Genomic DNA, 134,971 nt, shown 5'->3' with positions numbered 1-134,971 from the left:
GTCATCTCTTCTGGTTATCTGGAGAGACACCTCTGCTGAGGCAATGCTTAGAAAGAGGTCCATCTGTGGGCAGTGGAGGTGCTTACTTAGAACCACTTTGCTAATGGCAGGACCAGGACAACCAGGGATGTCCAAATCCAGAGCTAAACCAAGGTTTTGTCTCAACACTAACTCCTCTGCTCACAAGCTGGATGACTTTGGGCAACTTTTTTAACCTCCATGAACTTTCATTTCCTTACTGGGAAAAAAGAGCTGCTATACTTTCCTGATGGGGAGTTCAGTTCAGATAAATAGTTGCCAGGCCCCCACTCTGTTTCAGAGACTGTAGGAGCAGGGAGCAGAGAAGTAAATAGAACATAGTCTCTGCCCTGGAGAAGCTCACATTCTAAGAGTTTTTCAAAATGTGGGTTGTGACCCCATTAGTGAGTCATGAAATCAGAGTCATGATCAGCTTTTTTTTTTAATGAACTTGTTTAAAGTAGATTTGAAAATACGGGGGTGTGACACATAATGAGGGTAAGTAGTACTTTTTGAAACTTTTGTTTCACTTTAGAAAGAGAAAACAGATACATGTTTGCATGCACCAGATCACTAGGTAAACTATTTCTAATGGTGGAACACGGTACTAGGAGTTTGAAATCCCCTGGACTGGGAGTCACTGAAAGGACTAAAGGAGATAAAGTATGTGGATTAGTTTCCTAGGGCTGCCGTAACGAAGTACCACAAACTGGGTAGCTTACAACAGAAACCCATTGTCTCACAATTCTGGAAGCTAGAAGTCTAAAATCAAGGTTTTGGAGCAGCCGTGCTCCTTCTGAAACCCCTAGGGAAGACTCTTTCCTTGCCTCTTCCACTTCTGGTGGCCACAGGCATTCCTTGTCTTACAGCTGCCACACTTCAATCTCTGCCTCAGTCATCACATGGTGCTCTCTCATCTGTCTGTGTCTCTCTGTCTCTTCTCTTCTTATAAGGATACCAGTCATATTGGATTAAGGGTCAACCCTACCCCATTGCGACCTCATCCTAATTAACCATATTTGCATTCTGTGGTACTGAGGGTTAGGGCTTCAATATATCTTTTTAGGGTACACAATTCAACCCATAACATTATAGGACAGTGCCCAGCACCACGTCAGGCTCTCAGGGAGAGTTCTTTGAGCTTGTCCCCCGCAGAGAGCCAGCCCAGGAGCCTTCAAGCACCTGTAACTCTAGGGCTTCAAGTCTGGGTGCTTGAGTTGGGAAGTACTAAACCATCAGAACCTCTAGTTTCCTGTTCTTGAAACCCAATGCAGAAATCTTGCAAAGCCAAAAAATACTATGCCTCAACATACTTCTCAGAGCATACCATATCTTGAGCCTCTCCTTCCTAACTCAAACTTCCCTATTGCCTGGAATCCCACCCTCTTCTTTCCTCCTCTCTTCTCCCAGTCCCCCCAGAGGAGATGATATGGAGTACAGCAAGAGTTTGGGAGCCAGAGTTTTTTTGTGAACATGGATGAGTCACTTCATTATTCCAAGCTTCAGTTTCCTCATCAATAAAAGGGGGACAAATCATGCTAAGCCTGTCATATGTTAAACACTCAGAAAACACTGGTTTCCTTCCCCATCCCTGCAGTCTTCACTTTCCCTTTATTCATCTCTGCCTCTGCCCAACCAAGTCTTGGCCAGCACACTTCAGACCCTGACCTCTCAGGATCTGTAAGCACCTGGCATATTGTCTGTGACACAGTAGGCAATAATTTTTTTTTTTTTTTTTTTTTTGAGGCAAAGTCTCACTCTGTCGTCCAGGTTGGAGTGCAGTAGTGCCATTTCAGCTCACTGCAACCTACACCTCCTGGGTGCAATCAATTCTCCAGCCTCAGCCTTCTGAGTAGCTGGGATTACAGGCGCGCACCACCACGCCCAGCTAATTTTTGTATTTTTAGTAGAGACGGGTTTTTGCCATGTTGGCAAGGCTGGTCTCGAACTCCTGACCTCAAGTGATCCACCCACCTTGGCCTCCTGAAGTGCCGGGATTATAGCCGTGAGCCACAGCGCCCGGCCAATAAATGATTACTAAATGACATTTTTGCTGCCTTGGACACCTGAGAACCAGACAGGAAGTCTATCTGCTTCTCTGACTCTATTAGCATTCTTTTTTTTTTTTTTTTTTTTTTTTTTTTAGAAAGAGTCTCACTCTGTCACCCAGGCTGGAGTGCAGTGCAGTGGCATGATTTCGGCTCACTGCAAGCTCCGCCTCCCGGGTTCATGCCATTCTCCTGCCTCAGCCTCCCGAGTAGCTGGGACTACAGGTGCCCGCCACCACACCCAGCTAATTTTTTGGTATTTTTAGTAGAGACGGAGTTTCACCGTGTTAGCCAGGATGGTCTTGATCTCGTGACCTTGTGATCCGCCTGCCTCGGCCTCCCAAAGTGCTGGGATTACAGGCATAAGCCACTGCACCTGGCCTAGCATTCTTCTCCCTCTAACATACAGACAAACTCTGAGTCTTGAGACTCCCTCAAGATGGATGTTATTGGCCCTATCTCACGGAGAAGGAAACTGAGGTTAAGAGGTTCAAGCAGGGATAGAGCAAGGATTCCACCCCCAAATGATCTCAAAGCCCATGCTTTCCTCCTCTCTTTTTTTTTTTTTTAGACGGAGTTTTGCTCTTGTTGCCCATGCTGGAGTGCAATGGTGCAGTCTCGGCTCCCAAGTTCAAGCAATTCTCCTGCTTCAGCTTCCCAAGTAGCTGGGACTACAGGCACGTGCCACCACACCTGGCTAATTTTTGTATTTTTAGTAGAGACGGGGTTTCACTATATTGGCCAGGCTGGTCTCAAACTCCTGACCTTATGATCCTCCCACCTCGGCCTCCCAAAATCTCACGCCTGGGATTACAGGCATAAGTCACTGCGCCCAGCCTCCTCCTCTTAAATCTGGCCACCATCCTGACTGGGTGACCCATTCAACTCAATAGTGCCAGTGTCATGATGTCTTCAGCCCCAAGGACCTTACCCTCTACCCTGTGTCAGCCAAATCCAGAGCCCTCAACTGCTCCCGCTTCAAGAGCTAAAACCCCAATGTCTTCCACTCTCACTCTCCCACCCCCTCAGCCTCTCATCTTCCTCCAGGCCCTGTCCTTGCCCATCCTCAGCAAGTGCTTTCTTTCCCTGAGCAGCCTGGACCCTGCAGTCTTTCCTCAGCACCACCAATACTCATGATCCCCCAACCCCTTGTTTCTACCACAAATTCACCACCCTGGGTCAATGCTACCATCCATCTTCTCTGACCCGACACATGGGCAGTCAGGCACTGCTGGAAAAAGCTCCCACTCTCTGGCAGATTGGCACCAGAACAAATGCAGGGTTCCTGACCTCTGCTCAGGAGCCTCATGGCTCCACCTCACATCTTTGTGCTTGTCCTTAGTCAACTCACTTGCCTTATTCCCAAAAGTGCTTGTTCTCAACTTCCACCTCTCTCCATGGCCGCTACCTCTGACTTGCTGCCTGCATGATTTTTTTTTTAAGAGTTGGGGGGCCGGGTGTGGTGGCTCACACCTGTAACCGCAACACTTTGGGAGGCCAAGGCACGTGGATAACGTGAGGTCAGGAGTTCAAGATCAGCCTGGCTAACATGGTGAAAACCCGTCTCTACTAAAAATACAAAAATTAGCCAGCCATGGTGGCGGGCAGCTGTAGTCCCAGGTACTCGGGAGGCTGAGGCAGGAGAATTGTTTGAACCCAGGAGGCAGAGGGTGCAATGAGCCGAGATGGCACCATTGCACTCCAGCCTGGGTGACAGAGCAAGACTCCGTCTCAAAAAAAAAAAAAAAAGAGAGAGAGAAAAGAGCTGGGGGGTCTCGCTCTGTCACCCAGGCTGGAGTGGCTCACTGCGACCTCACATTACTGGGCTCAAGGGATCCTCCCACCTCAGCCTCCCGAGTAGATAGTACTACAGGAGCACACCACCACACCCAGCTAATTTTTTTTATTTTGTAGAGACAAAGAGTGTCACTGTGTTGCCCAAGCTCGTCTCAAGCTCCTGGGCTCAAACAATCCTCCTACCTCAGCCTCCCAAAATGATGGGATTATAGGCGTGAGCCACCACCCCTGGTCTCCATGTCGATTTAAATGAGACAATATTCTCAAATTCTTTGTTTGATTAAGAAATCTTGCAGTCACTGGGTTTATTCTACTTCATGCGCGTGGGAGAAGAGGAATGTGTCAATGCTCCCCCTCTGGCTTAACAAAGAAAACTCACAGGTATTTATACCTTCTAGAAAACACAGATGTGAATTTAAATATTATTGCCAGGGCAACACACTATTAAGGAAGACAAGCAATCAGAATCACAAGCTTTTTAAAAGTTAAAGGTTACTTTCGCAGGACAAAGCAAGTCTCATAAAGTTAACTGACGAGACTCCCTTGTTAGAAATAACATTTGCAAAGATGGTTTTACGATGCACAAAAGAATCTGCTTTTTATTTCTGCTGCTGCAGAAGAAGAGGGCACATTTTCTCTTTCTTATCATACTGTGGTTATTTTTTTTTTTTTTTTTTTTTTGTCACCACCAGTTAGAAGGACCTGGAGTCTTCAAGGCAGCACCAAGAGAAACAAAGGCAGGCTGAGAGGTTGATCTCAAGCCAGTTGTTCCCGCCACCCACTACATGGCAATCAACTTGCAAATCTCTCAAACGGTGGCTCTCCCACACTCCTGCATCAGAGCTTGTCAAATTTGAGTGTGCATAGGAATCACCTGGGATCTCATTAAAATGCAGATTCCGGGTCAGGCGCGGTGGCTCATGCCTGTAATCCCAGCACTTTGGGAGGCTGAGGCAGGTGGATCACCTGAGGTCAGGAGTTCAAGACCAGCCTGGTCAACATGGCGAAACCCCACCTCTACTAACAATACAAAAATTAGCTGGGAATGGTGGCACGTGCCTGTAATCCCAGCTACTGGGGAGGCTGAGGCAGGAGAATTGCTTGAACCCGGGATGGTGGGGGGTTGCGGTGAGTGGAGATGGCACCACTGTACTCCAGCCTGGGTGACAGAGCAAGACTCAAAAAAAAAAAAAAAAAAATACGCGGATTCCGGCTGAGCACAATGGCTCACATCTGTAATCCCAGTGCTTCAGGAGCCTGAGGTGGGAGGATTGCCTGAAGCCAGAGGTTTGAGACCAACCTGGGCAATGTAGTAAGACCCCATCTCCACAAAAAGTTAAAAAAAAAAAAAAAAAAAGCCAGGTGTGGTGATGCATGCCTGTAGTCCTAGCTATTCAGGAGGCTGAGATGTGAGGATCCTTTGAGCCCAGGAGTTTGATGCTGCAGTAAGCTATGATGGCAGCACTGACTCTAGCCTGATTGGCAGCAAGACCCTGACTCAATAGGTCTGAGTAGACCTGAGAATCTGTATTTCCAACAAGTTGTTACTGTGGTTGCTACTGGTCCCCAGACAGACACTGTGAATAGGAAGGTCTGAGGTGTTTATTCACAATTTCTCCTTTCTCCCCAAACCTCTGACACTTGGAGGTTTATCACACCCCATAAATCTATACAATTATTATTAATTCTCAATTAATTTTTTTTTTTTTTGAGACGGAGTCTCACTCTGTCACCCAGGCTGGAGTGCAGTGGTGCAATCTCGGCTCACCACAAACTCCGCCTCCTGGGTTCAAGCGATTCTCCTGCCTCAGCCTCCCAAGTAGCTGGGATTACAGGCATGTGCCCCCGCGCTCGGCTAATTTTGTATTTTTAGTAGAGACGGGGTTTCTCCATGTTGTTCAGGCTGGTCTCAAACTCCCGACCCCAGGTGATCCACCCGCCTCAGCCTCCCAAAGTGCTGGGATTACAGGCGTGAGCCACCTCGCATGGCCCCCTCAGCAGCATTTGACAGCATTTACCCCTTCCTCCTCACTTGATCCCCAGGACCACACCCCTCTGCCTATTTCACTGTCCCCTCATGCTTTGTCTGTATTGCTGGCCCACCCCCATTTCTCCAACCTCTGAAGAGCTGAGTCCTGGGGCCTCTACTTTTCCCTCTCTGCACTTACTCCCCTGATCACCTCCTATTGTTTCATGGCTTTAAACACCAGCTGTGCAGAGGACTCCTAAATTCACATCTCCAGCCCAGGCCTCTCCGTGAATAGCAGGGCAGTATGTCCAGCTGACGTCTTCACATTTGCACTTTAATGTCTAAGATTTCAAAGGCATTAAAGGCCCAAACTCAGCTGCCTACTTCTCCTTTTAAGTCCACTCCTTCTGCAGCCTTCCCCATCTCATTAAATGGCAAATCCAATCTTCTAGCTGCTCAAACCAAAAATCTTAAAATCACCGTTGATGAGGCAGAGGTTGCAGTGAGCCAAGACTGAGCCACTGCACTGCAGCCTGGGTGACAGAGCAAGTCTCCGTCTCAAAAACAAAATGAAAAAATAAAAATAAATAAAATCGGGCTGGGCTCAGTGGCTCACACCTGTAATCCCAGCCCTTTGGGAGGCCAAGGTGGGTAGATCATGAGGTCAGGAATTCGAGACCAGCCTGACCAACAGGTGAAACCCTGTCTCTACTAAAAATTCAAAAATTAGCTGGGCGTGGTGGTGGGTGCCTGTAATCCCAGCTACTCAGGAGGCTGAGGCAGAAGAAATGCTTGAACTCGGGAGGTGGAAGTTGCAGTGAGCCAAGATCGCACCACTGCACTCCAGCCTAGGTGACAGAGCGAGACTCCGTCTCAAAAATAAATAATAAAATAAAATAAAATCACCATTGACTATTCTATTTCTAGGGCCACACTAACCACATCAGCATCATTGTGTGAATTTTAAGAGGGTGTCCCTGCAGAGCAGTGACAGTATCATGGGTGCGTGATTTGGCAACTGGATGGAGCCCTGTGTTTTGTTTTTTAGATTTAGGGTCTCACTCTGTCGCCTAGGCTGGAGTGCAGTAGTATAATCATGGCTCACAGCAGCCTCAACCTCCCTAGCTCAAGCAATCCTCCCACCTCAGCCTCCCAAGCAGCTGGGACTACAGGCATGTGCCACCATGCCAGGCTATTTATTTTCTGTAGAGTTGTGGTCTCGCTATGTTGCCCAGGCTGGTCTCAAACTCCTGGCCTCAGACAGTCCTCCCACCTCAGCTTCCTGAGTAGCTGGGATTACAGTGGAGAGAGCCCTTTGTAAGAAATAAGAGGTGATCCCCCTTTGTCCTTGAACTCGGGACACGCAAGGGCCATTGCAAATGGAACATGTTCTGAATTTCAGCACCACCCACATCCCACCCAGGGTGGCCAATGCCTCCATGCAGCACGCCTTTGTGCCCAGCCACACACATCTTGGCAGAATGTTTCCCGGTGGCAGCATCCCGGGCTGTTCCAGTTAAAAGACTATTGTACTTCCTGCTTCTTGGCGCTTGCTTCCTGTCCATTTTCCAAGTCTGGTCCTGCTTCCTCTTGGCAGTTCCTGGTGGCCTTCCAATAAGTTATTTTGCTGCGTAAGAAAACCAGGTGCTCCAGCCGGGCGCGGTGGCTCACGCCTGTAATCCCAGCACTTTGGGAGGCCAAGGTGGGTGGATCAGGAGGTCAGGAGATCAAGACCATCCTGACTAACACAATGAAACCCCGTCTCTACTAAAAATACAAAAAATTAGCCAGGCGTGGTGGCAGGTGCCTGTAGTCCCAGCTACTCGAGAGGCTGAGGCAGGAGAATTGCTTGAACCCAGGAGGCGGAGCTTGCAGTGAACCAAGATCATACCACTGCACTCCAGCCTCAGCGACAGAGCGAGACTCCGTCTCAAAAAAAAAAAGAAAAAGAAAAAGAAAACCAGGTGCTCCAACTGATACTATCTAGAAACACGTACAAATCCTTCTCACCCTTCAAATTAAAAAAAAATCAATTTCTCCACGTTCCCCTGTAAGTGCTCTGGAGAAGATCACCCAGAAACCACTGATGCTCTCCTTGTCACCAAAGCTGAAGGCCACCTGGGACAGTTCTACCGATACCAACTGGCCTCTTCTTGTCTTCCTATCACCAGCCCCAGGCTCTGTTCTCTGCCTTCTATGTGGGTCTGTCTTCAACTGTCTCTAGTCTATAGATGTTGCCAGTCCTTGGGGCTCCAATCTCACCCTTCTGCCCTTCTCCACCCACACACATCATTTATCCTCATGGCAAATCCCCCACCTCTACCCCCAGGGCTCCCAGATCTTGCCCTCTGCTGAGCTGTAGACTCTCCCCTGCTGGAAACCTCCACCTGCAAGGATAAGGGCACCCAGTTTATCTGCATGGAGCTGATCAGCTTTCCACCCTCAGCTACTTTTCTTTTTTTTTTCTTTTTTTTTTTTTTGAGATGGAGTCTCACCCTGTTGCCCAGGCTGGAGTGCAGTGGCATGATCTCAGCTCACTGCAACTTCCTCCTCCCAGGTTCAAGTGATTCTCCTATCTCAGCCTCCCAAGTAGCTGGGATTACAGGTGCACACCACCATGCCCGGCTAATTTTTTGTATCTTTAGTAGAGACAGGGTTTCACCATGTTGGCTAGGCTGGTCTTGAACTCCTGACCTCATGATCCACCTGCCTCAGCCTCCCAAAGTGCTGGGATTACAGCATGAGCCACTGGGCCTAGCCTCCCCAGCTACTTTTCTTCCTGCCTCCCCTACTCAGCTTGATGGCCCCAGCTTGCACTCTGAGTCACCTAAGCTAGAAACTCAGGAGTCACAGCACAGCCCTTCTCCCTTCATATCCAGCCCATCCCACCTAGGTGGTCACAAATCCTGGAGTCTCTTCTCTTGACTCATTTCTCCAACCCATCCCCTTCTCTCCAAACCCACAGCCTGTCTTCCTGACTTTTTTTTTTTTTTTTTTTTTTTTTTGAGAGAGAGAGCCCTGCTCTGTCACCCAGGCTGGAGTTCAGTGACACGATCTCAGCTCACTGCAACCTCTGCCTCCCGGGTTCAAGCGATTCTCCTGCCTCAGTCTTCTGAGTAGCTGCGATTACAGGTGTGCACCATCATGCCAGCTAATTTTTGTATTTTTAGTAGAGATGGGGGTTTCACCATGTTAGCCAGGATGGTCTCGATCTCATGACCTCATGATCCTCCCACCTCGGCCTCCCAAAGTGCTGGGATTACAGGCGTGAGCCACCGCGCCCGGCCTCTTGTTCTTTTTTTGTTCTTTCTCTTGTTCTTAGCTGAGCTTGTTACATGGGTTCTAGTGTCCCATCCCAGACCTTCTGAATCAGAACATCCAGGAGAAAAATTCAAGGCTTTTCTTTCTTTCTTTTTTTTTTTTGAGACGGAGTCTCGATCTGTCACCAGGCTGGAGTGCAGTGGTGCAATCTCGGCTTACTGCAACCTGCAACCTCCGCCTCTAGGGTTCAAGCAATTCTCCTGCCTCAACCGCCCAAGTAGCTGAGACTACAGGCACACGCCACCACGCCCAGCTAATTTTTTTTTTTTTTTTTTTTTTTTTTTTGAGACGGAGTCTCGCTCTGTGGCCCAGGCTGGAGTGCAGTGGCACGATCTCGGCTCACTCCAAGTTCCGCCTCCCAGGTTCACGCCATTCTTCTACCTCAGCCTCCTGAGTAGCTGGGACTACAGGCGCCCGCCACCACGCCCGGCTAATTTTTTGTATTTTTAGTAGAGACGGGGTTTCACCGTGTTAGCCAGGATGGTCTCAATCTCCTGACCTCGTGATCCGCCCGCCTCCGCCTCCCAAAGTGCTGGGATTACAGGCATGAGCCACCGCGCCCAGCCACGCCCAGCTACTTTTTGTTATTTTAGAAGAGACCCGGTTTCACCATGTTGGCCAGGATGGTCTCAATCTCTTGACCTCGTGATCTGCCCGCCTCGGCCTCCCAAAGTGCTGGGATTACAGGCCCAAGCCATTGCGCAGGCCAAGGCTTTTATTTCTAATCATTGCCCTCGGGCATAACTCAGCACACTTGGGAAACACTGATCTGCTTTAAGAATCATTTGGGGAAGGTGGCTAAAAATAAACTTCCAGCCAGGCACGGTGGCTCACGCCAATAATCTCAGAACTTTGGGAGGCCAAGGCGGGCGAATCACCTGAGGTCGAGAGTTTGGGCCAGCCTGAACATGGTGAAACCCCGTCTCTACTAAAAAAATACAAAAATTGAGTGGGGCATGATAGTGGGCACCTGTAATCCCAGCTACTCAGGAGGCTGGAGCAGGAGAATCGCTTGAACCCGGGAGGCGTAGGTTGCAGTGAGCCGAGATTGTGCCATTGCACTCCAGCCTGGGTGACAGAGTGAGACCGCTTCTCAAAAAAAGTAATAAAATAAAATTAAAATAAACGTCCAAGCTCACACCCTTGGAGATTCACAGCATATGCCCCTTGGAGATTCTGATTTGGTGTAAGTTGGATGGGAAAATTTTTTCCAGAGGATTCTGCATAACCAGGCTGGGAACCACTGATCTACATGATGGGGTAAAGTACAGACAACTTGAGCCATGGCTGTTAAAGCCCTTTGTGCTTCAGCCTCTGGTTGGCTCTCACCACTCTCCCATTTGTCCAAAATCATACTTTATGTCCCAGTTACAGTTCCTCACATTCGTCAGGCTGTCTCGACTGAGCAGTGGTACATAATGTCACCTATACCCGGTGGCCTTTTCCTTCACATGCATAACGTGAATGCCTTCTGGTGCCTCAATCTCAGCTCAAATGAAGGCTCCAGGAAGCTTTTCCTGATCCCTCTGGGGTTAAGCTCCTCCTCGGTCCATCACAGGGCCTGGTGCTCTACAGCCTTTATCTCACCCCCGGTTACTTACACATCTGCTTTCACTCCTGATCAGTGAAAATCAGATCAGCAGGACAGTATTTTAGTTCCGTTTATGTCCCCAACATGTAGCACATCGATTGGAACCAGAAGCATGGCTCAGGCTGACAGAGATATCCACCCTGACCCATGAGCCAAAGGCAGGTAATTGGCCAGGGATCCCAGGAAGGACCAAGTCCATTGGCACATGGGGCTTGACCATGGTACTAAGGCCTGGGTCTGAATGGCAGCTCCACTGCTGTGTCTAGAAGGGTCCCTTTACTTCTCTGAGCCCTCAGCCTCCATGAACAGGGTTCCCACAGTCCTCCTAGGTGTGTGTCATAATGACTTAAAAGTGAAAGTCATTAAACCAATGACTTGCTACATTGTTACATTGTTATCTCAGTTTGTGGTGCCCTTAACCCTTAAGAGAGGTTCTCAATGCTTATCATTTGAAGCACTTGGTCATTTGGAGGTTGGAAATCATGTCAGAACAGGATCTTGTTCACCCCTGTACCCAGAAAGTTGAGCATGGTACCAGAGACAGGGCAGTAACTCAAAAATGCTTGCTAACAGCCGGGCGCAGTGGCTCATGCCTGTAATTCCAGCACTTTGGGAGGCCAAGAAGGGCAGATGACTTGAGGTCACAAGTTCAAGACCAGCCTGGCCAACATGGTGAAACCGTCTCTACTAAAAATACAAAAATTAGCTGGGTGTGGTGGCAGGCACCTGTAAATCCCAGCTACTCAGGAGGCTGAGGCAGGAGAATCACCTGAACCTGGGAGGCGGAGGTTGCAGTGAGTCCAGATGAATACCACTGCACTCCAGCCTGGGCGAAAGAGCAAGATTCCATCTCAAAAATGAATAAATAAAATAGTCAATTTTATGCCATGTATCTTATAATTTTTTTTTTTTTTTTGAGACAGGGTCTCACTCTGTCACCCAGGTTGGAGTGCAGTGGTGCAATCATACCTCACTGCAGCCTCAACCTCCAGAGTTCAAGTGATCTTCCTGCCTTAGCTTCCAGGTTAGCTGGGACTACAGGCACATGCAACCATGCCCAGCTAATTTTTTTAATAGAGACAGGGGTCTATGTTGCCCAGGTTGGTCTCAAACTCCTGGCCTCAAGAAACCCTCCCACCTCAGCCTCCCAAAGTGCTAGGATTACAAGCATGAGCCACCACCTGGCCTTACTATACTTTTCTTAAGTGAAAATCTCCCTGGTGGTCTAGTGGTTAGGACGGGGGAAAAGATGAAAATTAAATAAGCACATAACCATAATGAGGCTCCATCCATAACAGCACCAAGATAAAAACTGTGTTAAGAGGGGAGTCCAGGAGGCAGAGGAAGGAGGAAAGGGGGAGGGCTGGAGCTGGGACCCTGGGAAAGGACATGGACAGGGAAGGGTGGGGAGCCTCAGGAAGAGGCCCAGAGCAGGCAACAGCCAGAAGGTGGGGCGGGTGTGGGGGTGGTTGCTGAGAGAGAAGGGAAACCCTAGGCAGAGGGAAGCCAAGGCCCAGCAGGCTGAGTGTCTTCTCAGGAACTGTGCTGACAGCCTCAGGATCCTGGGCCTTAATTTGGGTCTTTTAATGTCTTGATCTCTCCCCTACACCAGGAAACCCTCAGAGGCCCAGGCCCACTCCAGGACACAGCCCATGGGAAGTGAAGCCTGCACTAGTGACCCGCGTTTTTTGTTTTTTGTTTTTTTTTTCCAAGACTGAGTCTTGCTCTTTTGCCCAGGCTGGAGTGCAGTGGTGTGATCTTGCTCACTGCAACCTCCGCCTCCCAGGTTCAAGCAATTCTCCTGTCTCAGCCTCCCGAGTAGCTGGGATTACAGGCGCCCACGACCACACCCGGCTAATTTTTGTATTTTCAGTAGAGACGGGGTTTTGCCATATTGGTCAGGCTGTTCTCGACCTCCTGACCTCAGGTGATCCAACTGCCTCGGCCTCCCAAAGTGCTGGGATTACAGGCACGAGCCACCGCACCCAGCCAGCATTCTTTTCTGTAAGAAAACTAAGAGAGCCGAACTAACTCCAAGGGCCATGAGGCCTGCGCAGATCACTAGTACTGCAACAGGATCCCAACAGCAAATACTGCAGATCTGTTTGCACAATAAACGCAGGACCAGCCGGGCACGTGGCTCACGCCTGTAATCCCAGCACTTTGAGAGGCCGAGGTGGGCGGATCACGAGATCAGGAGATCGAGACCATCCTGGCTAACACGGTGAAACCCCGTCTCTACTAAAAATACAAAAAAATTAGACGGGTGTGGTGGCGGGTGCCTGTAGTCCCAGCTACTCGGGAGGCTGAGGCAGGAGAATGGCGTGAACCTGGGAGGCGGAGCTTGCAGCAGTCGCGCCACTGCACTCCAGCCTAGGCGACAAGAGTGAGTCTCAAAAAAAAAAAAAAAAAAAAGAAAGAAACGCAGGACCCAAACACTTAACACTTCTTACCACCTCCACTACTACCATCCTAAAAAGTATTCTAGGTTGCAGGAACAAACCATTTAAACTGGCCTCCCTGCAAGCTGGCTAGTAACAGCCAGTGAGTCTGTTAAATTCCAAGCGAGACCATGTCACTCTGCTCAAAACCCTGCAACAACTCCCATTCCACTCCCTCAGACTCTACGTGTAGTGAAGAATTCTTACTTGGAAGTCTGGCCTTTACCCTCGGCTACTGGTAAGTGCCCTCTAGACCCATGGAATGTCCTGACCAACAGGAGTGTCAGTGATAAATGTGATTTACGATCTGAGCTTTGTAACAGGCAACCTCTGGGGGAAATGGAGACAACTAAAGGCCTTAGCCCAAAGCTCTCACAGGGGCTGAAGATTAAAGGTCAGCCACAGGGCACTATGTGATTAAGCACCAGGGGAAACTCGGCACACCAAGGATCAAGTGAGCTTCTCTGGTTATATCTCCGTCATGGCCGGGAAGAGGTACCAGGACTCCACTGCAAGACAGCAGGAAGCTTCTTATTTAGCTCCCTCCCAGACCCCGCCCCAGGCCTCTCATCTTTTGGCTGGCTCTGGGTATGCTTTTGCTGTAATAAAACCATAATCCCAATACCTTCCTGAGTTCTGAGTCACTCTAGTCTATTACCTACCTGAAGGTGGTCATGGGGACCCCTGAACTTGCAGCTGGTATTGAAGTGAAAACAGACTTGTGGGGACCATGCCCTCCAACCACGTAGGCTGCCAAACTCTCTGCACCCTACGTGACCACCTTATTACAACTGTCATGATCTGCCCACTCCTTGCCGATGAGACTTCATCCCTTACTCCTTTCCTCACTCATATCAGCCAGGCTCCCACCCCTCAGTCCCAGGAAGCCCCTTCCCCAGATACTCACCAGGTGAACTCCCTCACTTATTAGGCCTTTACTCACAGGTCACCTCCTTGGTGAGGCCTCCTTTGGCCCCCTCTACCCTGAAACACCTTTCCTGCTTTACTTTTTCCTCCATAAAAACACTGTCACCATATCCTCCGCACTACAACAGCTGTGTCTTTTTTCTTTGCTCCCCACAAGAGTATGAGCCCCAAGAAGGCAGGAATTTTTGTACTGTGTTCCCTGCTGTGACCCCAGAACAGGGACAGTTTCTGGCATGTGCTGAGTGTTCAACAAATTCTTGAATGCATGACCTCTAGTATCCTTTAGAAATACCTTTTAAAAACCAGACCATCCCACCCCTACTCTCCGTGAAAGGCCAAGTCTGCAAAAACAGGAAAACTAACTATGTTTGGCTAGAGCCCTTTGCTGAAGGGGATGAAGTTAAGAGTCGGCAAGACCCAAGATGTCCAGAGAGCCCCGTGGCCCAGCGTGGGTGAGGCATGGGTGCTTTCCCAGCCCTGACACCTCCATGCTGTTGACTTTGGGAGGCCCCCTCTCCTCTGGCCCTTGGACCCTACATAAATAATGAAGGAATTGGAGCAGACGCATGGGAGGGGAGGAAGGAGAGAAATTCCTGCTATGAGAGAAGCAGAGGGAAGACTTCACCATGCAGGGGTGACTTTTATTTGAAGGCAGAAAACACCCTATTTGGGGGTTCACTTATAATCTGCAACAGTTTGTTTGTTTGTTTGTTTTTTAAAAAAAGAGAAAAATCAGAAGCCAAAGGGCCTGGGAAGGAAAGGACAAGGGTAGTGGGTCCATGTCAGGCTGGGGTCAGGCCACATAGGGGAAGCGGAGCAGCAGCCCTTCGTGAGGCTCCAGTTTCAGGCGTTCCAGCTCAAGAGGGGAGCCCTCCTCACGGCCTGGCTGGGTGCTGAGCAGGAGGTCAGCCTTGGCTGGCAGGCTGGCGCTGGCAGGCAGGTCAGAGGCCTGCAGCCCGGCCGAGAGGCCCACATCCCCAAAGTTAAGCACTACCAGAAAACGCTCATTCTGGTCCCAGTGGCGGATATAGGAGAAGAGTCCAGGCCCAGCGGAGAACGCGTGGAAGTCCCCATGCAGTAGGGAGCGCTCCTTACTCCGCTGGTCACTCAGCCGCCGGAACAAGGAAAGGAGGGAGCCAGGGTCTTCACTCTGGCCCTAAGAATGATAAAAACATAGCAGAAGCGCGTGAGGGGCTCCCCTGGGTACAGACTTCTACAAGCCCAGCCCACCCTCCACCGGTCAGTTTCTACCCATCTAGAACTCTTACCTTCACAGTCATGTTGGCACTTACAGCCCCTGGGATGTCAGGGAAGCTGGACTCATCCCACAGCATGACTGGAGCCTCCATAGGCTGAAAAGCAGAGAAAATAGGACTTTAAAAAGGCCTGGGGTCAGGCATGGTGGCTCACATCTGTAATTCCAGCAGTCTGGGAGGTCAAGGCCAAGAGGATCGCTTGAGCCCAGGCATTTGAAACCAGCCTCAGCAACATAATGAGCCCTCATCTCTACTACAAAATTTTAAAAAATTAGCTGGGTGTAGTGTTACATCCCTATAGTCCCAGCTACTGGGGAGGCTGAGGAGGGAGGATCACTTGAACCCAGGAATTTGAGCTTGCAGTGAGCCATGACTGCACCACTGTACTCCAGCCTGGGCAACACAGTGAGACCCTGTCTCAAAAAAAAAGCCGTGGGCCCACTGTCCCGTATCCCTCTTCCCATTCACATCCTCATCAATATATAACCTCCCCAACTCATGTCTGGCTAACTTTTTTTTTTTTTTTGAGACGGAGTCTCGCTCTGTTCAGGCTGGAGTGCAATGGCACGATCTTGGCTTACTGCAATCTCTGCCTCCTGGGTTCAAGCGATTCTCCTGCCTCAGCCTCCCGAGTAGCTGACCATAGGTATGCACCACCACACCCAGCTAATTTTTTTGTATTTTTAGTAAAGACGGGGTTTCACCATGTTGGCTAGGCTGGTCTCGAACTCCTGACCTCAGGTGATCCACCCACCTTGGCCTCCCAAAGTGCTGGGATTACAGGCATAAGCCACGACACCCGGCCTGGCTAACTTCTACTGGACGAGTAAGGCAGGCTCCCACCTCAGGGTCCTCACACATACACTGTTGCCCCTCAGCCAAGAGCTCCCAGATGGCAGCCAGCCAGCTCTCTCACTTCCCTCAGGTATCTGCTTGGTTATCTTACCAGGTCTCCTATGGCTACTCTCTATAAAACAAGCCCCATCATCCCCTAGTCTCTAGGTTCCTAACCCCACCTTCTTTTGCATAGCACTGATCAGCAGCTGGTGTTTTATTTATGCATATCTAATTATCTAACCACCTCCAGCTCTCTTGAGCAATGCTGTATCCTCAGTGTAACAGATAGAAATTATTCTATAAACATCTGTGGAATAAATGAATAACTGCTTCTATAAATATCATGCTGATGGCCGGGTGCAGTGGTTCGCACCTGTAATCATAGCAGTTTGGGAGGCCAATGTGGGAGGATCATTTGCACCCAGGAGTTTGAGAACAGCCTGGGCAACATAGTGAGACCACACCTCTACAAATTTTAAAAATTAGCTGTGGCCAGGCACAGTGGCTCACACCTGTAGTCCCAGCAATTTGGGAGGTCAGGGCAGGCAGAGCGATTGAGCCCAGGAGTTGGAGACCAGCCTGGGCAACAACAGTGAAAGCCTGTCTCTACAAAAATTAGCCGGGCATGGTGGTGTGCGCCTGTATTCCCACACCACCTGTATTCCCAGCTACTTGGGAAGCTGAGGCGGGAGTATCACTTGAACCCAAGAGGCAGAGGTTGCAGTGAGACATAATCGCACCACTGCAATCCAGCCAGATCAACAGAGCAAGAACCTGTCTCCAAAAAAAAAAAGATCAGCTGGGCATGATGGCACGCACCTATCTATGGTACATATCCCAGCTACTCAGGAGGCTGAGGTGGGATGATCACTTCAGCCTGGGAGGCGGAGGCTGCAATGAACCAAGATCATGCCACTGCACTCCAGCCTGGGCGACATAGGGAAATGCTGTCTTAAAAACAAAAACAAAAAACAAACAAACAAAAAAAGTCGGGGATCAACAGTAACCCTGTATCTAAAGCTAGTGAATGCCTTTGTAGTAGTATCCCTACCATGTATTTCTTTCTTTCTTTTTTTTTTTTTTTTTTTTGGAGAAGGAGTCTCCCTCTGCCGCCCAGGCTGAAGTGCAGTGGCACAATCTCAGTTCACTGCAACCTCTGCCTCCAGGTTCAAGCGATTCTCTTGCCTCAGCCTCCCCAGTAGCTGGGACTACAGGCGTGCACCACCACACCTGGCTAATTTTTGTATTTTTAGTAGAGACTGGGTTTCACCCTGTTGGCTAGGCTGGTTTCGAACTCCTTACCTCCAGTGATCCACCCACCTTGGACTCCCAAAGTGCTAGGATTACAGGCATGAGCCACCGTGCCCAGCCACTGCCATGTACTTCTCCACTTATTTATCTGGCTCCCTCACTAAACTATGAGCTCCTGAGGGCACAGAGCCTAGCACAGTACCCACTGTCCAAAGAATAAAGGAATGAATAAATGAATGGTGGCTACCATAGCAAACATCTGCCAGGTACCAGGCATTACCATTAAAAACATGCCCTCATTTAATCCTAACCACCCTTCAAGAAATGCAGTAACACAAGGGATGACCAAAATTCAGAAAGGTAAAATAATTTGCCCAAAGCCACATAGCCACTCAGCTACTGACTAAGATTCAAACGCGTTTTCACCCCAAGGCTCACGTCTATCTGCCGCCATCGCCAGAATCATCACTGTAAGATGGATAAACAACCTCCCTGTGACAGAAAGACAGCAAGCAGTACCTGTCCAGGAAGGGCAGCCGCATCCAGGCCAATCTCATCCCCGTAGCTGAAAACAGGGGTCCCTGGCAGGGTAAACAGCATCAGCTGGTAGAGTCGGAGAAGTTGAGCCGGCAAGAAGGAAGTCAGGAGCCTTGCCTGAGACAACTACAGGGAGAGACACTCCAGTGAGCCCCATAACCCACCTCTGCCTCTGTCTCCCAACAACCCTTTCTTCTCCCATCTGCCCCCTTTCCCACCAGCATGGTACTCACACTCCAGGTGCACCAGCGATTGCCAGTGGCATTCAAATACTGTGTGACTAGGGATTTTGTATGCTCCCCAGTAGAACCAGAATCAGACAGGTATGAGCTAGTCAACAGCAAGTCTTTGTTGGATTCGAGTAGGCTCAGGATCTGCTGAAGGTCGGAGGAGTTAGTCCCCGCAATCAAGAGCCTGCAGAGGGGAGGGAGGAGTTCAAGGTTAGTACAAGAAAGAATGGGGCCGGGCGCAGTGGCTCACGCCTGTAATCCCAACACTTTGGGAGGCTGAGGCGGGTGGATCACTTGAGGTCAGGAGTTCGAGACCAGCTTGACCAACATGGAGAAACCCCGTCTCTACTAAAAATACAAAATTAGCCAGGTGTGGTGGCCCGCGTCTGTAATCCCAGCTACTTGGGAGGCTGAGGCAGGAGAATCGCTTGAACCCAGGAGGCAGAGGTTGCAGTGAGCCAAGATCACGCCATCGCACCCCAGCCTGGGCAAAAAGAGCGAAACTCCGTATCAAAAAAAAAAAAAAGCGAAAGAAAGAATAAAGGTAAAGAAAATTCTCTAGACTACGAAGCCCCCCTTCTTAGGCCTAGCACTCCACTGAGGGGTTCCCACAATGGAGCTGAGTCAGCAGAATGGCACCTGCACCCACCTGTCTTCACTGAAGCCCTTGGTGATGTTTTGCCACTCAGCCAAGAATGAGGATGCATCCTAGAAAGAAAGAAAAAAGAATCAAGGACCAGAGAATATTACTAGGCTCTAGCTGAGTCCCTCTGTTCTCGCCCAAGCTTTGTCCCTAATGTGGAAAGGGAACTCACCTTCAGATTCTCTATGTCCCGAACCTGGAACCCATCCACGCCAGCTTGCAGCCAAAACTCCAGAGCATCCTATAGGGGGCAGAAGAATAAAGGACAGACATCAGTTCTCAGGAAAAGGCTCAGAAAATTTCAGCCCACACTAAACCTCACCCACCACACACTTCCCCGGGAGCTGGGGAGAGTCCTGTGCCTTGCCTGGGTCTTCCCCACCTGCACTACAAAGGCTTAGCCTTTGGACCCCTCCAGCTCTACCCTTCCACTGATTTTCTTAGTGCTACAGCATTTTAGTTCTCTATTCTTGCCTCTGGCAAATCACACAGCTTCAACTTTGAAAGCCACAGAAAAGGCCCCAGAGAAAAGGTATGTCCATAAACATAACTTCGTTTAACACTTAGCATTGGAATGTTAGCATACCTATTTTAGAGATGAAGAAACAGACCCAGAGAAGCAGGGAGACGCGTCCACAGTCATAATCAGTGAGCAGCAGACAGGATCTAAAATGTCAGTCAAGATCCCCCCTCTCCCAGTTTCCTGAGGCCTGGGGAAGGTGTGAGTACGATAACTGCTCAGAGCAAGGCCAAGGATGAAAAGATTGAAATTCAAAGCATAGCCCCAGGGCAGTTTAGATTTGAAAAGAGGCCAGTGCTGCTGAATGGAATCCTGGCAGTCCTGCACACACTGTGGAACTTCACCCCCACTCTCCTGTTCTTCCCTTTCTCTGGGCCATGTACTCTCTCCTCTGGTCTCCATTTCCAACTGAGGGTACCGCCCCTCATGCCAAACCATCCAAAAACATTCCCTCATCAGCAACTTTTAAAGGGTCCCCTAGTAACTGGCAAGGCCTAAACCGGATGATCCCGGGGTCCTACCCAAATGCTGGGAGTCCAGAATTCTATCTTAGAATCACAGCTACCAGCTGTGTCAGTATCTGCTTCCATTTTTGTTCTACCCGTTCTGAACAAGTCAGTGTCCTAGGACCCAGACATCAGGAGCTAGGTGACATTCAAAGCCCTACTCCTAGCCTGCTGGGTAGATTTGAGCCTATGGCAAATTATATACCTTGTATGGTTATACAGGGAATTAGAAAACATCTATAAAATACTTGGCATAGTCCCAGACACATAGGAGTACTCCAGTGCTTATAATTTCAGACTGGGCTCTATTCCAAACACATCAAACAAGAACTGGGAAACCAGTCAGGACAGGATTCTCACAGAGAAAGGGCTTCCTCTCCCAAAAGAAAGAAAAATCAAACTTCCAGACTGACGTCTGAGAAGGTCCCTTCCTGGCACTGTCTCATCCTCAGAGTCAAGGAAATAAGAAAAATAAGAGGTCAGAAAAGGAACAAGAAAAACAGGTGTGCTATTGGCCTATCCTTTGGCTATAGGAGGAGGCGTTCCTGCTTGGTCCCAAGGAGCAAAGGGACCCTCAGCTGGAGTCAGGCTGGGTCTACACGGCTTGCTGTGAAAGGACCGTCCCAGCCCCAGCATCTGACTTCCACCAGCCATCAACTCCAACACTCACCTTCACCTTGGTGGCCACAGTGTCAACCTGAGTGGAGAACCATGAGTTCTCACCCCGGTAGTTGGGAGTAAGGTCCAGAATGACACGGATGCCTAAAACAATGGAGGAAGACGCAGTCATGAGACAGTCTATGAGTTAAGGGAAAATAAGGAAATCACAAATGCAAGTCACTGAGTGTTTCCTATGTATTATTTGGTACAAAAGCTTGAATTTGAACCCGGGCAAAATTCATTCCATTGAAACAGATGTGAGCAAGGAAGGGCCTTAAGATATTGGAAGGCAGGCCAGGCGAGTTCAAAACCAGACCAGTCAACATGTTGAAAATTGTCTCTACTAAAAATAAAAAAATTATCTGGGTGTGGTGGCACACAGCTGTAGTCCCAGCTACTCAGGAGGCTGAGGCACGAGAATCACTTGAACCCTGGGGGAGGAGGCTGCAGTAAGCTGAGATCGTTCCACTGCACTGCAGCCTGGGTGACAGAGTGAAACTCCATTTCAAAAAAAAAAAAGATATTGGAAGGCAGAAAGTTTATAGCGCAAAGAAATGGCCCCTGTGTTCCCCACTCCCAAAGTGAACCTTTTAAAACATGTGTCTATATCGAGTCGTAAAACAATATTTGGGACTTCCCCCCCACACAAAGAACCTACTGTTTTACAAGTTTAAAACCACTGGTTTAGTAAATATCTATATTTTGCAAATACGTGCACTGAAGCCCAGAAGTTAAATGACCTGGTCAAGATTCCACAGCCAAGTAGAAAGCCCCCAGACGACTGGACAAATCCATTTTAGGCTGAAGACCAACAAATCTCCCCTCTACCTGCCCTCGGAAAACTCAGAGCCAGTTAGCAGGAAACCAGACAAAAGTTCTAGCCTACTTTTCCTCTGGCCAAGTCCTTTCTAGCTGTTTCCTTGGGAACCCCAGGACACCCACTCTTTTTTTTAGCCGATTGCAAGAGACTGTCAAAATCTTCCTTGGAGCCAAAATTGGGGTCGATCTGCAGCAAGTCGGTCTGAGCGACATCATCCTTCTGGTTCTTGTGAATTGGGCCCAGCACAAGGCCCTTCACCTTCAGAGAGCTCAGGTAATCGAGACGCCCCTTCAGACCTGAAATGGGGGCTGGGTTAACAAGTGAGGCCCCTCTGAGAGGCCCCTGACCTCCCCACTCTCCCTTCTTCCAGCGCCTAAGGGTGGGACGGGGAGGGGGCAGAGGGGGAGAGAGGGAGGCAAGGCTGAATCACGAGACTCAGAGGAGCTGATGTAAGGAGTCCTGCACATTACTTCAGAAACCGGTTGCAACTGGCTTCTGGCGCCGCGGGGAGGGAGGACGCTGAGTCACCCACCCTCGTGACGGAGTGAGGGGCGGGTCAGCTTTCTTCAAAGAAAGGATGGAAGGACAATGTGCCGGGGAGGGGGTGGGGGAAGGGGGAACGGTCGTTAGTACCGGATGGAGGGGAGAACCATCTAGATCCGTCTGGGGACAGGGGAGGGGGTCGGTGCAAGCCACCAGATTCAACTGGGGGCACCCAGGACGGGGGCGCGCTGCACTCACCCGCCAGGTTGCCCGCGCCGTGGCCCTGGAAGGCCTGAAGGTCGCCGATGCGGTAGAGGGCGCCCGTGTGCCACCACTTCTGCGCCGGTAGCTCGCGACAACGCGGCGCCCGCACGATTATGACCACGGCACCCGCCAGCATGCCGAGCCAGCCGAGCCAGAAGAGCAGCAGCAGTGCCCAGCGGGTGCGTACCCAGCCGGGGCTGCCTGCCACCTTCAGCAGCTCCTCCTTGGACAGGCCCGTGAACTTAGCCGCGGCTGCTGCCTCCGCCTCGTCTTCCGCCACCTTGATCTTCACCAGACCATTCTTCTCGGCTCCCGCCAGGGATATGGCCGCCCCAGACGCCGCGTTCATCGGCTGCTTCTCGGGCTCTAACTCATTCAGCTCCACCTCCTTCATATCTACCTCGGTGTCCTGGCTCATGGTGCCTGCAGAAACGGCGACACGACGCAGCTTGCGGTCAGATGGTGGCTCAACCCCTACCCGGACCCTCGCACCCAGAACGCTCTCCCCAGCCTCTGTGCCTCCGCGCAGTTTCGGCTACTGCATCTGCTCAGCAGCAGGCGCGGCCTCTGGGAAGGGGCAGCGGAGCCCCGCCCCGGCCCGCCCCTTAAGGTGGAACCTCGGGGACTGCCCCAGCCGTGGGCGGCTCAGGGTAGTAAAGTCAGGAACACGCCTCCGACAGTACTTCCTGCATCGTCCAATTTCTCATCTCCAACCTGTCTAACCCTAAAATTCTTTTCAACCTGATTCTGGGAAGGCCTGGCACGGAGCCACCTTTAAGTGGACTAGGCCTGTGATCCTGCCCCAAATCCCGAGGCCCCTCCAGTGCCCTTTAGGCCTTACCGCCCCCAAACGCCCCTCTTCTTCCATTCCGGCAGGCTAGTGACTACCCCAACACCATCCTCCATTTGCCCCTGGTTCACGGCTCCGGCCGCCGTCTGGTTTTCCCAACTTTGCATGGGTACTTGCACTCTCAGAGGCAGCCAGTCACAACTTCTGCCTTTTCCCCCACCAAGGCTTGCCCTCTCAGGCCTCTGGGATTTGGCGCTAGACCTCTGCTAGACCTCTGCTTCCGTGCACGGCTTACTCCCACTCGTTTTTCAAGACTCATCTTGAATTCATTTCAAGAAATTCCTCATGCAGCAACTATTTATTGTGTACTCACTACAATACTTTGCTTTGTTAACTTTATTGAATTTAACACTAATCCAATCTTCTTCACAGTACTTTAAAATGAATGGTTTGGGCAGGAAGGTTGAGGTAGACACCCCCCTTCTTATCCTACCCCACCCCCAGCTGCTAGCACCTGGATGTTTGGCAGCTAGGAATCAGACATCCAGAAGAGACTGATAGGGCTGTAATGAACATAACAGAGCTAGGTCTCAGAGGCATCCACCTTTTTTCTGGAATAGACCAGAAGATGCCATGGCCAGACTCTTACCCACCTTGCAGGAACTCCCACAGTTATCCCCAAACTCCCCCAAGGTCCTGTCTCCCTATCACTTTACTATGTTAGGCGTTGGAGGCAGCTGGTACTGCAGAGGCTTTGAAGAAGCCTAGAATTCCCTCCACAGGGTCCTTGGATTGAAGTGGGGCAGAGACAGGGTTCACAGCAGGGAACTACCGGACATCAACACCGTGGGGTGCCAACACTCTCAGGAACTCCTTGTTCCTAAACAGTGCCAGTTGGGCTACTTTCAGAGAGGAGCTGGAGGAAATCTGTTCTTTCTCCCTTTCCCACCTAGGCTGGAAGCCAAGATTGCTGTGTATTTGGAAGAAAGCAAAAGCCAAGATCTGAAGTAATAGCATAGAGAAAAGGTTCATCCTCTGCTAGTCCCCTCTGCAGCCCCAGGCATCCAACCCCATCCCCACCCTAGGAACAAGGGGTGCACGGGGCAGCCCCTGGGAGAAGGCAAGCAAGTGGGTTCAGACCAGTGCTCAAAGATAATAAGAGATGCAAGGTGCCCTGCATGTGCCAGATAAGAAGTGCCAACCAGAGGTTCTGAATGGACTATATCTCGAGCACAAAAGCTCAAGGCTGGGCGCAGTGTGACTCATGCCTGTCACCTAGCCCTTTAGGAGGCCAAGGAGGGAGGATTCCTTGAGGCCAGGAGTTTAAGACCAGACTGGGCAACATAGTGAGACCCCATTTCTAAATAAATAAAAAAATAAATTTTAAAATTATCTGGGCCTGGCTGGGTGTGGTAGCTCACACCTGTAATCCCACCTACTAATCCCTGTAATCCCACTTCTCATGCTGTGGCATGAGAATCGCTTGAACCCAGGAGGTAGAGGTTGCAGTGAGCCGAGAATGAGCCACTGCACTCCAGTCTGGGTGATAGAGCAAGACTCTGACTCAAAAAAACTAACAGGCCAGGTGTGGTGGCTGACACCGGTAATCCCAGCATTTTGGGAGGCTGAGGCTGGCGGATAACTTGAGGTCAGGAGTTCATGACCAGCCTGGCCAACATGGTGAAACCCCATCTCTACTAAAAATACAAAAATTAACTGGACATAGTAGCATACGCCTGTAGTCCCAGACTTGGAGGGGTGAGGCATGAGAATCGCTTGAACCTGAGAGGCAGAGGTTGCAGTGAGCCAAGATTGCGCGGCTGCACTCCAGCCTGGGTGACAGAGTGAGACTCTGTCTCAAAAAAGAAAAAAAAAGGCCAGGCGTGTTATCTCACACCTGTAATCCCAGCACTTTGGGAGGCCGAGGCAGGCAGATTAATTGAGGTCAGGAGTTCAAGACCAGCCTGGCCAACGTGGTGAAATGCTGTCTCTACTAAAAATACAAAAATTAGCCAGGCGTGGTGGTGGGCACCTGTAATCCCAGCTACTCCGGAGGCTGAGGTGAGAGAATCACTTGAACCCAGGAGGCAGAGGTTGCAGTGAGCCCAGATCGCACCACTGCACTGCAACCTGGGCAACACAGCAAGACTATCTCTCAAAAAAAAAAAAAAAAGGAAGAAGAAAAAAGAAACAACTGAAAAAAACTAGCATGTGAAGACAAAGGCAGGAAAATGAAAAGGAATTTAAATAACGCTGTATCATATTAAGATGAACCTGTTACTGCAGGAAAACAAACCAAGACTTGTAACTGTTCAACCAAAATAAAACAAACTGCCAGGCACTGTGGCTCGCCTGTAATCCCAGCACTTCGGGAGGCCGAGGCAGTTGGATCAATTGAGGTCAGGAATTCAAGATCAGCCTGGCTAACATGGTGAAACCCCGTTTCTACTAAAAATACAAAAATTAGCCAGGCATGGTGGTGCATGCCTGTAATTTCAGCTACTCAGGAGGCTGTGGCAGACGAATCACTTGAACCCAGGAGGCAGGGGTTGCAGTGAGCCAAGATCACGCCATTGCACTCCAGCCTGGGCAGCAAGAGCAAAACTCTGTCTCAAAAAAATAATATAAAATATAATAATAAAACTAATAAATTAGGAGATGGAGGACAGGAAAACAAAAAGACTACAGAGAAAAGACTAGAGAAAGGGACCAGAGGTGAGTAGAGAGCCTCACATCCTGCCATATGTGTTGATATAAAGCTTAATATTTACTATAGGAACGCAAAGAATATAATTTTTCAACAATTTAGCCTTCAAGAGAAGGCTGGGCAAAGCAAAGGAAAAAAAGCAGTTTGGCAGCCCAGATGCCAATAAGGTCCACTTTACACTCAGACAGGCAGATGGCGGTGGAGCCCTGAAATGCAGGGGGCCAAGTATATAAAGAAAGTTCCTTTCTAACCCTCTGCTGCAAAAATCCATGTCACATGCTTCCTAACACATGACGATTATTACTTGATCTTAGCCTGAAAACAGGACATTTATTTTTCCTCAAACATGTAAAAAGGATTGACCAGGCACAGCAGCTCATGCCTTTAATCCCAGCGCTCTGGGAAGCCAAGGCAGGAGGATCACTTAAGCCCAGTAGTTTGAGACCAGCCTCGGCAACATAGGGAGACCCCATCTCTACAAAAATTAACAAATTAGCCAGGCATGGTGGCTCACCCCTGTGGTCCCAGTTACTAAGGAGGCTGAAGTGGGAGGATCACTTGAGCCCTCAGGTTGAGGCAGCAGTGAGCTGTGATCACAATCACACCATTGCATTCCAGCCTGGCTGACAGGGTGACCCTATCTGAAAACAAACAAACAGGCTGGGCGCAGTGGCTCATGCCTGCAATCCCAGCACTTTGGGAGGCTGAGGCGGGCGGATCACCTGAGGTCAGGAGTTTGAGACCAGCCTGGCCAATGTGGTGAAACCCCGTCTCTACTAAAAATACAAAAATGAGCTGGGTATGGTGGTGGCTGCCTGTAATCCCAGCTACTCAGCAGGCTGAGGCAGGAGAATCGTTTGAACCTGGGAGGCAGAGGTTGCAATGGGCCCAGATCATGCCATTGCACTTCAGCCTGGGCAACAAGAGCGAAACTCCATCTCGAAAAATAAACAAACAACTAAAAACATCTAAGAAGGACTTTGTTTTTTGAGGTGAAGTCTCGCTCTGTCGCCCAGGCTGGAGTACAGTGGTGCGATCTCAGCTCACTACAAGCTCTGCCTTCCAAGTTCACGCTATTCTCCTGCGGACTGCAGATGCCCACCACCACGCCCAGCTAATTTTGATTTTTTTTGTGTATTTTTAGTAGAGACGGGGTTTCACCGTGTTAGCCAGGATGGTCTTGATCTCCTGATCTCGTGATCCACTTGCCTCGGCCTCCCAAAGTGCTGGGATTACAGGCGTGAGCCACCGTGCCCAGCCACATCTAAGAAGGATTTCTAAAGGCAGAGAGAAGATGGGAGGACAGCGAGAAACTCTTCAGGAGACTGTCTCTGTCCAACAGCCTCCATAAATCTTCCAAAGCCCAAGACTCTATTCCAAAGACCCAGAAACAAAACATCAAAGCTGCCTCTAAAATACCAATCGGCCAGAAATCTTGAAGATTTTAGCCATTTGAAAAATGAGGCCAGTGTGGTGGCTCATGCCTGTAATCCCAGCATTTTGGAAGAATGAGGCGGGCAGATCATTTGAAGTCAGGAGTTTGAGACCAGCTTGGCCAACATGGCAAATCCCCATCTCTACTAAAAATACAAAAATTAGTCACACATGATGGTGGGTGCCTGTAATCCCAGCTACTTGGCTGAGGCAGGAGAATCCCTTCAACCTGGGGGGCGGAGGTTGCAGTAAGCTGAGATTGCACTGCACTCCAGCCTCGGTGACACAGCAAGACTCTGTATCCAAAAAAAAAAAAAAAAAGAAAGAGAAAGAAAAAGGAAAGATGGGTGAGGAATTGAGCATTTGGAAGTCAAAGCGTGGCTGAAATTAAAGCAGAGAAAAAGACTCCAACCAAAGCAGTTCACTTCGCAGCTACTATCTGAAGAACCCATGTCAGAATACTATTAATTGTTACTATGAATCCTATAGGAGGGACACTGGCTGCTAAAGAAGAGAACTGTCAGGGTTGTCTTAGTAAAGGGTGAAGAATGCAAAGTGGGGATAAAAGCCAGAAAGAGTGAAAGAAATATAACCAAAGTCATCTCTTGGGAGAAGAGAAATAAATGCACCATCTGAAAAGTATCCAGTATTCAAGTAAGTTAGACAAATGAAAAACATTGCAGCAAGCCATTCTCTCAAATGAAACCAAATACTAAACTGATAAACACCAGAGAAATAGCAGGTCAGTATGTGGAAAATATGGGGTAGTACTTTTAACATATTATCCTTGGATTAATGACATCAGATATTCAACTGATCAGAGACAGAATACTTAATCTCATCAAAAAAGATAAGTAGCAATAAGAGACCTTAAAATGATCACTGAGGCCCTCCAACACAGCTATTTCTGCAGTCATGATCACACAATACTGCATCCTCATTTTCTCCCTCCCCTGGCCCTCCAAAACTTTGTCATCACACTCTGAGGAAGAGAATCACTAAGCGCAGCCTGCACTCAAGATGTACAGAGTTAAACTCTGTATCTCTGGGCAGAGGGAAGATCTACATAAATTATTTGAGACTCTTTCTCCAAAAAAAAAAAAAAAAAAAAAAAAAATTAGCTGGGCATGGTGCAAGTACCTGTGGTCCCAGCTACTTGGGAAGCTGAGGTGGGAGGGACCACTTGAGCCCGGGAGGTTGAGGCTACAGTGAGTTATGATTGCACCACTGCACTCTAGCCTGGGCAACAGAGCTAGATCTGGTCTAAAATAATTAAAATAAAAATTAGAAATAAAAAAACAAATAACTGATGAGCCTGGCCAGGTGCCATGGCTCACGCCTATAATTTGGGAGGCCAAAATGGGAGAATCATTAGAGCCCAGAAGTTTGAGACCAGACAGGGCAATATAGCAAGACCCCACGTCTCTATAAAAAAAAGTTTGATTTTAATTAGCTGGCCAGGCGTGGTGGCTCACACCTAGTACTCCCAGCACTTTGCAAGGCCAAGGTAGGAGGATTACTTGATCCCAGGAGTTCAAGACCAGATTGGGCAATATAGTGAGACCTTGTCTGTACAAAATTTTTTTTTTTTTTTTGAGACAGAGTTTCGTACTGTCACCCCGGCTGGTGTGCAGTGGTGCGATCTTGGCTCACTGCAACCTCCGCCTCCCAGGTTCAAGTGATTCTCCTGCCTCAGCCACCCAGAGTACCTGGGACTACAGGGGCCCACCACCATGCCCGGCTAATTTTTGTATTTTTAGTAGAGACAGGGTTTCACTAATGTTGGCCAGGCTGTTCTCGAACTCCTGACCTCAAGATCTGCCCGCCTCGGCCTCCCAAAATGCTAGGATTACAGACATGAGCCACCGCGCCCGGCCACAGAAAATTTTTTAAATTAGCTGAGTGTGGTTGCACATGCCTGTAGTCCCAGCTACTCAGGAGGCTGAGGTGGGAGGTATCGCTTGAGCCTGGGAAGTTGAGGGTGCAGTAAGCTGAGATCACACCACTGCACTCCAGCCAAGGCCACAGAGTGAGACCCTGTCTGAAAAATATATATATATTTTATAATCAATAAGGTGAAAAGAGAATATAAAATATTGAGAAGTAGATATTTAGAGTATGGTATGGTGTAACAGAAAATTGAATTTGAAATATCACTCATTCTGCAACTAAAAAATTGGTTAGGCCAGGTGCGGTGGCTCACGCCTGTAATCCCAACACTTCGGGAGGCCCAGGCGGGTGGATCACCTGAGGCCGGGAGTTAAACACCAGCCTGACCAACATGGAGAAACCCCACCTCTACTAAAAATACAAAATTAGCCAGGTGTGGTAGCACATGCCTGTAATCCCAGCTACTCAGGAGAATGACGCAGGAGAATCGCTTGAACTGGAGAGGCAGAGGTTGCAGTGAGCCGAGATCGAGCCGTTGCACTCTAGCCTGGCCAACAAGAGTGAAACTCCGTCTCAAAGAAAGAAAAAATTGGTTAATTTCAACACCAAGTCTCTTAAAAGGAGGCTGGACTATAGAGAAACTAAAGACAAATTCTGTTTTCTGTTTCTTGGGTTTTTTTGAGACAGGGTCTCTCTCTGTTGCCCAGGCTGGAGTGCAGTAGTGTGATCTTGGCTTACTACAGCCTTGACTTCCTCAGCTTAAGCAATCCTCCCACCTCAGCCTCCTGAACAGCTGGTATTACAAGAGCATGCAACCATGCCTGGCTAATTTTTGTACTTTTTGGTAGAGACAGGGTTTTGTCATGTTGTCCAAGCTGGTCTCGAACTCCCAGGTTCAAGTGATCTGCCTCCCAAAGTGCTAGCATTAGAGGCGTGAGCCACTGCACTCAGCTAATGAATTCTTTTTTTAAAAAAGCAGAGGGCCAGGTGCAGTGGCTTACGCCTGTAATCCCAGCACTTTGGGAGGCCAGGCAGACGGATCACAAGGTCAGGAGATCGACACCATCCTGGCTAACATGGTGAAACCCCGTCTCTAATAAAAATACAAAAAAAATTTAGCCAGGCGTGGCGGTGTGTGCCTGTAGTCCCAGCCACTTGGGAGGCTGAGGCAGGAGAATGGCGTGAACCCAGGAGGCGGAGGTTGCAGTGAGCTGTGATCGTGCCACTGCACTCCAGCCTGGGCGACAGAGCAAGATTCCATCTCAAATAATAATAATAATAATAATAAAATAAAGATTTGATGTCATAAAGAAATTAGTGCTCCCCAAACAATCTAAAAATCCAAATACAATTCTAATACAAATCTTAATATCTGGTGGTGAGAACTTTGTAAGATGATTCTATAATTCATGTGCAAGAGAAAAGGGCCGAGAATAGTAAAGATATCTTTAAAGAAAAAAAATCGTATTTTTAAAGACAAATTCTACCAGATAGCAAGCATGTTATTTGCTAAAATAATAATTACCTGTAACCTCAGCATTCTTGGAAGCTAAGGCAGGAGGATCACTTGAGGCCAAGAGTTGAAGACCAGCCTGGGTAACACAGTCAGACCCCGTCTCTACAAATAATAATAATAATAATAATAATAATATTATATAAAGTATGGTTGGGCACAGTGGCTCACGCCTGTAATCCCAACACTTTGGGAGGCCGAGACGGGCAGATAACCTGAGATCAGGAGTTCGAGACCAGGCTGGCCAACTCCATCTCTACTAAAAATACAAAAAATTAGTCAGGCATGGTGGCGGGTGCCTGAAATCACAGCTATTTGGGAGGCTGAGGCAGGAGAATTGCTTGAACCTGGGAGGCAGAGGTTGCAGTGAGCCAAGATCATGCCACCGCACTGCAGCCTGGGCAACAGAGCAAGACTTCACACCAGAAAAAAAAAAAAAGATAAGCCCTACCAGGCAGCAGGCATGTTATTTGCTAAAGGAATAATTACCTGTAATCAGGCCGGGCGCAGTGGCTCATGCCTGTAATCCCAGCACTTTGGGAGGCCAAGGCAGGCGGATCACAAGGTCAGGAGTTTAAGACCAGCCTGGCCAATATGCTGAAACTCCGTCTCTACTAAAAATACAAAAATTAGCCAGGCATGGTGGCGGGCGCCTGTAGTCCCAGCTACTCAGGAAGCTGAGGCAGGAGAAACACTTGAACCCAGGAGGCGGAGCTTGCAGTAAGTGGAGATTGCACCAGTACACTCCAGCCTGGGCAACAGAGCAAGACTCCATCTCAAATAATAATAATAATAATAATTACCTATCATCTCGGCATTCTGGGAAGCTGAGGGAGGAGGATCACCTGAGGCCAAGAGTTCGAGACCAGTCTGGGCAACACAGTGAGACCCCAACTCTACAAAAAAAAAAAAATAATAATAATAATAATAATGTATAAAGTAACAATCATAGTATGCTAAAGACACAGGGATGGGCAAGTGTCCAACGGAACAGAAAACGAGCCTAAAAATAACTCATGCATACTTGAAACAATATATGACAGAGATAATATAATCAGTGGGGAAAGAATGAACTATTTACCAAATGGTACTATAAAAAAATAAAATTAGATCACTACTTCACACCAATCACAAAATTATATTCTAAGTAATCAAATAGGCCAGGCGCAGTGGCTCACACCTGTAATCCCAGTACTTTGGGAGGCCGAGGCGGGCGGATCACAAGGTCAAGAGATCGAGACCATCCTGGCCAACATGGTAAAAAACCCCATCTCTACTAAAAATACAAAAATTAGCTGGGCGTGGTGACGCACGCCTGTAGTCCCATCTACCTGGGAGGCTGAGGCAGGAGAATAGCTTGAACCTGGGAGGCAGAGGTTGCAGTGAGCCGAGATCACGCCACTGCGCTCCAGGCTGGCAGCAAAGTGAGACTCTGTCTCAAAAAAAATAAATAAATAAGTAAATAAATAAAACTTTAGAAAAAAATAAGAATATCTTTCTGACCTCAGGATAAGAAAAGAGTTTTAAAGAAGAAACAAAAGAGGCCAGGTGCAGTGGCTCACGTCTGTAATCCCAGCACTTTGGGAGGCCAAGGCGGGCAGATCACAAGGTCAGGAGTTCGAGACCAGCCTGGCCAGAGAACAGCCTAGCCAACATGGGGAAACCCCGTCTCTACTAAAAATACAAAAATTAGCTGGGCGTGGTGGCAGGCACCTGTAATCTCAGCTACTCAGGAGGCTGAGGCAGGAGAATAGCTTGAGCCCGGGAGGCAGAGGTTGCAATGAGCCGAGATCGCACCACTGCACTCCAACCTGGGCGACAGAGCAAGACTCCAACACAAAAAAAAAAAAAAAAAAAAATACACAAAAGAATAAATCATGAAGAAAAAGACAATAAATTGTGCAACATTAAAAGAGAAAAAATTATGCATCACAATTTGCCCTAACAAACTGAAAAGACAAGCCACAAATAAAAGACATACTATCTGAAACTAATATAACTAACAAAGTAGATGAAACATATAAATTATTACTAAAAACCAGTAAGAAAAAGCCCAATAATCATCAAGAAAAAAAATCACCAAATATAAATTCTATTCTTTTTTTTTTTTTTTTTGAGATGGAGTCTCGCTCTATCACCCAGGCTGGAGTGCAGTGGTGCAATCTCGCCTCACTGCAACCTCCGCCTCCTGGGTTCACGCCATTCTCCTGCCTCAGCCTCGAGTAGCTGGGACTACAGGCGCCCGCCACCACGCCCGGCTAATTTTTTGTATTTTTAATAGAGACAGGGTTTCACTGTATTAGCCAGGATGGTCTCGATCTCCTGACCTTGTGATCCGCCTGTCTCAGCCTCCCAAAGTGCGGGGATTACAGATGTGAGCCATGGCATCCGGCCCACCAAATAGAAATTCTATTCTAATCACATAATAGAAATAGCCAATTCAGGCCAGGCGTGGTGTCTCACACCTGTAATCCCAGCACTTTGGGAGGCCAAGGTGCGTGGATCACTTGAGGTCAGGAGTTCAAGACCAGTCTGGCCAACATGGTGAAACCCTGTCTCTACTAAAAATACAAAAATTAGCGGGGCGTGGTGGTGCAAGCCTGTCGTCCCAGCTATTCGGGAGGCTGAGGTGGGAGAATCACTTGAATACGGGAGGCAGAGGTTGCAGTGAACTGAAATCACACCACTGCACTCCAGCCTGGGCGACAGAATGAGACCCTCTCAAAAAAAAAAAAAAGCCAGTTCACAAAATTAGATATACAAAAGAATGGTAAAGATTACAAAACCTCATTAGTAATCTGGAAAGTGCAAATTAAAATGGCAAGAAAATACAATTTCATGTCCATCAGATTGGCAATATGAAAACATCTGACTAAACCAAGTGATTAGGAGGATACAAATTGCATAAGTGGCAACATTAGTTGGTACATCCGGTCTAGGAGAGCAATTTGCAACCGCCTATAGAATGAAAATACCCTTGGCCGGGCACGGTGGCTCACGCCTGTAATCCCAGCACTTTGGGAGGCTGAGGCGGGCAGATCACGAGGTGAGGAGATCGAGACCATCCTGGCTAACATGGTGAAACCCTGTCTCCACTAAAAATACAAAAAATTAGCCAGGCGTGGTGGCGGGCGCCTGTAGTCCCAGCTACTCGGGAGGCTGAGGCAGGAGAATGGCGTGAACCCAGGAGGCAGAGGTTGCAGTGAGTGGAGATCGTGCCACTGCACTCCAGCCTGGGCGAGAGAGTGAGACTCCATCTCAAAAAAAAAAACAATGAAAATACCCTTTTACCCACCAACAGTCCTAGCTAGATTCATACCCTAGAGAAACTCTCACACATGTACACAAAGCAATATATAAAAGATTTCACTGCAGCACTGGTTATAGTAGTAAAAATTTGGAAATTTGAAAAATAGCCCAGGCGTGGTGGCTCACACCTGTAATCCTAGCACTTTGGGAGGCCAAGGCAGGCAGATCACCTGAAGTCAGGAGTTTGAGACCAGCCCGGACCACACGGTGAAACCCCGTCTCTACTAAAAATACAAAAATTAGCTGGGCGTGGTGGCAGGAGGCTGTAATCGCAGCTACTGAGGAGGCTGAGGCAGGAGAATCACTTGAACCTGGGTGGAAGAGGTTGCAGTGAGCCAAGATTATGCCATTGCACTCAGCCTGTGCGACAAGAGTGAGACTGTCTCAAAAAAAAAAATTTTTTTGAAAAATAATTTGTAGAACATTTGTAAAATAACTTGTAGAAAATTTCTAACTAGAACACTAGAAATGACTAAATCTGGAAGAACCAGGACATAAAAGATAGGCAAAATGTGTCAAAAACATAATGTTAAAGAAAAAAGGGGTCAGGCATGGTGGCTCATGCCTATAATCCCAGCACTTTGAAAGGCTGAGGTGGGAGGATTGTTTGTGGCCAAGAGTTTGAGACCAGCCAGGGCAACATAGTGAGATAAACATCTTAACTTTAAAAATTAAATTAAATTTAAAGAAAGAGGGAAGCAGCCGGGCACGGTGGCTCACGCCTGTAATCCCAGCAGTTTGGGAGGCAGAGGTAGGCAGGTCAAAAGGTCAGGAGATCGAGACCATCCTGGCCAACATGGTGAAACCACGTCTCTACTAAAAACACAAAAATTAGCTGGGTGTGATGGTGCACGCCTGTAATCCCAGGTACTCGGGAGGCTGAAGCAGGACAACAGCTTGAACCCAGGAGGCGGAGAATGCAGTGAGCCAAGGTCGGGCCACTGCACTTCAGCCTGGAGACAGAGCGAGACTCTGTATCAAAAAAAAAAATAAAAAAAGAAAAGAGAAAGAAAAAAGGGAAATAGGCCAGGCACGGTGGCTCACACCTGTAATCCCAGCACTTTGGGAGGCCGAGGTGGGCGCAACACCTGAGGTCAGGAGTTCAAGATCAGCCTGACCAACATGGAGAAACCCCATCTCTACTAAAAATACAAAAAATTAGCCGGGCGTGGTAGCGCATGCCTGTAATCCCAGCTACTCAGGAGGCTGAGGCAGGAGAATCACTTGAACCTGGGAGGCGGAGGCTGCGGCGAGCCGAGATCAGTCCATCGCACTCCAGCCTGCACAACAAGAAACTCCGTCTCAAAAAAAAAGAAAGAAAAAGAAGAAAAAAGAAATAGCAGATTCGCCTTAAAGTTTTTTCCAGAAAACAAAAGATACGGTGGAATGTGACAGTCTGAATTTTAACTGACATCTACCCCAAAAGGTAGAACCACAGCATTCATGGAGGTAATGCAATACTATATTGACTTGTAAAAAGGATGAGCAAGTTTAAGTTTTTATTCCATCTCCCTGTTCCAAAAATCCACCTGATAAAGTATCCTCAAGTACAGAACTGATGAGATGTTAGAGGATAAGAACAGATACTATTCTGGCTCACAGACCAAAAAAGCAGGGCCAGATGCGGTGGCTCACCTTGTAATCCCAGCACTTTGGGAGGCTGCGGAGGGCGGATCACCTGAGGTCAGAAGCTTGCAATCAACCTGGCCAACATGGTGAAGGCCCATCTCTATTAAAAATACAAAAATTAGCCAGGTTTGGTGGCACACACCTGTAATCCCAGCTACTTGGGAGGCTGAGGCATGAGAATAGCTTGGACCCAGGAGATAGAGTTTACAGTGAGCCAAGATCGTGCCACTGCACTCCAGTCTGGGCAATAGAGTGAGACCCCCCCCCCGCAAAAAAAAGCAAAGAAACTACCACAATTAACATTCCCATCAGGATGGATCACCTGAGGTCAGGAGTTCAAGACCAGCATGGCCAACATGGTGAAACCCCGTCTCTACTAAAAATACAAAAATTAGCTGGGGATGGCGGCAGGCACCTGTAATCCCAGCTACTTGGGAGGCCGAGGCAGGAGAATCTCTTGAACCCAGGAGGCAGAGGTTGCAATGAGCCAAGATCGTACCATTGCACTCCAGCCTGGGCGACAAGAGCAAAACTCCATCCCCCAAAAAAAAAAAAAAAGTGGCTAAAAAAAGTGGGCATGCTGGAATAGATATACATACTGTACTGTACTATGTGAGACCCGAGAATGGTGTTCCAAGAAAGGACCCGAAGGACACATTTACAAGACCATCAGGAATATACTGGTGACATCGGTGGACATCAGCATCACTTAGAAATTCAGTGGTGGCTTCTGAGCAGTCCACAGCTGATGACAGGAGAAGCAGTCACAGAGCTGAGCTACTCAAGATATACGGGGAAGTATCTCCCAACACGTAACAGAGGCTGGGTAGCATTGCTTAGCTGCCAAAAGCCAGAAATATGCAACTACCATAAAACTGTCAACGTTGCAGGGGTAGCCATGGGGCGTTTGATTCACAGAGTTGTGGATACAATAGAGCATGGCATCCTTAGGGGAAAAATATGCGGATAGCCAAAAAGGATGCTACTATGCATCTACAAACAGAAAAAGGCAAGAATAGAGGAGGAAGAGGCAGCTAAGGGCAATCACCACAATAAACAGTCAAAATCCTTGATTCAGCTCCTGGATCTAAGCCAACTTTTTTTTTTTTTTTTTGTGGGGGAGACAGAGTCTTGCTCTGTTGCCCAGGCTGGAGTGCAGTGGTGCAATCTAGGCTCACTGCAACATCCTCCACCTCCAGGGTTCAAGGGACTCTCCTGCCTCAGCCTCCCTAGTAGCTGGGATTACGGGCACACGCCACCATGCCCAGCTAATTTTTGTATTTTTAGTAGAGACGGGGTTTCGCCACATTGGCCAGGCTGGTCTCAAACTCCTGACCTCAAGTGATTTGACTGCCTTAGCCTCCCAAAGCGCTGGGATTACAGGCATGAGCCACCGCACCTGGCTGAAACAACTTTCACATCCAAAACTCAATTACTGAAGAGGTACACAAATCCCTATGAAAGGATGCTAAAACTGTAACGGTTCTGCCAGTTCCTCCTAAAAGGGAGAATGTCAACATATCACTTACTCAGATAACGGTACACTGGGTAAAGGGAAATGCCTAAACACTTTGAGGATTTTGGGCACAAGATCTGAGCTGCCATTGAGACCTGGAAACCCAAAGCATCATCATGATCCCCGCATTACAGTGGGGACTTACAGGTGTCAGGCAGTAAGTGAAGTCCTAGCCAAAACTTACTAGCTCATAGTAAGTCTGCTTGTCCATGGACCCATCACTAGATTATTCCTCAGTTCCAAGTGTTTAAACGGGGACTGGGCATGGGAGGCTGAGGCAGGAGAATTGCTTGAACCCAGGAAGTGGAGGTTGCAGTGAGCCGAGATTGCACCACTGCACTCCAGCCTAGGCGACAGAGTGGGACTCTGTCTCAAAACAAAAAAAAATTAGCGGCCGGGCGTGGTGGCTCACACCTGTAATCCCAGCACTTTGGGAGGCCGAGGCGGGCGGATCACGAGGTCAGGAGGTCGAGACCATCCTGGCTAACACAGTGAAACCCCGTCTCTACTAAAAATACAAAAAATTAGCCAGACGTGGTGGCGGGCGCCTGTAATCCCAGCTACTCGCGAGGCTGAGGCAGGAGAATGGCGTGAACCCGGGAGATGGAGCTTGCAGTGAGCCGAGATCGCGCCACTGCACTCCAGCCTGGGCGACAGAGCGAGACTCCGTCTCAAAAATAAAAATAAAAATAAAAAAAATAATTAGCCAGGCGTGCTGGTGCGCGCCTATAGCCTCAGCTGCTCGGGAGGCTGAGGACCAAGAATTGCTTGAACTCGGAAGGTGGAAGTTGCAGTGAGCCCAGATGGCACCACTGCAAGCCAGCACATTCCATCTCAAAAAAAAAAAAAACGAAGTATTTAACAGGATTGATATACTTAGGAGTTGAAGTAATCGCATTGGGTCCTTGGCCTAAGAGGTAAGACCTATCATAGTGGGACAGACCAAGAGATCTCTAAAACCCCTCCCTCTCTTCAGCTGTGATAGTAAATCAAAAGCAGTATCACATCCTGGGGAGGGACAGAGATTAGTGCCACCATTAAAGACAAAAAGAATGCATGGGTGTGGTGTCTGTCACATCCAGACTTAGAAATATATCTCCAGCCCACATACCGGCTAAGCTGCCAACTTTGACTCAAACTCTGAGCAGGAAAGGGCTCTGCATCAAGTCTAGAATGCAATGCACACTTAAGCCATGCAATCCAGCAGATCCTGGGGGTTCAAAGTATCAGTAGCGAAAAAAAGATTCAGTGTAGAACTTATGGCAAGCTCCTATGGCAAAAGCACAATGCAAGTCCCTGAGATTCTGGAGCAAGGCCAAGCTGTCCAAAGCAGGGAAGTAGGTGCCTTTTGAGAAACAGCATCAGGGCTGTTACTGGAAAGCTTGACTATGAAGCATCCAGAACTGCCCCATTATGAATTGGGTCTTGTCAGACCTATTAAGTCATAAAGTCAGACAGACCCTTTAGTCAGATATAAAGATGGAAATGGTATATCCATGATGAAGCTGAAAGCAGAACCAGAAAACATTAGTACATTGCATGAGCAGGTAGCCTAGATACCCATGTTACCCACCGCAGTTGTAAAAGCACCTCTTCCCTGGAAGACCACCTCAATGCCACACTCCTCCACAACCCAGGAAATTCTATTTATTTTGGGCCAGGTATAGTGGCTCATGCCTGTTTCCCAGCAATTTGGTCGCTTGAGCCCAGGAGTTGGAGACCCGCCTAGGCACCATAGTGAGGCACTGTCACACTCCAAAAAATTAAAGAATTAGCTGGGTGTGATGGCACATGCCTACAGTCCCAGTTACTCAGGAGGCTGAGGTGGGAGGATCCTCTGAGCCCAGGAGTTCAACACTGCAGTGAGCCGTGATCACACACTGCATTCCAGCCTAGGTGACAGAGTGAGATCCTGGTTCAAAAAGAAAAGAAATTGAGGCCCAGAGTGGTGGCTCACGCCTGTAATCCCAGCACTTTAGGAGGCTGAGCCAGGCTGATCACTTAAGGTCAGGGGTTCGAGACTAGCCTGGCCAACACGGTGAAACCCCGTCTCTACTAAAAACAAAAATCAGCTGGGAGTGGTTGCGGCGCCTGTAATCCCAGCTACTCAGGAGGCTGAGGCAAGAGAATCGCTTGAACCTGGGAGGCAGAGGTTGCAGTGAACTGAGATCACGCCACTGCACTCCAGTCTGGGTGACAGAATGAGACCCCATCTCAAAAAGAAATTGAGCCTTTTCTCCACTGTCACGTCTCTGCCAGTTCCCTGACAAGCACTGGTCATTTGCATATCCTTCTCCTCTATTAATTGAGGCAGTGCCTCTTGCTGCCAGGTGGGGGCAGGGTTGCTCCTTGAACAAACACTCTCCAGACCTCTCTAAGAGCAAAATCATTTGGTAAGGTAGGACAGTCAATGAATTGGCTGAGAACAGATCATTTAAAAATTTACAGCGTTCCCAACATAAAGAGGCAAACTGAAAAAAACTTATAGAGGTAACTAATAAATGTATATTGAGTCCTATTTGTGAATTGTATTCTGCTAGACAATAGAGATAGCAGGATGATTTACCTAGATAAAATCAAACCCCAGGGAGTTGACTGTGGGTGAGAAGGGGTAGTTTAGGCTTGGGGGAGGGGTGGCGATAGGGAGGCAGGGCTTTTTTCCTGTAGAGATGGGGGTTTCATCTTACTATGTTGCCCAGGCTGGTCTCAAACCTCTGGCCTCAAGGGACCCTCTCACCTTCGCCTCCCAAAGTGCTGGGATTACAGGTGTGAGCCATTGGCCCTGTTAGAAGCAGGGCTTTTTTTTTTTTTTTTTTTTGAGACAGAGTCTCACTCTGTCGCCCAGGCTGGAGTTCAATGGCGCAATCTCAGCTCATCGCAACCTCCACCTCCCAGGTTCAAGCAATTCTTATGCCTCAGCCTCCCGAGTAGCTGGGATTACAGGCACACTCCAACATGTCCAGCTAATTTTTGTATTTTTAGTAGAGACGGGATTTCACCATGTTGCCCAGGCTGGTCTTGAACTCCTGACCTCAGGTGATCCGCCTGCCTTGGCCTCCCAAAGTGCTGGGATTACAGGTAAGCCACTGCGCCTGGCCTAGCAGCACTTCTTAATGGCTGTATTGATCAATTTGGGCTACAGCTTAAAGACAATGAAGAGGTACTGAACGATTGTGAGCTGAAATGGGACCTGACCAGACTTTATTTTTTTTTTGAGAGAGAGGTTTCACTCTTGTTGGCCAGGCTGGAGTGCAGTGGCACGATCTCAGCTCACCGCATCCTCCGCCTTTCTCAAGCGACTCTCCTGCCTCAGCCTCCTGAGTAGCTCAAATTACAGGCATATGCCACCACGCCTGGCTGATTTTGTATTTTTAGTAGAGATGGGGTTTCTCCATGTTGGTCAGGCTGGTCTCAAACTCCCAACCTCAAGTGATCCACACGCCTAGGCCTCCCAACGTGCTGGGATTACAGGCATGAGCCACTGTGCCCGACCGACCAGAGTTTTTATTCGTAAAGATCACTCTGACTACAGTGTGGAGAATGAACTAGAAGGGAAGAAGCCAGAGCCAGGAAGCCAGACTGAGTGTTACCTAGGGATTGCTTTGGGAGGCCAAGGCTGGAGAATCACTTGAGCCCAGGAGTTTGAGACCAGCCTGGGCAACACAGCAAGACCTCTGTCTATTCAAAAAGCAAAACAGATTAGCTGGGCACGGTGGCCCATGCCTGTAGTCCCAGCTCAGCCCGGAGGATTGCTTGTGCGCAGGAGTTTGAGGTTACAGTGACCAAGAGTGAAACCCTCTTTTTTTTTTTGAGACAGGGCCTCTATTTGTTGCACAATTAAAGCTCACTGCAGCCTTGAACTCCTGGGCTCAAGCAATCCTCCCCACCTCAGCCTCCCCCAGAACTGGGACTATACACATGCACCACCACACGCAGCTAATTTTTATTTTTGTAGAGACGGGTCTCCATATGTTGCCCAGGCTGGTCTCAAAGTCCTGGGCTCAAGTAGTCTGCTTGCCTTGGCCTCCCAAAGTGCTGGGATTATGTGGGGGAAAGAAAGAGAGATCACACTGTTACTGTGTCTATGTGGAAAAAGGAAGACATAAGAAACTCCATTTTGATCTGTACTAAGAAAAATTATTCTGCCTTGAAACACTGTTAATCTGTAACCCTAGCCCCAACCCTGTGCTCGCAGAAACATGCACTGTATTGACTCAAGGTTTAATGGATTTAGGGCTGTGCAGGATGTGCTTTGTTAAAAATGTGTTTGCAGGCAGTATGCTTGGTAAAAGTCATCACCATTCTCCAGTCTCGAGTACCCAGGGACACAATGCACTGCGGAAGCCCGCAGGGACCTCTGCCCAAGAAAGCCTGGGTATCGTCCAAGGTTTCTCTCCACTGAGACAGCCTGAGATATGGCCTCATGGGAATGGAAAGACCTGACCGTCCCCCAGACACCCATAAAGGGTCTGTGCTGAGAAGGATTAGTGAAAGAGGAAGGCCTCTTTGCAGTTGAGATAAGAGGAAGGCATCTGTCTCCTGCTAGTCCCTGGGAATGGAATATTTCTGTATAAAACCCGATTGTACATTCTATTTACTGAGATAGGAGAAAACCGCCTTATGGCTGGAGGTTAGACATGCTGGCGGCAATACTGCTTTTTTTTTTTTTTTTTTTTGAGACAGAGTCTTGCCTTGTCGCCCAGGGTTCACGCCATTCTCCTGCCTCAGCCTCCCAAGTAGCTGGGACTACAGGCGCACGCCATCACACCCAGCTAATTTTTTTTTGTATTTTTAGTAGAGACGGGGTTTCACCATGTTAACCAGGATGGTCTCGAACTCCTGACCTCGTGATCCACCCACCTCGGTCTCCCAAAGTGCTGGGATTACAGGGGTGAGCCACCGCGCCCCACCGGCAATGCTGCCTTTTTTTTTTTTTTTTTTTTTGAGACGGAGTCTGGCTCTGTCGCCCAGGCTGGAATGCAGTGACGCAATCTCGGCTCACTGCAAGCTCCGCCTCCCGGGTTCACGCCATTCTCCTGCCTCAGCCTCCCGAGTAACTGGGACTACAGGAGCCCACCACTACGTCGGGCTAATTTTTTGTATTTTTAGTAGAGACGGGGTTTCACCGTGTTAGCCAGGATGGTCTTGATCTCCTGACCTCGTGATCCGCTCGCCTCGACCTCCCAAAGTGCTGGGATTACAGGCGTGAGCCACCGCGCCCGGCCAATACTGCTCTTTACTGCGCTGAGATGTTTGTGTAAAGTCAATCATAAATATGGCCTACGTGCACATCAAGGCACAGCACCTTTCCTTAAACTTATTTATGACACAGAGTCCTTTGCTCACATGTTTTCCTGCTGACCCTCTCCCCACCATTACCCTATAGTCCTGCCACATCCCTCTGGCTGAGATAGTAGAGATAGTGATCAATAAATACTGAGGGAACTCAGAGACCAGTGCTGGTGCGGGTCCTCCGTATGCTGAGCGCCAGTCCCCTGGGTCCACTTTTCTTCCTCTATACTTTGTCTCTGTGTCTTATTTCTTTTCTCAGTCTCTCATCCCACCTGACGAGAAATACCCACAGGTGTGGAGGGGCTGGCCCCCTTCAGGATTACAGGCGTGAGCCGCTCCACCCAGCCTACTTTTTTTTAAAAATGCCCTCTTTTCTAGTAGATTCTATGTCACTCACAAGAGGTTGCAAACTCACAATCAAAGGCCACCTTTGGCCCACGGGCATATTTTGGTTTTTTGTTTGTTTTTGAGATTCACTCTTGTCCCCCAGGCTGGAGTGCAGTGGGATGATCTTGGCTCACTGCAACTTCCACCTCCCGGGTTCAACCGCTTCTCCTGCCTCAGCCTCCTGAGTAGCTAGGATTACAATCGCCTGCCACCGCGCCCACACCACGCCCGGCTTATTTTTGAATTTTTAGTAGAGAAGGGTTTTCACCATGTTGGCCATGCTGGTCTCTAACTCCTGACCTCAGGTGATCCGCCCACTTCGGCCTCCCAAAGTGCTAGGATTACAGGCATGAGCCACCGCGCCCGGCCAAAAAATTTTAAATTCAACATTTCAAAGTGGGTAAATACACAATTCTGGACTTCTGGATTCTTTTGAAAACTGACTATCTGATCACACAGAGACAATATTGTCGCAAGGCAACAATCAGCTGGAGCTGTGAAAGGGCTGCCCAGTTCACCAGAGTCCCAACTCAGTTCATTTCACTTACCTACATTACTTAGCTGATTTCTGTACGTGAGTTGGAGACCCCTAACCTAAATCCCCTCTTTTCCACTTCCACTGCCATTATACTTGTTAGTATTGAATCCTCTTGCCTAAACTACTATGGCAATCTAATTAATGCCCTTGTCTCCATCTTATCCCCCAATGTCTTATGACTTTCCTACTTAAAAACTCTCCCCGGTTTTTTTTCTTTTCTATCTATAATTCAAATGATTTAGCTTTGCATTCAAGGTCCTGCTTATCTGGCTTTCCCCAGGAAATACTTTCCAGTTTTATATTCTAATGCTCCCCTTTTGCCCATCTTTCGTGAATTGTAGCTACACACTTCCTTCTTTTTCTAGCACCAAGCTTGTGCTCCAGTTGTTCCTTTAACTGGAATTCCCCTCCCAAGTCTTTCTACCCTTTTAGGCCCAGACACTCTATAAAGCATTTCCCAACTGCCATTCCCACGCACAACCTCCCCAGCCTTGTCTGTCTACTCTGGGCCATCTTGATTTTCCAGTTTATCTGTCCCACTTTTTTTTTTTTTTTTTTTTTTTTGAGACAGGGTCAGTCTCAGTCATCCAGGCTGGAGTGCAGTGCAGTGGCTTGATCACAGCTCATTTGCAGTCTCAACCTCCTGGGCTCAAGCAATCCTCCCACCTTAGCCTCCCAAGCAGCTGGGGCTACAGGCATGCACCACCGCTCCTGGCTAATTTTTTCTATTTTTTTTGTAGAGATGGATATGGGTTTCTCACTATGTTGCTTAGACTGGTCTTGAACTCTTGGGCTCAAGAGATCCTCCCGCCTTGGCCTCCCAAAATGCTGAGCCAGGCCGGGTGTGGTGGCCCACCCCTGTAATCCCAGCACTTTGGGAGGCTGAGGCGGGAGGTCACCTGAGGTCAGTAGTTCCAGACCAGCCTGGCCAACATGATGAAACCCCGTCTCTCCTAAAAATACAAAAATTAGTGTGGCATGACGATGGCGGGAGCCTGTAATCCCAGCTACTCAGGAGGCTGAGGAAGGAGAATCGCTTGAACCTGGGAAGCGGAGGTTGCAGTGAACAGACATCCCGCCACTGCACTCCAGCCTGGGCGACAGAGCAAGCCTCCGTCTTGAAAGAAAAAAATGTTTGGCCGGGCGCGGTGGCTCACGCCTGTAATCCCAGCACTTTGGGAGGCCGAGGCAGGCGGATCACCCGAGGTCAGGAGTTCAAGACCAGCCTGACCAACATGGAGAAACCCTGTCTCTACTAAAAATACAAAATTAGCCGGTCATGGTGGCGCATGCCTGTAATCCCAGCTACTCAGGAGGCTGAGGCAGGAGAATTGCTTGAACCCGGGAGGTGGATTGCAGTGAGCTGAGATCGGGCCATTGCACTCCAGCCTGGGCAACAAGAGCGAAACTCCGTCTCAAAAAAAAAAAAAAGAAAGAAAAAAATGTTTATAAAGTGTGCTTGTACACGTAGATGTTTACCACAAACGACTGAACTAATGTTGTCCGGTCTCAGTAAAACAGTCTATAGCTGACTGCAACCATATTGATCAGGCAGGAGTTGCAGCAGGCAGCACCGCCGGAGCTCTTTAGGGTTCCCCATCAATAAAATGGGGGTTGTCATCCTACCTAGCTCTTGGGATTTTGGTGGATTAATCGATTCATATAGTGTGCTTAAAACGGTGCTCCATAAATGTTAGCTAATGTTGGCCCGTAGTAGTCCAAGATCTAAAGAAAACGCACCAGAAGGCAGGACATAGGGAACCAGTTAGGAAAAAATCAGATCCTGTCTTCAGTGAAGCACTTACGTCCTGACTTACTTTCCCGAAATGGCCCCACCAAAGGGGACCTCCTCCCGAGCTTAGCCCGGGATCCAGTACCTGAGTCGTCCCCCGCGCTGAGACCCTGGACACCAGCCTCCGAATGTGAGCCAGGCAACTGGCGCGGAATCGACACGACGGCGATCGAGGCTTCAGGAGGCTGTAGCTCCATGGAGGCGGATCCTGCACACAGGTTTGGGGTGTGTGTGGGCAAGGGGCAGCTCAGAACAGGGTTAGAGGGTAGGCAGTCGTGACCGTCAGTCCAGGATCGCCGTGAGGCAGTGATCTCACCGCTCCTGCCACATGCACTGGGTGAGAAAACCAAGCCGCAATGCGGTCGGTGAGCCAGCACGCTCCCGTAGGACGCATGCGCGCCTTTTTCGCGCCGCAAGTTCAGGTGGCGCTTTGTCTACGCCCTCCTTCCCTGGAACTCTCTACCCACAACTCCCCGGGGTCGCATGCGGTCAACGTATGCGCGTGCTCTCGCCGTAGCCCCGCCCCCAAATCCCGTGGGCCTCTGCGGCATGGTATTTAATCGTCTCCCCGGGGAAGATTCGTTCTCATTTTTCTACTGCTCTTGGTAAGTGGCTTCGTGGGCTTTGTAGCTGTTACTCTTTTCTGCTTTGTGTTTTTGTTTTATTTTCTTTTGAGCGATTGTGCGAACATAGCATAGCACGCACTATGCCTTCTGTGTTGTAGCTGTCTGGCCAGGGTGACTGGCGGATAAGGTCTTGTGCGTGGCCTCGAGGCTCAAAAGTAGCAGCGGGGCTTTGTGAAGGACAAAATGGCGATGGCGGGCCGTGTAGGTCCCCCTTCCTATGATGAGGACCTTTTCACAGACCTGTACTGAGCTCCGTGAGGATAAGTAACTCTGAGGAGATGGGCCCTGCAAGCCTCCTGCTTAGCCGTCTGTTCAGAAAATAGCGTTTTCGAAATGCCCTGTGTTGACCTAATGTCTTATTGGGCTCCTGTCTGCAGGATTTACGCGCACGTTGGAACCGAAGAGAGCTCCGTTGTTGCAGTAAGTTCTTACGGCCATTTCTTAATCTCTGCTCTTTCGTTGAGTGTGTGGAAGTTGCTACGGGGATGATTTTACGAACTGAACTCTCTCTTTCTGATGGATTAGTGGAGAAAACACAGAAAATTCTGAGTAGCACTGTACTGTACGCAACAAATGTCAGGGCCCTATTGATTTGTCTGAGGTGTTAGTGAAGGGTGTTATTTTTTCAGATGTTCAGCCCACAAGAGCTTACTGGTGAAGGAATGGGACAAGACCCATCTTTATGCAAAGCCAGCGTTACAGTAATGTTCCAGGTAGGTGTATATGGTTTATGCTCTTACAGAGGAGACCTTGCTAGATAACCACTCCATGATGAACACAAAATGACAAGCATATGGCTGAACTTTCAAGTGATGTCATCTTACTACTGAGAAGTGAGAGAGAGGTCTTAAGGAGTCTTTGAATGACTATTTTTAGGTACATAAAATGCTTTCCTCTGTTGTCTACAGCATCTCATAATCTATCCTGGGGAATTCAGCTGCCTCCCAGGGTGAATACAGGTAATTATCCAAATTGGTGTATGTCATCTTTGTGAATGTTCACAAGAAAACAAGTGGCCGGCGGAAGCAATGTTGTTTTTTGGCGCCTTCCATCTTGTTCCTCTTGAAATGATTTTCTGGGGAGGGAGATCGCAACCCGGTACTACAGTTCTTGTAAGGGTGTGCTGTTACCCTCATCAGTATATCGATCATGTTACTGTCAGATGATTTGAATTGATAAGCTGATGTTCTGTGAGGTACAAAAGTTAATAGCATGTTAGAGTTCTGATGGCAGTTGTTGTTTATGAATAAGCTTCATTCCATCCTAATACCTTAAAATAACTAATTTGCTTTCCTTTCCAGGTATTCCTGATGACAGTCTGCCTCTATCTTACAGTAAGTTGTTTTTCGAATTCTATGGGCCTATTATCTAATAGATAACTTAGCCATTTTGATATTTGTTACCAAAGCCTGCTTAACCCATAAAGTTTTCTGGTTCCTCTTGTTCTCTGTAGTGATGTTTCTAGACCTCCCCTTTTTTCTCTCAGATAGATGCCCACCGATCTGCCCAGGGTCAGACGAATGCTTGTCAGTTGTAGCTTTCCAGGATTCAGCTCCAATGAGGAGGAAACATCCTGCCTTACCCCTGTTTTAGCCTGGGAACCAGTAATTGTGAACTCACCAGGGTTAACTTGAAGAGGGCATGAGAGCTTATTCCATAAGGAACTGTCTGAGACATTTGGTTACCTTTTCTTAGTTTGTCCATTAGCAACCGTAACTAAAATAGTTTTGGCTGTTTGGGATAATTAGCTAATTGAATGATTTTTTGATTCAGGAGCAGCTTGTTGCTATATACCATTGAAAAGCCTTCAGAGCTGAGAGGTTAGTTGATATTTTTTGTTCCTTACAGCTTATGCCACCAAGTAGGCAGTTTCTATGATGAATCAAACTAGCTCACTATGACTGACAGTGAAAATACATGAACACCTGAGAAACTGGAGAACGCAGGGAGTGGGGGGTAACCATGTCTGAGGAATCTTTCACCCACAGCTTTGTTTTTCTTTAGGTACTACTAACCAATAACCTGCTTGGCTCAAAGGTGAGTAATTTCACGGTATTCAATGCACTCAGTATATAGGGTAGGAAAAAGTGCCTTTTTAGGCCTGTGTTTGTGATGACTTACATGGAATCTCGTTCGGCTGATGACTTGCTGTTGAGACTCTGAAATCTGATTTTCTAAGAATGATGGGTGGGAACAACGTAATGCGGGATATGAGAAGCACTACTGACTTGGTCTTCCTCCTTTCAGGGCCAGCACCTTCTCTCTAAAGCCCAAGAGGAGTTTGAGGTAAATGGCTTTGCAATAGTTACCATCAATGGCTGCTATATAAAATTTTCTGTGATTTTTGTGTGTGATAGCACTGTGGTCTGGGTGAATGTACACAGACATAACTGGCTTAACCCAAAGTCTTTGATCTCCTGAACCACCAGTGATGAATTGCTGCTCACCAGTGATGAGTTGAATACCGCCCCAGTCTGATCAATGTGTGACTGAAAGGTATTTTCTGAGCTGTGAGCCTGCCTTCCAGTGACATGTTCTAAAAATTGCAAGTTATTTGAGGAGGCTTTACAGCCAATAGGAAGTTCTTGGGCTAAGTAGTGTTTCCTATAAAATGTGCCCTGAAACTTGTTTATGCCAAGCGATAGATATAATTGAGAGACTGTGAAATGTGACGTACAATGAAAGTCTCTCAAGACTACATTTTTCTTTCTTGATTTTGCAGGAAAACTAGGTGTCTGTGTTCACTCCAGGCTGAAGTTACAGGTGAGTAAACCTAAATGTAAGGTGGACTATGCTAAAAATTCCCAATGAAGAAACTTTCACATGTCTTACTCTCTGTCCTAGTCCCAGAGCCTGTAAAGGTGAACCCACTGGGACTCGCTGGGGGAGAAGAGGAGGATTTGTTCCAGAAGGAACTGTCTGAGGGATGATAAAGATTTCCATACAGAGAAAGGGAGTAATCATCACTTGTTGAAAACATTGGTTTTATTTTTTCCAGGTCTGAGCAAATAAGGTATATAAAAAATGGTAGGTATCTGTTTAAATATTTAACTGGTTTTATAATAGCAACCTTTTGCTCCTAGGTTACATAGTGTTAAATATTGTGTACATTTGTATTTTCCAATCCAATAAGAACTTTTTTTTTTTTTTCCTCTGCAGGAATCTGTCTTGGAGGACATCAGAAGGTGAATTTTCCAAGTCCTTGGACAACCTAGCTGTTGAAAAGCTTTCTGGGTTTGGGGGGTATTTCAGGTGTACCTTAAAGTGTTAGCAGACACAGATTAAGACACTGGGAGCCAATGAAACAGCAGTTGAGGGTTTGCTGTGTATCACATTTCTGTATTTTATCACCCCCTTCCTGCAACATTATTTCTGTGGAATCTACCTGCCCTTTTGTTTTTTTAGATACAAGGGCTTGGTTTTGTTACCCAGGCTGGTTTCAAGGCCATGGCTTTAAGAGATCCTCTCACCACAGATTTCCAAAGTGCTGGGATTGCAGGTGTGATTCGTGGCACCCAGACTTTGCTGACTTTCTTACATGATCCAGGCCCAGAACCCAAACTCAGGCACTGCATAAATGACCAGTTTGGTAAACTACTGACCTAGCTTGTTGCCAATTGTTGATTGAACTTCCCATAACTCCACTTCGTTTCTGTTCCTCTGTATACAGCCACCTTCTGTTCCCATCATGAGCCTTTAGGTCTCCATTTGCATATTGCAAATACTATGTTCCATGTAGGTAGCTCATTCAGGGCCTTGCTCTTCACTTCAAAAAAGGTTCCCTTGAGGACTAGCTGTCAATTTGTGTTGCTGTGTTGGTTGTTGATGAAAATAATAAAATGATTGATCACATAGTCCTGTTTACTTTTTTTGTGTGTATGTGTCTCTTAGCATCAGTGTGTAAATTTCCATGGGAAACTGGCTTTTCTCTCATGCTCCCTGAAGTACCTGGAATTTGAAGGGACATCTGACAGGGTTTGCCTGATGGGCAGTGTGTTAAATGAGTAACCTGAGTAGAACATCCATCTTTTTTTTTTTTTTCTCTTGCCTAGTCTTAGAGTACAGTGACATGATCACAACCTCACTGCAGCTTCAAGCTTTTGGGCTTAAACTTACTTCACTTTAACCAGCAGCTGGGGCTGGGACTACAGACACCACACCCAGCCCAAATCTTTTTTCCTGGGGGAAGCGAGGGACAATGGAGTCTTAAGCTGGAGTGCAGTAGTGCCATCTCGCCTCCCTGCAGCCTCCACCTGGATTGAGTGATTGTCCTGCCTCAGCCCCGAGTAGCTGGGATTGCAGATACCTGTCACCAAGCAAGCCTAGTTATTGGGATTTTAGTAGAGGTTTCACTATGTTGGCCAGGCTTAGTCCTGACCTCAAGTGATCTGCCTGCCTCCCAAACCTGTGCCTTTTTTTTGAGGTGGAACCGCGTTCTTGTCACCCAGGCTGGAATGCAGTGGCATTATCTTGGCTCACTGTAACTTCACCACCTGGGTTCAAGCCATTCTCCCTGCCTCAGCCTCCTGAGTAGCTGGAACTACAGCCGCACGCCACCACACCCGGCTTTTTTGTATTTTTAGTACAGATGGGGTTTCACCGTGTTAACAGGATGGTCTCAATCTCCTGACCTCATGATCCGCCTGCCTCGGCCTCCGAAAGTGTTGGGATTACAGGTGGGAGCCACTGCGCCCAGCCAAATTATGCTTTTTATTTTATTTTTTTGGAACGGAGTTTCTCTTATTTCCCAGGGTGGAGTGCAATGGCAGGATCTCTGCTCACCGCAACCTCCGCCTCCCGGGTTCAAGCGATTCTCCTGCCTTAGCCTCCCAAGTAGCTGGGATTACAGGCATGCGCCACCATGCCCGGCTAATTATTGTGTGTGTGTGTGTGTATATATATATATATATATATATTTTTTTTTTTTTTTTTTTTTCAGTAGAGACAGGGTTTCTCCATGTTGGTCAGGCTGGTCTTGAACTCCTGACCTCAGGTGATCCACCCGCCTCGGCCTCCCAAAGTGCTGGGATTACAGGCATGAGCCACGGTGCCTGGCCAAATCTCTGCTTTTTAATTGGCCTTGAGGAAGAAGGGAAAGCACAGGGACAGTGCCAACCTGTGGATACTGTGGGGTACAGAGTTGTGTATGGTTAGGTCAGCAGCTCTCAATTTTTTCAGACGGTCTCGCTCTGTCACCCAGGCTGTGGTACAGTTGTGCGATCACAGCTCACTGCAGCCTCAACTTGCTGGGCTCCAGTGATTCTCCCACCTCAGCCTCCCAAATAGCTGGGACCACAGGTGCATACCACCATGCCCAGCTAATTTTGTATTTTTGTTAGAGACAGTTTCACCATATTACCTAGGCTGGTCTTGAACTCCTGAGCTCAAGCAGTCCACCCAACTCTGCCTCCCAAAGTGCTGGGATTACAGACATCTACACCTGGCTGCTTTTCTTTGTTTTTTGTTTTTTGTGGGTTTTTTTTTAAGCCACCAGGTATTAAAGCCGGTTCTCAATCTTTTTAACCAGGCAGCCCCCAAACCAGAATATGTTTGGAGAGATTTCTTCAGTTTTTTTTATGTTTTTTTTTTTTTGTTTGTGTGGGTTTTTTTGTGTGTGTGTTTGTTTTTGTTTCTTTTGAAGCTCTTTGTCACCCAGGCTGGAGTGTAGTGGTGTCATCATGTCTCAACACAGCCGCAAGCTCCTGGGCTCAAGCTATCCGACACCTCAGTTTCCCGAGTAGCTGGGACTATAGGGACATGCCTACTATGCCCAGGTAATTTTAATTTTTTGTAGAGATAGTCTCACTATGTTGCCCAAGTTGGTCTCAAACTGGGCTCAAGTGATCCCATTGCCTCAGTGTCTCGAAGTGTTGAGATTACAGGCATGAGCCAATGCACCCTGCATCCCTCAGAAGAGCAATTTTTTAAATCTTCCCTGAGCTTGGAGACTCCAGCCTGCATTGACAAGTAGCCCCCCTTTGGGTGATTCTGTTGTAAGCCGTCAGATAATGACTACCCTTATATTTCTCAAAGTGTTTGGGAGAATGGATACCAAGTAGTGATAAATTATGGGATTTTTACCTGTTTTATTTTTTATTTATTTACTTTTTTTTTGTTTTTTGAAAAGGAGTTTCGCTCTGTCACCCAGGCTGTAGTGCAGTGGTGTGATCTCGGCTCACTGCAACCTCTGCCTCCCGGGTTCAAGCGATTCTCCTGCCTCAGCTTCCCAAGTAGCTGGGACTACAGGCGTGTGCCACTACACCCAGATAATTTTTGTATTTTTAGTAGACATGGGGTTTCACTATATGTTGGCCAGGCTGGTCTCGAACTCCTGACCTCAGATGATTCACCCACCTCGCCCTTCCAAAGTGCCAGGATTACAGGTGTGAGCCACCGCACCAGGCCCTGTTTTTAATTTTTGTTTGTAAATTTTAGGATTTCTCCGGTCAGAATTATAAGAATAGCAACTCAGCTGAAACAACACACATTTTTTGCTCATTAAATGGTAGCCACGTAGACTTGAGAGTTGTCAGCACAATAATTTACAACCACAAGAATGGAAGAGTCAATTCTGAGAACACCACCCAAGGACCCTAGGGGAGCACCAGAATTTAGAGATGGAGGATCAGCAGAACAGAAACTTAGAAAAGCAGTGCAAGCAGTGGGAACCTGCATGGTACTGACTTGCAAACTGAGGGAAGTCTCCCCACTGCCCACAGCTGAATCTTTTGTTAAAGCCACAAAGAAGTCAGGTGGGGACTGGCCAGGTGCAGCGGCTCACACCTGTAATCCCAGCACTTTGGGAGGCAAAGGTGGGCTGATTACCTGAGGTCACAAGTTCAAGACCAGCCTTGCCAACATGGTGAAACCCCATCTCTACTAAAAGAAATGAGCCGGGTGTGGCGGCATGCACCTGTAGTCCCAGCTACTCAGGAGGCTGAGGCAGGAGAATCTCTTGAACCTGGGAGGACTCCAGCCTGGGCGACACAGAAAGACTGTATCTCAAAAAAAAAAAAAAAAAAGGCCGGGCACAGTGGCTCACACCTGTAATCCCAGCAGTTTCGGAGGCTGAGACAGGCGGATCACCTGAGGCCAGGAGTTCAAGACCAGTCTGACCAACATGGAGAAACCCTGTCTCTACTAAAAATACAAAATTAACCGGGCATGGTGGCATGTGCCTGTAATCCCAGATACTCGGGAGGCTGAGGCAGGAGAATCGCTTGAACCCGGGAGGCAGAGGTTGCGGTAAGCTGAGATCGCACCATTGCACTCCAGCCTGGGCAACGAGAGAAACTCCATCTCAAAAACAAAAAAAGAAATGAGACTGGGACAATATGGAGAAATGGAGAAGGCCAGAATGATTGAGGCCTGGCTCTTCACATTTCTTCTGTACATTAATGACTCAGACTACAAGGTCTTTAGCAAGAACCTCTTCCCTAAGCTCCAGAGGAGCTTGCAGTGAGCCAAGATCACACCACTGCACTCCAGCTGGTTGACAGAGCGAGATTCCATCTCAAAAAACAAAAAAAGAAAAAAAAAAATCACCTGGCCACAGTGCCTCAGTCTCCTCTTCTGTAAAAGGGAACATTAAAAGCACCTACTTATCTCTTAAGGTTGTTAATACATATAAAGTACCTGTAATGGTGCCTGGCACCATTGACCAGCAGGCTAGAGACCTGGAGTCAGTCATCACCAGAGAACAGAGGGAAGGAAAGCCAGGGCCCTACATGGGACATTTCAGCAGAGTGTGAATAGAGGGAGAAAATGCAAATACCTGGCCAGGCATGGTAGCTCATGGCTGTAATCTCAGCACTTTGAGTGGTGAAGGCAGGAGGGTTGCTTGAGGCCAGGAGTTCAAGACCTGCCTGGGCAACATAGCAAGACCCCATCTCTACAAAACATTAAAATTAGCCAGGCACAGTGGTGCATGCCTGTAGTCCTAGGTACTTGGGAGGCTAAGGTACTTGAGAGGGTGGCTTGAGCCCGGGAGGTCAAAGCTAATTCCTAGAGAACCAGGGAGCAGATAAAATTAGCAAGGGTAAGGTTGATGACCAACAGGCAAGCCAGTGTTTCTTTTGTATTTTTATTTATTTATTTATTTATTTATTTATTTATTTATTTTTTGGAGACCGAGTCTTGCTCTGTCACCAGGGCTGGAGTGCAGTGGCACGGTCTTGGCTCACTACAACCTCCACCTCCCAGGTGCAAGCGAGTCTTCTGCCTCAGTCTCCTGAGTAGCTGGAATTACAGGTGTGTGCCACCATGCTGGCTAATTTTTGTACTTTTAGTAGAGAGGGGATTTCACCATGTTGGCCAGGCTGGTCTCGAACTCCTGACCTCACGTGATCCACCCGCCTCAGCCTACCAAAGTGCTGGGATTACAGGCGTGAGCCACCGCGCCCAGCCACCGGTGTTTCTTTCCCAGGACCTGCCCAACTCCAAGCCAGAGTCACCAGTGACAGAGCACGAGTATTGCCATCTTGGACAAGCACTGTCATTTTAAGTTCACCTTGATCAAAAACTGCCTAAATCCAAATGGCATCAACCTAATGGCTAAAGTCACCATGACCATAAACCACAGATGATATCTCCATCCAGAAACATTCCAAACCCCTCCCCGACCAGAGACATGCCAGCCCCGAGATAACCTCCACTCCAGAGACATTTAAACCCCGCCATAAATTTCTCCCCAACACAGAAACATTCCAAACTTCTGATAAGCCCCCTCACCCTAAAACCAATATATACTCTTAGTCTGTAAGAGAGAACGCTCCTGGGCTGGGAGCAGTGGCTCACGCCTGGTAATCCCAGCACTTTGGGAGGCTGAGGTGGGCAGATCACCTGAGGTCAGGAGTTTGAGAGACTCTGTCTCAAAAAAAAAAAAAAAAGAGAATGCTCCTGACCAAAATTGGACAGAAGCCCCTCTCAGGTTTATTTATTTTAGAGAAATAAACTTGTCTTTGACTGTTAAGACACATTTCGTGTTTCTTTCCTTTTTTTTTTTTTTTTTTTTTGAGGCAGAGTTTCGCTCTTGTTGCCCAGGCTAGAGTGCAGTGGCACGATCTCAGCTCACTGCAACCTCCACCTCCTGAGTTCAAGCGATTCTCTTCTCTTGCTTCGACCTCCCGAGTAGCTGGGATTACAGGCATGTGCCACCATGCCCGGCTAATTTTTGTATTTTTAGTAGAGACAGGGTTTCTCCATGTTGGTCAGGCTGGTCTCAAACTCCTGATCTCAAGTGATTCGCCCTCCTCAGACTCCCAAAGTGCTGAGATTACAGGCATGAGCCACTGCACCCGTTGTCTTTCCTCTTTCTTTAATTCTTAAAATCACGAGGGAATATGGGCCCAGGTTAGCCACTCAAGTCCTGGAGCCAAAGATCCTCCCAGTCAGCCCTTCACCAGGGCTGCCCACAATGGCCCAAGGACCTTTAGATCCTGTTCCTTCATGTCTGTCCAGCCCTTTCCGGATTTCTGTGGCCTTTTATCAGATATTTGGACACCCTCAGTCAGGTTCCCCTGTCTCTCTGGGGCTGTGGTTGTTAGTGTGTAGATTAATTGAATGGGCTTCAGCAGGGCTCCAAGAATCCCCCCAAAAATTGTATGCAAAATTGTGTAAGGCAAATATGCATTGATTTGGGGAAAGCATTCAATAAATTCTCAGAAGAGTTGGAGGATGCAATAAAAATGAAAAACCCAGCCTAGCCAACATGGTGAAACCTCATCTCTACTAAAAATACAAAAATTAGCTGGGCATGGTGGCGGGCACCTGTAGTCCCAGCTACTCAGAAGGCTGAGACAGGAGAATTGCTTGAACCTGGGAGGCAGAGGTTGCAGTGAGACTATCTCAAAAAAAGAAATAAAAAATTAAAAAATTAAATAAAAATGAGGCTGGGCACGGTGGCTCAAGCTTGCACTTTGGGAGGCCGAGGCGGGTAGATCACCTGAGGTAAAAAGTTTGAGACCAGACTGGCCAACGTGGTGAAACCCTGTCTCTACTAAAAATACAAAAAATTAGCCGGGCGTGGTGGTGTGCGCCTGTAATCCCAGCTACTTCAGAGGCTGAGGCAGGAGAATCCCTTGAACCCAGGATGTGGAGGTTGCAGTGAGCCGAGATCACACTACTGCACTCCAGCCTGAGTGACAGAGTGAGACTCTATCTCAAAAAAAAAAAAAAAAAAAAAATTTTGTAACATTCTCGTCTTCAAAAAAGAAAAATAAAAAAAGGCCAGGTGCCCTGGTTCAAGCCTGTAATCCCAGCATTTCGGGAGGTTAAGGAAGGAGGATAGATTGAGGCTGGGAGTTTGAGATCAGCCTGGCCAACATAGCAAGACTCCATCTTTATATTAAAAAGTAAAAAGAAAAAAAAGAAAAGCAGGCTGGGTGCAGTGGCTCACGCCTGTAATCCCAGCACTTTGGGAGGCCGAGGCGGGCAGATCACGAGGTCAGGAGATCGAGACCATCTGGCTAACACGGTGAAACCCCATCTCTACTAAAAACGCAAAAAAATTAGCCGGGCATGGTGGCGGGCACCTGTTCCAGCTACTCAGGAGGCAGAAGCAGGAGAATGCTGTGAACCCAGCAGGTGGAGCTTGCAGTGAGCCGAGATCGTGCCACTGCACTCCAGCCTGGGTGACAGAGTGAGACTCTGTCTCAAAAAAACAAAAAACAAAAAACAAAATAATTTAGAGACTCCGCACGGTGGCTTATGCCCGTAATCCCAGCACTTTGGGAGGCCTAGGCGGGTGGATCACTTGGTCAGGAGTCCAGACCAGACTGACCAACATGGTGAAATCCTGTCTCTACTAAAAAAAAATACAAAACAAAAAGGCCAGGCATAGTGGCTAACGCCTGTAATCCCAGCATTTTGGGAGGCCAAGGTGGGCAGATCACGAGGTCAGGAGTTCAAGACCAGCCTGACCAACATGGTGAAATCCCGTTTCTTTTTTTTTTGAGACGGAGTCTTGCTCTGTTTCCCAGGCTGGAGTGCAGTGGTGCGATCTCCACTCACTGCAAGCTCTGCCTCACAGGTTCACACGATTCTCCTGCCTCAGCCTCCCGAATAGCTGGGATTACAGGCGCCCGCCACCACGCGCCCAGCTAATTTTTTGTATTTTTAGTAGAGACGGGGTTTCACCGTGTTAGCCAGGATGGTGTCGATCTCCTGACCTCGTGATCCGCCCGCCTCGGCCTCCCAAAGTGCTGGGATTACAGGTGTGAGCCACCGCCCCCGGCCTCAACCCTGTTTCTGCTAAAAAAAAAAAAAACAGGCCGGGGGCGGTGGCTCACGCCTGTAATCCCAGCACTTTGGGAGGCCGAGGCGGGCAGATCACGAGGTCAGGAGATCGACACCATCCTGGCTAACACGGTGAAACCCCGTCTCTACTAAAAATACAAAAAATTAGCTGGGCACGTGGTGGCGGGCGCCTGTAATCCCAGCTATTCGGGAGGCTGAGGCAGGAGAATGGTGTAAACCCGGGAGGCGGAGATTGCAGTGAGCCAAGATCACGCCACTGCACTCCAGCCTGGGCGACAGAGTGAGACTCCGTCTCAAAAAAAAAAAAAAAAAAAAAAAATACAAAACAAAAAGCCAGGCACAGTGGCTCACGTTTGTAATCCCAGCACCTTGGGAGGCCGAGGTGGGCGGATCATGAGGTCAGGAGTTCGAGACCAGCCTGGCCAACACGGTGAAACCCCGTCTCTACTAAAAATACAAAAAATTAGCCAGGCGTGGTGGCGGGCGCCTGTAGTCCCAGCTACTCAGGAGGCTGAGGCAGGAGAATGGCATGAACCTGGGGGGCGGAGCTTGCAGTGAGTGGAGATTGTGCCACTGCACTCCAGCCTGGACGATAGAGCGAGACTCCATCTCAAAAAAAAAAAAAAAAAAAAAAAAGCCAAATGTGGTAGCGGGCGCCTGTAATCCCAGCTACTCAGGAGGCTGAGGCAGGAGAATCTCTTGAACCTGGGAGACAGAGGTTGCAGTGAGCTGAGATCACACCTCTGCACTCCAGCCTGGGCGACAGAGTGAGACTCTGTCCCAAAATAAGTAAATAAATAAATAGCCAGGTGTGGTGATGTGTGCCGCTGTATTCCCAGCTACTCAGGAGGCTGAGGCAAGAGAAATCACTTGAACCTGGGAGGCAGAGGTTGCAGTGAGCCAAGATGGCACCACTGCACTCCAGCCTGGGCAACAGTGTAAGACTCCCTCTAAAAAAAAGTTTAGGCCAGGTGTGGTGGCTCACTCCTGTAATCTCAGCACTTTGGGCGGCCCAGGTAGGCGGATCACTTGAGGCCAGGAGTTTGAGAGCAGCCTGGACAACAGACCAGTGTCTCTACAAAAAACACATAAATTAGTTGGGCATGGTGATGCGTGCCTTCAGTCATAGCTACTCTACTCAGGAGGCTGAGGTGGGAGGATCACTTGAGCCCAGGAGGTCAAGGCTGCAGTGAGCCGTGATTTCACCATTGCACTCCAGCCTGGGTGACAGAGCAAGACTCTGTCTTTAAAAATTAAAAAAATAAAAAACAAAAAATAAGGCCGGTCGCAGTGGCTCACGCCTGTAATCCCAACACTTTGGAGGCTGAGGTGGGCGGATCACCTGAGGTTGGGAGTTCAAGACCAGCTTGACCAACATGGAGAAACCCCATCTCTAGTAAAAATACAAAATTAGCTTGGCATGGTGGCACATTCTTGTAATCCCAGCTACTCGGGAGGCTGAGGCAGGAGAATAGCTTGAACCCGAGAGGCAGAGGTTGCGGTGAGCTGAATTGCGCCACTGCACTCTAGCCTGGGCAACAAGGGCAAGACTCCGTCTCCAAAAAATAATAATAATAAATAAATAAATAAAAATAATAAAATAAATAAATAGTATTAAATAAAATAAAAGTAGGGTGTAAAATGAGGCAGGACACAGGCAACTACTGTTTTTATATAAGTCTTTTAACACTAGTTGACAATTTAAGGTATATTAGTTTCATGAAAATAAAACATGAATTTTAAATTTTTATTTCATTTTATTTATTTATTTATTATTTTTTGAGATAGGGTCTCCCTCTCTCACCCAGCCTAGAGTGCAGAGGTGTGATCATGGCTCACTGCAGCCTCAACCTCCCAGGCTCAAGCAATCCTCCTGCCTTAGTCTTCCAAGTAGCTGAGACTTCTGGTGTGTGCCACCACACCCGGATAATTTTTGTAGTTTTGTAGAGACAAGGTTCGCCATGTTGTCCAGGTTGGTCTCGAACTCCTGGCCTCAAGTGATCTTCCTGCCTTGGCCTCCCAAAGTGCTAGAATTACAGGAATGAGGCCCTGGGCCCTGCCCCTGTACTAGTTTCTTATTGCCCCTGTATTCGTTTCTTATTGCTGTTGTAACAAATTACCCACAAACTTAGCGGCCAAAAACAAAACAAATGTATCATCTTACAGTTCTGGAGACCAGAGGTCCAAAATGAGTCTTAATGGGCTAAAATCAAGATGTAATGACAGGGCTGCATTGCTTTCTGGAGGTTGCATGGGAGAATCTATTTCCTTGCTTTTTCCAACTTCTAGCTGCTGCCCACAACTCCCTGGCTGATGACTTTCTTCCATCTGCAGAGCAAGCCCTGGCTGCTCAAATCTTCCTCAGGTTGCATCACTCAGACTCTACTGCCTCCCTCTATCCCTTATAAAGATATTTGTGATTACTCTGAGCCCACCCAGAAAATCCAGGATAAATCTCGCCGTCTCAAAATCCTTAATTTAATAATATCTGCAAAATACCTTTTGCTATGTAAGGTAACACATTCAGAGGTTCTCACTGACCATCTTTGGGGTGGGGAGGGCATTATTCTGCTTATTATCCTCTTTTTTTTTTTTTTTTTCTGAGACAGAGTCTCGCTCTGTCACCCAGGCTGGAGTGTAGTGTCATGATCTCAGATCACTGCAACCTCTGCCTCCCAGGTTCAAGCGATTCTCATGCCTCAGCCTCCCAAGTAGCTGGGACTACAGGCATGCACCATCATGCCTGGCTACTTTTTGTATTTTCAGTAGAGACGGGGTTTTGCCATGTTGCCCAGGCTGGTCTCGAACTCCTGGCCTCAAGTAATCCACCCGCCTTGGCCTCCCGAAGTGTTGGGATTACAGGTGTGAGCCACCACGCCCGGCCCCCTGCCTACTACTCTCTTGATGTGGCACCTCTCTGAAGGCTCTGGGTTTACTTATGAGAACTTGTAGAAATTTCTTTTGTTTATTAATACCAGTGTCATAAAATCATAGATTATCAGAAGCTTTGCCGGTTGACATTTTATCAGTGAGAATGTTAACGCCCCACTCCTGCCTGGAGGATCTCAGCCATGCAAGACGCTTTGATGCAAAGACACCGCCTCTATTTCCAACCCAGGTTAAGGGGTTTCCAACAGAACGATCCACGTTTATATTAATACAGCTTCCAAGAAAGCAAGACCTTAAGTCCCTTCTCAGCCAGGGCCTCATATTAATCCCTTTCATTCTGGCGAGCTTGCTTTGATCGATTAAAAAAAATCGCTCCATTCCAATTTTACCTACACTCTCCTCCTCCTCCTTCGCCCCAGTCCTCTAACGACCCTGCCTCTGCCTTCGAGGAGACGCCCTGTGGTTTCTCGGTCGGACTTCCGGGTGGGATGCCTTGCCGCGTTGCTGGTCGGCCTGAAAGTAACTCTAAAGAGTGCGTGGGTCGGAGGACATCCGGGCTGAGGCGTCAGCACCTTTCTCCCACCGCGGGATCCTGGGTTTGAGGATCAGGAGCCTCTGAAATGGCTTTCTCAGGGCATCTTTCCCTCTCAGTGAAGGGCCAGATGTTTGCTGGCGGACAGTAAAAATGCAAGGTGCGGGTCGTGCCTCGCCCATATGTCCTCAGTTCTCACAAACTCCGGAGAGTGAGTGTCACCATTTCCCCCGTTTAAATGGGGAGGAAACAAGAGCCTAAGTACCAAGCCCAGGCCATTAAGTCAGGAACTGGAGAGCAGGGAGCCCAACCTCCTTTTTTGGACTCCAAAACCTGTGCTTTGACACCGCGCCGCGGCTTCTCCCAAGAAAGGTCCCGGAGAGGGGCGCCGCCACCTGCAGCACTGTCCCGCCGCCCCCTGGAGAGCCGAAAAACACCTAGGATGGGAGACTAACGCCACAATCGGGGAAAAGGAGGCCACGCGGGCATTGAAATCACGACTGGTGTGTGGACCAATCCCAGGATCTTAAAAAAGCGAAAGGGGCGGGTTTATGCAAAACAAACTGAGCAGAGAGCAGGCGGCGGAAGAAGTAGAGGACGTTTAAATAGGTCTGTTTCCAAAATATAGCCACACTATAAAGAAAGAATAATGAAAACTGTGTTTCGGAATTATAATGTATTGGGAGATATTTAACATTTAATGCCTGGACAGTTACCATAACTGATTGGAAGATGGGAAGGATAAGGCTGCCGAGGCGACCAAAACGTAGGTATCGCTTCTCGGCCTTTTGGCTAAGATCAAGTGTAGTATCTGTTCTTATCAGTTTAATATCTGATACGTCCTCTATCCGAGGACAATATATTAAATGGATTTTTGGAAATAGGAGATGGAATAGGAGCTTGCTCCGTCCACTCCACGCATCGACCTGGTATTGCAGTACTTCCAGGAACGGTGCACCCCCCTCTTGGGGGGAACAATAATTGTTTAATGGAAGGCTTGAGGTAGTTACGGAAGCTTGATAGCTGTGTTATAGTTATTGGATTGGGTCAGGTGTTTATGTCACTCGTGTCCTGACGAGACGTGTTGGAGTGTTTTTATTCAGAGAGTTTTGTTTTCTAATTGAGCAGAGTGTAGTATTTCCGTGTGGTCTCCAGCAACTTTCATGTTTCAGTTTCCGGCGTAGTTGGAATTACGGAAGCGCTTGTCACCACCCCAGGCTAATGTCTTCTATTTGTATTTCTTATTTGTTTTTTTTGAGACGTCGTCTTGCTCTGTCGCCCAGGCTGGAGTGCAATGGCATGATCTCAGTTCACTGCAACCTCCGCCTCCCGGGTTCATGCGATTCTCCTCCATCAGCCTCCCGAGTAGCTGGGACTACAGGCGCCGGTCACCACGCCCAGCTAATTTTTATACTTTTAATAGAGACGGGGTTTCACCATGTTGGCCAGGGTGGTCTCCATCTCTTGACTTTGTGGTCCGCCCGCTTCAGCTTCCCAGAGTGCTGGGAATACAGGCGTGAGCCACCGCGCCCGGCCTGTTTTGTATTTTTAGTGGAGACAGGGTTTCACAACGTGTTAACCAGGATGGTCTTCGATCTCCTGAGCTCGTGATCCGCCCACCTCGGCCTCCCAAAGTGCTGGGATTACAGGCGTGAGCCACCGCGCCCGGCCTGGTTTCGCGTTTGATGTGTTAAACCTAGGTCGCGCTCGGGGTTTCACGCGTGAAATCCTAGCACTTCGGGAGGTTGGGGCGGGCGGATTGGGTAATTCCAGCCTGACTAACATGGTGTGGAAAAATCCCGTCTTCACTAAAAAACCAAAAGAAAAGTGAATCAGGCCTGGTGGCGGGCGCTCTAGCCTGACAGAGCAAGATTCCATCTCAAAAAATAAATAAATCTTCGCGTTAGATAAAGGGTTTACTTGTAAACTGGTAATTTGTTGCTTTTCTGTGTTAATCTCTAGGTAAAGTAGCGACTTCCCTCTCCTATTTACGCATGCGCTATTACTGTATTTCTACTGAGCGATGAGTTTCTCTGCGTTTCTCATGTAGCATAGCACAGAGTACTTTTCGTTTTCGTTTTTTTTTTTTTTTGAGACGGAGTCTCTGACGCCCAGGCTGGAGTGCAGTGGCGCAATCTCGGCTCACTGCAAGCTCCTCCTCCCGGGTTCACGCCATTCTCCTGCCTCAGCCTCCGGAGTAGCTGGGACTACAGGCGCCCGCCACCACGCCCGGCTAGTTTTGTTTTTGTATTTTTAGTAGAGACGGGGTTTCACCGTGTTAGCCAAGATGGTCTCGATCTTCTGACCTCATGATCCGCCCGCCTCGGCCTCCCAAAGTGCTGGGATTACAGGCGTGAGCCACCGCGCCTCGCTGTCCGCCTCTTGAAGAGTAAACGAGGCCGGGCGCGGTGGTTTAGTAATACCAGCTGTAATCCCAGCTACTTGGGAGGCTGAGGCAGAAGAATCGCTTGAACCCGGGAGGCGGAGGTTGAGGTGAGAGGAGATCGCGCCATTGCACTCCAGCCTGGGCAACAAGGGCGAAGCTCTCTCAAAAGAAAAAAAAAAATCGTCCGTTTCCTTTTCCCATCTTTCTTTCGTGACTTATATTCCAGAACGAAGCCCCACACATCATTAATGATTTGAATCGTTTCTAAAGTGTTTCTTAAATCGTTTCTTAAATCGTTTGTTGTTTCTTGTCTAACAGTCCAGAACACATATTACATAATGGAGCCGGGAGACAGACTAGGGCTGGCTTGATCCGGGCACGCAGTCCAGGAAAGGTGCTTTTCACCGCCAAGTGCAAAATGATCAATGTATTCTTCCGATCTACATAAACAAGCACCTCCTGGTTTCATTTTCGTAAAGCAAAACAAGCAGGGAAGCTTTACTGTTTCGGCTCTTTAAACTTTCAGCAACTACACTACGCTGCATCGGACTCGACGCCCGCTGGTGACGCACACGCTGCGCCGGAAGTGCGAACTGTCTGCCTCCAGGCTTTGTCATGGCGGCTGCTGCTGCACGCTGGAACCACGTGTGGGTCGGCACCGAGACTGGGATCTTGAAAGGTGGGTGGCAGGCTCGGGCGTCGGGAAGTGCAGGGGTGCACTCGCGCCCCTGGCGTGACTGACGCCTTCGTCTCTCAGGGGTAAATCTTCAGCGAAAACAGGCGGCGAACTTCACGGCCGGAGGACAGCCGCGGCGCGAGGAGGCAGTGAGCGCCCTGTGTTGGGGCACCGGCGGCGAGACCCAGGTGAGTGGCCGCTGGTCGGGCCGGAGTTGGGGGCCTGGGGCGCAGCAGCCTCTCTCTCCTCGCCATCTTGCCCTTCTTTGCCGCAGATCCTGGTGGGCTGCGCGGACAGGACGGTGAAGCACTTCAGCACCGAGGATGGCATATTCCAGGGTCAGAGACACTGCCCGGGCGGGGAGGGCACGTTCCGTGGCCTCGCCCAGGCCGACGGGTAAGACCAATCCCCTCGCTAAACTCAGGGCCGAAGGGAGAGCGTTGATGCTCCCTGAGGATACTGGAATGATGGCGACAGACAAACTCTTAGTGACACGGCTTTGAATGGGTGACAGGGACCTGGGTTTCTGCCTTATGTAGTTCATACCTGTAACACACATTTATTGAACACCTACTGAATTCCAGGCACTGGGAGAAGTACAGGGGCTGCCGGTAAAATTTCTGCCTTCAAAAAGTTCTCATCCTCTAAGGGTTTTCACCTGACTCAATTATAACCCTCTAAGTAACCATGGGCAAGTCATTTAATAGTTTTGTGTGTGTGTGTTTTTTTTTTTTTTTTTTTTTTTTTTTTTTTTTTTTGGAGACGGAGTTTTCGCTCTTGTTGCCCAGGCTGAAGTGCAGTGGCGCGATCTCGGCTCACTGCAACCTCCGCCTCCCGGGTTCAAGCGATACTCCTGCCTCAGCCTCCCAAGTACCTGGGATTACAGGCGCCTGCCACCACGCGCGGCTATTTTTGTATCTTTAGTAGAGACGGGGTTTCACCGTATTGGCTAGGCTGGTCTCGAACTCCTGACCTCAGGTGATCCACCTGCCTCGGACTCCCAAAGTGCTGGGATTACAGGCGTGAGCCACTGTGCCTGCTTGTCATTTAATAGTTTTAAGCAAGGCTGGGTGTGGTGGCTCATGCCTGTCATCTCAGCACTTTGGAAGGCCGAGATAGGCGGATCACTTGAGGTCAGGAGTTCAAGACCAGCCTGGCCAGCACGGTGAAACCCCTTCCCTACTAAAAAAATACAAAAATTAGCCGGGTGTGGTGGCTCATGCCTGTAATCCCAGCTACTTGGGAAGCCGAGGCTGGAGAATCGCTTGAATCCGTCCCGCAGAGGTTGCAGTGAGCAGAGATCGCACCAGTGCACTCCAGGCTGTGAAACAGAGCAAGACTCCATCTCAAAAAAAACAAAAAAAAAAGTTTTAAGCATGCATTCAGTAATTCATTATTAATTCATTTATATTTTTTGAGACAGAGCCTCGCTGTGTCACCTAGGCTTGAGTGCAGTGGTGCATTCATGGCTCACTACAGCCTCAACCTCCCGGGGTCAAATGATCCTCCCGCCTCAACCTCCTGAGTACCTGGGACCACAGGCAGGTGTCACCCTGCCCACCTAAATTTTTAAGTTTTTTATAGAGATGGGGTCTCACTGTGTGCCCAGGCCAGTCTCAAACTCCTGGGCTCAACTTGAGCACAGCCACCACCAAGGTGATGTAGCTCTGAAAGCAAAGATTAGGAAGGTGCTAAGTAGTTGCATTACTGGCCCTGCTTTCTTCCAAAGATGATGAAAGAGGGCTGTGAAGCAGGCTGCATAGGTTTGGTGGTGGTAATTCTGACAGGTGAGGTCTGGAAAGCCTGTGGGGGGACTGGATGTCTGAACTGGGTCTTGAGGGATGGGTAGAATTTCGACTGGTGGAGAAGGGGATAAGGGTATTCTAGAAAGAGGGTACTGCCTGGGAGAGGCCAAGGACTGGGGGCATGCTACAGGGTACATAAATAGGATAAATAGCATTTGATTTGGAAGTTGATAACAAGGAAACTTTTTTTTTTTTTTTTATACGGAGTCTCACTCTGTTGCCCAGGCTGGAGTGCAGTGGCACAGTCTCGGCTCACTGCAACCTCCGCCTCCCAGGCTCAAGCGATTCTCTTGCCTCAGCCTCCTGAGTAGCTGGGATTACAGGCATCCGCCACCACGCCCAGCTAAGTTTTTTTTGTATTTTTGTTAGAGACAGGGTTTCACTATGTTGGCCAGGCTGGTCTGGAACTCCTGACCTCAGGCAATCCGCCCACCTCAGCCTCCCAAAATGCTGGGATTACAGGCGTGAACCACTGCACCCAGCCAAGGAAGCATTTTAATACAAGATGGACACTATATTAGGTTGGGATTAAATGTAAAGGGCTTTAAGTGCTAGGTTGAGAGATGTGCACTTTTCTTGGTGTTGGTGAGTTATTCATTTATTGTTTTTGTTTTTCTGAGAGACGGAGTCTTGCTCTGTCGCTGAGGCTGAAGTGCAGTGGCATGATCTCGGCTCACTGCAACCTCCACCTCCCTGGTTCAGGCGATTCTCCTGCCTCAGCTTCCGAAGTAGCTAGGCCTACAGGCATGTACCACCACACCCAGCTAATTTTTGTATTTTTTAGTAGAGACAAGATTTCACTATATGTTGGCCAGGCTGGTCTGGAACTCCTGACCTCAGGTGATCTGCCTGCCTCAGCCTCCCAAAGTGCTGGGATTACAGGCGTGAGCCACTGTGCCTGGCCAAGTTATCAGTTTTTGAATAGGAAGTACCATAGTCAGCACTGGCAGCCTGTAGGAGTATGGAGGATGGATTGGAGACAGCAACTGGGAGGCTTTTGCCACAGGTCAGGCAAGTCGATACAGAGCCCGAAACCAGCTAGGGAGGGTTGGCAGGTGTGAGAAAGAACATAGGCGCAGGCTGTGCAGATCCTGGGGAGAGACTTGCTTGGACTTCTTGGGAGGGATATTTTAAGCAAGAGACTGACATTTAGTGCCTGAAACTCAGAGCAAGGAACCCAAAGAAGTTGGTGTTTGACTTTGACCAAGCCCTAAATTCAGACCAGCCCTAGTAAGCAACTCAAGATTCAGATAGACCAGTACGGCCAGGTGCTAGACATAGCTGTGAACAGCAAAAGCACTCTGGAATATCACAGAGTTGATTTCTAGCTGTGGTTGTAACATAGCTGAGTGGCAAATTAGTTTCTCAGCGCTTCTGTTTCCTCACTTGGTAAACCCTCACCCTGTTGAGAAAGTTGAATTAACAGATTAGGAAGCTGGAAGCTGTCAAGCCCTGCCTAGAGCCCAGTGACCTAGAGGCTTCCTTCTAAACTGGACTGTTAGTAGGGAATCTGGTTGATATGAGTTTGGGGCCTAGAGAATACTTTTATACTTTTTTTTTTTTTCTTTAAACATTAGTCAACTGTAGTAGTAAGGAGGAGAGAAAGATTAGAACAAGGAGTTTAAGCACTTAAAAAATCCCAACTCTATCCTTTCTCTGCAGCTCCCTCATCACATGTGTGGATTCTGGGATTCTCAGAGTCTGGCATGACAAGGACAAGGACACATCCTCTGACCCAGTGAGGCTCCCCTGCCCTGATGGTTGGGGGAGGTGGGCTGGAGTAGGTGCCTAATGATCACGATGGGGAAGGGAGGATTAAGGACTCTGGAACGGACTCTTATCTCCTATTCTTTATAGCTCCTGGAACTGAGAGTGGGCCCTGGGGTGTGTAGGATGCGCCAAGACCCAGCACACCCCCATGTGGTTGCCACAGGTGGGAAAGAGAATGCTTTGAAGATATGGGACCTGCAGGGCTCTGAGGAACCTGTGTTCAGGGCCAAGAACGTGAGTGACAAGAGTGTGAAGGAGCTGTTCCTGAAGTCGAGGGAGGCTGAGGCCACTGACGATGCATTAGAGACTAGATGGACTTAGGGGGCGAAGAAGGGCTGAAAACAGGGGCACATCGAGCCCCCCATAGCCCTGTCCTCCATCTGCCCACCCCACCAGGTGCGGAATGACTGGCTGGACCTGCGGGTTCCCATCTGGGACCAGGACATACAGTTTCTGCCAGGATCACAGAAGCTTGTCACCTGCACAGGGTACCACCAGGTAAGGTGTCACCTCATACCTGCCTTCTCCTGGGATAAAGCAGCCTCCTGGAGAAATGGCCCCCACGGTTTGACACAACTGCCCTTCTCACCATTCTGAGTTCAGAGGAGCAAGCGCTTCCCCATCTGTTCCAACCCTGTCCCTGAGCCCATGACCTTCCTCTACTGTATTCTAGGGTGGAGTTTCCTGAACTATGCCTGTTTCCCTCCCAACTGGAAGAGAGGAAAGGAGAGTGGATCCCCTTCACTGTGGGAATTATAGGGTGCAGGTGTCAGAGGACATTGGGCTAGGTGTTAAGAGAACTGGGTTCTGGTCCTGATGCAGCCTCTCTGATTTGCTTTGGGACCCAGGCCTGAGCCTCCCATCTCTGGCCTCAGCTCCTCAGCTTTACAGGAAGGGCCCGAATGGGGAATCTTTATGGCTTGTCTCATTTGAGGTCTTGAGACACGGGCGGGGCTGGGTCACTGTATTTGTCCTATTTTCTTTGCTTCTGCACATTGAAGTCTGATCTTGGTCATATGCCTCTGCTCAAAACACATATGAGGGCATCCTCTTTTCCTCCTTCATTCAGGCTAACCCCTGCTTGAAATTTAGCACCCACTGACTACTAGACCAACTTGCTTTTCTGTCCCTCCATTTCCCCTAGATGGGAGTATGGGGGGATGGAATGCTCACACACTTCCAACCTAGGGGACCTCTCCCCTCAGCTCTGTCCATTTATGCTGCTAAGCAGCTCTCCTGACACCCTGATGCTCAGAGAAGAGGCATACATCTAAGATGAGAAAGTTTCTGGGAGTGGATCATAAATAAGAAAGCAGTGTGCAGGGAGGGGGTGAGGATGCAGAGATGCCAGAGGGTAGGTGCAGGGTGAGGATACTTTTGTGATGCTTCAGCCTTCCTCTAGGTCCGTGTCTATGATCCAGCATCCCCCCAGCGCCGGCCAGTCCTAGAGACCACCTATGGAGAGTACCCACTGACAGCCATGACCCTCACTCCGGGAGGCAAGTGAGTGTTTAGAGGGTAAGGGGTGGGAGGGTGGGGCTTGGGAAGGGCTCCAGGAGGTTACTGCTGACCCCACTTGCCTCTGGTCTCATCCTCAGCTCAGTGATTGTGGGAAACACTCATGGGCAGCTGGCAGAAATTGACCTTCGGCAAGGTGAGTGGACTAGGGTACGTTGGGGGAAAGGAAGGAGCAGGGAGAAGGGTCAGGATTCCCTCTAAGGTGGTGCAGTGGGGCCAGTGAGGCCTCATTCAGGTGCCAGATTGCCTGGGTTTAAATCCTGGTTTCCCTAAAAGCTGTATGACCTTAAACTAATTATTTCAACTCCCTGTGCCTTAGTTTCCTCACCTGCGAAATGGAAATATTAGTAGAAGCTCCAGTCTCAGGGTTTTGTTGCAGATTAAATGTTGAAATGGAAAGTGATTGGAACAGGAAACAATGAATGGTTGGTTATTGGCCAGCCAGTTATCATGGATGCTTCCCCCCTTCTCTAGGGCGTCTACTGGGCTGTCTGAAGGGGCTGGCAGGCAGTGTGCGTGGGTTGCAGTGCCACCCTTCAAAGCCTCTACTAGCCTCCTGTGGCTTGGACAGAGTCTTGAGGATACACAGGATCCAGAATCCACGGGGTCTGGAGCATAAGGTAAGTCGTCTCTCCCACCTCCAACTCATGGTCTTGTGGAGGCCCCGCCTCCTGTGCCCCCCGTTCATGTTTCTGTCTCAGCATGCCTGGCTCCTTAAGGCCCCTCATCTTTTGCAGGTTTATCTCAAGTCTCAATTGAACTGCCTCCTCTTGTCAGGCAGGGACAACTGGGAGGTGAGCAGTTGGGCCCGGGAATGTGGGACCCAAGGGCATAGATGTGAGGACCTCCCTATGGAGAGGAAAAGGAGGCAGCTGGAATGCAGACCTGGGACTATCTGTTTACCTGCCTGGTCACTTAATTTCTCTGAGAGGCATTAACAGTTAAAATCCTGAGAGGGTTATTGCCAACAGCATGGATGGGGTTGCTTTCTAGGAGCAGGGAATAAAGGTGGTGGTACCCAGAGGGATTCTTTCTCAGCCAGGGTCTCCTTCCCTGTGGGTTTGTCCCGGTGCCCCTGACTACTTTTCTTTTTTCTTTTTCTTTTTTTTTTTAACTTCTTTTTGTGGAGATGGGGTCTCCTTATGTTGCCCAGTCTGGTCGCTAAGTCCTGGGCTCAAGCAATCCTCCTGCTTGGTCTCCCAAAGTGCTGAGACTACAGGTGGGAGCCACCGTGCCCGGCCCCCCTGACTCCTAAGCTTTCTTCCCACTCACTAGGATGAGCCCCAAGAGCCTCAAGAACCCAACAAGGTGCCCCTAGAAGACACAGAGACAGATGAACTTTGGGCATCCTTGGAAGCAGCTGCTAAGCGGAAGCTCTCGGATTTGGAGCAGACCCAAGGAGCTCTCCAAACGAGACGGAGAAAGAAGAAGCGGCCTGGATCCACCAGCCCCTGACGCCCCTGTGCCCACTTTGTAAATAAACTGCTGAACACCCACCATGACCCTGAGCCTTTTGTGATGGGAGAAAGGAATGAGGGGTAGCTTGGGGTGGGGGCTGCCTGAGCTGGGGCGACGGGATATCTGATGTCACAAAAGCCGGGCCTGGAGGCAGGCAGGCTGGCGTGGGTGGCACGGAGTCCAGGGCCACGCGGGGCCATGGGCTGCTGCCAAGACAAGGACTTTGAGATGTCTGATGAGCAGTCCAAGGAGGAAGAGTCTGAGGACGGCAGGGGAGATGAGACCACAGACACACAAAGAGGGCCCAGGGAGTGTGAGAGGGGGCTTCCCGAGGGTAGGGGTGAGCTCAGAGGCCTCGTCGTCCCCTCAGGCGCCGAAGGTATCGACTTGAACTCCCCGGACCATCCGAATCACAAGTCGAACGAAAGCCTTCTGATCACCGTGCTGTGGCGGCGACTATCCACGTTCGGTCGTCGGGGCTCCTCGCGGCCAAGCAAGAGGCAATCAGACCAGATTCGGAAGCAGGAGAGTCCGATCCGAGAAGGCAACCAGGAGGAGCCGGAGAAGGGATGACCCCAGACCTGCTCTCAGTCCGCCCCAACCTCCAGAGAATAAAATTTCTAACGTGTACCTGCACGACCACTCTGGGGGACTGGGCGCGGACACCACCGGGCAGCTGGTTCTTTAAGGCTCCTTCCCGGAGGCGGGCCCAGCCCCCTGAGCTCCTGCTGTAGTACTCTGGGGCGGGGTCACGGTGGCGCCTTAGCCAATGGGAGGGCGGGATCGCTCTTGCGTTTGGGTGTGGGGCGTGTCTTTCGGGTCGCTGGGCTTGAAACGCGTGGGACCGCCCCCTCGTCACTGGGGGTGGGGTTACGTGTAGGTGACGTGGCCGCTTCCAGTCTTTGGTCGGGTTTCGGCGGCTTCAGTGCTCGGGGAGGAGGCAGTGACGGCCGGTGAGATTGGAAGTGGCGGCGGCGGCAGGCGGCAGAGGGGAGGTAAGATTCGCTTTAAGAGGGGATCTGGCCGCCGTGTCAGCTCTGGGGCAGTGGTTTTACGGGGGCGACGACTGGCGGGGGGGAAGGGCATCAGGGGCGAGCGGGCAAGTCCTGCCGGCCCGGCTCCGGGTGAGCGAATTCCTTGCCGTCCAATCAGGAAAGCCTCTGTTGAGAGAGACGTCGGCCTTAGCTAATGAGTGGTCGAAGTCTTCCAGAAGGCGGACCTTGGGCGGGGGGTGGGACTTCCTGTTTCAAATAAACACCCCGAGGTTTTCCCCCTCCGCCCACCGAAGTGTGTCAGTCTTTGGAGGTCCGTCACTGGCCCTCCCTGAGGGGCCGAAGGAAACCGCGGAAACGAAAGGGCTGGGTTAGGGCCCGGGGCAGTTACACGGGCCGGGCGGGAGTCTCAGGACCACGGGGTTGGCTCTGGCCCTGTCTCTGCTTCAGGGTCCCCGGCCCGCGCTCTGGCCGCCAGAGCCAAGTTGGAAGAAGAGTCTGAAGCGGGTTCGACTTGGGACAGGGGAAGAGCGGGGCCCTTTCCGCTGCTGGCCCGCCCCAGGATTTGCGAGCGTCCTGGGCGCGAAAGTCCATGAGAAGTGCAGAAGGGGCTCGAGGATTTTTTGATTGGGGTGGGGCGGGGGAGTTTGGGGAAAGAAGTTGCCTGGGGAATGACACTCTCCCCTCCACAACAGTCCGAGGTTATGCGTCTCAATGATCCCGCGGAAACGCTACGGGTCTAAGAACACGGATCAGGGTGTCTACCTGGGTCTCTCAAAGACACAGGTCCTGTCCCCTGCAACTGCTGGCAGTAGCAGCAGCGACATCGCCCCTCTGCCCCCCCCAGTGACCCTCGTCCCTCCCCCTCCCGACACCATGTCCTGCCGGGATCGGACCCAGGAGTTTCTGTCTGCCTGCAAGTCGCTGCAGACCCGTCAGGTAAGGACCTGGAGTGGAAAAGGCGAGGAGTGAGCCTTACTCAAATCTAGGAAGGACTGTGCTCCACCACTGTTAACCGAAGTAATTTTTGGGGGTACCTGATGGAACTGATAGGCTTGGATGGGGTCTGTAGGGTCTGCTATAAGCAACAGAGAAGAGGTCGGCTGGCTAACTAGGGGCAAGGACTTAGACTTTTTTTTGTGAGGAATCCTTTGGAGGGCAGGATTGCTATTCTGGAGGGAGTACTTCAGAGAGTACTTGGCTGCAATATAATTGGTGTGAATAAGGAACAAGTTCTAGGAAGAGCCTTTAGCTGAGAAACATGCACCTTGAATTTTCCAATATACTTCTACCATAAGTTTGCTCTGTAACCATGAGAAAATTAGTTAATCTAGTTACATATTAGTTTTTATCTCTGTAAGATTAAGGACATTTTCTAGATAAGTAATTTGTTGTTTTTGTTTTGTTTTGAGATCTGTTTTTCAACTCTGTCAACAGGCTGGAGTGTAGTGGTGTGATGGTAGCTCACTTGCAGTCTTGAACTCCTAGACTCAAGGGATCCTCTTTCCTCAGCCTCCTGAGCAGCTGGGACTACATGGATGCACCACTCAGCTAATTTTAAAATTTTTTCCTACAGGCAGTGTCTCACTATGTTGCCCAGGTTGGTCTGGACACCATACCTGGCCCTAGATCAGTAATTTGTATCAAAATCACTTAGGGTTGGATGTGGTGGCTCATACCTGTAATTCCAGCACTTTGGGAGGCCTAGGCCAGAGGATCACTTGAGGCCAGGAGTTAGAGACCAGCAGGAGCAACAAAGCAAGACCCTGTTTCTATAGGAAAAAAAAAAAAAAAGCTGGACGTGGTGGCATGTGCCTGTAGTCCCAGCTACTTAGAAGGCTGAGCGAGGCCCAGTCTCTTCCTCTCTCTCTTTTTTTTTTTTTTTTTTTTTTTTGAGAAGGAATTTTGCCTTGTCGCCCAGACTGGGGTGCAGTGGTGCAATCTCGGCTCACTGCAACCTCCTCTTCCTGGGTTCAAGCGATTCTCCTGCCTTAGCCTCTCGAGTAGCTGGGATTACAGGTGCCCGTCACCACGCCCAGCTAATTTTTGTATTTTTTTTTAGTAGAGATGGGGTTTCACCATGTCAGGCTGGCCTTGAACTCCTGACCTGAGGTGATCTGCCCTCCTCAGCCTCCCAAAGTGCTGGGATTACAGGTATGAGTCACCACACCTGGCCTCTCTCTCTCCTTTTTTGGAAACAGGGTCTCACTCTGTCACCAAGGCTGGAGTACAATGGTTCTATCTCATCTCACTGCAACATCTGCCCTCCTGGGCTCAAGCAACCCTCCTGCCTCAGGCTCCTCAGTAGCTGGGATTATAGGCATGTGCCACCACATCTGGCTAATTTCTGTTTTGTTAGTAGAGATGGGGTTTTACCATGTTGCCCAGGCTGGTCTCGAACTTCTGGGCTCAAGTGATCCGTCTGCTTTATCTTCTCAAAGTGCTGGGATTACAGGTGTCAGCCACTGCACTCAGCTCCTCTTAAAAAAAATTTGGGAGTGCTATTTATTTATTTATTTATTTATTTATTTATTTATTTATTTTTGAGATGGGAATTTCGCTCTTGTTGCCCAGGCTGTAGTGCAGTGGCACGATCTTAGCTCACTGCAACCTCCGCCTCCCGGGTTCCAGTGATTCTCCTGCCTCAGCCTCCCAAGTAGCTGGGATTACAGACATGCGCCACCACGCCTGGCTAATTTTGTATTTTGAGTGGAGACGGGGTTTCTCCATATTGGTCAGGCTGGTCTCAAACTCCCGACCTCAGGTGATCTGCCCACCTCAGCCTTCCAAAGTGCTGGGATTGCAAGCGTGAGCCACCGTACCCAGCCGGGAGTGTTTTTTTCAACAATCCCAGTGGGACCCGAGTAAGCAGTTTGTGTTTGTTTGTTTGTTTGTTTGTTTGTTTTTGAGACAGAGTCTCTCTTTGTTGCCAGGCTGGAGTGCAGTGATGTGATCTGGGTTCACTGCAGCCTCCGCCTCTGGGTTTAAGTGATTCTCCTGCCTCAGCCTCCCAAGTAGCTGGGACTACAGGCGGGTGCCAGGACACCCAGCTAATTTTTGTATTTTTAGTAGAGATGGGGTTTCACCGTGTTCGCCAGGATGGTCTCTGTCTCTTGACCTCGTGATCTGCTTGCCTCGGCCTCCCAAAATGCTGGGATTACAGGTGTGAGCCACTGCACCTGGCCAAGTAACTGTATTTATTTATTTATTTATTTATTTTGAGACGGAGTCTCGCTCTGTCACCCAGGCTGGAGCACAGTGGTGGGATCTTGGCTCACGGCAGCCTCCACCTCCCAGGTTCAAGTGATTCTCCGGCCTCAGCCTCCTGAGTAGCTGGGACTACAGGTGCATGCCACCACACCTGGCTAAATTTTTGTATTTTTAGTAGAGATGGGGTTTCACCATGTTAGCCAGGTTGGTCTCAATCTCTTGACCTCGTGATCCGCCTGCCTCAGCTTTCCAAAGTGCTGGGATTACAGGCATGAGCCACTGCACCCGGCCGAGTAACTGTATTTTTAAATATTTTTACTGATGGCTGGGCATGCTGGCTGACACCTGTAATCCCAGCACTTTGGGAGGCTGAGGTGGGAGGATCGCGTGAGCCCAGGAGTTCAAGACCAGCCTGGGCAATATAGCAAGACCCTATCTCTACAAAAAGTTAAAAATTAGCTAGGTGTGGTGGTGTGCCCTGTAGTCCCAGCTACTTGGGAGGCTGAAGTCGGAGGATCACTTGAGCCCAGGATGTTGAGGCCGCAGTAAGTTATGATCATGCTACTATATTCCAACCTGGGAGACAGAGTGAGACCCTGTCTCAAAAACAGAAAAGTTATAAAGAAGTATTTTTCAGCTCATGGTAAAGCTGCTCTTCTATATGATCTCCAAGAGCTTTGCAATCATCCTTATTGATTTCCTGATTTGAGGAATAGAATGGCAATACTAGATACCATTTATTTAGTGCTTACTATGTACCAGGTAGTTGACTGAAGTACTTTTCAGCCTTTTTGTTATTTAACCTTAGCAACAATAGGAGATGTGTGGATTGTCTTCATTTTATAGAAGAGAAAGTAGAGATTTAGAATGTTTTAAGTAACTCGCCCCAAATCCACCAGCTAATAGTAAGTGGTGAGTCAAGTTTTGAACTCAGGTCTACCTGCTCTTCAAATCTGGACTCTAAATGACTACCACTCATAAATCTAGATCATCTGATGGATGCCACCAGTACTAGAGATAGGTTAGTGGACACCTCAGGAAGAGTGAAAGCTGGAACTGGGGAAGGGAGAACTAAAGTTGTCACCTCCTGCCATTGCTTTTCAGAATGGAATCCAGACAAATAAGCCAGCTTTGCGTGCTGTCCGACAACGCAGTGAATTCACCCTCATGGCCAAGTGAGTTGAGAGAAGCTTTCTGGTGGGGTGATACAATGTCTGAAGAAAAGTAGACTTGCGATCAGTGGCCTTGGCTGTGAAGTCTGGGACTGGTTATGCTGGAGCTTATGTGGGAAAAGGCCTCCTGCCCTTTCCCACAGTCTCACTAGTGGTCATTTGCAGGCGCATTGGGAAAGACCTTAGCAACACATTTGCCAAGCTGGAGAAGCTGACAATCTGTGAGTGTTCTTGGGGTCTTTCAGAAGTGGGGCAGTAAATCAAAGAGGGTTGAGGACTATATTCCCTGAGCTTTGTCCTTGACCTCACCGATTGTGGCTTCTTGTTTGTCTCTGTAGTGGCAAAGCGCAAGTCCCTCTTTGATGATAAAGCAGTGGAAATTGAAGAGCTAACATATATCATCAAACAGGTGAGCTACTAGCCATCAGGAGAGCCCAGCATTCCAATCAGATCACTTTTGTCTTCCTGTCATTTTCCATTGCCATGGGGACCCAGAGCAAGTTTCTTTTTTTAGAGAGGGGGGTCTCACTGTGTTGACCAGTCTGGAGTGTAGTGGTGTGACCTAGCTCACTGCAGCCCTTAACTCCTGGCCTCAAGCTATCCTCCAGCCTGAGCCTCCTGAGTGGTAGAGACTACAGGGACATGCCCTCATTCCTGGATAATTTTTTTTTTTTTTTTTTTTTTTTTTGAGGCAGAGTTTTGCTCTTTCACCCAGGCCGGAGTGCAGTGGTGCAGTCTTGGCTCACTGCAACCTCCACCTCCCAGGTGCAAGTGATTCTCCTGCCTCAGCCTCCCCAGTAGCTGGGACTACAGGCACCCGCCACCAATGACTGGCTAATTGTTTTATCTTTAGTAGAGACGGGGTATGCCAGGCTGGTCTCGAACTCCTGACCTCAAGTGAGCCGCCCACCTTGGCCTCCCAAAGTGCTGGGATTACAGGTGTGAGCCACTGCACTCGACTGTAATAATAACTTTTATTTTATTTATTTATTTATTATTATTTTTTGAGACAGAGTTTCACTCTTGTTGCTCAGGCTGGAGCACAGTGGCACGATCTCAGCTCACTGCAACCTCTGTCTCCTGGGTTCAAGTGACTCCCCTGCCTCAGCCTCCCGAATAGCTGGGATTACAGGCACGTGCCACCGCGCCCGGCTAATTTTGTATTTTTAGTAGAGACAGGGTTTCTCCACGTTGGTCAGGCTGGTCTCAAACTCCTGACCTCAGGTGATCCGCCCACCTCAGCCTCCCAAAGTGATGGGATTACAGGCGTGAGCCACCGCGCCAGGCCAATAATAACTTTTTTTTTTTTTAGGACGGAGTCTCACTCTGTCGCCAGGCTGGAGTGCAGTGGCGCGATCTAGGCTCACTGCAACCTCCACCTCCCAGGTTCAAAACGATTCTTTTGCCTCAGCATCCCAAGTAGCTGGGACTATAGGCACGCGCCACCACACCCAGCTAATTTTTTGTATTTTTAGTAGAGATGGCATTTCACCATGTTGGCCAGGATGGTCTCAATCTCTTGACCTCATGATCTGCCTGCCTTGGCCTCTCAAAGTGGTGGGTTTACAGACATTAGCTATTGAGGAATTGTGTGTATGAAAATAGTTCTGTTGATGCCTCTCGAAACTACACTGCCTTTGACTCTTCCCTTTTCCTGAGTACTGTCCGGGGGCTTTGTTGGTCATGCCCTAGACCCAAGATTTTGGCCTTTGAAAGGGTTCTGTGGCCAAGAGCATGGCCTCACAGAATGGAGCAGGGCAGTAGGCTGGAGGAGTAAACAAGTTATTTACAAATGGATGAAGGCCTACTTTGCCTCTTTCTAGCTCTTCTCTGCAGGGACTGAGCCAGAGCAAACACTAGACCTTGGAAAATCCTAGCAGGACCATCTGGTCTGACTGTCTGAGATACTCTCACTCTGGCTAGTAACTTCCACCTTGTCCTTCCTACCAGAGATGGCCATCGTGAGAGATGCTGACTGAGGACTCCTTGGCTAATACTTTGTTTTTCCTTGGACTCTTTTACCAGGACATCAATAGCCTCAACAAACAAATTGCTCAGCTCCAGGATTTCGTGAGGGCCAAGGGCAGCCAGAGTGGCCGGCACCTGCAGACCCACTCCAACACCATTGTGGTCTCCTTGCAGGTGGGACCTGGGGAGGAAGGGAGGGAGGCAAAGGGGAAGAATGTGGAGCCTTCTTTGGTTGACCCTCTCTCCTTTTCTTCTAGTCGAAACTGGCTTCTATGTCCAATGACTTCAAATCGGTTTTAGAAGTGAGGACAGAGGTGAGAACAATCTGCGTAGGAGGGGTAGGAATATGGGGGTAAAGATCCAAGAGGGAAATGAAGAAGAGACAAGTTCTACAGGGTCATGGGGCCAATGGTGGGAGTCTCTTTAACACGCCTGCTTTCTAGTGGCTTCAGGTCCTTTGCGTTTTTCCCCAACCCCAGAACCTGAAGCAGCAGAGGAGCCGGAGAGAGCAGTTCTCCCGGGCACCTGTGTCAGCCCTGCCCCTTGCCCCTAACCACCTGGGTAAGTCACAGGTAAAACGGGGAGCCCCGGGAGGTAAGGTTACTTACTCTGGTTGTGATGGCATCCTCTAAAGGCACGGGTTGGGTAGGAGAGTGGAGGGTCAAGGAATTTTCTAGGCTTTATCTCTCAGAGGCCAAACCAGATGGTTGAGATTCGTGATCCACATTTAGACTTCCACATTCTCACTGTTGGGGTGAATTCAGTTATATTCAGAATAATGATAATTTCTAATTTTTTTTTGTACACTTACCTTTATTCACATTCTCTCATTTAATTTTCACAACCACCCTTTGAGAAAGCAACTATTATCCCCCATTTTACAGGTGAGGAAACTGAGGCTCAGAGAGGTTAAATGACCTGTCCAGGGTCACAAGGCTAGTAAGTGCCAGAGCTGGGATTCAAACCCAGAGCATGTGGGCTTTGAACCTGCTTTTAACTGTTAAGGTGTGCCACATCCTGTTTTCTCCCCCAGGCGGTGGTGGTGCTGTGGTTTTGGGGGCAGAGTCCCATGCCTCCAAGGATGTCGCCATCGACATGATGGACTCTCGGACCAGCCAGCAGCTGCAGCTCATTGACGAGCAGGTACCCAGGCTCTGAACTAGGGAGAATCAGCTTCTCCATTATCCTCTGTGGTTCCCAAGAGAGTGTTTGGAGTGTGCCATGGGCAGAATGGCAAGCTGGGAGGGTTGCAAAAATGCAGGTCTGACCCTGAAGAAGCTGATGGTGCTCATGTGCTCTCTCCCTCTCCTGAAGGATTCCTACATCCAGAGTCGGGCAGACACCATGCAGAACATTGAGTCGACAATTGTTGAGCTGGGCTCCATCTTTCAGCAGTTGGCACACATGGTTAAGGAACAGGAGGAAACCATTCAGAGGTGAGATACACTCTCTCGCCCCAAACAGAGGAGCTTTCTCTTCCCCGTGGATTGGCATCTTAAAGTCCCCAGGGACTGCTTGATGCCTTTTGGAAGACAGAGTGAATTCTGCCCACCCATGGGACCCAGTTCACCTGCTTCCATCCACCCAGCAAGTTTTTATTGAGCACCTGTTCATGTGAGGCACTGTTCCAGATGCAGGAGATACAGTGACAAGTAGAACAGTAAAGTCTGTCTGGAGCTGCTTTGTAGCATGTGTAAATGTATGGAATTTGATAGGGCAGATGAGGACAGCTATGGAAAAGAACTGACAAGGCTGGCACAGTGACTCACACCTGTAATCCCATAGGCAGCACTTTGGGAGGCCGAGCAAGGCAGATCGCTTGAGTTCAGGAATTCAAGACCAGTTTGGGCAACAAAGCAAGACCCTGTCTCTACAAAAAAATACAAAAACTAGCTGGGCATGGTGGCATGGGCCTGTAGTCCCAGCTACTCGAGAGGCTGAGGTGGGAGGATGGCTTGAGCCTGGGAGGCAGAGGTTGCAGTGAGCCAAGATCGTGCCACTGCACTCCAGCCTGGGTGACAGAGCCAGATTCTGTGTCAAAAAAATAAAAATAAAAAATTGACCAACAAAATTTCAGGGAGTAATAAAGTAATAAAGTAATAAATTTCAGAGTTAAAATAGGATGATGTGTTAAGAAAGTAATGGATGGGTACGGTGGCTTACACCTGTAATTCCAGCACTTTGGGAGGCCCACACAGTCAGTTGAACTCAGGAGTTCGAGACCAGCCTGGGCAACATGGTGAAACCCCATCTCTACAAAAATAAAAAAATTAGCTGGACATGGTTGCGTGTGCCTGTGGTTCCAGCTACTCGGGATGCTGAGGCGGGAGGATGACTTAAGCATGGGAGGTCGAGGCTGCAGTGAGCCATGATGGAACCACTGCGCTCCAGTCTGAGTGACAGAGCAAGACCCCATCTCAAAAAAAAATAAGAAAGTGACTAAGTAGCTATATCAGATTGTGTGGTAGGGAATGCTGCTCTGAAGACATGACATTTAAGCAGAGACTTGAATGACGAGGGATCCAGCCAGGCAAAGAACAGAGAGTGTTCTAGGCCGAGGAGACAGCTAGAGCAAAGCCTTGTGATGGGACAGTCTCACCATAGCAAGAATCAAGAAGGCCTGCATGGCTAGAAAGTAATGAACAGGGATAGAGAAGTACAGGGTGTACTGGAGGGATGTAGGCAGAGGCCCAACAATGGGCTGGCCTCTCTGTTCCTCTGGTGCCTCCTGCTACTACAAGAGGTTTTATCTGCTCCTCCTCTGTGGTGCTTAACATTCAGTCAGTCAGTTATGGGAATATAGCAGTGGACAAAAGAGACAAAATCCTTGCCCTTGTGGAACGTGTATCCTAATAGGGAGATAGATGTGAAAAAGTCATAATAAATAAATAGTATGTTAAAAAAAAAAAGTCGTAAATGCCAAAAAAAAAAAAAAAAAAAGATAGTCAACACAGGATAAACTAATCAGGAGTGCCAGGTTTGGAGGGAGGTAGGCCCTATTAAGAAGATGGCATCACACTTGGGAGAAGGTGAGGAAATTAGCTACATAGACCCTGGCAAAGGCCCGCAGGTGACAATATGTCTGATGAGTTAAAGGACAGCAGAGACTACTGCAGCTGGGATCAATGAGGAAGAGAGTTGTACAAGGTGTGGTCAGAGGGGAACTGTGAGACCTCTTGGGACCATTGGTAGGCTTTAGCTTTTACTCTGAGTGACATAGGGAGCCATTGCAGGGGTTAGTTTTTCTGTGTTTAAGACAGAGCCTTGCTGTGTCGCCCAGGCTGGAGTGCAGTGGCATGATCTTGGCTCACTGCAACCTCCACCTCCTAGGTTCAAGTGATTCTCATGCCTCAGTCTCCCGAGTACCTGGGACCACAGGTGTGCACCGCCATGCCTGGCTACTTTTTGTATTTTTAGTAGAGACAGAGTTTTGCCACATTGGCCAGGCTGGTCTTGGACTCCTGGCTTCAAGTAACCTGTCCACCTTGGCCTCCCAAAGTGCCGGGATTACAGGTGTGAGCCATCACAACTGGCCAAATACATTTAACTTTATTTATTTATGCATGTATTTATTTATTTATTTTTATTTTTGAGATGGAGTCTCACTCTGTCGCTAGGCTGGAGTGCAGTGGCAGAATCTCGGCCCACTGTAACCTCTGCCTCCTAGGTCCAAGTGATTCTCCTGCCTCAGCCTCCTGAGTAGCTGGGACTGCAAGTGCGCGAGACCATGCCCAGCTAATTTTTGTATTTTTAGTGGAGGCAGGGTTTCACCATGTTGGCCAGGATGGTCTTAATCTCTTGACGTCATGATCCACCCACTTCAGCTTCCCAAAGTGCTGGGATTACAGGCATGAGCCACCATGCCCGGCGTTAATTTTATTTTTATTTATTTATTTACTTTTGAGGCGGAGTCTCACTGTTGTCCAGGCTGGAGTGCAATGGCACCTCTCCCCTCACTGCACCCTCCGGGTTCAAGCAATTCTCCTGCCTCAGCCTCCCGAGTAGCTGGGATTACATGCACCCACACCACTCCCAGCTAATTTTTGTATTTTTAGCAGAGATGGGGTTTCACCATGTTGGCCAGGCTGGTCTCGACCTCCTGACCTCAGGCAATCCGCCCACTTCGGCCTCCCAAAGTGCTGGGATTACAGATGTGAGCCACTGCGCCTGGCCACATTTAACTTTAAAACAAAAAGTATAATAGTGTATACTCTGGGATTTGTAAAGTACACAGATGCAACAAATTTAACTGTAGAATAAAGGATGAAGCAAGAGGGTTTCAAGATTTTGACAGGTTTTTTTTTTTTTTGAAACGGAGTTTCGCTCTGTTGTCAGGCTAGAGTACAGTGGCTCGATCTCAGGTCACTGCAGCCTCCACCTCCCAGGTTCAAGTAATTCTCCTGCCTGAGCCTCCCGAGTAGCTGGGATTATAGGCGCCCACCACCATGCCCAGCTAATTTTTGTATTTTTAGTAGAGACAGAGTTTCACCATGTTGGCCAGGATGGTCTCGATCTCTTGTGATCTGCCTGCCTCGGCCTCCCGGAGTGCTAGGATTACAGGTGTGAGCCACCGCACCTGGCCTATTTTGACAGTTTTTATGAAGTAGGCTGTGAAAAGTTAATAAGGTATATTGTAATCCCTAGAGCAACCACTGAAATAAAACAGAAACTCAACAATGACGTATAGCAAGAAGAGCAGCAACCAAATTGAAATGGAAATAGAATTTTAATCAAAATTTCAATTAATTCAAAAGAAGGACAAGAGAGGATAAACAGAGGAACAAAAAAGAGAAAAATAGAAAATAGTGCCAGGTGCGGTGGCTCATGCCTGTAATCCCAACACTTTGGGAGGCTGAGGCAGGCGGATCATGAGGTCAGGAGATCGAGACCATCCTGGCTAACATGGTGAAACCCCGTCTCTACTGAAAATAGACAAAAAATTAGCCGGGCGTGGTAGCGGGTACCTGCGCAGCTGCTTGGGAGGCTGAGGCAGGAGAATGGTGTGAACCCAGGAGGCGGAGCAGTGAGCTGAGATCGCGCCACTGCCCTCCAGCCTGGGCAACAGAGTGAGACTCCATCTCAAAAAAAAAAAAAAAAAAAAGAAAATAGTAAAATGGCAGCCCTAAATCCAACCTTATTAAAAATTACTGCTGGCCTCAAGTGATCTCCCCACCTTGGCCTCCAAAAGTGCTGGGATTACATATGTGAGCCACCACACCTGGCCAGATTCTGCCCTTTTTTTTTTTTGAGACAGAGTCTCGTCGTGTTACCAGGCTGGAGTGCAGTCGCGTGATCTCGGTTCACTGCAAGCTCCACCTCACAGGTTCACGCCATTCTCCTGCCTCAGCCTCCCGAGTAGCTGGTACTACAGGCTCCCGCCACCACGCCCGGCTAATTTTTTTTGTATTTTTGGTAGAGATAGGGTTTCACCATGTTAGCCAGGATGGTCTCGATCTCCTGACCTTGTGATCCGCCCGCCTCGGCCTCCCAAAGTTCTGGGATTACAGGCATGAGCCACCGCACCCGGCCGATTCTGCCCATATTTTAATCTCTGTCCCAGACCTGTCTCCTAAACTCCATATATCCATATTCCTGTTCAACAACTCCACTTACTGGCCTGGGAGTGGTGGCTCATGCCTGTATTCCTAACACTTTGGGAGGTTGAGGCGAGTGGATCATTTGAGGTTCAGGAGTTTGAGACCTGCTTGGCCAAAATGGTGAAACCCCATCTCAACTAAAAATACAAAAAAAAAAAAAAAAATAGCTGGGCATGGTGACACATGCCTGTAATCCCAACTACTCAGGAGCCAGAGGTGGGAGAATCACTTTAACCTTAGAGGCGGAGGTTGCAGTGAGCCGAGATCGTGCCATTGCATTCCAGCCTGGGCAGCAAGAGCAAAACTCTGAAAAAACAAAAACAAAAACACAAGCTGGGCGTGGTGATGCACATCTTGGTCCCAGCTACTGTTCCCAGTAGCTGAAGTCTGAGGCAGGAGGATCTCCTGAGCCCTGGGGGTGGAGGTTGCAGTGAGCAGAGATTGGGCCACTGCACTCCAGCCTGGGTGATAGCAACACCCTGTCTCAAAAAAAAAAAAGTATTAAAAAGTTAAATGTATTTTAAAGAAATTAAGAGGAAGACTTGGTAGTAATACTCACATATTTACCATCTTCCGTGTTCTTCATTCCTCCTTGAATAGATCTAAGTTTTCCACTGGTATCTCTTCCCTTTATCCTGAAGAAGCACTTCCTTTGGTTTTTTTTTTTTTTTGTAGTGGAGATCTGCTGACAACAATTTCTTTCAGTTTTCTTTCATCTGAAAACTGAAATCTTTTTCACTAACTAAATCAAAACTAAACTTTTTTCACCTTCTTTTTTTTTTTTTTTTTCAGACAGAGTCTCACTCTGTTGCCCAGGCTGGAGTACAGTGGCGCGATCTCGGCTTACTGCAAGCTCTGTCTCCTGGGTTCACACCATTCTCCTGCCTCAGCCTCCTAAGTAGCTGGGACTACAGGTGCCCGCCAATGTGGCCGGCTAATTTTTTTTGTATTTTTAGTAGAGACGGGGTTTCACCGTGTTAGCCAGGATGGTCTCGATCTCCTGACCTCATGATCCACCTGCCTCGACCTCCCAAAGTGCTGGGATTACAGGCACGAGCCACCGCGCCCGGCCTCACCTTCATTTTTGAAGGATGTTTTCTCTGGATATAGAATTCTGGATATACAGTTGTTTTTTCTTTTTTTTAACTTTTTATTTATTTTTTTCTGAGATAGGGTCTCACTCTCTTGCCCATGCTGGAGTGCAGTGGCACGATCATGGCTCACTGCAGCCTTGACCTCCCACCTCAGCCTCCTGAGTAGCTGGAGCTACAGGCATACACCACCACACCAGGCTAATTTTTTTTCTTTTTTTTTTTGGTAGAGACGGGGATCTCACATGTTGCCCAGGCAGGTCTCAAACTCCTGGGCTCAAGAAATCTTCCCACCTTGACCTCCCAATGTGCCTGGCTCATACAGATTTATTCTTTTTTTTTTTTTTTTTTTCTGAGACAGAGTTTTTGCTCTTGTTGCTCAGGCTGGAGTGCAGTGGTGCGATCTCGGCTCATTGCAGTCTCCACCTCCTGGATTCAAGCGATTCTTGTGCCTCAGCTTACCGAGTAGCTGGGATTACAGGCAACCACTAGCATACCCAGCTAATTTTTTTTTTTGTATTTTTAGTAGAAATGGGGTTTCACTATGTTGGCCAGGCTGGTCTTGAACTCCTGACCTCAAGTGATCCTCCCACTTCCGCCTCCCAAAATGCTGGGATCACAGGCATGAGCCACAGCACCTGGCCCTATCATGTCTTTTTTTTTTTTTTTTGAGATGGAGTTTCACTCTTGTCACCCAGGCCAGCATGCAGTGGTGCGATCTTGGCTCACTGCAACCTCTGCCTCCTGGATTCAAGTGATTCTCCTGCCTCAGCCTCCTGAGTAGCTGGGATTACAGGTGCCCGCCACCACGCCTGGCTAATTTTTTGTATTTTTAGGAGAGATGGGGTTTTGCCATGTTGGGCAGTCTGGTCTCGAACTACTGACCTCAGGTGATCCGCCCACCACGTGGGCCACCACGCCCAGCCTCTGAGTTTCTTTTATGTGTAAATTTGTCTTTAAATTTAGGAAGTATTTGGTTATTATTACTTTAAACATTTTTCTGCCTCTTTCTGTCCTTACCATCTGGAAATATATACATATATATGTTTCCAGGTACATGTCTTATAAGTTTATTTTATGTATATTTTCAGGTCAATCTGCTGTTAAGCCCATTTGGTGAATTTTTTTAGATAATTTTCAGTTTCAAATTTACACTTGGTTCTTTTTTAGAGATTATGTTTCTCTGCTGTGATTTACTACCTTCTTAGTGAGTACAAGCATATTTTCCCTCAGTTATAATAGCTGCCTTAAAATTTAATTCTCATCATCTGGATTATCCTAGGGATGGTGCCATTCATTGCCTTTTCTCTTCTGTATGGGTCACAGTTCCCTGTTTCATTGTATATCTACTAATTGAGGATTTTATCGTACATGTTATTGATATGAAGAGTCTGGATTATGTTATGTTTCTATAAAGAATGTTGACTTTTTTGTTTTCGCAGGCAGTTAACTTGGCTGAACTAAGATCATTGTTTTTTATATTTCCTCTGTGGTTTATGTAATTTATGGAATGATTGGTATAATAGGAGGTACCCAGGCATTACTGGAAGCAGAACCTCGAGGATTGAGAAATAGTCATTGGATTCAGCAATGTAGATATTGTTGGTGACTTTGAGTCAGATTCAATAGAGGGATGGAAGCAAAAGCTCGAATGCAGTGGCGTTTAAGAGAGAATGAGGCTAGCCATGGTGGCTCTTGCCTGTAATCCTAGCACTTTGGGAGGCTGAGGCAGGTGGATCACTTGAGGCCAGGAGTTCAAGACCAGCCTGGGCAACATGGTGAAACCCCGTCTCCACTAAAAATACAAAAAAATTAGCTGGGCATGGTGGCGTGTGCCTGTTATCTACCAGGAGGCTGAGGTTGCAGTGAGCCGAGATCCCGCCACTGCACTCCAGAGCAAGACTCTGTCTCAAAACAGAAAAACAAACAAGAATGAGAGAGAGCAATTAGAAAGAGTAGGAATAGATGAATAGACAGCTCTTTCTTTCTTTCTTTTTTTTGAGACAGAGTCTTGCTCTGTCGCCAGGCTGGAGTGCAGTGGCACAATCTCGGCTCACTGCAACCTTCGCCTCCCAGGTTCAAGCCTCCCGAGTACAGGCACGTACCACCACACCCATACCCAGCTAATTCTTCTTCTTTTTTTTTTTTTTTTCAGTAAAGGCGGGTTTCACCATGTTAGCCAGGATGGAGAATGGACAGCTCTAAGAGTTTTGCTTCAAAATGGAGAAAGGAAATGGAGTAATAGCTGATAGGAGGAAGTTAATCAGAAGTTTTCTTTTTTCATTTTTTTACTATGAAAATTTGGGGGTTAGGCAAAGTTAATCCTAGTGCTCTGGGAGTTCAAGGCGGGAAGATTGCTTGAGGCCAGAAGCTCGGGACCAGCCTAGGCAACATAGCAAGACCCTATCTCTCCAAGAAAATGAAAAATTAGCCTGGCATGGTGACATGCCTGCAGTCCTAGCTATTTAGGAGGCTCAGCGGAGAAGATCACTTGAGTCTAGGAGTAGGAGGTTACAATAAGCTATGATGGTGCCATTGTACTACAGCCTGGGCAATAGAGTGAGACCGTATCTCTAAAAAATTTTTTTAAATAAAAATTTTAAGTTTACCAGTAAGTTGAAAGAACCATAATAAACACTAATATAGCTGCAACCTACATTCAACAGTTAACAGTTGGCCAGATTAGCTTTATCTTTATTTTTCTGAACCATTTCACAGTAGGTTGCCGATATCGTGACACTTAATCCTTAAATATTTTAACATGCGTCTCCTAAGAATACACAAATTCTCTTTAAAAACCACATCCAGTACTCACTTCAGCAGGATATATATTAAAATTTGAATAATACAGAGGTTAGCATGGCCTCTGCACATGGATGGCACAAATTTGTGAAGCTTTCTGTATTTTTTATTACCTGGGTGATGAGATAATATGTATACCAAGCCCCAAGACACGCAATTTATTTATAGAACCAACCTACACTTGTACCCCTGAAACTAGAATAAAATTTAAAAATTAAATAAAAAAATAAAAACCAGACTGGGCACGGTGGCTCACACCTGTAATCCTAGCACTTCGGGAGGCCAAAGCGGGTGGATCACCTGAGGTCAGGAGTTTGAGACCAGCCTGGCCAACATGGAGAAACCCCATCTCTACTAAAAATACAAAAATTAGCTGGGCATAGTGGTGCATGCCTGTGGTCCCAGCTACTTGGGAGGCTGAGGCAGGAGCAATGCTTGAACCTGGGAGGCAGAGGTTGCAGTGAGCCGAGATTGTGCCACTGCACTCCAGCCTGGGCGACAGAGCGAGACTGTCTCAAAAAATAAAAAAAAAAAACCACACCCAGTTATCCTATCTGTGAAAATTAGCGATTTCCTAATATTATGTATTATTCAGTGAGTGTCACTCACAACAGAGTGATACTCTGTCTCAAAAAATAAAAGCCACACCCAGTTATGTCTGTGAAAATTAATGATTTCCTAATATTATGTATTATCCAGTGAGTGTTACGACAGAGCAATACTCTGTCCTAAAAAATAAAAAATAAATAAAATAAAAACCACACCCGGTTGGCTGGGCACGGTGGCTCATGCCTGTAATCCCAGTACTTTGGGAGGCCGAGGCGGGCGGATCACAAGCTCAAGAGATCAAGACCATCTTGGCCAACATGGTGAAACCCCATCTCTACTGAAAACAGAAAAATTAACTGGGCGTGGTGCTGCGTGCCTGTAGTCCCAGCTACTGGGGAGGCTGAGGCAGGAGAATCGCTTGAACCTGGGAGGTGTAGGTTTCAGTGAGCCGAGATCGTACCACTGCACTCCAGCCTGGCAAAAGAGCAAGACTCAATCTCAAAAAAAAAAAAAGACACCCAGTTACCCTATCTGTTAGAATTAACTATTTCCTAATATTATGTGATATCCAGTGAGGGTTTACATTTTCCCAGTTGTCCCCAAACTGTTTAATAGCTTTTTAAAAATTAAATCAGAAAGCCAGGCGTAGTGGCTCACACCTGTAATCCCAGCACTCTGGGAGGCCGAGGCAGGCGGATCACCTGAGGTCGGGAGCTGGAGACCAGCCTGACCAACATGGAGAAACCCCGTTTCTACTAGAAACACAAAATTTGCTGAGCGTGGTGGCGCATGCAGGAAAATCACCTGAACCCGGGAGGCGGCGGTTGCGGTGAGCCAAGATTGCGCCATTACACTCCAGCCTGGGCAACGAGCGAAACTCCATCTCAAAAAGAAAAAAAAAAATTAGCTGAGCGTGGTGGCACCTGCCTGTAATCCCAACTATTTGGCATGCTGAGGCAGGAGAATCTCTTGAACCTGGGAGGCGGAAGTTGGGTGAGCCGAGATCACGCCGTTGCACTTCAGCCTGGGCAACAGGGTGAAACTCCATCTCAAAAAAAAAAGGAAGAGTCCCGGGTGCGGTGGCTCACACCTGTAATCCCAGCACTTTGGGAGGCAGAAGTGGGTGGATCACTTAAGGTCGGGAGTTCGAGACCAGGCTGATCAACATGGTGAAACCCATCTCTGCCAAAAATACAAAATTAGGGCATGGTGGTGCATGCCTGTAATCCTAGCTACTTGGGAGGCTGAGGCACTAAAATCACTTGAACCCAGGAGGTGGAGGTTGCAATGAGCCAAGGTCGTGCCATTGCACTTCATCCTGAGCAACAAGAGCGAAACTCCATCTCAAGTAAATTAATTAAATTCTTCCTCTTTTCTGAGCATCGCTATAGGCTTTAATTATAGGTTTTAATGTATTGGTTGTCTTATTATTAGTTAGGGCGATGATTATTGTGAGTGCTCAAGTTGTTCCAAATATGTCTGGTGGGAGCCTAGAGGGTTTAAAAGGCTGAGAGAAAATAAAGGTATGTTAGCATGCCAATGGAAATGATGCAACAGATAAATTTAAAAATGATAATATAGGGGAAAGATGGGAGAATTCTTGAAATGATGTCCTTGAGAAGGTGAAAGGAAGTGGGCTCCAGGGCATAAATCGAGGCTTGGCTCTAAGAGGAGTTGGCGATAGGTGGGAAGACAGAGGCTATTGTAGCAATGCTCAGGGTGGAGCGGCATTTATCTTCAGACCACTTCAGTCTTCTCAGCTCATTAAGAAGAAAAGCCAGTAGAGGAGAGGAGGTGTAGGAGGTTTTAGGAATCCACTCCTGCCCACTTGATCTTATCCTTTTAGCAGGGTCCAACCCTGATTGATCTTTATTCCCCACGGTATCTAGCAGAGTGCTTTTACTCTACATTGTTGATCATGTGAAACTGAGTGAACACCTATATTTGTATAAAGCCGGTTTCTGAACATCAATCCACTAAGCAGCCTCACACATTTAATTGGCCAAGGTAAAAGAAAACACTCGGAGATTCTGGTTAGAGAGATGTGAATGGAGTGGGCTTTTCAGGGAGCTTCATTTTTACAAATTCCATAGGGGGTTCTGATGAGCATCCAGGTTTGGGAACTACTGATTAAAAGAAAGTTTGTTCAACTACTATATGTTGAGCACCAGCCATTTATAAGGTACTGTGAGTACAGCTGTCTTGATCCTAGAGTCAGGAGAATTGACTGGTTGTTGTTGTTTGTTTGAGACAGTCTCACTCTGTCACCCAGGCTGCAGTGCAGTGGCATGATCTTGGCTCACTGCAACCCCTTCCTCCCAGGTTCAAGTGATTCTCCTGCCTCAGCCTCCTGAGTAGCTGGGATTACAGGCATGCACTACCATGCCTGGCTAATAATTGACTGATTTTTTTTTTTGAGACGGAGTCTCACTCTGTCACCCAGGCTGGAGTGCAGTGGCAACCTCCACCTCCTGGGTTCAAATGATTCTTCTGCCTCAGCCTCCCAAGTAGCTGGGACTACAGGCATGAGCCACCACGTCCGGCTAATTTTTGTATTTTTAGTAGGGATGGGGTGTCACCATATTGGCCAGGCTGGTCTCGAACTCCTAGACCTCGTGATCCACCCACCTCGGCCTCCCAAAGTGCTGGGATTACAGGCGTGAGCCATCGCGCCCGGCCTAATTTTTATCTATTTCAGCTGAGACCTAGGGAAACCCTTGCAGAGTTATGCCATAAACACCATAGCTCCTTGAGCTATGTTGTATTTTGAATATTAGAATATTAAGTTTGGGCGTGGTGGCTCACACCTGTAATCCCAGCTCTTTGGGAGGCGAGACAGGCGAATCACGAGGTCAGGAGATCGAGACCATCCTGGCTAACACGGTGAAACCCCATCTCTTCTAAAAAAAATACAAAAAAAATTAGCCGGGTGTGGTGACCGGTGCCTGTAGTCCCAGCTACTAGGGAGGCTGAGGCAGGAGAATGGCGTGAACCCAGGAGGCGGAGCTTGCAGTGAGCCCAGATCACGCCACACGCCACTGCACTCCAGCCTGGGCAACAGAGTGAGACACCGTTTCCAAAAAAAAAGAAAAAAAAAGAATATTATAGAGTCAGTGCAACAGAATTATAAAAGATATGGAGGGCCGGGCGCAGTGGCTCACGCCTGTAATCCCAGCACTCTGGGAGGCGAAGGCAGGCGGACCACCTGAGGTCCGGAGTTTGAGACCAGCCTGACCAACATGGAAAAACCCCGTCTCTACTAAAAATACAAAATTAGCCAGGCGTGGTGGCGCATGCCTGTAATCCCAGCTACTCTGGAGGCTGAGGCAGGAGAATGGTTTGAACCCGGGAGGCGGAGGTTGCTGTGAGCTGAGATCGCACCATTGCACTCCAGCCTGGGCAACAAGAGCAAAACTCCATCTCAAAAAAAAAAAAAAAAAAAGGTATTTGAGTTCTTTCCTCAATCCATATACATCTAAAATAAAGTTATAGCATATAGGCAACTTTACATTCTAGTCTTCCTTGAAACAGTGTCATAAGTATTTTTCACTGTTAGCATGTGTTTGCTCATTGGTTTAGCAAACATTTGTTGCTGCTGTGAGCTAATCCTCCTGGGTCTGAGGATAAAAGGGTGAAAGACCATTCTGGTCCTCCTGGAGCTCACTAGTAGGAGAGACATAAGTTGACGGTGACAGCTGAGTATGATAGGGCAAGAAGAGAAGGGGATGAGGCTGGATGTGGTGGCTTATCCCTGTAATCCTAGCACTTTGGGAGGCCGAGGCAGATTACTTGAGGCCAGCAGTTCAAGACAGCCTGTGCAACACAGAGACCCCATGTCTATTAAAAAAAAAAAAAAAAGGGATGAGAGAACTCAAGAGTAGGTACTGCTCCTAGATGGGGCCAAGGGGCCTTCCCAGAAGTGATACCAAGCTAAGACTTGAAGGGAATGCCAGCCCAAAAAGGGGAAAGGAGAAGCTGTTCCATGTGAGGAAAAAACAGCACAGAAATGAGAAAGAACTTGGTAGATACAGGAGTGCAGAATTATTCAGCATGGCTGGGGGAGTGGTGAGAGGCAAGGCCAGGTCACAGATGACTTGTGTGTCATAGCAAGAAATTTGGTGTCAGGGAGAGAACATAAGAAGAAGCAAGCGGATTGATGCTGGGTGAGAATTAGGTTTGTTCTGGATGTGCTGAGTGCCTCAGACTTCATGGGACAGCTAAATGACAGAGTTTAGTAGGCATTTCATGTTCTGATGTTTGGAAGAGAAGAAAGTGCTAGAGGTAAGGACTTAGGACAGTGGCCTCTTGGTGAAACCCTGGGCATAGACCACCCAGAGACTGGGTAAAGTGAAAAAAAGGTCAGGACAGATCCCCCATGGAGTCAGGGGGTATGTAGAGAAGGGAAGAATCTGGCCAGACTGAGGAGGAAGGTTGAGGAAGATGAGAGAAGAAAGCAGAGAGAGAAATGTGTCCTTAGAACTTGAGGTAGAGGAATTTTAAGGAGTGGTTATTTCTCCTTGCTCCTGAGAAAGAAAGTTCGAGGTAAGGATGTGTTTGAGTCAGGAGGGGCTTGAATTAATTGGATCACTGCCAGTATTTTCAGTGGGATGGCTCAGTAGCAATTTTACAGTATATTGGAGCATAAAAGGGAAATAAGGAAGTAGAATTTATGGGCAACCATATACAAAATAAATTTATGAAAGGATGCAATCTTTAAAATAGGTGTAGACATTCATATGCTTCCTCCCTGCATGCCAGTGGATCTGGGTTTCAGCACTTGCTCTAGAAACCACTGATTAAGTCTGAAGTTTTTTGGGATGCAGATTCTTGGGCCCCAACCTAGAATTTCTGGTTGTGACACTTGAGAATTTTTATATTTGAGAATTCAACAGGTGATTGTTATTTTTCCTAAGGTGTGAAAACCACTGATCTAATGTTACTCAGTCATTTTCCTTTTCACCTCATAAAATATTCAAACTACAGAAAAGTTGGGAGATAGCACAATAAACACTCATATTCCCTTCACCTGTAGTCACTAACTTTTTTTGTTTTCATGTTTGTTTTTTTCTTTTCTTTTGAGACAAGGTGACACTCTGCCACTCAGGCTATAGTGCAGTAGCACAATAATGGCTCACTGCAGCCTCAAACTCCTGGGCACAAGTGATCCCCCCACCTCAGCCTCGCCAGTAGCTGGGATAACAGGTGCATGCCACCATGTCCAGCTAATTTTTTAATTTTTTTGTAGAGACGGAGTCTCCTATATTCCCCAGGCTGTTCTTGAACTCCTGAACTCAAGCAATCCAGCCACCTTGGCTTCCCAAAGTGCTGGGATTACAGGCATTGGCCAGATCTGGCCACCAATTGTTAACATTTTATCACTTTTTTTTCCTCTTTTTTTGAGACAGAGTCTTGCTCTGTCACCCAGGTTGGAGTGCAGTGGTGCCAGATCTCAGCTCACTGCAATCTCCGCCTCCCGGGTTCAAGTGGTTCTCCTGCCTCAGCCTCCTGAGTAGCTGGGGTTACAGGTGCACGTCACCACATCCAGCTAATTTTTGTATTTTTAGTAGAGACAGGTTTTCACCATGTTGGTCAGGCAGGTCTCAAACCCCTGAACTTGTGATCCGCCCACCTCAGCCTCCCAGAGTGCTGGGATTATCGGCGTGAGCCACCACACTCAGCCTTTCCCCTCTTTCTTTTGCCAAATTATTTGAAAGTAGGTGCAAATTTCATGTTGTTTTATCCCTAGATACTACAGCATGCTAAGAATAAGGCATTCTCCTGAACAGCCATAATGTCATTTTTTTTTTTTTTTGAGACAGAGTCTTGCTCTGTTTCCCAGGCTGGAGTGCAGTGGCGCGATCTCCACTCACTGCAAGCTCTGCCTCCCAGGTTCACACCATTCTCCTGCCTCAGCCTCCTGAGTAGCTGGGACTACAGGCGCCCGCCACCACGCCTGGCTAATTTTTTGTATTTTTAGTAGAGACGGGGTTTCACCGTGTTAGCCAGGATGGTCTCCATCTCCTGACCTTGTGATGCACCCACCTCGGCCTCCCAAAGTGCTGGGATTACAGGTGTGAGCCACCACGCCCTGCCCATAATGTCATTTTCAAGCTAAGAAAATTAACAGTTCTCCAACATGATCCAGTAATCAGCCCATGTTCAAGTTTCCCCATCAGATTTTTTTTTTTTTTTTTTTTTTGAGATGGAGTCTTGCTCTGTCACCCAGGCTGGAGTGCAGTGGCACGATCTCGTCTCACTGCAAGCTCCACCTCCCGGGTTCATGCCATTCTCCCACCTCAGCCTCCCGAATAGCCGGGACTACAGGTGCCCGCCACCATGCCTGGCTAATTTTTTGTATTTTTAGTAGAGACGGGGTTTCACCATGTTAGCCTGAATGGTCTCAATCTCCTGACTTCGTGATCGGCCTGCCTTGGCCTCCCAAAGTGCTGGGATTACAGGTGTGAGCCACCATGTCTGGCCCCCATTTGATATTTAAAACAAAAGTTTTTATCTTTTTTTCTTTCAATTTAAGACCCAGGAAGATTCACATTTTGTATTTGATATGTGTCTTCAGTGTGCCTTTTGTTTTATTTTTCATGACATCAACTTTTTTTGTTCAATGTTAAATTAAATCTAACATTGATTAAATTAGTGCTGTGATGATTACATTAGTAGGCACTTGATGAGGTTATCCCTTTTATTGCTGATGTCAATTTAATCACTTGTTCAAGGTGCTAACTATCAGATTAAGCACACTCATCCCTTGGTATTATGGGGCATTGGTTCCAAGAGCCCCAGAGGAAACCAAAATCCATGCATCCACAAGTCCCATAAAATCTTGTCATATTTGCATGTAATCTACTCACATCCTCCGATATACTTATTTATTATTTTTTTTTAAATAGAGACAAGTGTCTTACCATGTTGTTCAAGTTGGTCTCCAACTCCTAGGCTCAAGTGATCCTCCTGCCTGGGCCTACCAAAGTGCTGGGATTACAGCCTGGCCCAAACTAGGGTCCATATACCTTTTTTTTTGGTGTGTTTTTTTTTCCCCCCCTGAGGCAGTCTTGCTATGTCACCCATGCTGGAGTGCAGTTTCACAATCTCACTGCAGCATCAAGCTCCTCAACCTCCTGGGTTCAAGCTGTCCTCCCACCTCAGCCTCCCGAGTAGCTGGGACTGTAGGGTCACACCAGCACACCCAGCTAATTTTTGTATTTTTTGCAGAGATGGGGTTTTGCCATGTCGCCTAGGCTGGTCTCAAACTCGTGAGCTCAAGCCATCTGCCCACCTCAGCCTCCCAAAGTGCTGGGATTACTGGCCTGAGCCACCATGGTTGGCCATAGAGCTTTTTTTATCCCCTGACTTCCTGTCCATGTCATTATGTTTTCCTTTTTCACTCAGAACCATGATTTCCTGACTGCAATGGTCTGTGAACAATTTTCCCCTTACAATAAATATAGTACATACTCACCAGATAAAAATGTAAATACTGATGAGGAAAAATTGCAACTAACATTTTCGGGGCTCTTATGGGTTAGGGACTTTATACTAACTCATTGAAGACTGACAGTAGCCTGAGAGAAGGTAGGGTTTGGGTTATCCTCATTTTGCCGGTGAGGAAAATGAAGCTTGAAGTTAGACTAACTTAGAGTCTTAAGCTAATGAATGGCAGAGTTGGTTTTCAAACCAGAAATAACTTGTTTATAGTACCCTTCCAAAGCCTTTTCTATACACAAATATATATAAGAATGGGATCATATTGTGACCATCTTTCCATGTCAATAAATGGACTTCAACAGCATTCTTTTTAATCCAGTGTCCTTTTGTTTCCTCTTCTCCCGGCCTTGTCCCCAGGATCGACGAGAACGTGCTAGGAGCCCAGCTGGACGTTGAGGCCGCCCATTCAGAGATCCTCAAGTACTTCCAGTCAGTCACCTCCAACCGGTGGCTCATGGTCAAAATCTTCCTCATCCTCATTGTCTTCTTCATCATCTTTGTGGTCTTCCTTGCTTGAACCCTCTCTACTCTGAGGCACTCTGTTGGGGTTTGGGACCCTCCTGGGAAGGCAAGTGGCCAGTGCTGCCACTGAGCCTGTGCAGGGTACTTGGGAGAAAGGCCCTGTTTCCCTGGAACTGCTAAGAATGGCCACTGCCCCTGATCCCCCACCCCTTGCCTCTGGCCACCCTGTCCTCCCCCCACCACCCTCAGGCCTATGAAACACACAGGGTTCTAGATTTGAACTCTGCTGTGAAGTGACTGGAAGGGAGCAGAGGCCAGCTGGGGGCCAGTGGGGGAGGTTGTTTCCACTAGGAGATTTTTATAAACCCTCTCCAGCCTCTCCCAAAGGAAGCGTTGGCAGCAAAGGGAGATGATGCCCTTACCCACCTTCCTGTGAGTGAAGAGAGGAAGCAGCCCCAGGGACCAATTTTCCCAATTGACCTCTTTCTTCCTCTTTCACCATGTGAGGCAGGGAGCCCTGAGCCCTTCAGCTGCCTGCACAACCCCCGACATTGGCTGCTGGTGACTCAATCTGCCAAATGTGCTGCAGCCCATTTTCTCCCAATTACAGCAAGACTGTCAGCCTCACTAACCATGTCATCATTTCTGGGTGGGAGCGTCGAAGGGCCTAGGCAGCGAGTGGAGAGAGCCCACTGCCCAGTACCAGAACTGAAAGGGTTGGGCTAATGGCTCTGCCAGGTATCACTGCTGACACAGGCTATTTTGGGCTCTGACACACAGCTGCCTCTAGGCAGGGGAGAACCAAGTGTTGCAACACTTCATTAGCGTGGAAACTTCCTTTCACACAGGGGAGCAGGATCCCAGAGGGGGTCCCTGATTGGGGGCAACTTGCAGGACTATCTCAAGCAGTGTTTGGACCTGTTTCATCTGTATCCTCCAACTATTTGGCCGTAATTCTTCCTTGAGCTAAGCGAGGCAGAAGCTCTGCCTGCTTCCAGGATTGGAAGGTGAAGAATTTGTTCCCAACTCCAGTTGAGGCTTTTGATTCCCTCCAAGCACTTCACCAAATCAAAGCCAGTCACAGAGAATGGAGGAGACACCTGCCCAGAATACCCACCGTCCAGGGAGATTAGTGTGCTTTGTTCTTCCTGACCGAGACTCACAACCACATTCTGAGGTCACTCGAGTGCCCCTGTCTCATACATTCCAAAGGAAGTTGAAGCTATAGAGACAACAGTCAGGGGCTGGTGGTGGTGCTTTTGGGGGTCTAGGAGAGCCCAAGGCCCTGATATTTTAAAATGTCCTCCTCGGCATCTCCAGCAAGTTGCCACTGCTGGTGAGCTTCACTGTCTGCCCCGTTGACACGATGGGTTTCTAGTAGGGGACGCCATTGATGGAAGGGCTGTGAAGACAATGCTCGCCAAACCCCTGACAGATGTCGTCTCGTTTGACTCAGCAACTCAGGGCGGGGCGGGGGGGCGGAAATTCATAAAACAGAAATTCATTTATTTCACAAATATATGTTGAGTTTTTACTATGTGCCAGGCATAGTACCTGCCGAGTCAAGTCCTCGAGGAAAAAAAGTCATTAATTAGTCAACGTTCGAGCTCACATTCTAATTCTCAACTTCGTGATTTGTTAATCCATCTTATAGGCGAAGAAAGCGAGGCATAGACAAGGAGCCGAGCTGAAACACTGGCTAGATTCCGGTAGGGGTCTGAGCCATTACTCCCACCTGGAGGGCGGTCTCCATTCCTCTGAAGCCCTTTGTGCGGCCCCCTTCCTCACTGAGTTCTGGGCTGCGGCGGCAGCACTCTGCTCTAGCACTAACTCTGAAGCTGCCAGGGCAGCGTCAGCGGACAGATGAAAAGGTGCGGGGACATGCTGGTTGCCAGCCGGGGTTCCGCAAGCTCAGGCCTTGGGCGGGGCGTGGAGGTCAGGCCCCGCCCCTCGAACGACGGCCTTAAGTGTGCGCACGCGCAGGGGGCCGCGCTTTCTCCGGGCGGCGGCACCGCCCACAGCCTGGGACGTCAGCGGCGCGCGACGTGCTTTGCTCTATAAATGCGGTGGCGCCCGGCGTAGGGACACTTCGGTCCTGGGCGCTTGGGAGTTGGGTCGTTTGCCGGCGTAGCGGCCAGCGCCTGAGCCCGCCCTTGCTCTTCGCTGTGGCATGGCGGACGAGGGGAAGTCGTACAGCGGTAAGTGCTGGTCTTCGGGTCGGGAACCGGTTATCTGGGGCGCGGGTGGGCGGCGCCGGCCTAGGCCTCAGCCCCCGGGGCGTGAGGCCGCTAGGGGCCCGGCGTCCGCGGGGAGCGGCGCGCGGGGGGCCGGGCACTCGAGGTGGACACCCGAGTTGTTGACTCCTGGATTCCTGCTGGCATCCTGGTGTTGGGGGACCTGCGGCTCGGAGCGGGTGGCTCGGGGGTAGGGTGACGGGATTCCTTTGAACTTTGTGGGTGGTTGATGCCTGTCAGTTCGGTTTGGCGGCCTGACTCTTCCTTTAATGTGAGTTAGTGCCCTGCTCGTGGGCTGCCCTGATGCCCTATTTTTTACTGCGTCCAGTTGGTCTTGAACTCTCGGGCCTGGGCTTTGGCTGAATATTCGAGACTTACACATCAACTGGATATTCTAGTCTGAACACTACACTGGCTGTTAGTTCTTTGTAGTAAGTTAGGAGTGCGTGGTGGAGGTTGAAACCGTGAATTTAAAACTCTCGTTTTCCACCCCCTTAATGTGGAATAACAACAGTATTTCTTAAGAGTGTGTGTGGGGAGGGGAAATGAGATCATTCCTATCAAGTGCCTGAAGCATAGTGGCCGGCACTGGAGAAAGTTCTCAGTGAATGTTAGCTGCGCCTTCTATGTTCTTTTTTCCTAGGGTCATTTGTTGAGATTCATTGTTTACAGAGTGCTCGGTATTAGGCAGACCTCTTTTGGGAGTTAGGGACCTTTTTTAAGACGCCAGTCCTACACAGCATGAATCAGAAGGTCATCTTCCTGGAGAGCATTCCAGGGTCCTGGTTAAGCACCCTAGCCTGGCACTGCCACTAGAGCCTGAGTCTAGAATTTGTCTCCTGAGTTAAAGGACATTTGTGGCCATGGAAACGAAGAGCTCCTCACAAAACTTCAAAGTGGCAGTTTGAGAACAAGGTCAATTTTTAGAGGATCCTTAAACTGGTCATATTTGTAACTGGCGTCTGCACTGTATAGACAAAGTACTGAGTGGCAGATTTCAGGTGGCTTTCAGAGGTCTGATTTGTGTTCAGTTACACTTTTGGGTCTCACATTTCTACATCCTGCTTCTAATTCCAGTTTCTACTTCATTTTTCAAAAGCCCTACACAGTTTTCCAGTAACTTTTCCCTGATGCTGCCCTCCCACAGAGAGGGTTCTTTACTGTGGATAGGCAGCGGAGTTTGCATGGAGATGGCCTCTGTCGTTAGTATGTATCTCTTCCAATAGTTCAGAGTACTAGAAGCTATGATTGCCACACCAAACCGGACCAGTTACTTACTTCTAATTTGTGTTCCTGTTTCTAACTCTAGAACACGATGATGAACGCGTTAATTTCCCTCAAAGAAAGAAGAAAGGCCGGGGTCCCTTCCGGTGGAAATATGGTGAAGGAAACCGTAGGTCTGGAAGAGGCGGTTCTGGTATTCGGTCTTCCCGCCTTGAGGAAGATGATGGAGATGTGGCAATGAGTGATGCCCAGGATGGTCCCCGAGTACGATAGTGAGTGACCAGTTGGTCTGGTTTGAATTTAGTGGCTCATGAGATTATATGGCCCTTTTACTGTCCATGTCATTTCCCTTCCCACCTGTTAGAGTGAGAAATGCCAGGACTAGCTTAATGATTAAACAATCTTAGTTGTAGTCCCACTAACAGTGCAGGAAGGTCTTTGAGAAGACTTTCCTAGCATTTGTGGTCATTTTATTCTCTGCTTACCCACAGCAACCCCTATACCACCCGACCTAACCGTCGGGGTGATACTTGGCATGATCGAGATCGCATTCATGTTACTGTGCGGAGAGACAGAGCTCCTCCAGAGAGAGGAGGGGCTGGCACCAGCCAGGATGGGACCTCAAAGAACTGGTTCAAGATTACAGTGAGTACTTTGAGAAAGTAGATGGTACAGTAGAGATAGGAGGCCACGCTGAGAGTGGAGATGTTTCATTTTATTCCACAAAAATTATTCTTTTTTTTTTTTTTTTTTTTTTTAAATGGAGTCTTGCTCTGTCACCCAGGCTGGAGTACAGTGGCGTGATCTTGGCTCACTGCAGCCTCCGCCTCCCGGGTTCAAGCTATTCTTCTGCCTCAGTCTCCCGAGTAGCTGGGACTACAGACATCCACCACCACGCCCGGCTAATTTTTGTATTTTTAGTAGAGACGGGGTTTCACTGTATTGGCCAGGCTGGTCTCGAACTCCTGACCTCATGATCTGCCCGCCTTGGCCCCCCAAAGTGCTGGGATTATAGGCATGAGCCACCGCACCCAGCCCAAAAATTATTCTTGTCATCTGATTACTCCACAGTCAAGTATCTATCTTTTCTCCTAGGAATCAGTATCTTCCAACACCTTAGAGCAGGTTCAGAGAAGGGGTGGAAGAGAAATATGAAAATTTTGGTTGGGGGAGGGAGTAATTCCTCTGGATGTCTTCATTTGGCTCAGGCTGAGTGTGGGGCTTGGAGTCCCTGGAGTGCCCTGGAGTTCTCTGAGGGGCAGGCAAGGTGTAAATAATATCTTGGAACTTTTAGAATAAATAAAATTGATTTTTTTTTTTGAGGGATTATAAGTGTAAATGGGCTGGGTACAGTGGCTCATGCCTGTAATCCCAGCACTTTGAGAGGCCGAGGTGGAGGATCACTTGAGGCTGGGAGTTCAAGACCAGTCTGGGAAATACAGCAAGACCCCTTCTCTACAGAAAATTTTAAAATTAGCCGGGCATGGTAGTACATGCCTGTAGTCCTAGCTACTCCAGAAAGCTGAGACAGGAGGATCGCTTGAGCCTAGGAAATGAAGGCTGCAGTGAGCTATGATCGCACCACTGCACTCCAGCCTGAGTGACAGAGTGAGGCCCTGTTACTAAGAAAAAATAGTAAGTGTACGTAGACAGAAAGGAGTTAAAGAATCTATGTGTATCTCAAGTAGAAAACCTACTACTGGTCCTTTCTTTAGATAGTCTTTAAAAGTTTGGTAGAAGGTATAAAAGGCATTGTATTGGGTCTGCTATTCAGCCTTACTTATCATTCCCTTTTTTTCTCTTTCTCTCATTTCTAGATTCCTTATGGCAGAAAGTATGACAAGGCATGGCTCCTGAGCATGATTCAGAGCAAGTGCAGTGTGCCCTTCACCCCTATTGAGGTAAGACAAGGGGTGGCTTGTCTGGCCAGGCACCAGGGATGGTGAAGGGGCAAGCTGGACTCCCAGCGTAATGCCCCTCCCCAAGGGCTCTGGACTCCCAGTGTAATGCTCCTGTTTCCTCTTGTAGTTTCACTATGAGAATACACGGGCCCAGTTCTTCGTTGAAGACGCCAGTACTGCCTCTGCATTGAAGGCTGTCAACTATAAGATTTTGGATCGGGAGAACCGAAGGGTGTGTTTAAAGGGCCTGGCTTGGCTGGAGGTGGAGGTTGGTGCTCAGAGCAGGGACTGGGTCTTGTTCTTGCGGCTTAGGCTTCCCTAGAGTTTTCTGTGCCCTCTGTGTCTTCCCTCCAGATATCTATCATCATCAACTCTTCTGCTCCACCCCACACTATACTGAATGAACTGAAGCCAGAACAAGTAGAACAGCTAAAGGTGAGGCAGGCTCAAATTAGATGTTTCCAACCCAGTCTTACCACTTCTCACACCCCCACCCCCCACACACAAACCCAGTGACCACTAAACCCTTCTTTTTCCTCTGTAGCTGATCATGAGCAAACGATACGATGGCTCCCAACAAGCCCTTGACCTCAAAGGCCTCCGTTCAGACCCAGGTATGGTTGACAGCAGTAGTTCTCAGATAGGTGGTGATAAGGTGGGATCTGTCAGGGAGGGAAAGTTTGAGGATGTTTTACTGCTAGTGCTGGCATGGGCAAACCCTCTCAGTCTTCCCTTTCCTTCCCTTCTGCTTCCTGAAGATTTGGTGGCCCAGAACATTGACGTTGTCCTGAATCGCAGAAGCTGTATGGCAGCTACCCTGAGGATCATTGAAGAGAACATCCCTGAGGTAAGGCCTTTGGCCCAGTATGAGGCATGAGGAAGCAGGGTGCGTTAGATAGGAAGTGGCTGGAGGGCAGATTCGTCTCTGATCCACTTGCTGGTGGTGCTTCCTCTAAACTCTTCTCTCCTCACAGCTATTGTCCTTGAACTTGAGCAACAACAGGCTATACAGGCTGGATGACATGTCTAGCATTGTTCAGAAGGCACCCAACCTGAAGATCCTAAACCTTTCTGGAAATGAAGTGAGAATTGATAGCTCGGCTATATTTTTGAAGGGGTGGGTAGAGGGTGTAGAGAGTTTGTCCAGTGATGGCAAGAGGCAAGAGAGAGAACTCAGGCCAGATGTGCTGGTTTGCAACTGTAATCCTAACACTTTGGGAGGCCAAGGCAGGAGGATCACTTAAGGCTAGGAGTTTGCACGCCTCTAGTACAAGCTGCTCCAGGGGGCTGAGGTGGGAGGATTGCTTGAGCTCAGGAGTTCAAGGCTGCAGTGAGTTATGATTGTGCCGTTGCATTCTAGCCTGAGCAACCTGTCTCAAAAAATTTTTTTTAATTTAAAAAATAAATTAGTCGAGCATGATGTCACATGCCTGTAGTCCTAGCTACCCAGGAGTCTGAGGTGGGAGGATCTCTTGAGTCCAGGAGTTTGAGGCTGCAGTGAACTATGATCATGCCACGGCACTGAACTTGGGTGACAGAGTGAGACCCTATCCCCAAAAAAAAAAAAAAATTTTGAAAGATTAGAAAAGATCTCAGAGCTAAGTGTAGGGACTGGGGGTATGGGGAGCCAGCTGGCTGTCTTCACCAGGGTCTCCTCCCTTTGTTCCTTCCACCCTTTGCAGTTGAAGTCTGAGCGGGAATTGGACAAGATAAAGGGGCTGAAGCTAGAAGAGCTCTGGCTCGATGGAAACTCCCTGTGTGACACCTTCCGAGACCAGTCCACCTACATCAGGTCAGTTGTAGCCTGTGTCTCCCCTCCTGGGGACCTTCACCCCCTGGGAGGCTGAGCTAATGCATCCTGACCAGGGCCCGTCTGCGGAGATGTGCAGCCCTGAGCTGGAACCACCTGTCCTTTGAGAGGATCGCGTGCTCCCCACTTTGGTCTGTCTGTGTCTTCCAGCTTTGTCCTGAGATGTTCTCTCTTCTCTTCTGACCTGACTATCTGTTTGCTGGGTCTGTGGCCTTTCTCTTTCTTCCTGAACACAACCTTTTCTAGAATCTCCCTACCCTGTTGTTCCAGGAAAGGCATCTCCCCTTTCTACTCTAACCAGAGGGTATCTTGTACATACCCTATAGATGGGGTTGTCTTGTGCCAAGAGCCTGGTGTCCATGGGTTGAGGAAGCCCTCCCTACCCGGGACTTCCTACTGAGATGGGCCTTCCCTCCTTTGTACTGTGATGGTCCCTCTTGCCCTTGCACCAAGAGGGACCCTTTTCTCAGGATCCACTTGCCCAGGGCTGTTGCTGTCCATGCTGAGGTTGAGGCCTCCTAGGGGCTGGTGGCATGCAATCTGTCTCTCTTGCCCAGTGCTATGAGCTGGGCTCTCCCTGAAGAAGAAACCTGGGTTCCCCAAGATGTGACCAGAGCTGGGGCCCCGCCAGCAGGCGAGGGAATCCCAAGGCAGGTGCTGGGCGTGGAGGCCACGGGGGCATAGGCTAACAAGGAGACAGAGAACTGACCCCCTCGGGGGCGCTGCCTCTCCCTCACTCACACACTGCACGTCACCCTGTTTGGCCCCGGTGGATGGCTGGTTAGCCAGAGACGGGTAAGATTCCTCAGGGAAGGAACAACCTAAGACAGGCACAGTCGCAGAGGGGCCATCAGGAGAGAACTTGGGGGCAACAGAGGTGGGGCATGGACCCTCACCCCCACAATCCTACAGGGGCCTGAACCCTCACACCTTCTGAGGGAGGTCTCCTGCCCCCATGGCTGCTTTGCTTCCCACGCCCAGTTCAGATCGGGACCCAGGTAGCAGACAGAGACCTGGCCAACAGCAAGTGCCCACTCACCATAGCAAGGATTTGTTTCTCATTTCTACCTTGGACCACAGGGATGGAGCAGCTGAAAGAAAGGGCTGTGTCAGGGTGTCTTTCTCCCTTTTCTCCCTCATTTTTCTAGATGCTTTTTTGCCTTGTAGTTCTTTCTCTTTTTCTTTGCTTTCTCTTTCCTTTTTCTGTGTGTCTCCTATACCTCCCCATCTCTCCCTTGCCCCTGCCCCATCTTGCCTTTTTCTCTTTTTCCTCCTTTTCCTTTCCTTTCTTATTCCTTTGCCTCTCCTCTTCCTGAGCCCCACCTGCTCATCTCCCTGCCCCAACATCCTGTGCCATCCCTGTGGTGTGTTTGGGTCTTGGCCAAGGCCAGACCTGGCAGAACTGATGGATACCTGGTGAGGCAGCGGAGCCCCTGGGCTCCCACCCCATTCCCTCCTCCCGGGGCTGCACAGGTGAGTAGGTGGAAGGTAAGGGGGGCAGGGAGGGGACAGAGGTCCTGGGCTTAAAGCCTGGGCTTGGAGTACTGCTCCTTGACACTCAGGGTCAGGCAGAGAGAAAAGAGACAGCCTTCAAGGCAGTCCATGTCTGGGTGCCCCGGGTCAGGTGGGGAGTGGGGGCCATTTTTCCCTGAGCACAGGCTGGGAGGGAGTGGAGGGATGAGCAGGATGGGATGGGCTGTCGCTCGGGTTTGGTATATTTGCTTCTAGAGCAGCCCAGGAGGCACGGTGGCTCTGAAGCATCACTCACTTCTGTCCCGTTCTTGACAGCGCCATTCGCGAACGATTTCCCAAGTTACTACGCCTGGTAAGTCCATAATTTTTTCATTCTAACAAGCACAGCATCTCTCACTCACAAGGATTCCTGGATAGGTTTCTTTTTCTTTTTTTTTTTTTTTTTTATTTGAGACGGAGTTTCACTCTTGACGCCCAGGCTGGAGTGCAACAGCATGATTTCAGCTCACCACAACCTCTGCCTCCCAGGTTCAAGCGATTCTCCTGCCTCAGCCTCCTGAGCCCAAGTAGCTGGGATTGCAGGCATGTGCTACCACACCTGGCTAATTTTTGTATTTTTAGTAGAGACAGGGTTTCACCATGTTGGCCAGGCTGGCCTCGAATTCCTGACCTCAGGTGATCCACCCACCTCGGCCTCCCAAAGTGCTGGGATTACAGACGTGAGCCACTCGCACCAGGCCCTTTTTTTTTTTTGGATGGAGTCTTGCTCTGTTACCCAGAGTGCAGTGGTGCAATCTTGACTCACTGCGACGTCTGCCTCCTGGGTTCAAGTGATTCTCCTGCCTCAGCCTCCCGAGTAGCTGGGATTACAGGCATGTGCCACAATGCCCGGCTAATTTCTTTGTGTATTTTTAGTAGAGATGGGGGTTTCATCTTGTTGGCCAGGATGGTCTTGAACTCCTGACCTCAACTAATCCATCCACCTTGGCCTCCCAGTGTGCTGGGATTACAGGTGTGAGCCACTGCGCCCAGCCTGGATTCCTGGATACTTTTTATGATGCTTTTACACTTGACTTCTGACACTTCTCTCTTAGTTCTTCAGTCTACTTATGCATCCAGCCTTTTTCTCTCTGGTTTAAACTGTCAACTTTCTTTTTCGTTTGTTTTGTTTTTTGAGACAGGGTCTGGCTCTGTCATCCAGGCTGGAGTGCAGTGGCACAATCGTAGCTTACTGCAACCTTCGCCTGCCAGGCTCAAGTGATCCTCCCACTTCAGCCTCCCAAGTAGCTAGGACTGCAGGCACGCACCACCACGCCCAGCTAATTTTTGTATTTTTTTTGGTAGAGATGGGTTTTGCCACGTTGTCCAGCCAGGCTGGTCTCAAACTCCTGAGCTCAAGCCATCTGCCTGCCTCGGCCTCCCAAAGTTCTGGGATCACAGGTGTGAGCCACTGTGCCCAGTCTACACTGTCAACTTTTACTTCCTTTCCACAGGATGGCCATGAGCTACCCCCACCAATTGCCTTTGATGTTGAAGCCCCCACGACGTTACCGCCCTGCAAGGTAGGAAGCACGGACAGAGTAAGAACTTGTGTGTGGAGAGAATACTGCTTCCATGTTCCTAATACCTGTTTGATTTCAGGGAAGCTATTTTGGAACAGAAAACTTGAAGAGTCTGGTCTTGCACTTCCTGCAACAGTAAGTATCCCAGGGTCCCCCCTCCCCACCCTGAGGTTGAGGGGGAATGGTGGGCAGACCCAGGCACACATCAATCTTTTGGTTTTGTTTTGTTTTGTTTGTTTTTTTGGACAGTGTCTCACTCTGTCACCCAGGCTTGAGTGCAATGGTGTGATCTTGGCTCACTGCAACCTCTGCCTCCCAGGGTTCAAGTGATTCTCCTGCCTCAGCCTCCCCAGTAGCTGGGACTACAGGTGTGTGCCACAGCACCTGGCTAATTTTTGTATTTTTCGTACAGATGGGGTTTCACTATGTTGGCCAGGCTGGTCTCCAACTCCTGACCTCATGATCCACCTGCCTCTTCCTCCCAAAGTGTTGGGATTAGAGGCGTGAGCCACTGCACCCAGCCATTTTTTTTTGTATTTTTAGTAGAGACAGGGTTTCGCCATGTTGCCCAGGCTGGTCTTGAACTCCTGGGCTCAAGCTATTCACCCACCTCAGCCTCCCAAAGTGCTGGGATTACAGGCATGAGCTTCCATGCCCGGCCACAACTCACTCTTGGGAGCTACTGGGTCCTTGTATGGCTTTAGACCACAGAGCCCATATTTTCTCTTTTGTTTTTCCCATAGGTACTATGCAATTTACGACTCTGGAGACCGGCAAGGGCTCCTGGATGCCTACCATGATGGGGCCTGCTGTTCCCTGAGCATTCCTTTCATTCCTCAGAACCCTGCCCGGTTAGTATCACATCCCAGAATCTGCCCGGGACCACTGGGTTTCCCAGCAGATACAGGGCAGCACCTGCTGGCAGCACTGCTCTTAAACACCACGTCCATTCCTTTTATTCCCCCAGAAGCAGCTTAGCCGAGTATTTCAAGGATAGCAGAAATGTGAAGAAGCTTAAAGACCCTAGTAAGTGTGTGATACGAACAAAATATGGGAAAAGGGCATGGGAAGGAATCAGTCATAGAACTCAGGAGTGTGTGGCAGCACCACTGAGCTTTCTCCTCTACCCACAGCCTTGCGGTTCCGGCTGCTGAAGCACACGCGTCTCAACGTTGTTGCCTTCCTCAATGAGTTGCCCAAAACCCAGCACGACATCAATTCCTTCGTGGTAGACATAAGCGCCCAGACAGTAAGCTCCTGCTTGCGCCTGACAGAAGCCTAGAATTGGGGTGGGGGTGGCATTTAATAGGCAAGAGCGGGTACTCAGGCTCTGAGAAGTGTACATTGTACCTGATGCTGCTTCTCTTTCAGAGCACATTGCTGTGTTTTTCTGTCAATGGAGTCTTCAAGGAAGGTAAGAATCTTTAGAGTCCTGAGTTTGTAGCGTGGTCCCACCCCCAGCTGGAATTTCCTCAGCACTCTTAGCTTCCCAGCTACTTTCTCTCCCATTTTCTTTTTGAGCTCCTTCTCCCATTCTGCCCCCAAGCCGTCTTGGCTTGGCCTACCTCTCCACCTGTCATGTCTGGATGTGGGAAAAGCCTGGGGATTAGGAGGACTTTGGAGTCAGGCAGTTCTTAGTTTCCATCCTAGTTTTGGTTGTGCAGGGCTGTGGACAAGTAACATTACCTCTAAGACAGATTCTTTATTTGTAAGATGGGGTTAGTAATAGCCGTCTCATAGTGGTGCTGTAGGAAGTAAACTGAAGTGACTTACAAAGTGCTTGGCCTGGGGCCTGGCATACAGATGTTATCAGTGGATTAGTAGTTATTACTTTTTTTTGAGACGGAGTCACACTCTGTCACCAGGCTGGAGTGCAGTGGCGCAATCTTGGCTCACTGCAACCTCCGTCTCCTGGGTTCAAGTGGTTCTCCTGCTTCAGCCTCCCAAGTAGCTGGGACTACAGGTGTGCACCACCACACCCAGCTAATTTTTGTATTTTTAGTAGAGAAGGGGTTTCGCCATGTTGGACAGGATGGTCTCGATCTCTTGACCTCGTGATCTGCCCACCTCAGCCTCCCAAAGTGCTGGGATTATACACATGAGACACTGTGCCCGGCCGTAGTTATTATTATTGTCCTTTCTGACCTGACCCTTCACCCCACTTCTGCTTCCCTTATACCCTTAATCATTCCTCTCTGACCTGCTAGGATTCTTTGTATCAAAGAAGACCATGATTCAAGAAGCTGTTTGTAAACATAAAGCACTAGTGACCCTAAGGTGTCGTTGCTGTTCTTATTGCAGTGGATGGAAAGTCCCGGGATTCTTTGCGAGCCTTCACCCGGACGTTCATTGCTGTTCCTGCTAGCAATTCAGGGTAAGTATTCTGCTTTTCGCATTGGATACCAGTCCTAATCCATGGCCAACAGTGTGGTAATTGGAGGGTAGAGTCAGTCTTTGGGGTGATTTCAGAAAGGCAACAGGAAATCAGAGAAAGCTCACATAGTAGTTAAGAGCCAGTTAATAGCTTGGCTCTGGAATTGTACCGTCTGGGTTTTCATCCTGGCTCCACCACTTCTAGCAAGTAGGCTGCTGCCTCATCTGAAAATTCATATAACAATATTCATTTCCTAAGTTTGTTGTGAGGATGAATTTAAAAAAAGAGCTAAAGTCCATGGGTTGGGAGAACTCTAGTGTGTTTAGTAGATAATCCTTCCAAACATTGATTCCATGGGAGGGGATAAATGATAAAAGGTAACAATAGCTAAGAGTGGGAAGGGGACCTTGTGGATATTGAAAGAATCAGAGAATAGGAATGATGTTGTGAGGATGATGTTATCTCTGTCTAGCTTTTTAAGTGCTCTTTGTCCTCAAGGCTATGTATTGTAAACGACGAGCTATTTGTGCGGAATGCCAGTTCTGAAGAGATCCAAAGAGCCTTTGCTATGCCTGCACCCACGCCTTCCTCCAGCCCGGTGCCCACCCTCTCTCCAGAGCAGCAGGAAATGTTGCAAGCATTCTCTACCCAGTCTGGCATGAACCTCGAGTGGTCCCAGAAGTGAGTGCGGGGCATGTGTAGGATGGGGGTGAACTGAAGTAGGACTAGTAGTAAATAATGAGGGCTCCTGACAGTTTTTTTTTTTTTTTTTGGAGACAAGTTCTTGCGCTGTCATCCAGGCTGGAGTATAGTGGTGATCATAACTCACTGTAGCCTCTAACTCCTGGGCACAAGCTGTCCTCCCACCTCAGCCTCCAGAATAGCTGGGCCTATAGGCATGTGCCACCTTATTTATTTATTTTTTTTTTGGAGGTGAAATCTTGCTGTGTTGCCCAGGCTGGAGTGCAGTGGTGCGATCTTGGCTCATTGTAACCTCTGCCTCCCGGGTTCAAGCAATTCTCCAATCAGCCTCCCGAGTAGCTGGGATTACAGGCACACGCCAACATGCCTGGCTAATTTCTTTTTAGTAGAGATGGGGTTTCACCATGTTGGCCAGGCTGGTCTCGAACTCCTGACCTTGTGATCTGCCTACCTCGGCCTCCCAAAGTGCTGGGATTACAGGCGTGAGGCACTGCACCCAGCCAAATTTTTATTTGCTTGTTTGTTTTAAGACAGGGTCTCACTCTGATGCCCAGGCTGGAGTACAGTGGTGTGATCACAGTTCACTGCAGCCTCAACTGCTAGGGCTCAGGTGATTCTCCCACCTCAGCCACCTGAGTAGCTGCGACTACAGGCATAGGCCACAGCACCTGGCTAATTTTTTTGTATTTCTTTGCAGAGATGGGGTTTCACCATGTTGCCCACCTAGGCCTCCCAAAGTGCTGCGGTTATAGGTGTGAGTTACTGTGCCTGGGCTCCTGAAATTTTAAAAGGCAAAACTTTTGGCTGCTTAAAAAAACCTAATAGTTGGCTGGGAGAGGTGGCTAACACCTGTAATCCCAGCACTTTGGGAGGCTGAGGCGGCCAGATCACGAGGTCAAGAGATCAAGACCATCCTGGACAACATGGTGAAATCTCGTCTCTACTAAAAATACAAAAATTAGCGGGGCTTGGCATTCCACGCCTGTAGTCCCAACTACTCGGGAGGCTGAGGCAGGAGAATTGCTTGAACCTGGAAGGCGGAGGTTGCAGTGAGCCGAGATCACGCCACTGCACTCCAGCCTGGTGACAGAGCAAGACTCGGTCTCAAAAGCAAACAGAAAAACACAAACCTGATAGTCTATAAAAAATTTGCCTGTGCATAAATTAGTATAAAAAACTTTAAAGGTAAAATGGAAGTTCCTTTTCATATACTGTTCTGCAACTTACTTTCTTTACTTACACCATGAACATCTTTCCCTACCACTGTAAAAACTATCTTGGGCTTCTTGACAGCTATTTAATATTCCTTATCTTTGAGAAGCCATTGGTAGAACATCTGGACTTTTACTAATTTCTCATTTGTATAAATAGTGCAAGGATGTATAAGAATGTACATATTTGTTGGCAAACTTGCGTGCTTTTATGGAGTGGACTTTCAGCTGGCATTTACGGGTCAGAGTTCTTACAGAGCTGCCTGTTCTTCCACTCCAGGTGCCTTCAAGACAACAACTGGGACTACACCAGATCTGCCCAGGCCTTCACTCATCTCAAGGTAAGGTCTGGAAATACAGTGGCAAAAAGACTAGGATCTCTGGTCCTCCAGGAGGTCAGGTTAGCTGAGTGGGGTTGCTGAGTGGTGAGGGTAGGCCTACCTCTACTGACCTTCATTTTTCTCCAGGCCAAGGGCGAGATCCCAGAAGTGGCATTCATGAAGTGATCGTAGTCATGCCTCAGAAGCAGTCCCCCTGTAAATAGTCCTTGGATATTACCGTCTGGTTGTCGTCTGTCATCTCCTGTCTGGCCCGAGGCCGCCCCGTGACTGTGACCGAGGGAGGGAGGGCTGCCTGATCCCTCTCCTCGCCTGCCTTCTGGAAGACTTCAGAAGATTGAGCCTCACTGGTGCCAGGAAGCCAAAGCTTACTTTGTAGAACTGACACTAAACTACCCGAAGGACTTAGGTGCTTTGTGTACTTAACCCCAGGACCTCCTTACTTTTTAATATAAAGAGTGATGTTGTATTTCGTGTTCTGCGTGCTGGATTGGTTGTCTCCTCCCAGCCCTGAGCGAGGGGGGGCGGGCCCTCTAGCGGGGGCGCCCAGAGAGGGCGGAAGGCGGCTCTGCGGCAGGAAGCCCCACCCCGGAAGTCGGCTGGCCATGGCGGCGCCTTGGAGGCGATGGGCCACGGGGCTGCTAGCCGTGCTGCGGCCCCTGCTCACCTGCCGGCCCCTGCTCACCTGCCGGCCCCTGCAAGGCGCGACGCTGCAACGGGACGTGCTGCTCTTTGAGCATGATCGGGGCCGCTTCTTCACCATCCTCGGGCTGTTCTGCGCGGGCCAGGGCGTCTTCTGGGCCTCCATGGCTGTGGCAGCCGTGTCCCGGCCCCCGGTTCCGGTGCAGCCTCTGGATGCGGAGGTCCCAAATCGTGGCCCTTTCGACCTGCGCTCCGCGCTCTGGCGCTACGGTCTGGCCGTCGGCTGCGGCGCCATCGGTAAGACGTGGGCTGGCTTCCCACTATGACAACGTGGGGTGGCGGGACACGACCTTCCCTATACAGGCAGGGAGAGTCAGGGACTCCCTATCCGAGAGTGGCGGGCGGGCTTTACCCCACAGAAATGTGAAACACTGGCCGGGCGCGGTGGCTCAAATGCTGGGAGGCCGGAGGCGGGCGGATCACTAGGTCAGGACATCCAGACCATCCTGGCTAACACCGTCAAACCCTGTCTCTACTAAAAAAACAAAAAATCAGCTGGGCGTGGTGGCAAGCGCCTGTAGTCCCAGCTACTCGGGAGGCTGAGGCAGGAGAATCAATTGAACCTGGGAGGCGGAGGTTGCAGTGAGCCGAGATGACGCCACTGCACTCCAGCCTAAGCGACCAAACGAGACTCCCGTCTCAAAAAAAAAAAAAAAAAAAGTGCGAAACAGTGATGTCTCCGAGCGCCGTGCCCTGTCATAGCCTAGGCTGAGGGCTGCCCTTCACTCTGTGACCTTGAGCAAGGTCCTTAAAGCTCTTCATCTTCCCATTAAAATGGAAACGGACATCTATTAAGGTTGTTGGGAGGAATAACAAGATTATTGGGTATAAAAGGAGCTCAGTACTGCACTCCAGCCTGGCCGGCAGAGACTCAGTCTCAAAAAAAAAAGTGCTCAGTAAATACTACTTTCATCCCACAAATTTCTTATTCAGAGGGCACTGGAAAGGTCGGTACTTAGATGCCCAGTGAAAACCCCTCACCCCAATCTCTGCCATTCCTGCAGGAGCCCTTGTACTCGGTGCTGGTCTTCTCTTCTCTCTCCGGTCTGTGCGCTCAGTGGTGCTTCGAGCTGGAGGGCAGCAGGTGACCCTCACCACTCATGCCCCCTTTGGCTTGGGGGCCCATTTCACAGTTCCTTTGAAGCAGGTATCTTGCATGGCCCACCGGGGTGAAGTCCCTGCCATGCTACCTCTGAAAGTCAAAGGCCGACGCTTCTATTTCCTCTTGGACAAAACTGGACACTTCCCTAACACAAAACTCTTTGACAATACCGTGGGTGCCTACCGGAGCTTGTGAAGAAATGACCTCAAGTCACTCACCTCTCCAAGAGGAGGATAAAAACTGAACCTTGGGGAGCCAGGTGTGTTGGTTCACACCTGTTGTAATCCCAGCACTTTGGGAGGGTGAGGCAGGAGCACTGCTCGAGCCCAGGCTGGGCAACATAGCGAGACCTTGTCTCTATTTACAAAAAAAAAAAAAAAAAAACAAAACACCAATCTTAGAATGGAGTAACAACCAGGGTCACACAAGGAGGTCAAGATTCATTAACAACAAATAAAGGAGCAGTCATCCCTAGGGCAGCTGCCTAACAGTACCTCTAAGTTTCAGTCCATGTCTGCTTAGCCTTCACTCCTTCCTCCTATCTAGTTGTACTTTAACATCAAAAACTCACTAAGATGAAGACAGTAATATAATATTTTGGTACAAAAACAGCTGTAGGAAGAGGTGGAGGGGGGCCTGTCATTATGTTTCCCCCCGCCCCCACCCCCCGCCGAAAGGAAAACTAAGACTCCCAACATAAACAGGGCCTTGTTGGGGGGGATTACAGGCACTTGGGCATGGTGTCTTCGGCTGCAGGAAGCACTCTGGTTATTCTTCAGGAATGGGAAAGGCGTGACCCAACGAGAGCATCTGTCTCAGAGCTCCACTCAGGGTCACCCCTCTCCAGAGGCCGGTATGGGGTGGCTTCAGACTTCCACTGCACGACCTGGAGCACCAAGACCACACACCACAATACCAAATTCACCCAAGAAGAGGTCTGTAGGAGACAGGGACAGGATTGTCAGGACCATTTCAAATCCAGTCCTTCCCACCCACACACCACTCTGAACTGCTGAATTTTAAGCTGACAACCCCTTCAGCTCCTCTCACTGGTGAGCACCCACACAGCTACAGATACTTATGTGAATCTTTCCTTCTATCCTTGGGTCTCACTTCAGCATTGTGTAGGTTGGAGTAAAACTGCAGAGCAGTTCCAGGGGGTATCCATGGAATTTTCTGGGCTTCAGAACAGCTGTGAGGTCAAAGAGACAGTTGTGAGAAAGCGTGAGTTTATATCCGAGGCACACCTGTGCCCTCTGAGTTGAGAGCAACTGATGGGGATAAAAGGAAATTATAGGACCCCGCTGCAGAGGGAAGGTAGTCAGCCCCAGCCAGGCTTCCCTCCCTCTCCCATTACCTAATTGTAGTGTTCAAGGAGATGATGGAGTTGCAGAGAGACCTGGTGCCAAATCGAAGGATACAAGCAGACACCAAGACCAGGAAGACGGCTATAGCTGAGATGGCCAGTGCAATGCGCAGCCCTATAGCACCTCTGAAAGTGAGAGAACAAGCCTTGTGGTGGAGGCGAGGCTCATCCTACCTCAGCCCCTGGCCCTCAGGGTTAGGCAGTCACCTGTGGGAGTCCTCGATGCAGCTGCTGTAGATCCAGAAGAGCAAAAGCAGGAGGCAGTAGAGGGCCAAGAGGCCAGAGGCCCCAGCCACAAAGTAGCACAGGGATGGTGCTGAGGGACGGGATAAGGCCAGGGAGGAGCCATTCAGGGTGGCCACACCATACAGGGCACATCTACCACTGAAGGAGCCCTGTGGAGAGAAGCTGCTGAGTCCTAGATTTCAGGTTAATGTCTCTAGATACAGTCTCTTGGTAGGGTGTTAGTGATAACCTAGGAATGGTCCTGCATTCCACGAAGTTATTTGTGCACCGTCAATTCCTATTTCTGGGACAGGGATATTGATGGAGAGGGCCTGCTGGGGAATCAAACCTGCAGTGGCCAGAAGGATCAGAAAATAGGCAATGAATATAGCATGCAATGAGCTTCAGAGAAGCCTCACAAGTTATGGTCTCTGTGCAGAAATCTTAGAGTAAACCCAGGCCTTGTATATCCTTCAACAAATAATTATCTGTGAGGTGCTTTTTTTTTTTTTTTTTTTTTTTTGCTGGAGTGTAGTGGCGCCATCTCGGCTCACTGCACGCTCTGCCTCCTGGGTTCACGCCATTCTCCTGCCTCAGCCTCCTGAGTAGCTGGGACTACAGGCACCCGCCACCATGCCTGGCTAATTGTATTTTTAGTAGAGACGGGGTTTCACCGTGTTGGCCAGGATGGTCTTGATCTCCTGACCTCGTGATCCACCTGCCTCACCCTCCCAAAGTGCTGGGATTACAGGCGTGAGCCACCAGGCCCGGCCAGTGTTTTTGGTTTTTGTTTTTTTTTTTTTTTTGCGATGGAGTTTCGCTCGTCACCCAGGCTGGAGTGCAATGGCATGATCTCAGCTCACTGCAACCTCCGCCTCCCAGGTTCAAGCGATTCTCCTGCCTCAGCCTCCGAAGTAGCTGGGATTACAGGCATGAGCCACCACACCCAGCTAATTTTTGTATTTTTAGTAGAGACAGTTTTGCCATGTTGGCCAGGCTGGTCTCGAACTCCTGACCTCAAGTGATCCGCCTGCCTCAGCCTCCCAAAGTGCTGGGATTACAGGCGTGAGTCACCGCGCCCGGCGGATCTCTGAGGTTTTCTCATGGTGTAAAATAGGCACACTAGTGCCTACTTTATAGGCAATAAATGAACCCATGTTTACTAACCAGATTACCTGGCTGGGGTAAACGATGTAAATTATTGGCTTCTACCTTTACGTCAGCGTTTTCTCCATCTCTCATTTTGTCATTTAATACACTGTGCTACAATCATGTGGCAGCTTGATCATCTCCACTACACTATGCTTTATTTCTCGACAAAGCTCAGCACAAATGGCTTCTGATTTAACGGATGGACGCAGGTTCTGCACTGACTTCTGTTTCGGAACCACAGTAAGGCTGTGCAGCAGGAGCCACGAAACCCGACTCCACCTAGTGCTTTAAGACGCTACTGACCCGTCCCTTTGGCGAGGGGACAACTTCGAAGTATGACCTGGCCAGGAGGAGCCACAAAGCGCGATTAGCCTCGCTGCATTTCAGGTACAGGCCGGCGCCAGCCGTGCCTCACCAGGTCCACCGGCTCCGAGCAGCAGCAAGCCCGGTCGGAAAGCGAAAGTGGCCTCGCCATGTCCATACCGGCGAGCTCCCCCGCCTGACCCCGCCCCGCAGCCGCACCTGGGTCCGAGTCATCGCCGCGGCGGCCACGGCCCCGCACAGGAAGGCGGCAGCAAAGAGCGCAAGCTCGACGCGCTGCAGCCAGGACAGCGCCATGGCGCCCTGACCACCAGGAAGCGCAGCCGCAGCAGCACCCCGCCCAAAGCCCACCTTATCCGGCGCGAACCACGAAGGTGGAGACGTCACTTCCGGGGGCGGGATTTATTTACAAGGAACGAAGCGGCCACTGACTCACAGCGGCAAGTACAGCGAGTAGTCCGAGAGCGCCCACCGGCGGGCGGGGCGGCTGGTGCGGCCGATCATGGGCAGTTTCTGCACGTAGCGGGAGGCCGGGCTAGGCCCGTACGGCGCGGGGAAGGCAGTCTGGAAAAGGCGCCCGCGGCAGCGCCTCCCAGCCTGCCGCCCGGCTATGATGAAACGAAAGTGCGGGGCGCCGCGCGGGGCGAAACGGCTCTTCTGGAAAACGTCGCGGGTGCCGGTCCCGGGGCCCTGCTGCCGGGGTGCCCCGCGCGCCCGATGCACGCGCGGCAAGGGCCTGCTCTCAGAGGCGGCGGGCCCAGAGGCCGACGCGGGGCCGCCTCCGCCGCTGCCCCGGGGGCTCTCGTCGCCGTGCGGGCTTACTATGGCGCTTGCCGTCAGCTGCGGCATCTTCCGCACCGAGTCCGGGGCTGCCGCCGGCTCCTTCTTGTCCCCGGGCGGCCGCGGAGCCGTGGGTGCAGGCTGGCCGGTGCCAAAGCGTGTGGCCAAGCTGTCACCGAAGAAAGCGTAGAGCTCCCGGTAGATGTCGGCCAGGGTCACCGAAAGAGAAGGGTCCTCCGGCCCCGCGCCCCCTGGAGGCAGCGGGAGGCCGGACCCAAAGCTGGGCTCTGCACCGCCCCCGGAGGACGACTCTTGAAAAAGAAGGCTGTCCCATGGCAGGTCGTCCAGGCGCCGGCACCCCCTGCCACCTGGGCCACCCCTGTTGGGCTCTGCTGCCTGGGCCTTCATCTTCAGCAGTCGCTCTACCGCCACCTGTAAGAGCCAAGGACTAAGATAGGCAAAAAATTCGAGGAACCTGGGCCCATCAAATATTCCAAAGTAAGCCTGCTTGGCTGCTAAGCTCATGCAGGGAAGGGAGGCTGGAAGGGGACGGTACTCACCAGAATGGCTCCATAGACTTTGTGCCCATCTGCTTTGACCTGGGCATTAGATACTGAATAATCATCCAGCACAGCCTGCAAGTTTGTCCAGTAGGTGGACAGGTGTGGGTACAGGACTCGTTCTACTGCCTGGAAGGAAGAGAAGGAATGCAGTTAGCATGTCTTTGACACTTATTCCCTCTCAAGGACCCTTTCCCATGAAAGACCTACCTTTATCTCTGATCCTAGACAGGGCTCAATCCTCCTAAATTCCCCGATTGGCATATTCAACCATATATTTATTTGGAACCTACTGTATACCTAAGCTAGGCATTGGGAATAAAGATAAGGTACAAAGGGAGACAATAAAAAATATACCCAATATCACTGCCCTGTGTGCTAAATAATGCTCATTACTGACAACTCCAAAATTTAGTTTGCATACTGCTACCCTATACAATCAGGCAAGTACTGGCCTCACTTAGATGTAAACCGAGACTCAGTTCAAACAATCTGCATAAAAACAACCAACCAGAGACTTGGACTCTGATTATACAATTTAAAATCCTGTGATTGGACAGGCGCTGTGGCTCACGCCTGTAATCCCAGCACTTTGGGAGGTCGAGGCCAGTGGATCACCTGAGGTCAGGAGTTCAAGACCAGCTTGGCCAAGATGGTGAAACCCCGTCTCTACTAAAAATACAAAAATTAGCTGGGCGCAGTGGCAGTTGCCTGTAATCTCAACTACTTGGGAGGCTGAGGCAGGAGAATCACTTGAACTCAGAGGGCAGAGGTTGCAGTGAGCCAAGATCACACCACCGCACTCCACCCTGGGAAGCAAAGTGAGACTCTGTCTCAAAAAAAAAAAAAAAAAGAATTAACTATAAGGAAAATACCAGCCGGGCCTATAAGGAAAATACCAGCTGGGCGCTGTGGCTCACGCCTGTAATCCCAGCACTTTGGGAGGCCAAGGCAGGCGGATCAGGAGGTCAAGAGTTCGAGACCAGCCCTGGCCAACATAGTGAAACCCTGTCTCTACTAAAAATACAAAAAATTAGCCAGGTATGGTGGTGAGCGCCTGTAATCCCAGCTACTCGGGAGGCTGAAGCAGGAGAATCGCTTGAACCCAGGAGGCAGAGGTTGCAGTGAGCCGAGGTCGCGCCATTGCACTCCAGCCTGGGCGACAGTGTGAGACTCTGTCTCGAAAAAAAAAAAAGGAAAGAAAATACCATGCCAGAATTTACAAAAGTCTACAGACACTCAAGAAAAAGATGGGCGAGGTGCAGTGCCTCATGCTTGTAATTCCAGCACTTTGGGAAGGCCAAAGGATCACTTAAACCAAGGAGTTTGAGACCAGCCTGGGCAATGTAGGAGGACCTCATGTCTATTAAATAAAAAAAGAAAAGAAAAAGATGATCTAAATCTTATTAAAGTAAATATAAAAAAGAAATACTCCCCACATCATTCTATAAGGCCAGTATAACCCTGATTCTAAAACCAGACAAGGACAGTACATGAGAGGAAACCTGTTTAATCTCACTCCTGAATATAAACCCTTTTAAAATTTAGCAGACCCACAAGTACATTAAAATGCATTACAGTCAAATAAAAGTTTTGGGTTTTTTCTTTACGACTATCCCATGACATAGTTTAGTGTATCATGGAACTATAAAGATTGTTTACTATCAGGAAATCTGTAATAACATTGGAAAATAAAAGCTGAAAAGCCTTTGGATCATTTCAAAAGACGCAGAAAAACCATCTGATAAAAATCCAATACAAATTGATGATAAAATTAAGAATATAGGCCAGGCACGGTGGCTCACGCCTGTAATCCCAACACTTTGGGAGGCCAAGGCGGGCAGATCACGAGGTCAGGAGATCGAGACCATCCTGGGTAACACAGTGAAACGCTGTCTCTACTAAAAATTCAAAAAATTAGCCGGGCATGGTGGCTGGTGCCTGTAGTCCCAGCTACTCTCGGGAGGCTGAGGCAGGAGAATGGCGTGAACCCAGGAGGCAGAGCTTGCAGTGAGCCAAGATGGCGCCACTGCACTCCAGCCTGGGTCTCAGAGCGAGACTCCGTCTCAAAAAAAAAAAAAAAAATTAAGAATATATATATATGGCCGGGCGCCGGTGGCTCACGCCTGTAATCCCGGCACTTTGGGAAGCCGAGGCGGGCGGATCACAAGGTCCAGAGATTGAGACCATCCTGGCCAACATTGTGAAACCCCGTCTCTACTAAAAATACAAAAATTAACTGGCCCTGGTGGTGCGCGCCTGTAAGTCCCAGCTACTCAGGAGGCTGAGGCAGGAGAATCACTTGAACCCGGGAGGTGGAGGTTGCAGTGAGCCGAGATCACGCCACTGCACTCCAGCCCGGGCGACAGTGCGAGACTCTGTCTGGAAAAAAATATATATATATAAAAATATATATATATAAAAATATATATATATAAATATAAGTATATATACATATATAAGTATATATAGAAATATAAATATATATACAAAAGTATATATATACGAGTATATAAATGAATATATATACGAGTATATATATAAATATATACGAGTATATATATAAATATATATACGAGTATATATATAAATATATATACGAGTATATATATAAATATATATACGAGTATATATATAAATATATATACGAGTATATATATAAATATATATACGAGTATATATATAAATATATATACGAGTATATATATAAATATATATACGAGTATATATATAAATATATATACGAGTATATATATAAATATATATACGAGTATATATATAAATATATATACGAGTATATATATAAATATATATACGAGTATATATATAAATATATATACGAGTATATATATAAATATATATACGAGTATATATATAAATATATATACGAGTATATATATAAATATATATACGAGTATATATATAAATATATATACGAGTATATATATAAATATATATATGAGTATATATATAAGTATAAAAAAAGTATATACGAGTATATATATAAGTATAAAAAAATATATATATATTCTTTTTTTTTTTGAGACAGTGTCTCACTCTGTCACCCGGGCTGGAGTGTAGTGGCGCCATCTTGGCAAGATTCCATCTCAAAAAAACAAAAATCTCAAAAGCAACAAATAGAACTTATTCCAGGTATACAAAAGTGGTTCAGAAGAAGAATCCATTAATACACCTAGCATATCAACAGAATAGAACTTGTCATATTAAACCACATAATCGGCTGGGCATGGTGGCTCATGCCTATAATCCCAGCACTATGGGAAGCCGAGGCAGGCAGACCACTTGAGGCTAGGAGTTTGACACTAGCCTGGCCAACATGATGAAACTGCCTCTCTACTAAAAATATAAGTTAGGTGGGCATGGTGGCACATGCCTGTAATCCCAGCTACTCGGGAGGTTGAGGTGGAAGAACTGCTTAAACCCAAGAGGGAGAGGTTGCAGTGAGCTGAGATCATGCCACTGTACTCTAGCCTGGGCGACAAGAGCAAAACTCCGTCACAAAAAAAAAAAAAAAAAAAGATCCTCCCTCTTAAAATCACAGTGGCAACACCTAACTTTTTTTTTTTTTGAGACAGAGTCTCGCTCTGTCGCCCAGGCTGCAGTGTAGTGGCGCAATCTCGGCTCACTGCAAGCTCCGCCTCCCGGGTTCACGCCATTCTCCTGCCTCAGCCTCCCGAGTAGCTGGGACTACAGGCGCCCGCCACCACACCAGGCTAATTGTTTGTATTTTTAGTAGAGACGGGGTTTCACCGTGTTAGCCAGGATGGTTTCGATCTCCTGACCTTGTGATCCGCCCACCTCAGCCTCCCAAAGTGCTGGGATTACAGGCGTGAGCCACTGCGCCCGGCGCCAACACCTAATTTTTAAAGCGTATAATCATTTGATAATTTCTACAGATGCTAAAAAGGTGACAAAATTCAGTATCTATTCATGTGTAAAATGCTCAATACAACAGGAATTGAAGGTATTTCTTAATGTGATAATATAGAACAGGCAGGAATTTATAAAATGTGGGGACATCAGTATCTGCCATATAGGACTTTCGAAAGGGTAAGACATTTACATTCAGAAAGTCAAGTATCACTGAGCCTGGCCTAAGGCCAGAACTCAATACATGGCAGTGGCAGGCACACACTGTTTTGGAGATAACGACGCACAAGTACTATTTTTCTAACACAAATGGGAGTTCTTACGGCTGTGTGAGAAAGGCCAGGGTGCTCACCTTCCAGCCAAGAGCATGCAGCCCCACCACAGCTCCATAGTGGCAGCAGAGCGGCCGCACAGGATCTGCCAGGATCTTCTGCAGGGATAGCAGGATATGCTGATAGAGGCCACTTACAAGGTCCCCATGAGTCCTGTGGGAGCACCATTCAGTTAGGGAGGGGAATGAGGCATGGTGCCACCCAACAGGGCACAAGACAACACAAAGAGAATAGCATCGTACAGCACACTCGGGACTGTTGGGGTTAAGTGAAGAAGGCTGCCAGGGGTGACTGGCCTAGGACCTGAGGGCTGAAGAACCAATACCTTGGCGTATTTGTAATCCATTTTCAGAATCCCAGTGTGTCACAGCACACCAGCTAGGACGCTCCTAGGGAAAAGGTTCCCCATCTTCTCATAGACTCTCAAAGCCAGAGGCTTCGCCCCATTTCCTTACCCCAACCCACTTGGCTCTGCAGCAATCCCACCCGCAGGTTTAGGCCCAGTGGCTACCAGAAGATGTGGCTGAGCAGGAGGGCAGCCCCATCCCGCAGAGTCCAGTGGTCATTCAGGGGGTTGATGGAGGCAGCCAGTGGCTCCAGGACACAGTAGAGGACACTGCCCACCAGACAGCGGACATAGGGCCCCAAGCACAGGTGCGGATTACGAAACAGGCTCCGTGCCACCTGCAGCAGCCGGTGCAGTTGCTCCAGGTCATGGCTTACAGATTTCACCTGTTGGGAGAAGAGGGTAGCTTACAGGGACATGAGGGGACAGGCAAGAGCCCACCATTCTGACAGCACTTGCCATGAGCCCTACACCTGCTGGGTCATCTCTTCCTTACAAAACATTCTCCCTGTCCCAGCCTGGTCACTTACCCCACTGACCACATAAACAAAGTAAGGCAGGAGCGCCCCAATCTTGGAGTTCGTCTGCAAGTCCTGGAGTGCAACCTAAAAGGAAGGGCCCAGACTGCATTGGATCCACCAGAAAATTGTAAAACATGAATGCGGTATTCTTCTGGAAGACAGTGTATCACCTTATTCATGTTTTACAATTTTAAATGTTCATATTCTTTGATCTAGCAATTCTATTTCTATAAATGTAACCTACAGAAACTCATTCACATATACCTGCATATGGCCCTGAATACAACCTGAATGTCCAACTTTTTTTTTTTTTTTTTTTTTTTTGAGACTGAATCTCGCTCTGTCACCCAGTGGCACGATCTTGGCTCACTGCAAGCTCCAACTCCCAGGTTTTACACCCTTTTCCTGCCTCAGCCTCCCGAGTAGCTGGGACTACAGGCGCCCGCCACCACACCCGGCTAATTTTTTCTATTTTTTAGTAGAGACAGGGTTTCACCGTGTTAGCCAGGATGGTCGCGATCTCCTGACCTCGTGATCTGCCCGCCTCAGCCTCCCAAAGTGCTGGGATTACAGGCGTGACCACCGCGCCCGGCCGTCCAACATATTTTTAACTGAGAAAGGCAATCTATAAAACCAGATGCTTAATATAATACCACTTAGGTTTTTATGAGAGTAATCATAGTTGATACAGAGAAAAAAAAGTAGGTGGAGGAATAGACTTTTCAGTTTCTTTTTCTTTTTTCTTTTTTTTTTCTTTGAGATGGAGTCTCGCCCTGTCGCCCAGGCTGGAGTGCAGTGGCTCAATCTCGGCTCACTGCAACCTCTGCCTCCTGGGTTCAAGCAATTCTCCTGCCTCAGCCTCCCAAGTAGCTGGGATTACAGGCGCCCACCACCACACCCAGCTAATTTTTGTATTTTTAGTAGAGACAGGGTTTTGCCATGTTGACCAGGCTAGTCTCGAACTCCTGGCCTCAAGCAATCCACCCACCTCGGCCTCCCAAAGTGCTGAGATTACAGGCGTTAGCCACCGTGCCCGGCCCTTTTTTTTTTTTTTTTTTTTTGAGATGGAGTCTCACTCTGTTGCCCAGGCTGGAGTGCGATGGCGCAATCTCGGCTCACTGCAACCTCTGCCTCTTGGGTTCAAGCGATTCTCCTGCATCAGCCTCGCGAGTAGCTGAGATTACAGACACACGCCACCAAGCCCGGCTAATTTTCTGGTATTTTTAGTAGATATCCAACGGGAAATCACCATGTTGGCCAGGCTGGTCTCGAACTCCCGGCCTCACATGATCCACCCACCTCGGCCTCCCAAACTGCTGGGATTACAGGCGTGAACCACCGCACCCAGCCACTTTCTTTTTCTTTCTATGTTTTTATATTATATGTACTTCTACAGTAAACATGTACTAGTATTACTTTTTTGTTTTTTCTTTGAGACCGAGTTTCGTTCTATCAGCCAGGCTGGAGTGCAGCAGCGCGATCTTTTTTTTGAGATGAAGTTTTGCCCTTGTTGCCCAGGCTGGAGTGCAATGGCACAATCTCAGCTCACAGCAACCTCTGCCTCCCGGGTTCAAGCGATTCTCCTGCGTCAGCCTCCTGAGTAGCTGGGATTACAGGCGTCCACCACCACACATGGCTAATTTTTGTATTTTTAGTAGAGACGGGGTTTCACCATGTTAGCCAAGCTGGTCTTGAACTCCTGACCTCAGGTGATCCACCTGAGTGGTGTGATCTTGACTCACAGCAACCTCTGCCTCCTGGGTTCAAGCAATTCTCCTGCCTCAGCCTCCCGAGTAGCTGGGATTACAGGCACCCACCACAACAGCCAGTTAATTTTGTATTTTTAGTGAAGGTGGGGTTTCACCATGTTGGACAGTCTGGTCTCGAACTCCTGACCTCAAGTGATCCGCCCACCTCTGCCTCCCAAAGTGCTGGGAGGCCAAGGAAGGATTGCTTGAGGGCAGGAGTTTCACCAGCCTGGGCAATACAGTGAGACCCTGTCTCTAAAAAACAAACAAACAAACAAACAAACAAACAAAAATATATATATATGTATATATAGGCTCACGCCTGTAATCCCACCACTTTGGGAGGCAGAGGCGGGGGGATCACCTGAGGTCAGGAGTTTGAGACCAGCCTGGCCAACACGGTGAAACCTCATCTCTACTAAAAATGCAAAAATTAGCCAGGCATGGTGGTACGTCCCTGTAATCCCAGCTACTTGGGAGGCTGAGATGGGAGAATTGCTTGAACCCAAGAGGCAGAGGCTGCAGTGAGCCAACATCACACCACTGCACTCCGGCCTAGGTGACAGAGCAAGACCCCATCTTAAAAAAAAATTTTTTTTAATTAAAATAATAAATAAAAATTTAAATGTTCATAGAATTAGGCCGGGCGCAGTGGCTCACGCCTGTCATCCCAACCCTTTGGGAGGCCAAGGCGGGTGGATCACCTGAGGTCGGGAGTTCGAGACCAGTCTGACCAACATGCTGAAACCCCGTCTCTATTAAACATATAAGGCTGGGCGCGCTGGCTCACACTTGTAATCCCAGCACTTTAGGAGGCTGAGGCAGGTGGATCACAAGGTCAGGAGATCGAGACCATCCTGGCTAACACGGTGAAACCCCGTCTCTACTAAAAAATACAAAAAATTAGCCGGGCATGTTGGTGGGCACCTGTAGTCCCAGCTACTTGGGAGGCTAAGGCAGGAGAATGGCGTGAACCCAGGAGACGGAGCTTGCAGTGAGCCGAGATCGCACCACTGCACTCCAGCCTGGGTGACAATGCAAGACTCCGTTTCAAAACAAAACAAAACAAAACAAAACAAAATTAGCCGGGCATGCTGGCACACGCCTGTAATCCCAGCTATTCAGGAGGCTGAGGTAGGAGAATCACTTGAACCTGGGAGGCAGAGGGTGCGGTGAGCTGAGATCGTGCCATTGCACTCCAGCCTGGGCAACAAGAGCGAAACTCTGTCTCAAAAAAAAAAGAAAAAAAAAAAGGTCTAGAATTTACAAGTTCAACTTTGTGCCCCAACTTGGGCCCACTCGCTCACCTTCATCAGTTGCGGATCATCCCCTAGCACAGCACGAGTCACCTGGTGATAGTACTTGAGAAGGTCATCTGTCAGTGAAGACACAGCACTGGGCACTGCCAGAGGACAGGCAGGAAGCAGGGACAGGTGGAGAGCTGGCCCTCTCCTGGCCTCTCCAGCCTCCTCCCCCTCAACCACCATCCCCACACACATCCACAAGAAGCCTTTCCGACAGGACAACCAGGGCAAGAGACTGCTCTTAGAGCCTGCTCAGCCCTGACCATCTAGGCTCTGCACACCTCTGTGCTCTGTCCTGTCTTCCACCCACCCTCTGCCAGATGGACTCCTGAGAGCTTCAGGCTCTGTGAAGCTCTGCTCAGCATACCCTGGGGGTGAAACACCACCCCAGCATGCTGCCCAGACTTCTGTCTTAGCATCCAACATGCTGCATTATGACTAGTTACAGGTCTGGGCCCCCATCTCCAACTCTGAGCCCTCCATGCAGAGCCCAGCGCCCACTCAGACCATGGCACAAGGCAGGCATGGGTAAACACATGTTAGATGCAGACTCGGGGGCACATAGGCACCACCCTCAGAACCTAAGGGAGAAAATTCATCCAAAGAGCCTGTTTCCTACATCACCCCTTACCCGATCCTTGAGGTGCCAGGTTCCCTTTGCCATCCAGGTAGGAGACATGAACTAGAAGCAGTGCAGAGAGATGTGTCAGCCTGGTGTTTTGCCTCTTAGAGTACCGCCTACCCCTCCAAGTTCTGCCTCTTCCACCAGCCAGCCCATCACCACTTCTCTTCACGGCCCAACTCCCATCCTCAACCCATGCAGGACCCCGGCAGCCACCTCTGACAGCTGTCTCAGCACAGCCTTTGGGGATGTTGGTAGCCAGGGCCAGCTCCACCAGGTTCACCTCTCGATCCTCAGGAAAGTAGAGTTCACCCTCCCTGGCAGGGCGCATGGGCAGTGCCTCCTGGGATCCGTAACCACACACAGCCTGAGGAAAAAGGGAATTGGAGAGCAGCCTGAATCCAGGGAGGGAGCAGGAGTCAGGATCCAGGATGAGGCTCCACTGACCAGAGCAGAGAGCCCATGTTTGAGGGAAGTCCAGAAGTCCCAAGAAAAGTGGTGGAAGCCTGGGGCTCAGAGCCACCACTGGGGACTTGCCTGGAGCATCCGGGGCTCCCTGGGTGAAGGGAAAGAACATGGTCACTCCTCCCGTAACTGGAAGGGTCCTGAGCCCCACACCAAGCACTGGTCCTCCTTATTCACACTCACTCAACTTTGAAAACTCACTGTCTTCTAAACATAGCCTTCCTCTCTCAACTCACTGCTCCAGAAAAAGCACACCATGAGGCCCTAACACCCACACTGTTTCACAGGCTCCTCCCTTAGCCTGAATGCCTTCTTTTCCTCTTGGCCTAGTTTAAGCCAAGCTCAAGTTCTTCACCACCCTTTAAGGGCCAGCTCCAGTCCCACCTCCTCCAAAAAGCTTTCTCTAACCTCTGGGCCTCCAGTGGCCTCCTCTCCCTCTTTTCTGAACACATAGCCCAGGTGGGCTGGGCCTAGCACCTGGTCTGCTGTTGCTATCAGGGTCTTGCTTCCCTTATGTGTGAGTTTAGTCTTTTTTTCTTTTTTTCGTTTTGAGACAGAGTTTTGCTCTTTCGCCCAGGCTGGAATGCAGTGGCGTGATCTCGGCTCACTGCAACCTACGCCTTCCGGTTTCAAGCAATTCTCCTGCCTCAGCCTCCCAGGTAGTTGGGATTACAGGTGCCTGCCACCACACCCAGCTAATTTTTGTGTTTTTTTCATTTTTTTTTTTTTTGACATGGAGTCCTGCTCTGTCACCCAGGCTGGAGTACAGTGGCACAATCTTGGATCACTGCAACCTCTGCCTCCCAGGTTCAAGAGATTCTCCTGCCTCAGCATCCTGAGTAGCTGGGGTTACAGGCGCCCACCGCCACGGCCAGCTAATTTTTGTATTTTTAGTAGAAACGGGGTTTCACCATGTTGGTCAGGTTGGTCTCAAACTCCTGACTTCGTGATCCGCCCGCCTCCACCTCCCAAAGTGCTGGGATTTTAGGTGTGAGCTCCTGTGCCCGGCCTTTTTTTTTTTTTTTCTTTTTTTGAGACAGGGTCTTGCTCTGTTGCCCAGGCTGGAGTGCAATCTCAGCTCACCACAATCTCTGCCTGCTGGGTTCAAGCGATTCTCATGCCTCACGTTTCCTGACTAGATGGGATTACAGACATGTACCACCAGGCCCAGCTAATTTCTGTATTTTTAGTAAAGAAGGGGTTTCGCCATGTTGGCCAGGCTGGTCTTGAAGTCCTGGCCTCAAGTGATCCGCCCACCTCGGCCTCCCAAATTGCTGGGATTACAGGCATGAGCCGCCACGCCTGGCAGCGTTTGGTCTTAATGTCTCACCACATCGCCAGCCCTGAACTGGACATGGAAGTGGCCTCATGCCACCTGAGCCCTCTGTGGCCTGCACCCCACTCACCTCCACGCTGCTCCATCTGAGGGCCCTGTTGAAGTCCTCAACCGTCAGCTTCCGGCGTTTGGTGTGCTTCATGAACTGAGAGCTATTCTGGGAGGGAGGGAACAAAAGCCAGAGTCAAAGGATGTGAAGCAGGGGGCATGGGAAACCCCAAATGAAGTGGGCCAGACTGGAGAGAAGGCAAACAGGAGACCACGCTTAGGGATCAGAAGCCTAGATTCCGTCTCTGCTCCTGTACAAAAACACCCCCCGGGTGTCACATCTTCTGTCAACACCTCAGTTTCTCACATGCAGAATGTGAGTATCTACCCGCTCTGCCTGCCCAACGGGGCTGTTGTGAGGAGCACATGGGAAGATGCCTGGCAAGCGCTTTGTCTGCTGGAAGCCCAGACAGCTACAAGTAGAGTTCTGTAAAGGCATGGACTGTCTCTGTTGTATGGAGCAGGCACCCAGTGTACACTTGAATAAATCAGCGAGGGTGGAGGTTAGTAAAAAGGCAGAAACAAGGAAAGTTGGAGGTATCGGGGGTGAGGGGAGTGTACCTGCGTGGCCTCTCTCAGACGATAGCACACGTCCTCTGCGAGCAGCGCCGCCACCTCATCGCTCAGCTCCAGGCCCGTGCTCTCCGCCATGAGCCGGACAGACTCCCGAGGGATCTCCACAAACCGCCGCTCTTCTCGCTCTGACATGGCCCCAGTGGAGCTGGGAGTGGAGAATGAAGACTGGAAAAGCTGCCCAGCCTCCCGGAGAGCCCAGGAGTGTGACCCAACACCCTCCACACCAGCCTTGCTGCTCGTGCTCTGAGTTTCTAAACAAGGAGCTCTGAGTACCCGGATGAGGAAAGTGAGGCTCAGAGAAGGAAACAGACTGGCCAGTGGGTCAAGAACGGTGAAGCTAAAGTCCAAAGTGTTGGGGTTCACAGAACTAGGTCCCATTCCTGTCCTGTCACTTTCTATGTGAATTTGGCCAAGGCGTTCATCAGTCTGAGCCCTTGTGTCCTAAACTGTAAAACAGGCACAATAATTCCTGCCCTCTCTAGCTCACAGGGTTGCTGTGAAAATGAGATGATTGATATGATTTGGCTGTGTCCCCACACAAATCTCACCTTGAATTGTAATAATCCCCACGTGTCAAGGGCGGGACCAGGTGGAGATAACTGAATCAAGGGGACATTTTCCCCCATGCTGTTCTCCTGATAGTGAGTTCTCAAAAGATCTAATGGTTTTATAAAGAGTTTTTCCCCTTTTGCTCGGCACTTCTCCTAGCTGCAGCCACATGAAGAAAGACATGTTTGCTTCCTCTTCCACCATGACTGTAAGTTTCCTGAGGCCTCCCCAGCACTGAGTCAGTTAAACCTCTTTCCTTTATACATTACCCAGTCTTTTCTTTTTTTTTTTTTTTTTTTGAGACGGAGTCTCGCTCTGGCGCCAGGCTGGAGTGTAGCAGCGCGATCTCAGCTCACTGCAACCTCCGCCTCCCGGGTTCAAGTAATTATCTGCCTCAGCCTCCTGAGTAGCTGGGATTACAGGCGCGTGCCACCACGCCCGGCTGGCTAATTTTTTTTTTTTTTTTTTTTTGAGATGGAGTTTCGTTCTTGTTGCCCCCAACTCTCCTGCCTCAGCCTCCCAAGTAGCTGGGATTACAGGCACGTGCCACCACGCCCAGCTAATTTTTGTATTTTTAGTAGAAACAAGATTTCGCCATGTTGGCCAGGCTGGATAGTAGCTGTGCTTTCTGCCTATATGTTTGGTCTTCCCCAGTTTGGCTGCAGTGCCTAAATGCTGGAACCTGTTTTGTTCACAGGGTATGGCACAATAAGAAACCGACAAAAACAGCAGCTGATGACTCACTCCAACAACGCACAGCACCAGAAGGTAGGCTCACGTGTGCCAAAGTGATGCATCCACACCTCAGACAGGAAGGCCCAGATCCAGGATGACCCACCCAGGCATTGCCCCCACTACTCCTCTGGCAGGGGATCAATGGGTCACCAGTGACGTCCAGGTCCCTACATCCAATGGACAGCTATGTGGCTTCTGCGCAGCACTCCTCCCAATGGCTCACCATTGTCTTTGAAATAAAGAACAAATTTGGGCCGGGCGCAGTGGCTCACGCCTGTAATCCCAGCACTTTGGGAGGCCGAGGCAGGCGGATCACAAGGTCAGGAGATCGAGACCATCCTGGTTAACACGGTGAAACCCCATCTCTACTAAAAATACAAAAAATTAGCCGGGCTTGGTGGCGGGCGCCTGTAGTCCCAGCTACTCGAGAGGCTGAGGCAGGAGAATGGCGTGAACCCAGGAGGCGGAGATTGCAGTGAGCCGAGATCACGCCACTGCACTCCAGCCTGGGCAACAGAGCAAGACTCCGTCTCAAAAAAAAAAAAGAAATAAAGAACAAATCTGAACAATGGCTCTGGAGGCTCTGCATGTACTGCCTACTTCTGCAATACCTCTTACCTCTTATCTCCTACTTTCTTGTGTTCTGCATTCCCACCTGTGTCCTCCTTTCAGTTCCTCAAATACACCTATTTTAGGACCTTTGAACACTGCTTCCTCCACTTGGAACTCTCTCCTCCCTGTCCTCCACCCCCAATCCCTTTGTCTAGTGAACTGCTACTCACTCCTTCAGATTTCAGTTCAAATGTCACTTGCTCAGGGATGTCTTCCTAGATCCTCCAATGTCCTTGCACTCTGCCTCCAAACCAGTTGTAAGAATTTGTAGCCGGGCCCGGTGGCTCACGCCTCTAATCCCAGCACTTTCAGAGGCCAAGGCGGGCAAATCACCTGAGGTCAGGAGTTCGAGAGCAGCCTGACCAACATAGAAAAACCCCATCTCTACTACAAATACAAAATTAGCCAGGCGTGGTGGCACATGCCTGTAATCCCAGCTACTCGCAAGGCTGAGGCAGGAGAATCGCTTGAACCCGTGAGGCAGAGGTTGCAGTGAGTCGAGATCGCACCAGTGCACTCCATTCTGGGTAACAAGGGCAAAACTCCGTCTCAAAAAAAAAAAAAAAAATTGTAGGCCGGGCGCAGTGGCTCATCTGTAATCCCAGCACTTTGGGGAGCCAAGGCGGGTGGATCACAAGGTCAGGAGTTCTAGACCAGCCTGGACAATATGGTGAAACCTCGTCTCTACTAAAAATACAAAAATTAGCCAGGCATGGTGGTCCGCGCCTGTAGTCCCAGTTACTCCGGAGGCTGAGGCAGGAGAATTGCTTGAACCCGGGAGGTGGAGGTTGCAGTGAGCCAAGATCGCACCACTGCACTCCAGCCTGGGCGACAAAGCAAGACTCCATCTCAAAAAAAAAAAAAAAATTTGTAATTATAGGCCGGGCATGGTGGCTCACGCCTGTAATCCCAGCACTTTGGGAGGCCGAAGCTGGTGGATTACGAGGTCAGGAGATGAAGAGCATCCTGGCTAACACGGTGAAACCCTGTCTCTACTAAAAATACAAAAAATTACCCAGGAGGCTGAGGCAGGAGAATCACTTGAACCCAGGAGGCAGAGGCTGCAGTGAGCCGAGATTGCACCACTGCACTCCAGCCTGGGTGACAGAGCTAAACTCCGTCTCAAAAAAAACACAAAACAAAAAACAAAAACAAACAAAAAAAAAGACCTTCTGAAAGAAAGAAAGAAGAACTATTCTTTTTTTTTTTTTTTTTTTTGGAGATGATGTCTGATGTCTCACTCTGTCACCCAGGCTGGAGTGCAGTGGCATGATCTCGGCTCACTAAAACCTCCGCTTCCCGAGTAGCTGGGATTACAGGCCTGCGCCACCACACCTGGCTAATTTTTGTATTTTTAGTAGGGATGGAGTTTCGCCATGGTAGCCAAGCTGGTCTGGAACTCCTGACCTCAGGTGATCCGCCCACCTCGGCCTCCAAAGTGTTGAAATTACAGGCGTGAGAGCCACCGCACCTGGCCGGACGAGCTTTTTTTTTTTTTGGAGACGCAGTCTCGCTCTGTCACCCAGGCTGGAGTACAGTGGCGTGATCTCGGCTCACTACAACCTCTGCCTCCCTGGTTCAAGCAATTCTCCTGCCTCAGCCTCCCGAGTAGCTAGGACTACAGGCATACGCCGCCATGCCCGGCTAATTTTTTGTATTTTTAGTAGAGGCGAGGTTTCACCGTGTTGCCCAGGCTGGCCTCGAACTCCTGAGCTCAGGCAATCCAGGTGCCTCGGCCTCCCAAAGTGCTAGGATTACAGGCGTGAGCCACCGCGCCCGGCCACGAATAGCACTGTACTATGCCTGAGACACAGCCAAGTGCTTTATATGGATTACTTCACTATATTCTCAATAATAAGATATTATTATGTATTTCGTCTATTTCACAGGCAAGGAAATCAAACCTCAGAGGCTAAACGTTCCATGACTTCTCCAAGATCATGAAGTAAGCACTGAGTAAGTAGGGAGGGGGAGCAGGGACTCAACCCCTTGCTCCTAATCTTTACTCTATACCGCATTCAGGAGCCGCCAGCTGTATGGGGAACAAGGCCTGGATCCCACCCCAAAGACATGGGTTGGAGACCCACACCTCGGTGACCCTAGACCCGCCAGTAGATCGTTGTGAAGCTGCAGTTTCCCTATCTGTAAAATGGGAGCATTTAGTCCACCAGCGCGAAAGGCACGGAGGGAGTTTCTCTATTATATGACCGTACACGAAATCTAGACTGTGACCAAAGTCTCCCGCTCCTCAGCCTCCTCTCCTCCGCATCCTCAGCCACTAGTCACGCTGGAGAGGAGGCGTGGGAACTGACCTCCGCGGGCCGGGCCTCGGCAACGCGCATCGTCCCACCCGGCCTAGCCCAGCCCAGATCGGGGAGGGGGTGCGCGGGGGGAGGAGGTCAGGGGTCACTGAACTTGGGTCACGTGGTCAGCCAAGGGGGCGGGCCCCCGCGGAGCGGGCTCCAAGACTGGTGAGTAAGCAGTCGGCGTCGGGAATGGGGATTCCTTGGACCAGAGCAAGGCCTGCTCACCTGAAGACCCCGGCGTGGCGAAGGCTGCTACCGAGACGACGGCGGCGGGGGCGGCGGCGGCGCCCACTCACTAGCTCACACTCATTCCCTCTCCCGGGGCCCCGGCCCCGCCCTCCCCAATACAGCCAGTCGGCGGGCGCCTTGGAAAGTTTCCGGCCCTCCAGGAGGCTTCCTGGCTCCTGATTGGCCAGTGTGAACAGACTGTAGAGACCGGCGGTCACGTGACGCTGAAGAGTCCCGCTTCTTAAAGCAACCTCTCTTGCTACGTTTGCGAGTAGGTGTGTATTGTTTTAACACACGTTTAATAAGCATATTTTATTTTTTTACCACCACAATAGTAACGAGGAAATAAACAGTCTCAAACACAGCGTCTTGATTTTCTTTGTCTTGTTTGCTCGCGAGTTTCTGAGCACCCGCATTTTCGCGACTGCAGCAAAGCTTTTAGATTTTGGTGTCTGGCTTAGTTTTCCTGCCCAGCCTACCTCCCCAACATCACATGCCACTTCCCCTTCCTGAAGGGATAGATGGGGCTCTCGGTAGGTGTTCTCAGCAGGCAGAAGGGACTTCTGACCCGGCCGAACATCCCGTGCAAGCTCCGGACTCCAGGGTTCTGCTCTTTCTGCACCTACTTCGCATTCTCCCCACGCCTGTGAACCAAATACAAGCCCTGGCCTACCTCGCCTTGCATGACCGTTGGACACGCACACTGACAGCTCTCTTTCTCCAACTCCCACTGCAATAGCAGCTACTTGGGCAGTTCTTAATTGATAAGCAGTGGGCTTAGTGAGTAAAGGATGGTATTTGGAATCAGACCGACCTGGGTTAAAATTCTGACACTGCCTTTGGGCAAATTACCTAATATGGAGTAACAATGCGCACTTCACAGGGTTGTTGTAAATTAATGTCTGTGAGAGTCCCTGGCAGAGTTGGAGGTTAAACTTTCTTTCCCGGCCGGGCGCGGTGGCTCACGCCTGTAATCCCAACACTTTGAGAGGCCGAGGCGGGGGATCACCTGAGGTCGGGAGTTCGAGACCAGCCTGATCAACATGGAGAAAAATCCATCTCAACTAAAAATACAAAATTAGCTGGGTGTGTTGGCACATGCCTGTAATCCCAGCTACTCGGGAGGCTGAGGCAGGAGAATTGCTTGAACCCGGGAGGCGGAGGTTGTGGTGAGCCGAGATCGCGCCACTGCACTCCAACCTGGGCAACAAGAGTGAATCTCCGTCTCAAAAAAAAAAAGAAAAAGAGAAATTTTCTTTCCCTCACATGTCACAAGGCATACAGTGAATTCCTTTAGGTTCACCCAAGATGGGGTAGTTCGCACTGAGTGAACTGTGGGAGCATTCTGCAAGGGAGCATGAATGTACACATTTTTTCTCTTCCCCCCTCTCAGGGTTAGATGCTGCTGCCGCTGGAAAAGAAAATCCCCTGGGACCCGAGCTGGCAAAGCCAGATGGATGCGACTGTGGTTGCCATGGCAACCCCACCTAAGGAGAATGTGACCCTGCTGAGTCTCTTCCACTCATATTCAGAACCATACTAGAAGTGGTTTCAAGTGTCTGCCCACCTGTGCGTTAAGGGAAAGAGAGAGGGCGCTCTCCTCTAAGGTCTGACTGAGCCTGAAGTCAGCTTAGACAGACCTGGGCAGCTGGCAGACCTCCTTGCTTAGGTTTACTGTTCTGGACAGCCATCAGCAACCTTGGAGACACTAGAAGATGGGAGGGAGACTGGGACTGCCTGGGACCTATTAGATGTAGTGAACCTGTATCCAACCTGTCTGGAGCTCATTTGCTCCCAATCTGAGTGGAGGCAGGAACCAGGGAAGGCAGTAGTGAGACCTCCATGGCCACAGATGGGAGAAAGGTGGCTCGCTCCACACACCCAATGCCTGGCAAGAACTATGATGGCTTTGGTGTCAGACTTTTTTTCTTTTTTCCTTTTTTTGAGACGGAGTAGCACCCTGTCACCCAGGCTGGAGTGCAGTGGCGCAATCTTGGCTCACTACAACCTCCACCTCGCGGGTTCAAATGATTCTCCTGCCTCAACCTCCCAAGTAGCTGGGATTACAGGCACTCGCCACTACAGCCAGCTAATTTTTGTATTTTTAGTAGAGACAGGGTTTTCACCATGTTGGCTAGGCTGGTCTCCAACTCCTGACCTTGTGATCCACCCGCTTCTGCCTCCCAAAGTGCTGGGATTACAGGCATGAGCCACTGTGCCTGGTCAGAGTCAGACTGTTTTTATTCATTTATTTTTATTTTTATTTATTTTTTGAAACTGAGTCTCGCTCTGTCGCCCAGGTTGGAGTGCAGTGGCGTGATAGCTCACTGCAACCTCTGCCCTCCCAGTTTCAAGTGATTCTCCTGCCTTAGCCTCTGGAGTAGCTGGGATTACAGGTGTCCGACACCATGCCTGGCTAAGTGCTGTAAGTTTTGTATTTTTAGTAAAGATGGGGTTTCACCATGTTGGCCAGGCTGGTCTTGAACTCCTGACCTTGTGATCCGCCCACCTCAGCTTCCCGAAGTGCTGGGATTACAGGCATGAGCCACCATGCCCGGCCAATTTTTTTTTTTTTTTTTTTTTTTTTGAGACAGAGTCCTTGCTCTGTTGCTAAGGCTAGAATGCAGTGGAGCAATCTCAGCTTACTGCAACCTCCACCTCCCCGGTTCAAGCGATTCTTGTGCCTCAGCCTCCTGAGTAGCTGGGATTACAGGCATGCACCACCATACCTCGCTGATTTTCATATTTTTAGTAGAGACTGGGTTTTGCCATGTTGGCTAGGCTGTTCTCAAACTCCTGACCTCAAGTGATCCGCGCACCTCGGCCTCTCAAAGTGCTGGGATTACAGGCATGAACCACCACAACAAGCCCAGACTGTTTTTAAAAAATCACAGCTCACTAGCTGTGTGACCTTAGGCATATTAGTTCACCTGTCTGACCTGTCTCATCAACTATAAAGCGGGATAACGAAATCTACTCCATGGAACTGTTGTGAAGATTCAGAAAAGTGTGTAAAGGATTTAGCATGTTGCCAAGCACATGGTACACTATTAGCCTGTGACCTCTTTAGGAGGCTGTAACTTTCAGAATCCCTTAGTACCAACCTTAAAAGCTCAGAAGAGGCGGGGCACGGTGGCTCA

General features: G+C 49.0%; 8 protein-coding genes, 1 long non-coding RNA gene and 11 other non-coding genes across 38 annotated transcripts; 17 read left to right on the top strand and 3 right to left on the bottom strand.

Annotated features, from left to right (window-relative positions):
• Positions 1–14,732: 14,732 nt before the first annotated feature.
• SLC3A2 (solute carrier family 3 member 2) lies at positions 14,733–45,421 on the bottom strand. 4 transcript variants are annotated; one of them, XM_019036530.4, is made up of 12 exons: positions 45,002–45,421; positions 31,257–31,349; positions 30,466–30,558; positions 22,114–22,542; positions 21,495–21,668; positions 20,563–20,654; positions 19,039–19,107; positions 18,873–18,931; positions 18,227–18,407; positions 17,976–18,119; positions 15,381–15,464; positions 14,733–15,268 (listed from the first exon to the last, which is right to left on the bottom strand). In XM_019036530.4, the coding sequence occupies exons 1-12, from the start codon at positions 45,111–45,113 to the stop codon at positions 14,906–14,908; spliced, it is 1,893 nt and encodes a 630-aa protein (XP_018892075.3). In that variant the 5' UTR covers positions 45,114–45,421; the 3' UTR covers positions 14,733–14,905. The 4 variants fall into 4 exon arrangements, with proteins under 4 accessions (XP_018892075.3, XP_018892074.3, XP_055210323.2 ...); XM_019036529.4 differs by lacking the exon at positions 31,257–31,349 and having other exon boundaries at positions 45,002–45,378; XM_055354348.2 differs by lacking the exon at positions 30,466–30,558 and having other exon boundaries at positions 45,002–45,338.
• A 71-nt stretch (positions 45,422–45,492) lies between these two features.
• On the top strand, positions 45,493–49,396 carry LOC101131283 (uncharacterized). Of its 3 annotated transcripts, none has more exons than XR_002007872.3 (10): positions 45,493–45,962; positions 46,172–46,255; positions 46,451–46,501; positions 46,844–46,876; positions 47,316–47,362; positions 47,547–47,579; positions 47,790–47,828; positions 48,265–48,305; positions 48,541–48,569; positions 48,702–49,396. It is a non-coding gene; the product is annotated as an uncharacterized lncRNA (long non-coding RNA). The 3 variants fall into 3 exon arrangements; XR_008669388.2 differs by having other exon boundaries at positions 48,387–48,569; XR_008669389.2 differs by having other exon boundaries at positions 48,265–48,569.
• LOC115936345 (small nucleolar RNA SNORD25) lies at positions 45,754–45,822 on the top strand. The gene has a single exon (XR_004071841.1). It is a non-coding gene; the product is annotated as a small nucleolar RNA SNORD25 (small nucleolar RNA).
• On the top strand, positions 46,020–46,096 carry LOC115936362 (small nucleolar RNA SNORD26). Its single transcript, XR_004071854.1, has one exon. It is a non-coding gene; the product is annotated as a small nucleolar RNA SNORD26 (small nucleolar RNA).
• On the top strand, positions 46,306–46,377 carry LOC115936361 (small nucleolar RNA SNORD27). The gene has a single exon (XR_004071853.1). It is a non-coding gene; the product is annotated as a small nucleolar RNA SNORD27 (small nucleolar RNA).
• LOC115936360 (small nucleolar RNA SNORD28) lies at positions 46,700–46,774 on the top strand. The gene has a single exon (XR_004071852.1). It is a non-coding gene; the product is annotated as a small nucleolar RNA SNORD28 (small nucleolar RNA).
• LOC115936367 (small nucleolar RNA SNORD22) lies at positions 47,095–47,219 on the top strand. The gene has a single exon (XR_004071859.2). It is a non-coding gene; the product is annotated as a small nucleolar RNA SNORD22 (small nucleolar RNA).
• On the top strand, positions 47,412–47,476 carry LOC115936359 (small nucleolar RNA SNORD29). The gene has a single exon (XR_004071851.1). It is a non-coding gene; the product is annotated as a small nucleolar RNA SNORD29 (small nucleolar RNA).
• Positions 47,648–47,717, top strand: LOC115936363 (small nucleolar RNA SNORD30). Its single transcript, XR_004071855.1, has one exon. It is a non-coding gene; the product is annotated as a small nucleolar RNA SNORD30 (small nucleolar RNA).
• Positions 47,985–48,055, top strand: LOC115936364 (small nucleolar RNA SNORD31). Its single transcript, XR_004071856.1, has one exon. It is a non-coding gene; the product is annotated as a small nucleolar RNA SNORD31 (small nucleolar RNA).
• On the top strand, positions 48,345–48,470 carry LOC115936366 (small nucleolar RNA SNORD22). The gene has a single exon (XR_004071858.1). It is a non-coding gene; the product is annotated as a small nucleolar RNA SNORD22 (small nucleolar RNA).
• Positions 49,397–59,813: 10,417 nt separating the features above from the next.
• WDR74 (WD repeat domain 74) lies at positions 59,814–69,870 on the top strand. 6 transcript variants are annotated; one of them, XM_055354345.2, is made up of 12 exons: positions 59,814–60,828; positions 63,132–63,284; positions 63,363–63,469; positions 63,556–63,677; positions 66,749–66,824; positions 66,944–67,090; positions 67,253–67,354; positions 68,259–68,359; positions 68,455–68,510; positions 68,849–68,994; positions 69,112–69,168; positions 69,650–69,870. In XM_055354345.2, the coding sequence occupies exons 2-12, from the start codon at positions 63,221–63,223 to the stop codon at positions 69,827–69,829; spliced, it is 1,158 nt and encodes a 385-aa protein (XP_055210320.2). In that variant the 5' UTR covers positions 59,814–60,828; positions 63,132–63,220; the 3' UTR covers positions 69,830–69,870. The 6 variants fall into 6 exon arrangements, with proteins under 6 accessions (XP_055210320.2, XP_055210318.2, XP_055210321.2 ...); XM_055354343.2 differs by having other exon boundaries at positions 59,814–60,985; XM_055354346.2 differs by lacking the exon at positions 59,814–60,828 and adding an exon at positions 61,000–61,221 and having other exon boundaries at positions 62,924–63,284.
• On the top strand, positions 60,992–61,182 carry LOC115936417 (U2 spliceosomal RNA). Its single transcript, XR_004071902.3, has one exon. It is a non-coding gene; the product is annotated as a U2 spliceosomal RNA (small nuclear RNA).
• Positions 69,871–69,939: 69 nt separating the features above from the next.
• On the top strand, positions 69,940–70,462 carry TEX54 (testis expressed 54). The gene has a single exon (XM_055354347.2). The coding sequence runs from the start codon at positions 69,959–69,961 to the stop codon at positions 70,403–70,405; it is 447 nt and encodes a 148-aa protein (XP_055210322.1). The 5' UTR covers positions 69,940–69,958; the 3' UTR covers positions 70,406–70,462.
• A 183-nt stretch (positions 70,463–70,645) lies between these two features.
• STX5 (syntaxin 5) lies at positions 70,646–95,802 on the top strand. Of its 3 annotated transcripts, none has more exons than XM_004051383.4 (11): positions 70,646–70,827; positions 71,520–71,763; positions 75,139–75,209; positions 75,372–75,427; positions 75,545–75,615; positions 77,232–77,348; positions 77,432–77,488; positions 77,654–77,735; positions 78,208–78,317; positions 78,489–78,610; positions 95,071–95,802. In XM_004051383.4, the coding sequence occupies exons 2-11, from the start codon at positions 71,539–71,541 to the stop codon at positions 95,228–95,230; spliced, it is 1,071 nt and encodes a 356-aa protein (XP_004051431.3). In that variant the 5' UTR covers positions 70,646–70,827; positions 71,520–71,538; the 3' UTR covers positions 95,231–95,802. The 3 variants fall into 3 exon arrangements, with proteins under 3 accessions (XP_004051431.3, XP_055210311.2, XP_018892089.1); XM_055354336.2 differs by having other exon boundaries at positions 70,686–70,827; positions 71,672–71,763; XM_019036544.3 differs by lacking the exon at positions 71,520–71,763 and having other exon boundaries at positions 70,686–70,827.
• On the top strand, positions 86,670–86,771 carry LOC115936335 (U6 spliceosomal RNA). The gene has a single exon (XR_004071834.1). It is a non-coding gene; the product is annotated as a U6 spliceosomal RNA (small nuclear RNA).
• Positions 95,803–96,648: 846 nt separating the features above from the next.
• Positions 96,649–110,473, top strand: NXF1 (nuclear RNA export factor 1). The gene is made up of 21 exons (XM_019036543.4): positions 96,649–97,373; positions 98,719–98,905; positions 99,125–99,278; positions 100,451–100,534; positions 100,662–100,766; positions 100,889–100,969; positions 101,079–101,148; positions 101,293–101,381; positions 101,509–101,616; positions 102,217–102,326; positions 104,133–104,169; positions 105,311–105,379; positions 105,459–105,514; positions 106,123–106,230; positions 106,347–106,405; positions 106,513–106,628; positions 106,751–106,793; positions 107,681–107,753; positions 108,252–108,434; positions 109,947–110,007; positions 110,134–110,473. The coding sequence occupies exons 1-21, from the start codon at positions 97,346–97,348 to the stop codon at positions 110,170–110,172; spliced, it is 1,860 nt and encodes a 619-aa protein (XP_018892088.1). The 5' UTR covers positions 96,649–97,345; the 3' UTR covers positions 110,173–110,473.
• Positions 110,466–132,541, top strand: TMEM223 (transmembrane protein 223). Of its 4 annotated transcripts, none has more exons than XM_063710665.1 (4): positions 110,466–110,943; positions 128,648–128,718; positions 131,187–131,253; positions 131,954–132,541. In XM_063710665.1, exons 1-3 carry the CDS (start codon positions 110,466–110,468, stop codon positions 131,211–131,213), a joined length of 576 nt encoding a protein of 191 aa, XP_063566735.1. In that variant the 3' UTR covers positions 131,214–131,253; positions 131,954–132,541. The 4 variants fall into 4 exon arrangements, with proteins under 4 accessions (XP_063566735.1, XP_063566736.1, XP_063566734.1 ...); XM_063710666.1 differs by having other exon boundaries at positions 131,187–131,242; positions 131,954–132,540; XM_063710664.1 differs by having other exon boundaries at positions 131,187–131,242; positions 131,320–132,196.
• Positions 112,169–115,243, bottom strand: TMEM179B (transmembrane protein 179B). Of its 2 annotated transcripts, none has more exons than XM_004051386.5 (5): positions 115,074–115,243; positions 113,382–113,569; positions 113,166–113,300; positions 112,922–113,000; positions 112,169–112,745 (listed from the first exon to the last, which is right to left on the bottom strand). In XM_004051386.5, the coding sequence occupies exons 1-5, from the start codon at positions 115,167–115,169 to the stop codon at positions 112,584–112,586; spliced, it is 660 nt and encodes a 219-aa protein (XP_004051434.1). In that variant the 5' UTR covers positions 115,170–115,243; the 3' UTR covers positions 112,169–112,583. The 2 variants fall into 2 exon arrangements, with proteins under 2 accessions (XP_004051434.1, XP_055210312.1); XM_055354337.2 differs by having other exon boundaries at positions 112,498–112,747; positions 112,904–113,000; positions 115,074–115,217.
• TAF6L (TATA-box binding protein associated factor 6 like) lies at positions 115,260–131,963 on the bottom strand. Of its 3 annotated transcripts, none has more exons than XM_031016157.3 (11): positions 131,829–131,963; positions 127,387–127,546; positions 126,848–126,934; positions 125,193–125,343; positions 124,986–125,036; positions 124,358–124,452; positions 121,312–121,386; positions 120,947–121,167; positions 120,456–120,588; positions 116,213–116,341; positions 115,260–116,084 (listed from the first exon to the last, which is right to left on the bottom strand). In XM_031016157.3, the coding sequence occupies exons 2-11, from the start codon at positions 127,531–127,533 to the stop codon at positions 115,305–115,307; spliced, it is 1,869 nt and encodes a 622-aa protein (XP_030872017.1). In that variant the 5' UTR covers positions 127,534–127,546; positions 131,829–131,963; the 3' UTR covers positions 115,260–115,304. The 3 variants fall into 3 exon arrangements, with proteins under 3 accessions (XP_030872017.1, XP_030872018.1, XP_055210310.1); XM_031016158.3 differs by having other exon boundaries at positions 124,358–124,425; XM_055354335.2 differs by lacking the exon at positions 131,829–131,963 and adding an exon at positions 129,468–130,053.
• Positions 132,542–134,971: the final 2,430 nt, after the last annotated feature.

The sequence above is a fragment of the Gorilla gorilla genome, chromosome 9 (genome assembly GCF_029281585.2).
Source record: "Gorilla gorilla gorilla isolate KB3781 chromosome 9, NHGRI_mGorGor1-v2.1_pri, whole genome shotgun sequence".
NCBI classification, from domain to species: Eukaryota; Metazoa; Chordata; class Mammalia; order Primates; family Hominidae; genus Gorilla; species Gorilla gorilla.
Note: the sequence above shows the minus strand (reverse complement) of the source record. Positions and strands in the feature narration are given on the sequence as shown.

Excerpts from the sequence above, each read along its gene's own strand:
- WDR74 (XM_055354345.2), top strand. The coding sequence starts at position 63,221 with ATGGCGGCTGCTGCTGCACGCTGGAACCACGTGTGGGTCGGCACCGAG. Across the intron at positions 63,285-63,362 it reads CGAGACTGGGATCTTGAAAG|GGGTAAATCTTCAGCGAAAA; the intron begins GTGGGTGGCAGG and ends TTCGTCTCTCAG. Across the intron at positions 63,678-66,748 it reads GGCCTCGCCCAGGCCGACGG|CTCCCTCATCACATGTGTGG; the intron begins GTAAGACCAATC and ends CTTTCTCTGCAG.
- NXF1 (XM_019036543.4), top strand. The coding sequence starts at position 97,346 with ATGGCGGACGAGGGGAAGTCGTACAGCG. Across the intron at positions 105,380-105,458 it reads CGACGTTACCGCCCTGCAAG|GGAAGCTATTTTGGAACAGA; the intron begins GTAGGAAGCACG and ends GTTTGATTTCAG. Across the intron at positions 106,231-106,346 it reads ATTCCTCAGAACCCTGCCCG|AAGCAGCTTAGCCGAGTATT; the intron begins GTTAGTATCACA and ends TTATTCCCCCAG.
- TAF6L (XM_031016157.3), bottom strand. The coding sequence starts at position 127,533 with ATGTCAGAGCGAGAAGAGCGGCGGTTTGTGGAGATCCCTCGGGAGTCT. Across the intron at positions 120,589-120,946 it reads CTGCTCAGCCACATCTTCTG|GACTCATGGGGACCTTGTAA; the intron begins GTAGCCACTGGG and ends GTGCTCCCACAG. Across the intron at positions 116,085-116,212 it reads AAGTCTATGGAGCCATTCTG|GTGGCGGTAGAGCGACTGCT; the intron begins GTGAGTACCGTC and ends TGGCTCTTACAG.
- STX5 (XM_004051383.4), top strand. The coding sequence starts at position 71,539 with ATGATCCCGCGGAAACGCTACGGGTCTAAGAACACGGATCAGGGTGTC. Across the intron at positions 77,736-78,207 it reads CCTTGCCCCTAACCACCTGG|GCGGTGGTGGTGCTGTGGTT; the intron begins GTAAGTCACAGG and ends TTTCTCCCCCAG. Across the intron at positions 78,318-78,488 it reads TGCAGCTCATTGACGAGCAG|GATTCCTACATCCAGAGTCG; the intron begins GTACCCAGGCTC and ends CCTCTCCTGAAG.
- TMEM179B (XM_004051386.5), bottom strand. The coding sequence starts at position 115,169 with ATGGCGCTGTCCTGGCTGCAGCGCGTCGAGCTTGCGCTCTTTGCTGCC. Across the intron at positions 113,570-115,073 it reads CGGCGATGACTCGGACCCAG|GGCTCCTTCAGTGGTAGATG; the intron begins GTGCGGCTGCGG and ends TTCTCTCCACAG. Across the intron at positions 113,001-113,165 it reads TCCTTGAACACTACAATTAG|CTGTTCTGAAGCCCAGAAAA; the intron begins GTAATGGGAGAG and ends TTGACCTCACAG.
- TMEM223 (XM_019036542.4), top strand. The coding sequence starts at position 110,610 with ATGGCGGCGCCTTGGAGGCGATGGGCCACGGGGCTGCTAGCCGTGCTG. Across the intron at positions 110,944-111,710 it reads CGTCGGCTGCGGCGCCATCG|GAGCCCTTGTACTCGGTGCT; the intron begins GTAAGACGTGGG and ends CCATTCCTGCAG.
- SLC3A2 (XM_019036530.4), bottom strand. The coding sequence starts at position 45,113 with ATGGAGCTACAGCCTCCTGAAGCCTCGATCGCCGTCGTGTCGATTCCG. Across the intron at positions 31,350-45,001 it reads CAGCGCGGGGGACGACTCAG|AGTTGGGGTCTCACTGTGTT; the intron begins GTACTGGATCCC and ends TTTTTTTTGTAG. Across the intron at positions 22,543-30,465 it reads CAAGAATGCTGAGGTTACAG|GCACCATGAGCCAGGACACC; the intron begins GTAATTATTATT and ends CCGTTTCTGCAG.
- TEX54 (XM_055354347.2), top strand. The coding sequence starts at position 69,959 with ATGTCACAAAAGCCGGGCCTGGAGGCAGGCAGGCTGGCGTGGGTGGCA.